This window comes from Aplidium turbinatum, chromosome 16 (assembly GCF_918807975.1).
Source record: "Aplidium turbinatum chromosome 16, kaAplTurb1.1, whole genome shotgun sequence".
NCBI lineage: Eukaryota > Metazoa > Chordata > Ascidiacea > Aplousobranchia > Polyclinidae > Aplidium > Aplidium turbinatum.
This window is the reverse complement of record NC_137487.1, coordinates 19033045-19153880: the sequence shown is the minus strand read 5'-3', so window position 1 is coordinate 19153880 and position 120836 is coordinate 19033045. Positions and strand designations below refer to the sequence as shown.

Below are 120836 nucleotides of genomic sequence, written 5' to 3'. Positions count from 1 at the left end.
TTCATTATATTCACTTATAAGTAGGCTACTCTGATATCCATCCTGCTTTCACAAGGACACAGTCGGTATTATTTTTAACAATGTGCCCGACTTGGAATTGAACAAAGGCCTACTACAAGCAGATTCAATCACATAAACCACATCGTTACTGGAATAGTTGATAAAATTCAAATTTAGTGATGGCTAAAGTTTCTTAACAGTCTAAATTTTGTGACAAATTACAAAAACAAAACATTCTATGCATGAATCCATAAAAACGAAACGTACTTTTGTTTTTGTAGTTGTGAAATAAGCAATTCCCAATACTCAACCTTTCCAACTATATGTCGTCATAGAGTTCATCACAGACAATTCGACTGATAAACATCTAACTCAACAAAAAAGCAGCAAAATCAAAAATCGATGGTTGAATTCCCAGTGTGGGAAGTTGAACAACACATTAATAAAAACACTCTCAACTGTCAACCTCGGTGACTGGGCTTCCGTCAGTGGTTCAAAACCTCTGCAAGGCACTGAGTTGTAAGGATTAAAGCATCTAAAGATGTATTTTTCGTCTGAGGGGGATATTTCCTTCATCTATAACTTAACTCGCGAGATCGTCATTATGTCGTTGTTGTATCACAATCCATGTGGCCTTGGATGAAATGGATGCTGAGATCAGACTGATAAGGAACTTGTAACTTCACCAAACGTTTTATATAAAAAAACCTACAAGGTTATCATGAAAGGGTCGCCCATGGTCACAGATAGCCATGGATCACCTTTCATGTGTTGTTTAAGAAATCAGTTCGTTTCCAACTTCCATGTAATGACAATTAAGGTTTTAAAAGAGAATAAGAACTGGGTTGGGATATAGCCCTTGTCTAATTAAACTGTACTTCATCAAAATATTGTTGTGGCTAAAATTTAAAATGTTGAAACGGATAGATGCCTTTAATCTCTGGGCGCACCGGCGAATGTAATAAAAGATCACTAACTATGAAATACTATCCAAATTCAATTCAAACAAAATTCTCTTACAAATAGTCAATACAGGAAAATTGAAATATTTCGGACACACAATATGGCAAAATTTTTTACAAAGGTAATTTTGTAAAAAGAAAAATAAACGGCAAAAGAAACAAAGGCAGACCAAGAATGATTTGGACAACAGACAACTCTAAATTGACAAAATTGAATTATGAAAGTGCAGTACAAACAGCTCTTAAATAATGGCGCATTACCTCCAACCCTCAATACAAGGAAGGATGATGATGAAAATGTACAAATCAGGTAAAAGTATAAAAAGAGTTCCTTCTACAGTAGACCTTATCAAAACATGCATCTGTTGAATGATATCGCCAATATGGTATCCATTAAATAATTCCACTTGTTTCTCAGATAAGGATCATATTGACTACCTCTTATGATGCTTTACCATGAAATGCAATCTCATGAGGTATTGTTGTTACCAAAGTCACAACAAAAACACAATGAAAATTGTCAGAGCAAAAAAATGTCAACCGTTGGTAAGAGGATGAAGTCACCATAGGACAACAGTGATATCACAATGAAACTTGGTCTGTCATGAATAGAATGTTGAATGTCAGCGACTGCATCTGTTAGTTGCAGCCAACAAAAAAACTAGGAAAAGGTAAAAAACGAATTATTTATTTGCAAAAACTTTAACGTTCCCATTGCAGTCTATAGTCTGTAGACAAATTGGATATTTTAAAAACACAGCTTTGTCATTAAAAAGTTCTTTTACTTTGTAACTGCTTCTGCTTCAATCCAAAGTCAAAAAGAACAACAATCTAGGGGAAATAATAGAAAAATAGTTGTATTTTTATCTCTTATGTATTTTATATCTTCAGGAGAGGGTTTGGTTTCATGCCAATGTCAAGCAAGGCAATGCAACACAATAGGATTAAGCATTAGCGTACAATTTACTTCTGGTGCGCGTTTACTTCACATGTCAAACATTTTAATTATTTTTTCTTCAAATTTTTGGGACAAAACTTCGGACTAGTAATACAACTTGAACTTAAACCTTGCAAGTTAATCGGAAATTTCCATTTAGGAGTAAAACGGTCGGAACCCCTGTTCAACCGAATAAAAAATAAAGAGCCCAGAATGTAGATACTAAACAAATGTTCAGCAAATGCTTCAAAAACTAGACTATTTGGATCTTTAGTGATATGAAATGAAAATAGCAGTATAAATTAGCTTTTTATTCAATAACATTTAAGACAACAGCATTTTAGTTTTTGAAACGTTTGCTGAACATCAGTTTATTGTCTACATTTTGGGCTCTTTTTTATTAAAGCTGTCATTGGTTTTAAAAAAAGTTTGAAACCAAAAACCTAAAGTTGCTTCTTAGGCAAAAAAGTTACAAATTGCTTGCGATACTTTCAACCGAACGCTTCGATGCGTTGGATTTCTTGGTAAACCGATGATTTTGGTGATTTCAAAGAATCTTTTAAAAAATGTATGTTTTTTTGTATTACGTTTGACAACAATACTTCGTCACTGCGGTAATTTGAGAACAATATCTTCGCTTATTAATCCAACACTCTGGCCTCTAACACAGCCGCAAATACAATTCCCAAGAAAATATCCACAAATGTGAAAATTGTAACCACATTTCCTCATTAGTCGTGGCGGTATTATCAGACCAACGCATCATTAATGTCGAAATAGTTTAGTTTATCAAGCCTAGGCATACCAACACTCCAACAGTGCTGTGCGCACAAATGTATATCGTTGTGAAAGAGTTTAAGAAAGTACCAACAGTAGCAAAAATCGGTCAAGAATTTTCTGCCAAGGGGCAAATCCAGCTCAGATAGCCACTAACCGCACAGTAGTAGAAAGTATTTTTTTATATAACAAACCATAAACAAAGAGAAGACCCAGGTAAGATACTGGAGCTGTGCGCATACTTCTTGATATGTTACAAGCATACGATGATATCATGATTACGCAGGTTTTAAAGTTTTTCAGTAACTTGAGCATTTGGTGGGGAAAAACCTTCTTAGGTTTAAAATATTGGATGAAAAAGAAATAAAGAATATAAATGAAATATAAAACTGCAGATGTAAAATAAAATAACTTGCAAATATTTGATGCAAATTTCTTGAAAGCTAAACCCTCAATTGCTAAGGTAACAGGGATCAGTTGTCAGTAGATGTTACAGAAAATATATTTTGCACTTATTCAGTGCATCGTCAGTTCTGATAAAGGGCAGTTAAAACCTACAAGTAATGTTTTAAACAACATTACAGTGACGCAATAATGTCAAAACATGAGCGTAAAAAATTGAAAAAGCATAAGCGTAAATATTGAAAAAATGCTGAATGAAAACTAAACCAAGCCGGCAGTAAAGTAAATTACGTATCAAATATAAATTATAAACTAGAAATGATGAAAGAGCGATGAGCAAAGCCTGCAAATGTAGCGTTGTGACAAATTACGGCAAAGAAAATAAAGTAGCCTATGCGGAACAAGGCAGTCAAAAGTCAAAGTTACTTTGACTGCCGTGTTCCGCATATAGGCTACTTTATTTTCTTTGCCGTAATTTGTCACAACGCTACATTTGCAGGCTTTGCTCATCGCTCTTTCATCATTTCTAGTTTATAATTTATATTTGATACGTAATTTACTTTACTGCCGGCTTGGTTTAGTTTTCATTCAGCATTTTTTCAATATTTACGCTTATGCTTTTTCAATTTTTTACGCTCATGTTTTGACATTATTGCGTCACTGTAATGTTGTTTAAAACATTACTTGTAGGTTTTAACTGCCCTTTATCAGAACTGACGATGCACTGAATAAGTGCGAAATATATTTTCTGTAACATCTACTGACAACTGATCCCTGTTACCTTAGCAATTGAGGTTTTAGCTTTCTAGATATGGAACAGGGATCGTTTCAGAATAAGACTAGGTCAGAAAGCGAGGCAGACTCCGACGCAGCTCAGCATCAGCCAAGAGCAGTTAGATACAAATTTCTTGAACTTATAATTTTTAAATTTTAGAATGAAGCGTTTTGCTTTAAATTTCCTGCAATATAAAACTCAAAAAGGAGAAGCAGACTTTTGTGTGGATTTTTATCATTTAAAAATACATCTGAGAAGAAGAAAATATACAAAACAATAAAATTTTATCTTTTTTTGCTTGTTTAGTTTTAGAACTTAAAGTAAGTCTTAAAACGGATATGTTATGTTGCCAACTTATGCTTCTTTGTTACGTCACATGTGTTGGTATCAATCTGATTGGTTTCTCCTTGGACGTCTTAATTGAGGCTTTTGTGGTAACCGATGGAGGTAGTCTTATGTAATTCTGATGTTTTTTTTGCAGATTAAGTTAAGAGTATAATATTGAATATTTTTTCAGCTATTACCGATTTATTGCTTATGCATATTTTTAGGACCTTCAGATGATCCCCCTTTTAGAGTGAAACAGGTTGTAGATTTTTTAGAGAATAGAAACTGTATTTGATGTAATTCGCTCTGCTTAGCATTGAGCACTTTCTGTGGTATTAATAGTATTTAGTGTTTGTGTTATGTTGAGATGCATCAGCGCAATGCAAGTTGAGTAAAGCTTTACATTGACCCATGCACAGTTGGTAAACGACCGGCAGCAAAAAAGCATTAATTCAAAAATTCGCAATATGAGTTTCCAAGCAACTAAATCTCACGCAAGAATTTTCTTTCGAGATTTTGGAAACGAATCTACTCCACGATGACCAATGAGAAGCCACGGTTTCGATCACATGACAGAAAGATATTGGTAAATTTGTTAGAGATAAAGGTTTGGCTAAGAGTTTGCATTTTTGAACCATAGACAAGCAAAACAAAGTAACCTTAGCGAGTTTAACATAGTGTATTACATACAAAACAAAATATACAACATAATAACAAGTACGTGTGTCCTCATCAGGAATTAAATCTGCAACATAAAATGAAAAAGTGTAAGATACATTTGACTTTGCACTGTAACTGTTACGACACTCTGGACTGAAAAGCACAAACTGATACAAATGATACAGGAATGATTACGAGTAAATTATGCGGTGGGAAACAGATCACATGAGGTGTAGACTACAGGAATTGGACAAACAATTAGAACACACACAAGAGGAACGATGAGCCACAGGCGAATAACTGCCTGTTGAGAGATGGATTGTTACGTTTGATGCTTAAGGCTTCCATGATCTTAGTCTGAAAATCAGATCTGCCTCGAAATCATTTTATATTGGTCGATCGAGACATTGTCAGTGCACGTTTCACAAGAGGCGATGTCCTCTTTAATTCCACTTTTGGTTGCTACATTTGGGTTTAAGTGCACCCCTGCCCTTGTCAACAAATGTCTGGTTGACATACCAATGTATGTCTGGTTTGTTCATTTTATGTATATTGCAGATTTAGTTCCTGATGAGGACACACGTACGTGTCGAAAACTTTTGACTCATCATTATGTTATATATTTTTTTGTGAATACATGCATTAAAACACATCAGAATACATGCATTAAAACACATCAGAATACATGCATTAAAACACATCAGAATACATGCATTAAAACACCTCAGAATACATGCATTAAAACACATCAGAATACATGCATTAAAACACATCAGAATACATGCATTAAAACACATCAGAATACATGCATTAAAACTCAACGAATGATGAATAAAAATAGGAAACACGAAGTAAAACTCAACATATTAAAACCAAGACTAATGCACACAAATCCACTGATGTAATGTTGGTATTAATCTGATGAAAAATCGTAGATCAATCGTAAAGCTATTCATGGTTACCGGCGGCTTGATGGAAACTGCTCGCATGATGATAATCCGTGGATTTGTTTATGCAAGTCAAGCAAAAATGATTGAGAATATTAATCGATTTTTAACTTGTTTGACCTTTAGCTTTGACGAGTAATAAATAGACAGATACTTCTTATTATGAAGACTGAAACAATAAGATCGTGTGAGACGAACATGTTTTTTGGTTTCTATCATTCACAACACATAAAGGATAGTCACTGACTGTTTAAACCGATTAACATTGAAATAGACAATTTTTAATTTGTTTCTTTAAACAAAAAAAATGATTTGCGTCAAAGATCAAAACGGAAAAGCAATGATTGAAAGCAAGTAATGCCATGACAAGGTTTGGTGCATCCATTTAAATAACAAAGCGCTTTCACCAAAGTATTGACAAAGCGAATCTTGTGGTGAAATGATTTTTATAATACGGCACGAAAGAATTTGAAAAATTCGTGAAACTGCTTCGTCATTGACACATGCTCTTATCTACTGCACGCAATTTGTTTTGCGTTGATCAATAAAGAAAGTACTGCAATTATATACGTGAAAAGCACTGCGGAAGTGACTGGACATAAGGGTCATCTGCATTTACCAGACTTAGGCTTTCATGCACGTTTGCTCCAATGATGACGATGATCAAGAAAAATAATAACCTCGTGCAGTAGAATTCTGCCATATCTGTACTTGTAGGTAAAGACAATGGTGATGAAAATGAATCAATATTGGCTAAATTGTTCATATACTCCAGTTTTAGTTCAATGTAAGGGTCTTGTGTGAGTTGAAAATGTGCTCTGACGGTGTAACGAACAATGTTGCTTGGTGTGCTACTAAAGTACTGCTATCACTTTTTTTTTTCGTTATGCGATAGCTTGACACAATTCACACTTTCTGACTTGGTATTGCCGTCGATGCTTCTAAGACATTGAGCTATTTTTCTGATTTCTGTCAGCGCTTCATTTAGAGGCAAGGCTTGAAAAGAAGACGAAACTAAGGCGTAATCATTAAATACACTAACAAAGGATTTTATAATCACCCGATTGAATTAATCGATTGATTAGTTGATCGAGAATTAATATGCGCAATGTTTAGCTGTGAATCAGTATTTGAGGAACCTAATCAGCGGATTACGGTTGTTGTATAAAAAATTAGTCTACGAAATAAGTTGTATAATTAACAGATTTGCTTAATCAGGTGAATAATACACTGTTACTACATCTAACACTTTTACGCCCTACTTTTGCGAACGAAAGCGTGAATGGGTTTATGTTTCTAAGTAAAAAAATCCAACTGTCACTGCGAACGAAGAAAGAAAGCTTTTGATAGAAAATACTGTCGACCTAGGATTTCAGGTGGACTCAAAGACATGCCTATTCTTTAGAGTGCTATTGTAATATGGTAGACTATGTTTGCATTCATTCTGGATTTAAAAAAATTTGAGAAGCTTCTGTTTTTAGGAGAAAAATCGCTTTTTTTTCTTAATAAACTTACTAGTGTTTTACGCTTCTAGAGGATAATTTCTTGTTTTTTTGGGAGTCTTATTTGTGACCCGGGCTTCTCTTTAGCACCACGCCCACATTACTAATTAAATGGCTCTAACAGCGTGTTGTCGTGACAGACATGAGTGAAAAATCAAAGCTGCCAACAAAAGTGAATCGTGTTTACTCGAACACACACAACTGGAGATTGACTACTTCAATGGCCTGCGAGCGCAGCTAGGAGGAACAATGATGCCATTCTCCATTGTCTTTTCTATACATGACTAAGCTGGATGCATGGTTCATCATGACAGGATAAGCTCCATGACTGGATTGCCATAGCTTGTCTTGAGCTTTGAAGATTTCAAAATCCCACTCAAACCGAAAGAAAAGAGAATCATAATTATCAAATTTATTCTCAGGAAACATTCCAACTAAATTTGTTTTCACTGCATTGTGTAAGAAAGAACACAATCGGCACCGTTTAAAGTCTTTGGTATGACCCGCCCCACTCGGAATCGATCTCAGACCTACCAGCACAAGAGCCGAAAGCGACAACCACTCGGCCACAGAGCTCGCCCAACAAAAGTAACAACCAGTAGAAAGCTGGTACGTTTTATTGTGATGCCGTGAAATGGCATCGCAACTCGTCTGCAATTGATAAAAACAATGCAATTTGCGGCAATCTATCTTCCTAAACCACAAAGTCACGCTCGGCTGCGGTCGTACGACGTCAAAGCTGCTTGCTTAAAGCACGTTTTCAAATTTTTTCTGTAGTTTTCCGTTTCAATATATTTCGAAATACCTCGTGAAGTTATAAGAATGTTTTCCATGGCTTCTAGTACTTGGTTCAAACCAGGGCTGCAAACACAAACTCTTGATTAGTGCATTTTTACAACCCTCAACTTCAAAGCGAAAAAATCATTTAAACTGAAAAAAAATCACCTTTTTTTACAAGTGACACAGAAATCCAAGACTGACCTCAAAACTAGCTTCTTGCTGACCTCAAGATTGTGAAAAAGATTAAAACGAAGGACTGGGATTTCGTTTCTTGGAGTTGTTCAACTTACAGTTTTGATTCAAGATCACACTGAGATGTGCCACAAACTTTGAAAATGAATCAGTGCTGCCTTCAGAAGTGATAATAACATTATCAAATGATAATGCTGATTTGGATTTTATTTATTTTCGCTCTACAAGGGCTATGGTCTTTTAGCGACAGGGCTAATTTTTTATTTTATATCTCTGTTTCACGATGTCATCACATTATTACCCGACCTATTTTCACTGCGTTATGCAAGAAAGATCACAATCGGTACTGTTTTAAAGTTTTCGGTTTGACCCGACCTGGAATCGATCTCAGATCTACCAGCACCAGAGCCGAAGACGAAACTACTCGGCCACTGACCTGGTGTGGATTTTATAAAGAGTTCTATCCATGGAAAATGCGTGTTGCTTTCAGAACTTTTATGATAAAAAAAGTTTCAGCGCAGCTTTATAGAAGTGCTGATGAGTCCTTTGCCATCGCATAGGCTATCTACAATCTTTATTTCCAGGAAAGTAAATCCAGTAACACGTATGCCTGTGGCGTGACCCGCCAAGCATCCAAAACATTATTTTCCAATACTGATAACATCAAGTCTACATTTATCAAATAAAGTTTTTGAGCAAAAGTGTCTTCTGTTTGGCTGTTGACTGTGGTCAGACACGTGACCACTTGACCAACGTGCGCCCCGGGTAGGTCAGTTAATTGAAGTGCCTGGCGTTGTTCAGGGTGTGCGTTTGAGCAAAGTATGAATGTTCTACATTCAGCGGCACCTAGTAAATGGAATAATTCACAAACAACAACACTTCAACAATAATTGTAAGCTTCACTCTGTCAAGCAGTTCCGGTTCGGCTTTCATGATGTGCGCTTAAGCAATGCATTGGACACCTCTCTATTAAGCGGCACTTATAGGGGAAAGAATAATTCACGAACAATGACACTTCAACAACTATTGTAAACTTAACTCTTTCAATCTCGGCAACCTGTCCTGCGTCAGTGGTTCAAAGTCTCTATGTATGCAAAACTGCCATGAATAACCTTTCAGAGGCTTTCTCAATCCGAGAATAAAGATTCGAAACCAACCAACAAGTTGAATACTACAAACAAAATGGGCAAACCTTATGAGTTGATTCTTTTTATGTATGGTAGCCTACATAACTGTTTTGTTTTATTTTTTTAAAGCTTGTAGAAGAAGATAAAAAGTAGGATAAATAAAGTGTGAGACCTATTTGGGAGCCCGAACTATAAGGAATATACAGTAGGCTACATAAGAGTAAGTTCCTTCTTCGTTTGAGCCGCTCAGGTGGAAAGCAACTAAAGTACACGCAATTTAAGTGAAAAACGAACACAAATGAAACATGAAAGTCACTTCTTTAAGTTTTTGGAGGGAGTTTATAACCATAGTTTGGTATTTAGGAAAGCAACAGCAATTCTGATACCCTTAATTTAAAGTTCGTCACCATCTTTCTGACTTGTTATGGCGAAGTCGCTATGTCGCGGTTTGTTTATTTATGTTTGTGTTTTCCTCAGGAAAAAATTAACGTTGGCAGCAAGCTGAAGCTGTAAAACCTGTAATCAGCAAATGACGCGAGACAATTCAATGACTCATAATGGGGTTCGGTGCCACAAAACATTTTGCACCGGTCTGCTGTGTTGTATCTGATGCGGCGTGGCCAGCAAAGCGAACGTCTTTTCTTGGAATTTGGAGCAACGCATTGCAAGCCTTATCTATGGCAAACAAACATTGGGAGATTGAGCAACAGGTTTGGTAATCCAGTTTGTAAATTACTTTTCAAAGATAAGAAAAGCTCCTGGTGAAGAAAGTGCAAGCATTTTGTCCAAGGTTAAAAAGAACAGTGTTTTTCTCAAACCCATGAAATGCCAGTAGAAAAACAATATATAAGACCTTAGATAGTTTTGAGGCTGGAAGCATTTCGAGAAAAAGGTCTTTGAAAACGTGTTCTTGCTCTTTTTTGAAAAAAAGAAATAAAAAAGAAAGGAAATCTGAAAATACAGAGCACTTCTTCGCAAGCGCAATCCAAATTTCTTTCTATTCTACTTTTAGTCAACGTGGGAGCGAGGATCGGTAGCTGCAGACACGGCAACACAGTTAGGCGTGTTTATGTAATCACTTACAAATTTCACCGTTGGGGCGTCACCGCTGCAATCTATTCAAACTCCATAAGTCATACAGCTTCTGATCGAAATACAGATAAAAGTTTTAGAAAGAAGAAAAGTGTCTGACTGTAAACAATACAAACAATACTGAAAATTGGAATGTAAAAAAGGTAAAAGTTATAGGCTACTGGCAATGTTTTTCCACATTCTGTACCTGATTGAAAGTGCTAAAATACTTGTCGTGACTTTTCAAGTCATAAAAGAAACATGTTAGATTGTGAGTAACTGGCTCTGCAAAGACCAATACACAGAAACACAAACAACACGGTAACCATTTCAGTAATAACTGAAGTCACGTGATCTCACCATACCGTGCTTTTCGGTTTCACATCCTTTGCGCTTTCACAACTTAAATTTGTTTTATTGACGTAGCATTGTAAAACGATTAAAAGATATACAAGGCATTCTTATGGGACCGAGAGTCTCTTTAAATCAAACTAAAAGTAAAACTAGACGCAAAAAATGCCTCTGACGTCATAAACTCAACCACAAAACCCAAATAACGCAATAAGGCCGCAACAAGTTCTATTATCTGATCAATTGTGACTCATCAAAACTAAATTATGGAATAAACTTAAGTTACCTCAAGAGACATCACTACCGAACAGTGAATAGCTATGCATTTTGATAACAATCAATTTGTTTCTATTTTGCCCTCCCGTTAAAGTTAAAACTTCAATTACCGATTTGTTTCGCAAACGTTTCAAGCAACATACGCTGGATCTTCAGAAAAAGTGGAAACAAATTATTAGACTGCAAGGTGCATTTAACATAGCACTATCTCCACAAATGCTTCACAATCTGTGAAAGAGAACTGATGTACTAGTTTAAAATGAGGCTTCACAACCTGCGATCCACCAAAGAATATTAACAACTTTTCAAGTGCAGTAATTGCAGCGTGTAGCTTAGTTTAGTTATAATACACCAATTGCGGTCCGTAGAGGAGAGTCACTCAAGAATAAAAAGATGCTGCCCGTATTGACGATGGCCAGACTTGTCCTGAAAACACCTTGAATCTCTCAGAATGATGTGGCACCGTCGCGTGACTTGAGCAATTATGAAGTTAAATGTTCTTTGTTGGGTTACAAAATCAGTGAAAGACTTGGGTTACAAAATTGGGTTACAAAATCAGCGGTCATCGAGTCAGCTGCTGCCATTTTAGCACTTCACTTGCCATTGAGTGTCTTTTCAAGGCACAACCTGGTGCTTTCTAGCGTTATCGAACTGGCGTCCTTTTCAGCGTCGTACTGGCACTTTCAGGGCAAAATTGATAGACATTGTCCGCCCCGATAGCTCAATTGGTTAGCGCCTGACTTCGTGAACGAAGAAGCTTCAAGATCAAGCGACGCTGGTTCGGCTCTCGAAGTGTGCGCTTTAGAAACGCATTCTAAGGTCTGCTCTCCATTCAGTGGAACCTGAGGGATGGAATAATTCCCCGGCAACAACACTTCAACAATTGGAAATTTCATTCTGTCAATCTCCGTAACCGGCCCTGCGTCAAAAGCCTCTACAAGTATGCGATACTACCAGGAATAACGTCAGTCCGAGGATAAAGATTCAAAACCAAACCAAACATGCAACATACTCAATCGTTGTTTACACTGTATCAATAACTCGTTATGTGCAGTATATCTGTTATCGTCGATATCTCAGTGCAGAGTTCCTATCATAAATACTACAGTGTCTCAGTAAGGTTTTGTATGCGAAGATTTTGTTTTGTGAAAAAAATTTCACAAAATATTACATCTCCGATTTTATTTTAATAATAGGAAGATGACACCACTACCATTGGGTGTTCCCCAATGGCAATTCGATTGAAATTGAACACAGTGTGGTACAAATCTCTACTGGCATCTAACGGTTTCAAATTATATAACACAATTTATTAGATGGAGTGCTCGGACGTTTGACAGTGGTCATATAACATTTGTCCGAGGTAAGTGATAATAAATTTCATTTTCAAGCATCTACTACGTTGAAAGCGATTGGCACTCTTGGTTTAATCTACAGTGGGTAGAAAAGTGTTGCCAAATCTCTTCAAGTTTCATTGTGATTGTGTTCAAAGTGCTATGAGCAACAAAACTTTATTTCCAGCAAAACAAATTTCAGAAATTATTATCCTTTACCAAATATCTCTCTTAAAATACAACATAACCTTTATCCATAGTTGAGAAATATGTTTTATATCAAAAACCTTGAGCTAGAACATGGCTTTTGGCTCTTTGCATCTGATCACATTTTTAGAGACAAATCATGTTTTGTTTTTGGAATCCGCCTCTTTTCTCCATGATTTTAATGGTATTTTTCCCTTAGTTTTTTTTTGATTGAAAACGTTGTCTAATGTTTTTAAAGTTGTTTCGATTGAGAGGCCTGGGGATTTCATTAGTGCCAGTCCCAGATTATCCCCTCAACACCTCTGGTTGTAAATAACTCTATGATATATTAGCTTGTAATTGCAACGGTATAGCAGCTTAGAAAAGCTCTTACTTTGGAATTGCTGCAATAAACTCATTTTTGAAAAATGCAAAAAAAAGCATCAAGTACTCTCTTACATATTGAATCAATAACAAACGATTTGATGGTTTTAGAAGTTGAGTCATATAAACAACCTCATCAAGTCAGAGCACGCGTGCAGAATAAACTAACCCAGACAAAAACAAACAAAAACTTATCCCTGAAATTGACCTGTGATTTAGTGCACGAGTTTCAAAGACCAAAACCTTTACAGATGATATCTAAAAACGTTTTACGTTCGCATACAAGAAAATTAAGTGGTTATGGGAAATTCAGAACCTTTATTAATCCCTAAATTGTAAGCTTTTTCAAGAAATCACAGAACTGCTTTGAACAACTGACTAAATATGGAAACACTGCCGACGTGAGCATAGAGTTTCCGAGTTTTCTTCTCAAAAGCTGTTTTGTTTATAGACCTACTCCACTGATCATCGATCTTTACTATTACTAAGCAAAGTTTTTTTATTTAACCGATCACACCTTTCTTATGGTCTATATTGCACAATCAATATAATATTTTTCGGATGTAATGAGGGCTTAAGTTAAGCCAAAAACGTTCGACTGTTAAAACTATTTGTAAATACGTTAAATATATTGTCATAATGCTCAACCATGTTGTGTTGTTGAGCTTTTGACCACCAGGCATAAGCCCAATTGGAAAAAAATTCCTAAAAAACTATTCCACGCTCCAGGCGTTAGAGCATTGCACGGATATGCATAATTTTAATGCTCTGTTAAATTGAAGGTGTCGAAATGTAAAAGACTTTCAGTTCTTCTGTTCACACATCTAACGTAAACATACTTCATGGGTTAGTAATTAGTATTTCAGTGGTACACACTTGTTATAATTAACAAATTACAATTCTTTTGTTCTAGTTGGTTTTGATTGTAGAAATGAGTGATGGTCCAGGATTGAAATAATACTAAGGCATCAATCTGCATTCATGGCATTAGCTTACTCTTCAGTTAAGACACACTGGCGTACTCTTATTAGGTGTTGCCCCCCCTCCGACGTTTTTTGCATTAATTCAACGTCTGCAAACGTTGAGCTGATGTAAAAACGGCTGATTTGCCGCCTGGGGCAGGTAATAATTATCATGTTATACTGTGTATTGTGATTATTGCGGCAAGATACAGTACTATGGGAGTACAGATAAAACGCAACAGACAACCTGGAAGCAGCAAAGGACATGTGGTCTTCGAGATAGCTGCTCCTATTCTTTTAGTATGCTCTTAAGTGTCTTTACAGAGATAAAGCCGCGTGCTCTGGAGCGGTGTCGAACCGACGTCCTATTGAACGTTCTCACCGCTAGGCCACGCCGCCGACCAATAACCCCTGTATCGACCACGTCAGACACTCGCACCATTCGCTTGGTCAAAAGTGACGAGTGTTGGTTTCCTCGCTAACCCTTCCACTTAATCCACATCATCAACCACAAGATATAAACTGGAACTCGATGAAACGCCAAAAACGTGCCAAATCCAAACAAATTTAGTTTGGCTTTCTTGCCTTCCCGTCCACTTAATGTAAATCTTCAATAAGCGGGCGTAAGCCTATTTTTAATGTGTTCATTTGTTGTTAGTAAGGTTCTCAGTGCTCTGGTGTGATACAATCGAGTGGTCGAGGCACACATCGTGAGGAAATTTACCTGGAATGCCAGCTTGCCTCTTTCCCTTATGTCACGCAGCTGGTATGGCACCATTTTCTGGTAGAAGCCACAATGACGTGTTATATTAAAATATAATATTTGTATGATGAACATGGCCCCAGTCAACAAATTGTTTCTTCATTATACTGATCAATGTCTATGAAGGTTTTTGACACATTTTGTTAGTTTGTGGGTAGGAGCATCCTTTTCACTTGAAAATCTGTCACAACTTTTCAAGGAAACACACTGTTCATGGCGTACATACAGGGCGTTGACAGGGGGGTCTAGGTGGTACTTTTGGACCCGGCCCGGAATATTTAGGGGGCCCGGATTTAAAAGATTCCCCGCGACTTCAAACATTATCAATATCGTAATATAATCAGATCTAATGGAATTGCCATCAGAGGGTAAAACAGCCACTTCAGCCGTCAGATGGTAAAGTACCGGGTCCCCTTTCGGGTATAGTGAATTCCCTAATCACGAATAAATTTTTTTTCTTCACCCACTCTTTAATTCTGAATATATATATTTTGTACGCAACCTTTATATTCATAACATTGTCGATGAAGGGGGCCCGAAAATAAATTGGTACCGGGCCCGAGAAATCCTGTCAACGGCCATGCGTACATACATACTGGCAATTACCTGAAATTGCTTCGCTCAAATCGCAACCACGAAATCTCAAGTAACGCAGAATAATGTTAATTCAAAAAAGATGTAACAATACCCAACATCTAGAACAGATTGTTGTCATCAAAAATGAACATTATGACGCATACAAGGTTTTAGTGCGTCAGTAAAACCAAACACACACTATCAAAAGTCATCGAATATGGATTATTAAATCATAGACAAGTCGGTGCTTTTACTGACACTGGTGTAGCCTACGTAAAAACTACGTCGTAATTGTTCTTTTTTGAGAACAGCGAAAGGTTAAGTAATACTCAAAAGTAGTTGGTTTGTGTTCTATTGGTCAATGGAAGACAAAATGAAAGGATGACAAACATAAACTCATATTCGTTGTAGGCAACTGGTCATGTATGATTGTAGTGTCTTCTACTGTAGGTATGGAATTTAATCACAAATCAACAAAACTCACAACAAGCAGGTTAAGCTTGACGTCAATAGACTTCAACAATTATATTTTCTATAATTCTGTTCAAAAACTATATTTTACATCTACTGAAGATCCTTTTTTCTGGTTGAACAATATTCACCTGAGATTATATAAATTTACGGTCAATTGTGACTTAGTACAAAACAATCAAAAATTAGGCTCAGTGGGAAGCCAATGCTGTCTTGTTATGGATTCCTGAAGCAGCTGCAGTGGTTGATCGTCTCAACTGACGCTGTGGAATCTTAGATCGGTTGTGGCAGTGTGACTGGGTGATTGGAATTGTACCTTCCGAGTTTGTTAAGTACATTTCAAAATAATTCGTAGGCCCAATCAATGTATAAAAGATAACGGTTACAAGGTGTTTTGAGAACTAAAACTTCCACATCAAATTGGCAGGTCACTAATGAAGTCAAATCAATATACAGTAGTTTTACTGCTGTTTTCTTGGTTTTTGTTCCTGCATTGGTTACTGCAAGATCCATTTATGTAAATAATTTGCATTTTCTACTCTATTCATATTAGCGGCTTTAGCGTAACTGCCCAAACAGCAAACCAGTCGTTTTTTACATTGATTCAACCTCTGCAGATGTTGAATCAGTATAAAAAAATGACTGATTTGCTGTCTGGGTGTATTTCTATCCTTTCGTGCGCATGAAGCCTAATAGCTTTCAAACTTAAGTTGTCGGTCGTTTTGTAGGACGTTGTGGAATAGCCCCAAAATTCCAAAAATGTATGGGATGTTAGTTTTTGGTGTAGCCTGTGTAGCTCATGTAAGTTTGGTTTAGCCAAAGTAATTGGATTAAAGTTTCTGAATGAGAAGCGTTTTATGTTTCGCATTTTCAATTTTGCAATTGTAGACTAAGAACACAAGATATTGAAGCTGATCTCCAGCTCAATTCTCGACCTTTCGTCCATCAGTATTGCTGTATCAAAAGCATCAACAACTGCTTACAATACAAACACATAACGGCGAAATGAAGCAACAAGCATGGTTAAAAAAATTATTTTATTTTTATTTATTTTTTTATTCAAATGAATGACAAAGCCTACAGATGTAGGTTACTAAGCATCTCTATGTTGTAGAAGTTGTCATGGTGAATCCCAGAGATGTGAGTAAAGGTTGGACCAGGAAAACGTAACTGAATGTCTTTCCAGCTATAATATAATGTTAATTGTGATTCTTCAAAGACACATCCAAGCACAGTGAAGGCTGAGTATCCTACATTTGGTTTGCTGAGAGACTGTTCGCCCCACCTGCCTAATGCCAGTTCATAGTTATGAAATCACTTCTTTTTATATCGATACAATGTCTGTCGATGTTAAATCAATGTAATTGCAAGATTGGTTTGCTGGTTGTGTAATATCCCTGAAGTTCTCTAGCAAGCTATAAATTGTGTTTTGTCATAATGCGCTAATTTCGCCACTGCCAAGTCGTTGTTGAGCAAATTGTATTGTTATTTTCAACCATATATTTTAATTATAAGCATTTTAATCGTTTGTACCATAAGAAAGACTGTGATGATTAAAACTTTCTTGCAGTTGATGCAATATTGTTTCTATGTTGCCTATTTGTTGAAAATTTATCACCGATTCGATCAATCTGTATAGTTATGCTCGCGACGAGCGTGTCATGTTTGAAGCTTCCTGTGAGATGCTATTTCTTCCGTAGTGCCCAGTTGCAAGCATTGTTTGGAGTACAGTACTTTATTGACAGCTTCAATTAGGAAATCATAGTCATTTAGGTACCACTACAATGAACGGAATTAAGAAACTAGGTGTAATTTCTCTTGGAAACGTTAATCTTCAGACGATGATAGTTGAACTTATGATCTATGCATTGCATCTATTAAATGTGTAATACAGTAATTTTTTATTTTTTGAAGATAAAACAATTTTCATTTTTTAATGTAAGAACAATATGGACCTGAATGTCACTCCGACAGCCAAAAAAAAAACTGAAAAATCTGTTTAATCATATCCAACAACAAAAACGCAGGTATTTGTAGCAAGCAAAGTACCAACAACTTTAAATAGTCTGTTTTGTGATTATGTAATAAAATTTTCTAAAAATGAAGGCTGTTAGAAATAAAAGCATTTCAAAAATAGATCAAATTAAAACAAGCTTTGACTGTAATATAAACATAGCCTACGGTTTGTTTTGTTTTGAAATTTAAGCGATTTTGATTTGATATCGGTTCAAAGCGAATTTAAAAAATTAAAATTAACTGCAAAGAGCCTTCAAATTCATAGACTATGGCCAAATGCACTATAAAAACACTTTAAAGAATTATTAATTAATATTAATGCTTTTTGTGTTCGTAACATCCACATTCCAGAACACGAGATGTTTCAACGACGAAAAATTCTCTTATTCTAAAAGAGTTTTCAGGTGACAACTTCTTTTTATTGAGGCCAAAAACGTTTTAAACATCTCCTACAGTAAACCAATACAATATTATTTGCAAAGAGGTTACAAATCTTTAATTAGTCCTCAAATTACTTAACTTAGTTAATTGGTAAGTCGGCCTATGGTAAATGTACACTTTCACAAGCCCAAGTAGCAAATAAAGACAACGTAATACTTACGCGTCTGTTGCTTGCAATTGACGAAGGCCGGTCATTCCACTTTTTCTTTGCTGGGTTCTTTGTTTATTATCTTTTTACTCAAATTGCTGAAATGTTGTAAAACCTGTTAGGCTATTCTTCCCAAAATCTACATGGCAACATTCTGGTCTAAACAGCAGTAAATATTTTGTTGCTGGAGATAGCGACATTAATCGCAAGCGAATTATAAGTCTTTAAAACGAAAAAAGACTTGTATTTTTTCTTTAAAATATCAACTACCTGTCGTGGTTCTACGCGCAACACATAATCATTTTCGTAGACTTCACAATCGAAGAGCGAAAACTTAAATCTACAAAGAAGCAGTTCTTTCGAAGCAAACCCCTGTCATAATGTAAATTGTGACATCATAATTCAAAGTTACAGAAACAAACACCCATCCAAAACTTTTAGACCAATTCTAAACTTACAACAATGCACTCGCAAAGAACCGCAAGACACTTACTGGAAATAGAACAGGAATAAGACTAACAAGCTCATATTCCATGAAGAAATCCTCACTAAAGTAGGCCCAACCCATATTTTGACTTCGGTTCTTTCTCAGTAGGCTACAGAGCTCATGTACAGTTTGTGGCCTACTTTACAACTGTAGGCTACAAAGAACACACAAATAAAACAGATAGATTGATTATACACTAATAGTTTTGGAAAGTTAAAATTTGATATTATTTTAGCATTTTTACAAATCAAACAATTACAAACTAAACCTGACAATGTTGAATATTTCAGTGTGTTACGCAAGTAAAACTTTGCAGTTGAAACTATGTCAGAGTGTATATAAGTTGCGTACATTTGGGTGGTTTTGTCATTTGTTAGAAATGTTCGAAAAAAAATTATAAAAGGCGAAGCAAAATGTTGAGCACAACTTGTTTTAAACAAGGCTACTTTTTTGACAGTTGTCTTCAAAAAACTAATCTGGCAACTCCACTTTTCAACAGAGGTAAAAAAAATTGTGTATATTATACTCATGGCGACTTTGTTTGAACTTATCCTAAAAACACAGCAAATAAAATGTTTACACTGGTCCATCAAGCAGGAAATTTTTTTGTAAGCAACACAAAAGCAACGATAAGTATGGACTGACACTCAATCGAATACATGTTCTTGACGTAAAAGAAACGATACATAACGAAAATGTAACTCCATAATCCATCATAACATTGTACAACAACAGCAGACTAATAAACATTTTAGCCATAAATTTGAGGAACAAGAATTTTTACTTTTAACGCCACAGCGCATCAAACCCTTATTTGATCACTTTTGTAGCTTTTAAAGTTTAGTTATGGATGAAGATCTATTGAGACTCCTTGTATTTGTATGTACAGTTGTTGTTTTCACTTCTTTCTCGATTGAATATCTGTAAAGTTGTGGGGCCTGGCCTAACAACTTTGTCCTGTTGAAACCAGTTTAGCCTGAAAGACAAGTCTTGGATTTTGAGGGATGAGTGTACATTTGACTTACACCAGTTAGAGAACAAACTGCTTCAGCAAGCAGCCGCAATTTGTATCCAAGAGAATTTCAACGTCTTTCTTGGTGAGAACTTAATTTAAGTTTACAAGTGTTTGAAATTGTTGTTTAAAGAGTAGCTACGTAGTTTAATATTAATTTGTTGGCTTAGTTCAGGATAATAATACGTCAAATTGTCTCATATTTTTAGAAGTGAATGCTGTATTAAAGTGAACAGTAAATTGTTTCAATGAAGAATTGAATTGATGAAAAACTAATGCATTGATATGGACACAGTTTGTCAAGGCCTATGTTTTAGCTTTTTTTTCCAAAAGTTTCATAATTGATTGAAAAAATTAAAAATAAAGTGCCCAAACTGAATTATGAAAAGAAGAACTTGAAAAGATGGTTTTCCTAAATTTGTTGTGAAAACATCAAGATGAAAAGACTTTGACAATGCACTTTGTATTTAGCTGATCGTTTTAACATGGAGGAAAGCATGAGATGACTTGTATTCTGGTGCAATGATACCAGTAGATGTATGCCTAATGCAGTAGCTTCGATGAGTTTATCAGGCGGAGAATGCGTGAAATACATGCAAGCCGTGAGGGTCAGAGATATTTCGGAACCGTTATTTATCGGTGTTGGTGGAATTCCAAAATCGGAATTATTACAATGCAAAGCCACAGAAGTATTCCCGACAATTTCAACTGATTGTTTTGCTTGAAAACGGTCGCGAAGATTGGATTCCTTGAGTTTTCGTCAATTTAATGAAATCTTCATCCGCCAAGCAATAGCTTGGATAGGACAAGAATTGGCTACAGAATGTGTGGAAAGTCGAATTTTGCCAATGCCTGATACCACAATTTTCGCTTTTAGTTAATTGTTTGTCGCAAAGGAATTTTTTTCAATTATTTAGTTTTGATAAAAAGTGTAATCAAATAAATTGCTAATAACGGCAATGGGTGTTGTTGCAATTCAAAGCCACCATTGTTCAATTATTGCAACATAGTGAACAGAATCATATGAATTGCTGTACAAGATTATCACTGCCCCAGGGCAACTACAACGATCACTCCTGTCTCTCATAGCCACAGGCGTATCAACTTTACAGAGTTCAATGGAAGATGTGCGTTGAAAAATATTCACATGAGAAAAAGTGTTCTGAAACTTTCCCGTTTGATAAGGAACAATTGCTTGAACTCTGTGTCCAGTCTAGGTCTGTGCATTCACGTCTTATTTCTACAATACTGTATGTATTTCTATTCTGTGCCTTATATGCAAACACAATAAGCATAATTTTTAATTCCAGTAAAATGTTAAAGCATTGAAGCAATGTTGAAACTGTTTCAAGTAAATAAAATAAATGAAAAACATTTCCATTTCACCTCGGACTAAGTTTCTTAGGGAAGAATTTGTTTCGTTTCTCCCCAAGAAAAGTTGTTTCGAGGGTCTGCAATTAGCAGCTTACTTTGTTCACCTATTTAATTTTGACTTGTTTGTTGCAAAAATCACTGATTACTTACAGCGTGACCTAAGCCTAGGGCAACCACCTTGTCCTCGATTGAGATTGACATGATGACGACCCCCATAGCTTATTACAAGCCATTTCAAGTCAACATTTCGGCACTTAGTGGTTCTTGAATTTGTAACAATTTTGAAACTTTGTGAAAAAAGGGGTGTTCTTCCCGGCTATCAGCACAAGGCTGAGCACTCACTATAGTACAGCGAGCAGTGGCGATTCGCTAACCATTTTGAATCTGCACGTTTTGCACCATTTCTGACTTCATTGACCAAACGACACAAAAATGTTTTTAATCTTTTGAAAGTTTGGATTCGAAATAAATGCGATGTTGCTTCGTCATTAACTCAAAATGGAATAGTTTGCTAACTATTGTTTCGCATAAAAATATTTCATTAAAAGTTTCGAGATAAACGTCTGGTTTTGATTTCGTCTCGTTTAGTTTTAAATTTGTTTATTGCTTGTCTTGAACATAAAAAGTTGTTTCGAACCGCCCTACTGATGAAAGTTCTTTAAATAAAAATATGATGAAAATCTTGCATCAACTTATTTCATGTCTTGATACTTGTTGACAAATGCAAAGTGGCATTTGGTGGTGCAAGCTATCGGCTGTTTCAAATATACAATTCAATGGGTTACACAACAATTTTAAACATGCGAGAATGTCTGCGTTCAAACCTTGTACTTCAGTTAATCACTGTCAATGACAAAACGTTTAAAAACTGCACATTGACTTTTTTCAATTAGGAAATTTTAAATCATTTTTGACCAATGGCACCATAATTGTATTGTTGGGCCACCCGATATTGTTTTGTTGTGTCATAAAATCACAATGATGTAGAATTCTGCAAACCAACCCTTAGGCTGTGTTACCACCCAAAACATCATTGTTTGGTTTACCCAAGTCGCTTTTCAAGCTCTCGATGAAGCACAATTCTGACAGGCAAGACTTAAAATAGTATAAAAATAAATATTCTAACATTCTGAAGCCTGTCGTATGTATCGCCGCAAGATCTTTCATTTAAAATTTTTATTAAACAGAAGGCTGACAACGAAGAAGCAGAAATCTCAGAAAGAGTGGAGAACAAAAAAAAAATGAAAATTTTTAGTTTTTCAAACATTATTTATAAAAGTATAAAGTCTCTGCTGTTACATTAGGACTTGGCGTCTGTGTCGTTACATTTTTTCAATTATAAACTGATAATCGCCACTCGTCATGCCCATCTTGTTAAGTCAATGGATTGTAATTTTGTTTTTCATGAAACAACATTTTTTACGAGTTGTTGAAGATTGTTTTAAGTGCTTTTCTTTCTCACTTTCCTATTAGTTGTAACTTTCTGTAATTTCATTCTTTTGCACTGATTTAGCTTCGTACAAGAAAACGTTCTGCCATATAATTGCAGATTCTTGTTTTTGTTGGGATACTTTGTTTTATAAAAACTATCCTTTAATAGAGCGCTACATTTGTTCACTGCCATTTGATTGACAACGCTAAAAGTGCAAGTCTAAAAACAGCAAACTTTGACTTTTATTACGTAATCTGTGTTTATAATAAGCTTATTGATTAGCCCATGTGACGTCAGCCGCAATTTAATTTAAAACTTGGCGGCACCGGGAGGGATTTTTACTTGATAACACTGAAGATGAAAGTAGTTTAGTTTTCGAAACGTTTGCTGCTGTACATGAGGTTAATATCTACATTTTGGGCTCTTCATCTTTTGAGTACTGTATATGACCAGAACTTGTAACCGTTTTGATCCTGAAGAAAATTCATCTTGTAACATTGGATAAGACATTCACACTATTGGTGTGTGATAGAAGAAGTAAAAGGAAATGAGAAAATCCTGGAAGACTTAAAAACGATATTAACAAGAACTGGTGAGAATGTTTCAAAGATTATCTTTTCCGCAAACTTGGTATTACACTTTCCAATGGCATTTGAGGATTGGGAATAGTTCCAGTTAGACTAATAGCCTTCGAAGTAACGCAAAGTTATTTTGCGAACAAAATTAGAATTTGGTTTCGTTCATTCTTTCATATCTCTTACAGATTAACAAGAAGCAGATTATTTGTAAAGGTTTTATGAAAAAAAACACACAATGAAATGTGGTTTAAAAGAAGAAAATTGAATATATTCGACGCATTGCTCAACAAAAATAATATTAAATTGCAAAGATATGGCAGCATAGACCGTTACTATAACTGAAAAGCTTAAGCCCGCCAGAGATTAACGACTTAACAGGTTCATTCGTGCCCTCCAGGTATTAGGCCATCGGAGGGGGCTAGACGACCTGTGCGTCATAGCAAGTTATGTAGTCGAGAAAGCGAATAATTTTATTCAGAATGCTCATGGCTATCTGCAGCAACATTTATTGATGCTTATTCGTTGCTAACTTTTTTTAAATATCTATTTCGAACAAGTGCCACGACTTACAAAAGCCTTGAGCGCTTTTGTGATGGAACTTCGTATTTGGAAATAATGAAATCAGCTACTTTGTTTTTTTACAGTACTTTACTGGGAAAGTCATGACTTGAGTGTATTATGAGTAACTATGATTTAATTCCTATGGGCGGTTTACAGAAAAAAACGCCAGAAATAACTTCTTGATTTATATTATGGCCTACGTGGCCATCGTCGAATGTACTGATAAACATGTATGAGATTGCACTTTATAATATGTACGCAGTGCTTGCAAAATCGTGCTTCAAGGTCCTGTATGAAATGCTCAGAAGTTGATAGTTTTTGCACTTATGTAATCTGTTAGTTAATAACTATGAAGAATGGTCAAAGAATCACAAAACAATTTTAATTTCCCAATACTTTACCAAGCATCAGAGTCTACTTGCTTGGTCTGTGTGCAAATGATAGAACATTTGAAGCTGGAATCTATTTTTAAAGTAAAACCTTTGTAGTATTTGAAAACTAACCTCAATAGAAAATACAAAACCCAAAAAGCAGAAGATCATAATTAGGCTATTTGGTATGTGACAGTTATAAATAATGAAAAGTTTAGTTTTCAAAACGCTTTCTATAATAGCATGAGTTTAATTTCCGCTTTTTGAGCTCAGCTTTTTCCACTGAGAAGTCATTTTGTCGTATGAATGAAAAATAAACTCAAAGTATAGAAATCCGATCAATTAGCTCACAATGAACTACCATTATCACCAGCAGTGGTTCTCAAATCATGGGGGGCGGCTTAAATTTGAACCGAAGAGAAATTAAATTTGGGCCTCAAAGTATTTGATTGCAACAAAATTGCAAAGGAATTAAGGGCAAGGCGAGATTACAAGCGGTCGACAAAAATAGTGAATTTTTCTGCTTGATAAAAAAATTGAGAAAACTGCTCGTGAGGTTTGAACCTTTAGTTTAGTGAAATATTTTATATAATATATTTCAAAGATCAAAATACGGAGTCAGCAAAATCTGCATGGAAGGTAAACTTTACGGAAAGAGAAAAGAGTCAGACCACTAAAACGATGGCATGACAACATCCTGGCATAGACCGAACTCAATTTGACGACACCGGGCGTGCTAGCTAAAGACCGTGACTCATGGAAACAGATAATCCATGTCGATGCGCAATCTGCTGCAAGCGGAGATAGCGATTGAATATATCTAATATTGACCACTAGTTAGTGAGGGTGGAGAAAATGGAACCAATTATGCAGCACATCGTCACTCTCTTGCTCGTCGCTCTGACGTGTGCCCTCTTTGTGAATGTAATTAAAAGAATTGTTGTTTGTTTCATTTAACAGACGTCATAATTGCATCTTTTTTCATCAAATAATGTTGGTTTAATGCAAAAACACTGCAAATCGAAAAGAATTTTAAACTGCTTCTAAAATCATTTCTGTTTGAACACGTATGACCCTATCTCTCCGTTTTAAAAATATTGACAATATTATAACATTGACCAATCCATCGACTATGAGCAAAATGTTTTAGTTTTAAAAGTAAATAATCAATCAGAAACTATAAGCTCACATTTCCTTGCCATCTCGTGTTTCACAGAGCAATTAATTTCATTTACAATGGCAAAACAAATGAACGAAAAGTTGATATTGATCATACGTCACTTCATTGTGACGTAAAACAATTGGTTGATGATGTCTGTAGGTTTTGTTAAAAATCCAGTGGCCACAATATGTCGGCAACTGTTGTTTATCGAACAGACAGCTATTGATACGCATTTTTAACACTCACGCAAACTCCAAGTCTCACGTCTACTCTGGCAGCTTTGATATGGTCATCGTAACCAGAGACGGACCCAGCAAGTAACCTTACGGGGTAATGTAATTCAATGATGTGTAAATTTCATATTAATCCGATCTTGCAAATACACCGTGAATAAAGTTACTTTTCTGTGGAGACGATTGCCCCAACCCCCTCCCCCTTTTAATCTGCTACTGTTCCACCCTTAAATGATTGCTTTAGCTTGGGATGCTTTAGCTTTTGTTGACACCTTCTGGCAGCTTGGCAAAACCCTCTTTTTTGCATTGTTGCCTCGGCCGAAATAGTTTTTGTTTTGTTTCTCTATAGCAAAGAATATTCATTAAAACAAGCCAGAATGGTGTTATCAAGAAAGGCCTGGGTACGAAACAACAGCCGTGCACTGGTGTCGGATTACTCCGCTTCAACATGCACAAATGGCAGATGGCTCCATCTGCGATCTGTGAGCATGGCAAGGAGGAACAGACTGCAGACCACACCGCCTGCGCCATCTATTGCGAGGAAAGCAGTTTGCATGGCTGGATGACCAAAGTCAAGAACTTTTTTTTTCAAAAGCTTAGCATTTCACAATTTTAAATAACATTGAAATATCAACTTTTTCACTTAATTGCTACATTTGTCCAGACGGGGTATCGTGCTTATGACTGTTGTACCAGTAACAGGCGTTTGTTTTTACAAGATAGTGAACCTGTGAGCATAAAGTTCTATCTTCTGACGAGCATACAGGAAACATTTTTGAAGAAGTAAGTTTGAGATGAGGGTAGTCATGAGGGTAATATTATTAAAAGAAAACGTCTTTGTTTGTTTTATAAAATGACAATGCGAGTGAACAATAACTCTATAGTGCCATCATGTGACAGAAATGTTTTATGCAGACGTTTTTAGATTCAGTTGAAATACATTTGACAACACAAAACACATATCTATGTCATTTCATCACGACAATGTGACAACATAAACAATTAAAATTTTGTTCAGTAAAAAGACGCTAATTGATCATCTAAAAATACTAAAACATCTGCTTCCAAGAACAATATAAAATAGAAGTTGCTGTGCTTTGTGACAAATTGTACAAAGTTGCTTTGAATTAGTGACTTCATACTTTAGTTTCTACAAGTTTCACTTCGGTTTCATAATTTTGCGTGTACAAGTTTACGAAACTGCCAAGAATAAGCTCTCAAAAAAGGTTTTCCAGCCCGAAGATAAAGATTTAAATCAATTAATGACTCAGCTCAATGCAACATTTTCCGACCAGTTTCAAGATGCACATAAAACGTCTCTGGAAACGTCAATGAAGAAATAATACAATGTCTACTAGGCCTATTCTTGCGTAAACTCGGTGCCTACTTCAAAAGTAACCTACTCTCCTAAACTCCTTGTCATCACCTCTGGACGTGGTGGAAATATTCAAGAGGTTGGAAAAGTTTTCCATTTTTCTTCGTTTTCAAATGCTTTTTTCTTCCTTGTTTTATGCAAGTTCAAAAAACGCTTGGTGAAACCTTCTTAAATTTTAGTTTCAAGAAATCATTAAAACAGATGGGGCATTCGTTTTCGAATGCCCCATCTACAAGGCACCAAATGGAACGCATGGTATAGCAACGCTGGACGAAGCTACACTCACCTGGCTCTCCACCACCTGCCCTGAAATTTGATTTGATCTAGTCTCAAACGAAAGAAGAAGAAGATTAAAACTACTTTTAGGCTACATGGAAGATGAAATCTCTGTTACAAATATTTTCGTTTTTATGGTTTTACTCAGTCGGTTGGTTTTGAATCTTTATCCTCAGACTAACAAAGCCTCTGATTGGTTATTCCTGGTAGTTTCGCATACTGGAAGAGGCTTTGAACCACTGACGCAGGGCCGGTCACCGAGTTTGACAGAGTGAATTTTCCGATTGTTGAAGTGTTGTTGTGTGTGGATTAATCCATTCACCAGGTGCCACTAAATGGAGAGCATTCTGTTCAATGCGTTGCTCAAGAGCAAACATGTAGAGTCGAACCAGCGATTTCGTCTGGCACAATTTGTCGTGCAATCTGTAAAGCAACTATACCACTTTAACATGTGAGTACTCTGTTCAGTTCAGCAGGCCACAGCTCTAATAACGGCCGTAAGCATTTCTCACTAGAGCAGCGTAGTGTTCATAATCATGAGAGAAATCAAAAGCTATAGTCGAAGGGGGCCATTTCGCAATCAACAGCATGCCTGTGTTTTGGCAAAGACACATTCACATAATCTTGAGCGGTGTCGCACCAGCGGCCTTTCGAACATCGAGCAAAAGCACTCACCACTCGCCTATGGAGCCTGAACTGTCCAATCGCCTTCTCCTTTTGACCCTTACTTGCATTGATACATCCTCCCATAAATCTTCCATCTGCTACGTCAACTATTCAGAATGTTAGGCCTATTACACATTGTGCGCGATCCATTACTGAGCATTCTGCATTATTTGGTTGCAAATTTATATTGCGTACACACAATCCACTAACTAATAAATATGTTTTTTGTTAAAAAAACGAAGAAAAATTGAATAACTGGGATTGGGCAGGCTTGGCAGGCAGGCAGGCAGGCCAGGCAGGCTTAAGCAGGCAGGCAGCCCCCCTTAATCCGGCACTGCGTACACACAATCCACTAACTACAACTAACTGCGTAGGCTACTAATAACTTGGACAATGGACACCCTGCAAAAACAAACGCAAACGAGGAAAGCCAAAAATGAGATGAAGAGACGAGATGGACAAAGAATGTGGAACAATAAATACTGGTACATAAAAACACACGATCGACTATAGATTGGCAAGAAAAGAAGACCTTCGTTCAGCAGCTGGCTACTACTGGCTGAAAATGATGATGACGATGATCACACACTCTTCAATGCTATTATCATTTATTACTCTTTGTTTTTTAATGAAAGATTAGAAATGTTATAGCTGCTGTAGTAGGCTAACTCATAAGTTGGTGTGGTTGTTTTTGCAAGTGATTCTGTGGCTATGAGTGTGCAACTAAACTAACCAGAAAATTAAACTAACCAAGTTTAGTTCAGTTTGTTTTTATTTGAACCCTGAATGAACGTTCAATAGGGCGCCGGTTCGACACCGCTCAATAGCATGTGAGTGTGTCTTTGGCAAAACACAGGCATGCTGTCAATTGCGAAATGGCGCCCCTTTGACTATAGCCCTTGATTTCTCATGATTATGAACAGTACGCTGCTCTAGAGAGAAAGCCCTACGGCTCTTTTAAGGGCTATGGCCTGTTGAACTAAACGGTAGCCATTTTAACATGACAGAACATGCCACAGCCCACAGCCATTGAGACCTGAAATCAATCAACCAATCATAAGATACGTTTTCTGTGACGTGAAAAAAGACAAAAAAAAAGATGATACGAAGCAAATCAAGTGATGAATTTTATGTTAGCTGGTTGGCTTAGGGGTTAAGTCTAGAAAGTAGTCATTTCCATGACATGGGTTCGATTACCACCCCTACCATTAAACTACTATCTTACTAAATAAAACTCAAAACAAGGATGAACTCTCTGGCTGAGTGCTAGAAAGGTCACAATTGGACGTTAACCTCTTATGGCATGTTCTGATTGGTTGGCAGTGTCATTGGGGCCCGGCAGAATTTCTTCATGTTAAAGTGACTTCCGAATTCAACATGTCAACAAAGCAATAACCTAAATCAACAGTAACTTTTCCCATAATGATACTAATGTTGTAACAACACTGGTGCACAAAATGTAGCCTACTTGTCAAACCATGCGAGAGGTCTCAAAAGGTGGCATTGGGCAAGCTACTGGAGCGAACACCTAGATGTGTTCTGCTGAAAAGCATAGTTAATAATTTACAACTTATTTGTATAAACCGGCATGGTGGCAGACCTGCAGGCCATTTGCGTTGGAAGGAAAAGAAAGCTATTTGTCGTTAATAACAAAAAACTGTTGTCTCAAACTTATGGTTTTCAGAAAATGCGTATTGAACATCAAGTGATTGTAGGCCGAGAGTACTAAGTTACGCTTTTTAGAAATTGATTTCGAAGACAAAATGTGCCAGTGATGTGCCAGCTTTAAACACCTTCATACAAATTGTTCGTAAGCAATTGTTCGTAAAGCAATTGTTCGTAAACTGTTTTTCGTAAAATGAAATCCGTAAAACAATTCTTCGTAAAGCATTTTTTCGTATACATCAAATTTTAACTGCATGCACGAAAAAATACTTTAGGAAGAATTTTTTTGCGAAGAATTAATTTTACGAACAATTGTTTTACGAACAATTGCTTACGAACAATTTGTCGGACACCGTAAAAAAGAAAGCAGCCAATTCTTGAAAAATGTTAGGCTAGTCTTTCGTCAGGTTTTGTTAATAGCGAAAAAATATGTATAGACTTTGTGTTGAGCAGTTTGATGTAGGCTAGGTTAGCCCAGTGGTTCCGGACCATTTTGTGCTTGTGGACCGTTAAAACCACAAGAATTAATTGACAGAGCTGTAGGCTACAAAGTGCTGAAATAAACTGAGTTTTATTTTAGGACGTTTCGTCATGCTTTAAAAACAAAATTATCTTTTTCATCAAAATTGAAAATCTTCATCAAAAACAAAGTTAGCCTATTTTTTATTTGCCATGCGTGACTCCAGAAAAAGCGAAACGTTTATTCAATTAGGAAGCAACTCAATTAAATGTCAATCGGAAATTTGCCGTTACATCATCAAAAATAGGCGTAGCCTAGCTGCAATCAAGTTGCAGAGTAGCAGCACTGCATCAACAATTCGTCGGTTCCGCTGTCGGTTTTCTCTAAGTCAGGGCAGAAAAACTCTTTTCGCACAAGTGTGCGGTCGATAATATCACTAAAAATTTGATTGTTTTGTGACCAGTGCTTCCTTTCAGAAAAATTTCCAATGCGCGATACAATAAACTTTTTTCAGTGAGCAAATTGAGGCTACGTTTGCAAAGTCATAAGTGAACTACGAAATAAGTGAATTGTTAGAAGTGATCTTAAAGCATCAAAAAGCACGAACAAATTATAGATTTAATTCAAATAGCTTTTCTTGTCTTGCGCTTTTCTGGTGATCACACACTTTTCATTTCATTGTCGTCATCTATTGATTATATTTTTGATGCTTCAGACTAGAGAGGTTTGATCATCACTCATAGCGGATCTAGAAATAAAAATTGTGCCACCGAGCCTCAACCAAAAAAAAATTGTTGGAATGAATGGATATTATTAAATTTGAGGAATGAGAAAATATGAAAATAGGCTGGGACCTAGGGGCCTGCGCCAAGAAAGATAAGGCAATTTTTAACCTCACTTTAGTCGTTTTTTTACTCTGATAATGCTTTTTGTATAGGCACACATTTTAAGTATAATTCAACAGATAGTCCTACGTTCCGTGATAGTTAAACAAAGCTTTGTTAGAAGCGTTGCAAGTGTCCAGAAATCAAATCACTGCACGAATGGCCAGGTACTACTGCGCAGTTGAGCACCTCAGAGGGAACACTGATTGCGACTACGGAAGGGATATTCGTTTTCAAGAGATATCCAGAGTTGTGACAATATTTGCATGGTACGCTATTCATGGCAACAGTGTAGTATCACATCATAATTCGATCTTCTTTGATTATTGTACAAATAAGTTAGGATTGCATGGTTTGAAACCTCCCATTAAAAATTTATTTTTTTAGAAGTTTTCTTTTCGAGGGTTTTCATGTTTGGGAAAATTTCCAAAGTTCATAATTGACTGTTTAAGTGTTGGCATATGTAGGTTTTTTCCAAGTTTTCACTATTTTTAGAAAGTGCGGATGTCAACAGGAAAGATTCATATAGGTTAACCTGTAATCTAAATAGCCTATCTTTTCTGAATCCGCACGTGTCAAAAAGTCGTGTGCAAACGAGTGCAAAAAGTCGTGTTGGAAACATAGCTTGTGTAAGTCTCCCTTTTTGTATACAACTGCTCCGGGGAGTCAACATTTTTAAAGGAATTTGTTTAGTTTTCAACATAAAAATATTGACATGAAAACCCTAAACAGGCATAATTAAGTTTGTTCAAAAGCTAACTTGCGACAGTTGTAAAGTCTAAATTTTTGATCAATTTGCATGATTTAAATTTAGAAAACGTACGAAAACCTACTAACAAGATCAGGATAAGCAGAAAATTAAAGTCTGAAGCAGCATTTCCATTCGGTTTGCTTCGAAGTAAAATTAAATTTGCCTTTTCATTCCAATGTTTTTGTGAACATTAGAACAATTATTAATAATTTTCAACTTCACGTTTGACATTTTTGTGTTTGCTTCCAAGACACAATGTTGTCTAATAATGGCGTTTCATGCATGATCATAATGACCTCATTGTGGGCATGACACTGGGTGATGTGAGAGGCTCAGCTATTGGATGATGGATCTTCTTGCCTTCTCGTACTTGGCTTCGCTAGAGCGAGCTAGAGCACGAGCGAGCATGGCGCACGAAATGTGTGAGAAAAAAGTGAACTGCAAAACGAAAATTGTTTTCATTGGTTTGGTTGCTTTCACGGTGATCAGTAAACGAGCTAGCCAAGCGTAACGACAGCAGTCTGACAGATGCACAATGCACATGCCTGTGGGAAGGGAATGGAAGGTCAAGTCAAGTCAATTTAATTTGTTTCAATAGCGTCATATATGAGCAAACAAGCAGAGTAAAGGAATGCAACGGAGGCGATTATGGTGATTGCACCCCTAAAACACTGAAAAGTAGCTTTATTAACGGTGTATTTAGAAGGTCGGATTAATGTAGGCCTACACATTATTGTGTTTTTTTGAAATAACCCTCTCACCAAGGCCACTTACTGAGTTACTGTATCCGTTTTTGTGTCCCACCACTGTGACTCCGTTAACAAGAGCTCGGCTTCATAAACAAGGTGACGCCAAGATCATTTGACACTGGTGCAACTTTTTGAGCATGTGCTTGAGCAACGCATTTGGACAGCCCTGTATTTAGCGGCATATACTACACCAAATAATTCACGGACAGCAACACTTCAACAACAAGGGTAAACTTTACTCTGTTAAACACGGTGATCGGGCTTGCGTCAGTGGTTCAAAGCCTCTGAAAGCAGAGCTGTTTTAACTGCCCCCGTACCACCAGGCCGATGGGGCTCACGGTTGATTAGGGGCCCACTCATTTTAGGTTGTTTAATGTTTTTTGACTGTTTAAAAAATAGAAAAGCTGCTACAAAAGCTAGATATTCAATACTCAATAGTTTAATGAACGCAATAAGTATTTAATATAATCATTTGCATCTCCGCTTGCAGCAGATTGCGCATCAACATGGGTTACTTGACAGGGCTCCATGTGATGTTATGAGCCGTACTGCTTCCATGCTGGCTCAAGGCAGATTGAAAGATGGTGATATGTCACCAGATTATTACCCGATTTATCCTCACTGCGTTATGCAAGAAAAAACACAATCGGTACCCTTTTCAAAGTCTTTGGTATGACCCAACCTGGAATCGAACTCAGGGCTACCAGCACCAGAGCCGAAGGCGATAACCACTGAGCCACGGGTGCTGGTAGGGGCCTACGTCTGTCTAGGGCAGTGGTTCTCAACCTTTTTGTTTTGGCGGACCCCTTTTGGTGCCTTCGAAGCGGTCGCGGACCCCCAAAAAAATTTTATCTGAAATTTTGGTATATCGCTTTTCCTATAATTATAATGGAATCAAATGTTTTATGAGTTTCGAAACGACTTAAAAGAATTTGGTGAACTCGCGACACACTTATGACGATTGATGACATTGGAGAAATTATGTTATGAGCTTTATGTTGGCACATCAAAAATCAGTAGGCTATATAATATATAATTATGTTGATTTGATGTTTTTCTATAAATTTTATCAAAAACCAATAGAATTTTGCGACCGTTACAAACAATTTCTTCCTTTTTTCGTTTCTAATCAATATTAATTCGTTATAATCTTGTCATCGCAAAACTGTGAGTGGTGATAGACTGCTGACCAACGTTTGTATTTTTAAGTTAAGCATTGACCAATAGACTACTGTCTCAAAAAAATTAAGTTGAACATAGCCTTATTAAAAAATTAATTCATTTATATGATATTTTTTTAGTTAGAAACCAAACCTTTGAACTTTCAAAGGACATCGCACCGGTTCGTTGGGAAGTACAGTTTGAAAATCACGGTAGCCTAATACACAAATAAAGCACAACCAACCAATTTTTACATTTCGTAATTGATCAATCATGCTGCAAACTCGCAAGCTTTCACGGACCCCCTGAAATCGCTTCGCGGACCCCAAGGGGTCTGCGGACCCCCAGTTGAGAACCACTGGTCTAGGGGCTCTCTCATATTTAGTTCCTGCAGCGTTTTTTGGGTTGTAATTTTACATAGGCTATGCTATAGCCTACCGGTAACATTTAATTTTTGAAACATTAATTTCTCGCTCGCTTCGCTCGTTCAACCACATGTTCTTCATCTCGCCAGCAAAATTAATCATGCATAGTTTCAACAGTGGATTAAGGGAGTAAAACATTTACCAATCCGATCTACCCCAATCCAAGTTTTTATTTAATAAATTTGGTTGCATACCAAGGGAGCGTCTTGATAAAAAAAACATTAGTGTTTTTAAAAAGGTGTAAAAATTGAACATAACAAGACCATATTTGTCAAAATTTTCTGGGGGGATGCCCCCCACATCCCCTTTAATTTTTTGGAACTTCCCCGACACTTGTCTACCATAGGCGTAGCCAGGGGGGGGCGAAAGGGGCCATAGCCCCCCCCCCAAATTTTCAAAGTTTGGATTCCGAAGTTGAACCCTTTGTTGAAAATATAATATAATTTGTATAAATTTATATTGTTTTTCAAGACATCTGGCTATTAACACCCTCCAGGACTTGTTTTAGACACACAGAAAGACACCAATGAGTTTTGCAAATCGTAAATCGCGCAAAGTTTACTCGATTTACGCTTCTTTTAACTAATCTGTGGAAGCAACTTCAGGATCGCTTACTCCGTTGGGTTTTTTTGTAGTTTTTGTGTAGCTAAGTTTTTTTGTGTTCTCTAATTTTAGCCGCAATTTTGTCCCGTTTGTGTGTAACAGCTACCTTTAATAAGTTAATAGCTGTTTATCTGTCTATAAATTTCATACAAATATTCCCTGAAAGTGTTTCCAGAAAGCGCTATAATCCATTATTTGAGTGTAATTTTGCAAAAAATTTTCGGGGGAGCATGCCTCCGGACCCCCCTAGTATGCGCGTGCCTTCGGCACGCTCTAACCCCCCATCAGCTTTATTGCTTCTCTTTCTTAACCCACCAGGAAACGCCACTGCAGATGTCTTAAATTAAACACTTTGTCGTTCTCTTCAATTCATCAAATATTTGGCCCCCCCCCCAAATTTTTTTCCTGGCTACGCCACTGTTGTCTACATCCGTTACAGCATTGTCGGCATCATCCGCTATTGTCGGCATCATAGCTTAGTCACTATTTTTATTTTAGAAAATCTTAAGAGTTGTGTACTCTTTGCTAAAATGATGAATGTAAATTTTTTCCCACATTGAAAGAGTTTGCGGCCCTAAATGCTTTTTTGTCTTATTTTTAAGCGCCATCACTAGACATAAGGGCTCACTAGTGGATTTCGGGAGGGGGAAAGAGATGGTGCTTACACGGCCTGTGTGCAAGCATGAGAAATTTCAGCAAGTGGGTAACTCGTTCAATAGTGAGGTTCACCCGAGACCATTAGTTTTTCGATGCAAATCGCGATGTAGACCAATGGACTATGGTCCGTGGACTTTGTGTTCTTTTGTTTATATGTGGAAGGATTGATGTTGCATTTTGAATTGTTGAATTTTTCTTCTTTTAGAAAATGAATTGCTCTTTATTAGTTTAAAAAAGCTTTGCTAAATTATCCATCAGAAGACTATATAACAGAATTGCTTGTTGTTCTCTGTTTAATCATAATCATGGAACCAAAAGCATGGTCAGTCTCCCGTTGCCATAGAAACCTTGCCATTCTCTCTGTGGGAATGCTATTCAACATGTCGTCTTACAGGAGCTTGGAGGGTGAGTGGAAAGCTTTAGAATATTCCAGTGATTGCGAAAATATAACTTTAGTAATCGATGGAGAATTGCGCATTATTAGAAGAGTTAGGCCCGTGAGTAGATTTTGGAATCTGCCATTCTCAATTGGAACTGTAGTGCAACCTTTTCAATATAAGGTTTTGCGGCCCTAGGCAACCATATGTCAAACTGATATTGTCCTTTTTTGGTATCATGCACGTTATAACGTCCGCGTTTTGTCGCTTCTACCTTTTTCTTTACCTCTGCTATGTTCGGCATATATTGTTTTTGTTGTTGTGATGGTCAGAAATAAAAACAAGCTTAACTGAACTGAATATCTAGCCCAGGGTTACTCAACTAATATTAACAAAGGTCCAGTTTGACAAGTTGAATATTTTTAGCGGTCCAGTAGCCTAAATAAGTTATTTTCCACGCAACCACGAAAGTTAAATTATCTGTACCAAACCACTTTTTTAGGAAAAATGTAATTTGAATTGGATTTCTGAGAAAATGTTGGGGAATCTGGGAGTCGAAGCCGCCCCAGCAACTCGGATAATCACAGTAAAAATTGCTTTCTCCCAGTATAAATCTATTTATAGAAGCCCTGAAACGTGGCAATGAGGTTATTTTTCCAAAAGCTCAAGGTCCACAATCTACACCCAGAAGGTCCGGATTCGGACCGCGGTCCGCCAGTTGAGTAGCCCTGATTTTAGCCTATAGGCCACGTTGGTTAGTAGGCCATTAAATTTTAACACGTTTACAGCTTTGCAGAGCAGCTTGAACAAAGGCGTGGGGGTAAGTTCACTGGCTGTGGTGTACGGGACGTCATTGATATCAGGAATGCTTCTCCCTCCTTACCTCATTATGAAGTTGAAATGCAGAAGATGCTTGTATCTCACTCCCATGGCTTACATGCTATACACAGCAGGTAATGTTAAATTTCATTTGAAACGCAATCAAGACAACAAAGACACAGTATAATGTTAATTTGTTTAAAAGCTTAATTTAAACCAGGGGTCACCAACCTTTTTTGCATGCGGGCCACTTTGGCACTAAGGAGAGCTGTGGCGGGCCGCACTAATAAAATGTTAGGTAGGTTGACTCTTATGCTAAAAAAGAACGTATTTCGTACCCAGTATCCAGCGTTACATGTTGTTCATATTTATGTTAGAATACCGCAGCAACAAAATTAATCGAACAACGCTACTGCCAGGCCAAGCTCCTTTTACAACACTTCTGACTTTTTTTAACAATGCCTAATAAACGAGGCCACTTGTTTTGCGCACTTATAGCGAGGCGAGCGGTTTCATCAGATTATTCATCGCCAAGCAAGAGTGGTGTTGTCACTTTGCTTCACAAAAGATATCTTGCAATTAACAATTTTAGTAAACAAGGAAATGTTTTGACACATTGCAATACAGGCAACAATAGTGACCTACAAACATATCAGCGAAAAATAGGCTCCAATAACAGGGAAAAAGAAACCAGGCACCATGAAACAAATGCTTGTAGAAATCACCCAAAAATCGTAATTCTATCGTAGGCTAGTTCATGAACGGTCTTCCCTTTAAAAAAGCAATGAGTTGGTTTTTCATCTTTTTTGTGAGAGTCTATAAAACCGTCTTTCTTTTGTTATAGACAACTGTCACTTGCGATGCTTATCAGCGTGGCAAGAATTTGTTGAACATTTTGCAGAACTTGCTTCGGCAGTAGATATACTAAAATTGGAACGATACAGAGAAGATTAGCATGGCCCCTGCGCAAGGATAACACGCGAAATCATGAAGCGTTCTATATTTCTTTAGAAAAAAGAAGAAAAAAAAAACAATTTGCAGTACTAAGTTAAATATTTTCATAATAGGCTACAATCAGAAAAAGTCTTTAAATTTATATATAATATTTTGCCAATTTATTATAAATTGAGTTGGCACACCGACCTATTTTGCCAACAAAAACTTGCATAAAGAAAACACTGGTCGTGAAACACAATAACGGTGAAGCGCACACTAGTGTTTACATGACATTTGCAAACTTAAAATAAGCAACCCTATGCTCGACATTTTCGAAATTCGAGAACAGACGTTTTAATCAACCACTGGGACAGTGTGGCTGGACATCGCATTGGAATAGCTTTAAGCAACCCCCACCTAGAACTATAATCTGCTTGGTCGGTCGGTGGAATCGTATGCAAAGCGAAAATATGCTTCCCGGAATGTATTTTTTGCCTTCGTGCTCTTTAACTCCTCAAGAAAAGTATTTTTGGTTATACTTGTACGCTGATACCTTCCGCGGGCCGCAGCGATACAGCGTGGCGGGCCGCATGCGGCCCGCGGGCCGCCATTTGGTGACCCCTGATTTAAACGATTGGTTGGTAAAATCATGCAGATTACGAGATTTTATATTGTCTGTATCTGTTCCAAATGGAGGCCGGAAAGACGTCGATTAAAGTGGATTTTTTTTTGCATTTTATTAAAAAAATAATTGTGTGAAAACATTAACTCTACTGTGCAATAGACTGAGTTTCGCTTTTAGCTGCATGATCATTGCAGCATTTAGCAGCTACCGGTTCGCTGTGTTAGTAGGTCTATAGCGATGTAAGCTACTACCGTACCACAGCGAACCCGCAGCATCAAGCTAAAACAGGTCGTTTCTATGTAGACTTGTGAAGTAAATTTACCGTGTTTTTACAGCAAATTTCTATCCAACCCTTTATACGTTGTTGCCAGCAAGCTTTGTGCTTGGCATAGGCACCAGTGCCATGTGGTCATCCGCATCAGTGTACATTATTGACCTTTCAACTATTCACGCATCACTGATCAAGAAGAAAGCACTTACAATAACCGGGAAATATTTTGGAATCTTTTGGGGCGTTGGAAGCATATCAGGGATATTTGGAATGGTCTTTCTTGCAATTTTATTCAACACTTTGAAAGATGGCACTACTGACAACGCGGCCCGAGAAGACTTCAACTCCAGCGTTGAAGATTCATTTATTGGGACAACAGTTAGTAACCATAACACTGCAGTTGACAGCAGCCTATCAAACCTATCGTCTTGTGGATTATACCATGACATAGATGATAAGCCAAGGAATTCCAATGCAACTTTAAGTGATGTTGTGTTGTACACGATGTACACAGTGTTTCTTCTACTCAACATTGTAACAAGTATTATGTATTTCTTTCTTGATGACGTGGAAGATGAGTGGTCAAACATCGAGACGAAAACGCGTATGCAAAATGTATCTTCGGACTCTATTTCAACATCATCAGGAGAGGAAGACAATGAAACTAATAAAGACCGTTTTCCAAGCGAGAAGCCGATTCACGTTGAGAATATCGATTTGATCGTCAAAGAGAAGTTGGACCAAGACGAAATAACTCACAGTAGAAGCAGCCAAACAATACCCGCCCCCTTAAACACTCAAAGTAGTCTCAAAACTATTCGGGCTGTAACTTATTTGCTGATAAAGAACAGGAGTGGTATCATGCTTGCTACAATGTCTATTGCTGTTGGAATGACGCAAGCTTTGATCAGAGGAATCTTCCTATCAGCATGGGTCAACTGTACAGACGGTATGTGATTTTGAGATAAGTCATTAAATTAGTAACCGCAGTATCAAATGTGCCCTAAGGGTTTGGGGCCAAAACATCTAATTTGTAATTTATTGGTTTTGTTTTTGTGTCTTCGAGAAGTAAAAACTTTTATGTTTGCGGTTATAATTTGCTGGGTGCCAGGCATTGAAAACAAACTTCGGTCATCAGTGAGAAATGAATTCATTGTGTACGTTATAGTAACCTAATGTTTAAATAATGTCATTCAATCGCATAAATTTGTTGCCAATTGTCTGCCTGTGGTATTGCAAAATTACTTCTTTCCTAAAGCTGTAGCCTACTTACCCACTTTGCTGATTACTTTTGTTGTCCTTCAGGTTCCAATCGAACGAAAATGGATGTCGCCATACTCGAGTTCCACCCTTGTACGGGATCATCAGTAATGCATATCCATGTGTCTTGAGCGGGAATCGAACTCCTAACTTGGTGGGAATTTGGACGTCGTTAACTTGAGTTGGAAGTTCGATTGTTGCTCAAGACACATGAATACGCACCACTAATGATCCCAAACAAGGGTGAAACTCGGGTATGGCGTCTTCCATTTTTATTCGATCTGGGCCAATAATGACTTAACGAATCCTTACATCCCTTTAATTTTTGTTATCTTGCAGGTATCGATTACACAGTTTACGTCATGCTTTGCGTTGGAGTTTTCATCAGTGTTGGGAGTGTGTGCTCCGGTTACCTGCTTCAACTGATGAGTTACATTCCACTCTTTGCCATTGCACTTCTCTTTTCCGTCAGTTTCCTAACTTCCCTTCTGTTCTTGAGAACTGAGCACGATCTCTCTGTGACGTATTTTGTTTTCGCGACCTTTATAGCGTTGGCTAATGGAATGTTCAACGGCCAATTGCCAAATGTGTATAATGCAGTGTTTCCATCTCAAAAAAGTGCGGCTGTTACTCTCAACACCGTGGCGTTAAATGGAGGAACAGCAATTTTGTATGTTGTCAGCGTGTTTGCTCTGCCAATAGTGTCGGTAGTAACACTAATGGCAACAACTTTGACCGGGTTCACAACATTTGCCATTGCTTTCCACTTGAGAGACTCTTGGCATAAGAAGTGAATTTGTACGAATGCACAATTGCACAGGTTCATGCGACACCCGTTTTAATGGTTACTGATAAACACCGCTTACTTCTACCCAGGGTGTAATAAATTGAGTGGGCGTATACTTGCTACAGGAAAGTGACTGACAACCCTAATCTCGTTAGTGTCGGTCGTTTAGTGTGATGAAAACCTTGTCTTCTCGTTTCCCAAGCTTCGTAGCTGAGAATGGGATCACCTATACTTTATAGGTTTCTGCGGCGTTGTTGCAAGTAACGTAATTGGAACCAAGCAATTAATTCCCTTTTAACTCTATCTTTGCGTGTAGGCTACACACATTTTATTGTAAATATCACATTGTATCTGGCAACCGCTGCCGTTGAGAGGATAATTTGGGACCGGTACCAATCAGAGACTCAGGCTCCTATCTTAAACCCTTCCAAAAATACTGCATACATCACCTCAAAAAAAATATTTCTAGTGAGCTTGTAAATGAAATAGTTTCCACCAAGAAAAAAGATCTTCCTTCCAAAAAAAAAAAAAAGAATCCTGAAAGGGTGCAAACTATTATGTCCCAACTAAATGCCAAAGAATACCCTTTGTTTTGGTGTTTTTTAGTTTCCTGGCAACTGCTAAAATCATCCTGGCCCCGTTCTAAATATATTCCCTAGTCCCTACCGCCAATGCTACTGGCGCATACACATAAGTAGGCTACTTATAATCAGTCACGTTGACAGTGGTACTTTGAACCCGGGCCTGGGGTGATTTCAGGGGCCCTTAACCTTTCCGAAAGGTCCGGGAACTTGACAAAGCCACCTCGTATTCTTTGGATATACTGTGTTTTTTTAATGTATTTTTATTTGGGGCCCGAAGATATTATTGGTACCGAGCTCAAACTATTTTCCCTGATTATGATAAAGTGTCTGCAGATTCAACCAAGAATTTAGACCTTGCCTCTTTGGAAAGTCTCGTTACTGTCTTCAGTGCTCGTTACTGTCTTCAACATTTAATGCAGTCTTGTTCCTTTGTATTATTTTGTTGTCGTTTTAACTTGTTTATTTTTTCATCATGTTCATTGTGCACAATAAACTCTTATGAATGAGTTTTGCATAAAGGGCAACCAACCAGTTAAGCCCAAATGTTAATTTTGTTGATAGCGAAACAGGAGTCTACCGCTATTAATTCTTCTTACAATCGGCTGCCAAAAAACGAGTGCTCTCGTTGATATTTAAATTTTAGACAACAAACACTATAGGCCTATGCCATAATATTTGCACCAGAGATGATTTGTACCGATGCATTAAGCGTCATTTGACTTGGTGAATCTGTCATGCAGGTTTATGGATTAAAAAAGAGAAAGTCATTGTAATGACCGCCCCGTTAGCTCAGCGGTTACGCGCCCGACTCAAGATCACGCGACGTAAGTTCGACTCTCGGGGTGTGCGCTTGAGCAATGCAATTCAAGACTGCTCTCCATTCAGCGGCATCTAATGAACGGAATAATTCTCCGGCAACAACACTTCAACAACCGGAAAACTTCACTCTGTTAATCTCGGTAAACGGCCCTGCGTCAAAAGCCTCTACAAGTATGCGAAACTGCCAGGAATAACTTATCAAGGCTTTGTCAGTCCGAGGATAATAAATTCAAAACTAGTAACCGTGATCGTATGAATTTGTAACTCGATTACCCTTTCACCACTCCATGTTGGCGGTACTTTCATGAAACATATCGATAAGCAAGTGGAGTGTAACCATTTTCTGAGACACATAGGCCTTTTGGTCCATTTGATGGACGTCATTTTGGCAATAATAATAATTTCATTATAGTTTTTAATTACAAAACAAAAATATATTATAGACAGATAATTGATAGCAATTTGATGGGAATGAATTGCATAATTCAAAAACAATACATAAAATAGAAGATAACTGCATAAATTCAAACGTTTTCGGCAAACTTTCTGCCCTCGTCGGGAAAATAACTAAATCATCAATTTTTAATCAATTCAATCACACTTTCACAGTAATAAAAATATATTTAATGTGAAAGTGTGAAGCAGAAATAACATTAAGCAGAAAGCACAAAAGAATAATCACGCTGAAGCGAAAGAAATAGATTCATGCCCAAAAACAATTCGGGTTCTCAACATTTCATCAGAAAACATTCTCGCTGCAACGCTTTGCAGCCACTTTATGACAAAAGTGAGACTTGATTTGAAGATAGACACAAACGTTGACTTACTTTGCCTTCTCCTCCACTTAATCTAAATCTTTAACAACGGAGTATTATTCGGATAAGATAAAAAATACGACGTTTTTTCATTGATACGTAGGTCCGCCCCTCTAGGTTAGCGGTTACACCCTCAGCTCAAAATCACGCGGCGCTGGTTCGACTCTCGGGGTGTGCGCTTGAGCAACGCATTTCACGACCTCTCCACTCAGAGGCACCTAATGAATAAAATAATTCCCCAGCAACAAGACTTTAACAATCGGAAACTTCACTCTGTCAATCTCGGTGACTGGCCCTGCGTCAAAAATCTCTACAAGGAATAATCTATCAAGGCTTTGTCAGTCCGAGGATGAAGATTCAAAACCAACTAACACGATTTTGTACTGTGACAGGACTTGTACTATTTGTAGCTTGGGGCAGTATAATGAAGGGGCTTTCAAACTGGGGTTTAAATTTATCAAAGACAAGTGAACCTGTAGTGAGAGAAAACCAGATTAATCCACAACCGACTGCGGCCCGTGGTTAATATCGTCAAAAAATAAAGAGCACAAAATATAGACACCAGACTCATGTTCAGCAAAGGTTTTGAAAACTGAACTGTTTTCATCTTCGGTGCCTTTAGCAGATTGTTTTCGGATTGCGAGTTATGAGGAGCGAATTCATGATATCATGAAAGGCTATGGAACCAGCTTGAAACTATTTGGTCTCTTTGACTGGTTGCAATTGAGTGGTTGAAAGAGCTAGAACAAAGTACAATAAGAAAAGTTTTTGAAAATTTTGGGAACTTGTACAAGTAATTTATAACTCTCTTGTTTCTGCCAATCCAGGTCCATCATGTCCTGACGGCGACACACTGGTAGTTTTGCGTTTTCGTTTCTTGTCGTATGTGGAAAAGCAACATTCGTATGTAGACCCTGAAAATAATTATAAGGATTAAACACTAGTCATCTTTTAGTGGCTGATACCCAGGGAAAGAGGGGCAATCACTCCACCTAAGATTAAGTATAAAAAACTTTTCTGCTTTGTAAAGCGCTGAGAAGCAACACATATATTCGATGGATACAACGCTATAGGGGAGACTGGGGTTAGTTGGAAAGTTTTTTTTTTAAAGTGGAATTTAAAGCATTTGGTGCATAACCTGACAACTTAAAGCGGCTTAAATTATAGCCTATGTTTGTCCCCTATCATATAACTAAAAATAAGTATTCAGTCAATTTAGCTTTTAATGCAAATTTAAAATAAACAAAACATAAAATTGATTTTCCAACTAACCCCATGCCTGGGGTTAGTTGGAAAACGTCAGTTCACTGCACGCTAATTAACTGGATACTCTTTTTTCAACCAACAAACATTTACATGGGGTTGTAAGCAAATATGTTTACTTGCTTTGAAATCAAAATGCAATATATTCTACACCTAATCAACGTAAAAACGTTTTTTAATAAACCCATTCTTAAAACTTGTGATACAGTATATATTGCACTTTCCAAGCTATTCAAATTAAAATTTTACCAGTATATCTGCTTAAAACAAGTAGCCTACATTGGAGCTTATACTACGTACTATCATACCACGACGATATACTCGCATCATATTACATCGTCATACTGGTATCAAAACATTTTCCAACTAACCCCACCCACAATTTTCCAACTAGCCCCATTAGCATATGACAAACTAGTTTCCTAAAATATTCAAGCATGGTGCATTTGACTAAAATTTGTTTATTTCTTGGTGTTGTAGAACACCTACAGCTGACACACACCAAAATACTTCTGCCTATCTTTAACGACATCGACGCAAAAGATGTTTCTTAAAACGCCAAAAATTTTACTTCGAAAAAGAAAATACAAAATTGTCAGCCAAACAGGCATAACTTGACTCAACAAATCGAAACTAACATGGATTATGTGTTTTTATAAACTACATCACATGGTGGCAGTAAATATTTAAAAAAGTTATCGAGATTTAAAAAAATGATAATTTTTCAACTAACCCGCCTTCCAACTAACCCCACTTTTCCCTACTATGAAAACACACATTGTTATTATGTCTTTGCAAGGTGTCGCATTTTCACCAGTCTTTCTAAATGATTCATCACATTATGTCGTCCATTGTTTCATCACAGCATGACCCAATGAACGCTTTATCTCTCTTGCAAGAGAGACGCCGTTTTAGTGCAATTTAGTTTAATGTTTTGTAAAAAAACAATTGCAATTATTACTAAAATTCTTCCCTCCCACAACGTTAAAGGTTAGATTTGACCCTGCTTAGGGAGTTAGCTTAAACTATGTCACTATAACTTTTTTCTTTTCTGGTGTATGGGAATTGAAAGGGCAAAACCTCTTCAATCTTAAATTGCAAAGGTATCCAAACAGTAACTGGTACCAAGCCAGAAAGCAAAACCACCGTTTTTAGATTGATTCAAAGTTTGCAGACGTTGAATCAATGTAAAAAACGGTTGTTTTGCTTTCTGGAAAGTTGGACATGGAGCTCTCCCGATCCGAAGATGATCTGCATCAGATTGACTGGTTGTCTGTACAGTACACTACAAGTAAAACGATTATAACATATCCAGACATACCCACGCAACAAAGGAAAATTGTTGAAGCGATAAAGATCATCAGTATGACGAACATGCTGATGCTGAACTTGTTGTCAAAGTAGTTTTTGTTGGCAAGGTCGTCCAAACTTCTCCCAGTTACGACAATCAAGTATTCATTCAAGGTGCTGCGGAACCGACCGATTCTGTCAAAGAAAACACGTTTCAATCTTTGGAATATGTTGAACTAAAATAAATAAATATAAAACCTGTCTTGTAAGATAATAATTCCTAGAAATATCATCATTATCATTAAGTTCCTTCCTCTCGTCGAAGGTTGGAGGCAATGAAGCGCCAGGCTTCTCTGTAGTCTGTTGTGAGATTTTTCTATTGCAATTTGTAATTAAGTCCTGACCAGTCTTTAATATCATTAGTTCAGATGCTTGGTGGTTTGCCCCTGCTCTGTTTTCCGTTCATTTTTCCTTCTAATGGTTTTCATTGAATAGAATTATAACATAATCAAATACAATAATATTTCAGTTTACGGGTTTACATAGTGAATTATTATCAACAGACATGTCTGGCTTATCATTGCGCAGCACATAAGTGGTGGCAGGCAGCCAGGCACTCAGACAGTTGACGGAATAACTGCACCGATGTATGCAAAATACGTTAAATCAATGTAAAAATGACAAATTTTGCAGTCTTGGAAGTCATCAGTGTCATAGTTTTGCTTTCAGCAAGACAACATGAATGTAATCTGAATGTATGGATGTGAATATTATGTCAACCAGATAAATGCTTCATTGTTCAGCCTGAGCTATGTAGCATTTTTAGCTGCTCCAATTACATAGTAGCCTGCTATTCATTCAACCACAGAGAACGGAAGACTTGGTATTTATGTGTTGGAGATTAGCTGAGTATTCTACCGTAAAAACGAACATCAATGAAGTTGTTTCATCCCAACTATAGCTACACTAACCTGGCTTCGCATCATCTGTCCTGAAATCTGAACAATCCTGTCTCACACGAAAGAAGACCATTAATATAAAGTTCTTTCTCGGCATGACATACTGAGAAAGAACTTTTCAGTTACAGCTACTTGCGGCAATTATAGTTTTGGTCATTCACACTTTTTCTGAACGGTTACTGAACGGTTAATACGGTTAAAAATGTTTATATGAATTCCTATATGTTGGAAGATTATACATGCTATAGCCTACAGTAGAATACTGTAGATGTTGATGCTTAGTGTCCGCGTGTGCAAAGCAAAATATCTTGACTTGCTGTTTTAACTGAATGCACAATTTTATGCCTTGTTTCAAATAAGTCCCCGGTTTCAAATTAACAGCAATTTTACCTCAGTATATGTTCGATAATTGCAGCCAATGCACTTTGTTGACAATAAATCTCACCTATACCTAGTAACTTTGACAGGGGAGTTTAAGGGGTACTTTTGTCCCCTGCCCAAGAATAAGATGATTTTTGAAGCCCGAAACCTTTTCAAGGGCATGGGAACTTAAAGAAAGCACCTCGTATTCTTTGAATATACGGTAACGTGTTTTTCTTAACGGTTTCTTGATTTGGGGCCAAAGATATCCATGTTACCGGGCCCAAATTATCCTTTCAAAGGCCCTGGATATAGGCTACACAAGCTACAGTACTTAAAATAAGGTATCACGTCAAACGGTTAGTACCAAATAATTACTATCAACCGATCTATATTTAGCAGATGGGCATAGAATTGCAAAACAATAAACGAACGTAAAAGCAATGTTGTCTTGCCTGCTAAGAATAAAAGTTATTTAAGACGAAGTAAGGACACTTATCCTTACAACATCACAATTAAATTGAAAAGTCTAACGCTCTCGGCAATTTTGCTTGTTACTCATGCTACGTTTTATTTGTTGTTTCTTACGTGCGTAAATTTGTCATCTCTCAATCGTCAAGCTGAACTCAACTGGATGTGAATGCAATTTTATAATATAAAGCTTGATCCCTCTACAACAAGTACTTAGTGTTGTCCGCAGATTACAACAGGATCCTCCATTGAATTAGTTTGGCAATTCTGTGCGGTTTGTATCAATGTAGGCTACAGTTTTTAATTGTCGTAATAGTTCAAGAATATTTTGCTGTGGGCTTGTATGCAGTTTTTAAGGCTACAGTTGTTTGATCACACCGGACATAGGCTAGTAAATGTATCCGTGGGTCACACCTATCTACATAGCATAGAGCCACTGTACGAATCACAAACTCAATTTTATCTACCTATTTTGTAGGCTACGGTCTCACATAAAATTAACTTATCTAGGCTACTATTTGATCTGCCTTGTTTATTTTAAGAAATTAGTTATCTGAGCGTGATAGGCTGGAATTGGGGTGTGTATTTTATTTGCTGTTCTGATTTAATCACAAATAGCCTACAACCAATAAGAACAATATCTTAAACCCACAATAGGCTATATACAAAAAGTTTCTGAGTAATTTTTATCGTCATGGGTAATCTAAAGCAAAAATGACCAGAAAACAATTCATTACTTACAAGCTTACTGGTTCCATATTTCTTGTTTTTTAGAGACACTAAGCAGCTTAGTCGTGTTGCATTCCTGTCGACTGTGAGCTAACAGATGCTTCGATCAACAGCGCTATTCACCAGTCGTGACCAAGTGTGACGTCACAGGCAGGAAGCAACTTTCAACAGGAACACCAGACATGCATAATGCATATTGTATTATCATGCTGATAAAAACGTACGAAGTATAAACTCCGGACAGTCTATTGCATTGCAGTCATAATAGTGGCAGATCTAGGGGGAGGGCGATCGCATCTCTTAAAACACAGAAAAGCAATTCTTTTAACGGTGCATTTGCAAGGTCGGATTAATGTAGACCGACACATGATTGTGTTTTGTTGAAATTTCCTCCTTAACTCGCTGGATCTGCCCCTAGGTCATCGGTTGAGGCAAGAAATTACAATCGGAATCTCTTTAAGAAAAAGTGCTGTCTTGAAACCTATGCTCGATTTATCAGCTGTTGATGATTTATCGTTACCTAGCGGAATCGGTTTTGCAAACAAACGAAATGTGTCTTCTGGACTACAACTCTCGTCTAATCTACATAATTCTGACCATTAATTTATGCCGCAATATTATACGTAGCCAAGGGCTGTTCGAAACAAAAATATTTTAAAACGCTTGAAAAGGGCAGTTGGGATAAAAATAAAAATTCAGAGGGGAGACAGACAATATAAAAAGTGCGGTTTAAAATAATCAAGGTTTAAATAATGGGGGTGAGAAGCTTGGTCAAAAATCAACAAATGTGGACAAACTTCATCTTTTTCTGATGGATTTGTGAGTAGGTACCCGATCTTGTTTAAATAAACAAATGCCTATGCAAAACCATTCGTGAGCAAAACAGACATAAATTAAAACCAACAGTCCATCAATGACAAGTTCAAAGTTAAAAAGGCGTTATTTCGTATCATGATATTCAGTGAACTGTCTCCTCAGCGATATTAATTGCTACAAAATGCAAAGATATTTTAGTCATGTTTTAAAAATAGATCCCAAACATAAAATCGCTTTTGAAAAATAAATAGTTGATTTTTTATTTGGCAACTTCAAATAAGAATGACAAACCAAATGAAGCGTAGATAAAAAAATAAAGAATAAACATTCAAAAGGAGTCAAGATTGAGGAATCGGCATGCCAGCATGGCAGTAAATCGAAAAAAGAGGCGAAACCATGAAAAGTTTATACGTGCCTGAGTAGTTGTTCATGTTAAACGTACCAAAGACAGGCAAGACACAACAATACCACAGGGTTGAGCATTACAACAATATAATGGAAGAGAAAAATGAATAAAGTCGAACAAAGATTGAGTAGCCTACTACTTGAGATTGAGTCCGCCCCGATAGCTCAATTGGTTAGCGCGTCACTACTGGAACGAAGAAACTTCAAGATCAAGCAACGCTGGTTCGACTCTCGGGGTGTGCGCTTGAGCAACGCACGTTAAGGACTGCTCTCCATTCAGCGGCATCTAATGGATGGAATAGTTCCCCGGCAACAAGACTTCAACAATCGGAAACTTCACTCTGTCAATCTCGGTGACCGGGCCTGCGTCAGTGATCCGAAGCCTCTACAAGTATGCGAAACTGCCAGGATTGAGCTCTGCAAGAAGCTTTCCCAGTCCGAGGATAAAGATTCAAGCAAGCAATCAAACTGTATCAGTTGAAAATTGTGGGTTTGATAACTTGAGCTATAACCTACCTTAGCAAATTAAACCACACTTACGTGAAATTAACTGCTTAGCTTTTATGTGGGCTGGCTGGGGTATTAAGTTTAGATGGGCTGCGGTACCAGTACCATACCGTAACTAATAAAAACTTACCCAAAAGACCTATTTAAAATTATTGAGTTGTACGGTATGTTATTACACACAGAGGTGGGCACTCGCTACTTTTAAAGTAGCGCGCTACCCGCTACCGCTACTCGGACCAAAGTAGCGCGTGCTACCGCTACTTCTTTCGCTACTTTTGTCTAAAATGACACTAAGTTAAGAAACACTCTTCAAGTCCCTATAGTGATGCAAAAATGACCTTGAAAACGAATGCTATTCCTTTACACCAGTTGTCATTTTAACGTTATAGAAAACGCTTGCCAGATGCTTCGTCCCTGAGATCTTTCGTCCCGACGTTTCGGCCCTAGCTTGCCAGATGTTTTGTCCCTGAGATCTTTCGTCCGGATGTTTCGGATCTTAAGCGTTGGATTGTTCACCCACCAATAGGGAACGTGAGCTGGGTTTAGACCGTCGTGAGACAGGTTAACTTTACTATACTGATGAAGCTCGTCTCGCAACCGAGGGTCGTCGCAATCAGTAACTCTGCTCAGTACGAGAGGAACCGCAGATTCGGACGTTTGGTACGTGCGCTTGGCTGATCGGCCAGCAGCACGAAGCTATCGTCCGCGGGCTTACGACTGAACGCCTCTAAGTCGGAATCCCTCCTGACAAGCGACGATTTGTTCGCGCCAGGTCCGGAGTGGGCGAAGAGGGGCGGTTGTCTTTCTTTCGGCGACCGCTCGGCAGAGAGGCTGTTCGGGTCAGTCGCTGCCGAATCATCCGCTGAAGACCGGGGTGTCGTGATCGCTATAAAGAGCAGTATTTCGACTACGATTTTTTGAGAGTAAGCCTTCTGGTCTGTGATTCGTCTTGTCCTCCATGACAAGGGCACTGCAACCGTCACGCGATTTCGGCGTGCATGCGGTCACTCGGGTTAAGGTTAGCTACAGTCTAAAATGCAGCTATATGCCGACTTCGGATAAAACTTCTGTTCGGTTGCGGTGTTTTGCCACGCTCAATCTCGCACGCTTGCCAGGTGTTTCGTCCCTGAGATCTTTCGGCGGAGTTTTGCCACTCTCAATCTCGCACTTTCCACCAACGTAGCCGATGTCTTGTAGGGCCGAAACATCGGGACGAAACATCTGGCACCCATAGAAAGCACCTTCTAAGGGAAATTTATTGTTACGCATGTTTCAAAAACACAAGCATTTCAAAATGAGAGTCACTATAAGTCCTGCCCACTTTGGCTTAAGCACATCTTTTCCAACAGAGAAAAGGTTCTCAACTGCAGCACTAAAAGCAATGGGGGTGTTGTATTTAATGAACAGATGTTTTAACTCAATATTCGACAAGCTCAAGGACTTGCTCCTGTCTGAAAAAAAAGGTGTCCACAACTGCTGTTTCCTTCTGCACCAACCTTTCACGGTATGGCGCCAACACACCAAGAAGTTCATCCTCGAAGTCGTCACTGGTGTTGGTGTCACTCTTCTCAGTATCAACCTGGCTTGATATCTCCCTCAACAGTCGAATTACATTTGTCTTGACTTTTTCTCACAGTGCGTCAGCATCATTCGTGAAAACGTACCGGTAGTGCAGAAATTGTGGCCACAACGTCTTGAAGGAGGGATGAAGACATGATGCCATAACACATTTCAAGTCGTTGAAGCACTTGTTGAATCGTTTCTTCACCCCTTCAAGGACTTTTACTCTCAACTCCTCACAGCTCACAAGATCACTGATCTCGGTCAACTTCTTTGCGCAAATTGTAATGGTTGGAAGCAAGACTCTGTAATACACCTTGGACTCGCCCTGGAGAATGTCTAAAGCCTGGCAGATAGGCTTCATCACACGAAGATATTCGCCGAAGAAGTTGACGTCAGCTAGAAATAATTGAGCTGTTAAGAAATAAGACAAACTATATTGTAACTTCAAAATCACACAAAATTGCCCTGTAATGACTTCTTTTAACAAAAACCATCGTGTAGAATTTTTTTATCCGCAACAAATATCTTAGCTAACCATTTGTCAACAGTTTTACTTTAACCAATACGATGAAACCTTATTTTTTGGACATCTCAACATAGGTGATGAGTGATGAGGCAATGCTCACTGCATGTAGTCTATATTCTATAAAGTATAAACCATATACAACTTTACTTCGGCTAACTTAGTATTAAAATTAAAATGAACATTATCGATTTCATACCTTGATCGCAGCTCCACACCAGAAAACGAGATTCCCAAAAGACCGAAACTTTGCAACACCATCTCTATAACATATGAAAAAATGGGAGAGGTAATATTTCTATTTTAGCCATAGTTTTTACTCAAAGTTTGCATGTCTCATGATTTTTCAACAAATTTTCTTAAAATCACCTTCAAAAATAGTATATATAATATGGTATGTACAAATGGAACGATATGCACATTGCATCATCAGAAAGAATGGGTCCAAAATGATGATGAGGGGTGTTTGTTTTTTTTGCAAAATAAGCTTATAACATTGGGAAATGATGGCAAATGGTAGAGGGGGTAAAATATCTCAAATTCTGATGATGTAATACATAAACGCTCCCAATTAATACTGCATAAAAATGAGTTAAATGACACAGTTTAGTCAAGACACAACAGACAAAATGTTAGGTTTTGAAAGTTTTTCCATAGACAGCAATCACTGAGCTGACCAGTTTTTACACAACCTGTGAAGTTTAATTGTATCGTTTTTGGAAATAGTGTAACGACATCTGCCAGATGCAATCATGGAAGGAGTTTCAATGATACAAACAATGTTATTAATATCGATCCAGCATTTATCAGCAGAGGAAGGCCAGTAGAAGATTCTGGCTGGACCATGAGGATGCATAAAGTTTACATGATAGTCTCCAAACTCATCAGAAATGTCTTTCACAAAACCTATCCACGGTTCATAATCATATATACAGCAGTCAGCACACATATGTCTGTTTTGCGATGTTGATAGGTTCATTCAATGCTTCAAGTGCAAGGTCTTCATCTCACTGACACTATTTCAGGCAGATTTTTTTGAGCACTGAGTTTGTACGCGAATAACTTTGTTTCGGAACCAATCTATGGAATTTTAGTGTTCCTTTTATTGTCTTTGCCAACGAGAATCTTTTTTTTAATTTTTCTTTGCAAGCTTCAAAATCCAGTCAGGCTTGACATTGAAAAATTGAATTCCTTGTATGTTGGGCCCTACTAGACCTACTAATTAAGCGATTAGTTTTTGTCAATTATTGCCATTGTTACATTCATGCAACGTCAAACAACGTTGATTCGCCGTTAAAGGAGCAAAAGTGTCCAGCCGCGCCGTTTGTCTCCACTCTGCTACTGGTAGCCCAGTGCTATAAATCAAGTAAATTGCGCAAACCTGTGAGGAATTTCATTTGCGGCAAAAGTCTGACCGCAATTTCCACTGCTTTTACATCGTTTTAACATCGCCAGATGTTAAATCGGTGTAAAAACTGTAGCATTGTTCTTCAAAGGAGTAATTTTCTCCCAAACGACGTTATCAATTAACTCTGCTGCCAAAATGCTCTAAATTTGTCGTCTCAATCATCACAGTTGCGTTTGTTACGTCACTGATATTAAACTCGCAAGTTTCGTCCCGCAACCCGCACATACCAATCACAAAAAATATGCGGAACTGAATTACCAGGACCAGACGGTGTTGCGTATCAATTGTATTTATTACTTGTTTCCAAATCGTGTTAGAGGAGACATAGACTTAAATGTAAAACTAGGCTAGCCCAACAACCTAGCAAAATCGCCCTTTTGTAAAACGCACAAAATAACCTTAATGACGTGACAGTATGTGTTCGCCCACCCAGCTATTTTGAAAACTCGGCGCCTATGGATAACGATATACCTTATCAGACTGACCATGCTATAACAGTATGGCGAAATCAATTTCTCAGATTAAAAATGAAGCTGGTACACTGTTGTTGCAAGAGCAGCAAGAATTATTCTACAATATAAGGTTTAAGCTAACCGGATTTTATAAAAATTTCACAGATATCGTCCTCTTTGAATGAAAACTATGGCTAAACTAAAAATATTACCTCTCCCATTTTTTCATATGTTATAGAGATGGTATCAAGGAATATTTTTCATGTGAACAAGTTTTTTGTATCACGTGATCCACAGGGTCAAAATCAAGGTCAAAGCAAAGGTCAAAAGGTCATTACCCCTAAACATGCTTATTTTTGAAAATTAACCACAGAAATGAAATCCTTGACCAATTTCCTGCAAAATGACACCAATTTCATTAAAATACACCCAGTGGTTGCTGAGAAATGGCATTTTGAAATAAGCCGGGTAGGCGGGTACCCCAATTTTCCCCCAAAATACGAAATTTCACAGGGCCATATCTCCAAAACCACTGGCCGGATTTTAATAAAATTTAAAATTTATACGTTTTTGCCCAAAACCTAACCACAAACCAAATTTGATGTAAATCGGTGATGGTGGTGTTAACAGCACTGGGTGAATTGAGCTGGAATGACCCTTTAGCATTTTGGTGCACTTAAAATACTAACTTTGTTAATGTTTGGTTGTCCTCCTGATAATGCTCAGCAATGTAGTGCTAGCATTGATAATCCCTGACAAAATCTGAACAAATTGACAAAGCCTAACAAGTAATAATTGGTATTTAAAGGCTTGATGCAGGAATAAAACATGGAGTTTGGAAGTGACACTGCTTAACCAATTATGCCGAATTAAATCGTACTGTTGTTTATTCCTCAAAGGAGATTTGAAATGATCTTGATATTATAAACAAAATAAAAAGTGTACCGTACATTATTTCCAATGGCGTAGTAAACAGTTAGGTTTTGTTGTTGATTTTTGTCTGAGAGTTGGTTTATTATTTTTGTATTAAAATTTTCCTGATTTGTAGCTTTAACGTTGTATCTATTTTTTATAAAAAAGTATAAACACTTTGAGTCAATATAGAAACTACAAATTATGAATCTGTTTGGAAGCTCCAACCATGACTCTGACACAGAAGGCAAGACTGCAAATAGTTCCCCACTGATGCAAACTCCCTACTTAAACATAGATCCAAATTATTTGCGTAGTGCAGATGATTACATTCTTCTTGAAGATGCCTCTCCTGTACGTTCGAGGGTCCAGGTTATGTTTTCTATGGTCGGTTCAGCTACTGTGTTTGGTGCTGCACTTGGTGGCCTTGAAAGTATGAGATACACTGGATTGCAATTGCTTAAAGGAAAGTCAGAAAGAATGCAAACAACCAGTGCTGTGTTAAAGAACGGGGCAAGAACTGCATCTAAGTTTGGATCAATTGCTGTGCTGTATTGTGCATGTTCTGTAATTTGTGAGAAAGCTCGAGGAGAAGAAGATGGTATCAACACAGTAGTTGGCGGGGCTGCTGCGGGCGCTTTATATTCTTTGCCTGGAGTGCTCAATGTGAAAAAGCATGGCGTTCAAGCTGAGGAAATCCAAAGAATGGGACTTTTGAGAAAAAATATTATGCGCCTTCCACCAGTCGGACGATTTTTCTTCAGCACTGGTGTAGGTTTAGCTGCAGGTGGACTGCTTTGTTTATATAAGAACCAAGCTTCTGAATATATTCGTGAAATAACAAGCAGAAATTAAAATTACTTGTCAGTTTTTTTTTTTCTTCGTTGAAGTGTAAGTTTGTAAGGATCAAAACGTGCATGTTTATTAACATTTTTGTAGCGCGATCTTTGTTTGTTTAATGCCATGACGCCATGTTCGTTTTTGGTTTCACATGCTTGTGGTTCAACAAAATAACACCTCCACTAAAATTGTATTTCAACTAATCATGGACAAATAATTGCAACTGCTGTTTAGTGCTTATGATCTTCGTTTTGGAGCATTCTTTTCATTTTGCTGTTTTATCATATTAATGGAAATTACTGCTTTTCATGTCAGACTTTTCACCAAACGTTTTCCATGAATATTTGACATTCAAATGAATCAGAATACTTATTTACAAATGATTCAGCTTCAGAATATTAACCACGCAAATTGCAAACTTTTCATTTTGTGAGTACTGTATTTGGCAAAGAACCAACTTAAAATCAAAATGTATCATAATTTTCTGAAAGACTTTGCAATGGTTTTGGAGATTTTATTGAAATGGAAGTGATGTAAAGTTTAGTGGATCAGCAAAATGTTATTGTATCATAGATAATATGCTGTATTATACCCATTATTGCAAGTTACAACTCAAAAATATCTGCATGTAATCAGTTATTTTTGTCATCGAAAAAATTGCATTGTAAATTTTCTTTTGTTAACTCAACGTAACATTTCTTTTCATTGAACTATGAATATTGAATACGGTATATTTAAAAATTATTAAACAGCAGCAACTATCCTACTTACCATATTGCTTAAAGGCTTTTAAATGTTCAACTTAACATTTCCATATTTTTCAAAATACTTTTTTCAGTTTGCAATTTCGATGCATTTTTCAGATTTATCTATTAGTAGTTTCTTAGAATATATTCTTGAGTAGTTCAGTTTGTTGGACTACTTTGATCACTTGATCAGCCTATTTTCTTTTACTTGTATCGACTAAGTTGCAGGAGAATAAAATTATTGGACACTTAATCCGCTTCATTGAACTTATGCAATGCCGTCATTCAAAGGTATGTTGTTTTGTGGAGGTAGTTTAGAGCTTAGTTGATTTATTCAGTTTACAATCTTGTAAATTAAAAAATCTTAGTTGTTGCTTTATTGTGTCTCACGTGTGGTGAAAATACTTATGTATTGTTAGCTATATAATATCACTGTTTATGTTGTAAAATGATATGTTGCTGGTCTGCCATTTTTATGAAGCATATTTGGTGCTGGCGGGGGCAGAATGCATGAAGAGGGCACAGACCTTAAGCTTCACACAATGCAGCTGCTTTGAGTTTTGTTCAAGGCTGCCTGTAAGAAAGTATTTTTCTTCTCCTAGTCAGTGTCAAATGGGGAAAGGAGAAGTACAGTGATTTAGATTTGTCCACTGATGAGTCTCCTGACGTCTTCAAGCTCCAACTTTATTCTCTCACCAATGTGTTGCCGGAGCGTCAGAAGGTGATGTTGAAGGGAACAACAGTCAAAGATGAATGGGGCAACATGAAACTGAAAAATGTAAATAACAATATGCATTGCAATTATGCATTTCATATGTTGAGCATTAATAGTATACTCTGCTTTACTAAACTATAAACATATAGAGCTTAGTAACATTATACCTTGGATATAAATGTTATGTATAGTTGTATATAATCCTTGTGCGTATTTGCAACCATTCTTTTCTCAAGGACGTCTGAAAATTCTATTTGTTAATTTAATCAGGTATATACTCTTTTATTATTAAAAAGATAATGTCATACTCTTAAGCGTGTAATAATTTGGTGGTATTGTTGTGTCCACAGATTAAACTTGCATAGCGTATTTTGTAATTGTTGTTTTACTTCCAAAATGCGTTCAAACACGACTGTCATTTTGGCGGAATAATTTTGCGCGATCCGCCTAATAAAACTATTCATAAAATATGCGCAGTAAATAATGCGATGACAGCAACAACACGCGGACCCTGAAAAAAGCGTTTTTATGCCGCTTGAAAGTCAGGTTGCCATTTTTTTTGTAAAAAACGTAATTTGAAAACCAAAAAGCAAGTCACCTATTTAGCGTAAAAAGATAAAACTTGCACAAGTTCTGATAGCATTATTGACAAATAAACTGTTAAATTTTTATTGTCAAATTATTTTCAAGTCCAAAATATTTATAAATTTGTGAGGTGGGCGCAAGTATGTCGATGGTCGCAAGTCGCACATACATTCTGTTCCTGCTGTATAGTAATAGTAATATCGAACAATATTTAATGAACAGAATCTAATAATTAATATATTTAACTACGGTAATCTTAATGTGTTTAATTTAATTAAGTTCTTAAATTTCAGTCACAAATGTGAATATTATAATTGTGAAATAGCAATGATCTTGTTGACATGTATCTACTCAACCTACTCAACGTTCAAGAGATTGCTCGATTGATTTGTTTTGCAGAAAGTAGTATATATGATGAATTTCTTCCTGTCTTTGTACATCAGGGTACCACTCTGCTCTTGATGGGCACTGCTGAAGAACTTCCCCCTGAACCTGCTGAGAAAACCGTGTTCATAGAAGATATGACGGAAGACCAGTTAATATCTGCTGTAAGTACACCATTTCTTCATTCATTGTCAAACTAATTATTTTTTCCATGAACTATGTCAATAAAGAGATTATAATACTTATTGTTCCCGGTGGATCAATGGATAGAGGACCATCCTCAGTACCTGCAGTACTTTACTGCACAGGGGTGCTGTGTGCAAAGATAGCCACTGTGCACAAACAGAGAAGAGAGCCAAAAATGACATGGAGAGACGAAATGGACAAAGAATGTGGAACAATAACTGGTACATAAAAACACACGATCGACTGGATTGGCAAGAAAGTGGAAATGTCTTCGCTCAGCAGTGGGCTACCACAGGCTGAAAATGATGATGATTCTTGTAACGCGTTTTGTGCTTTGAAGCTTTATCCTTGAACTATTGTGTCATCGCGAATGTAGGCTATCGTATATGAAAAATGTTTATCACCCTTATTCAGTGATAAGTAAGTACGTGTCACCGACGTGTCACACTAAGATAGCGACAAAGAGGTATTATTGCATATTTTATGAAGCAGTGACACTGAAGTGTCTCTCTTTCTCAGTACTCAAGTGTACCTGAATATCTTGGAATAGTGCACAGTAATACGCATCTTTGTTTTGTTGTCTCTATAGTAGTAAAGCTTCTCCGAGACTGTCTTGATTGTGTGCAACGTTAATCGATCTATGATGTTATATAATATGTGGAAACTATTGTTACATTTCCATGTAAAATATGCTTGCTCATTATTGTGTCCTTGGAAGTGACAATGCCAAACAGACTTGTTTTTATTATTTTATAACTTGAGAATCCTTTAGTAATTTAATTGCAATAACTTAAGAACTTATGGTACTGTAGTAAGTTTATACTTGAAAACTGCGGAATTTAATATAATTTTATCATTACTAGATGGATTTAGTCACTGGTCTTGAAAACCTGGGTAACACTTGCTATATGAACGCCACCGTGCAGCTTCTCAAGTCAGTTCCTGAAATGGACGTCGCTTTACAAAAGTATGTGACTTTAATCTTCTTTGTTGACATTTTCATTGATATGATATGAGGAATATTCTTATGATCCGTTTTGTTGCTACCGATAACCACCCAATCTCAGTATGTTCCACCTAGTCAGCGGCCGATCCTTCTAGATACCATTTTCCTCTTTCAGTCAGACCTTGTCCCCTTCATCTGTTCTTTCTATTATTTTTGAAAAACCCCGTTTTTTCTTCCCATCTACTTCTACCCATAAACTTGTTCAGTGGCAACGTTTCTTATTCAACAAGTGTTGAAAACATTCCAAAAGTTAATAATGCTAAAGTTGAATAGTTCAATGAGCTATTCATACATGCTCTTGAGTTAACATAGGAAATTAGTGTGAAGAAGGAGCGTTCTTTCTGGCTATGACGTTCTATGGCCTGGCGTTCTTTTCACTTGTGCTGACGAGTCCAACCTCATAGGCGAAACACGGTGTCTTTCGCTGTCAATTCTTGCTGCAATCGGCTGCCGAGAAACGTCGGAAATTAGTGTTAAACTGTTTGTTTAAATACACGATCTGAGGGTTCGGTGTTATTGTTTGTTATTGTTTTTCTCCAGAACCTGACACGCTTGCTCTACAATTCTACATCAAACTCTCCCCCACATTATTTTGCATGATGTACATTGCTTTATTATTATTTCAGCTTCACTACCAGCTATGGTTCTGGCGGGGCGTTGGCTGGCTTGACCGCAGGAGGGCAAGCAATGGACGACACGTTTACTGCCGGGTTCCGGGATTTAATGAGAGACCTAAAAAGCAACGACCAAGCCTCAATAAAGCCCTTTATGTTTCTCCAGCTTCTGTTCATGCGATTTCCACATTTTGCCCAGAAAAACGAGCACGGGCAGCCAATGCAGCAGGTAAACGTAGCTGGATTCATTTTTACATTGATTCAACGCCTGCAGACGTTGAATCAACATAAAATGACTGGTTGTGCTGTCTGGGTATCGAAGGTTGAAACATGAAGTGATAAGATGGTCAAGCATCACAGATCTGTCGGCTGCATAGCCGAATGGTGAGAGCCCTGGTACAACACAAAAACATTTATCGGTTCGACCCAGCTCAAGAGCATGTGGCTGTGTATTTGACAAGACACTTAAAGTAATGTTCGAAGGTGGACACAAAGATTGGCTTTCTTGTCTTTTCACCCACGTAAATTGAAATCTTTAATCATCGGGCGTAAGCCTAAATCCGACAAAAAAGCACAAATCATCCCTGACGGTAATATGGACTATATATGGCGTATTTCTAATCTGTCGAGTTTGTTTTTGACATTTATTGTAAACATTAACAACTCAATCGCGCGTGTCCTTTTTTGGAAACAGCTTAAAACCCAACTTTATTCGTTATTCTACTATTTACTATCTTCAAATAATTAGTGTATATTATGTAAAGTAATATAATATCTGATATAAAATGATTCACGGTGTACAAAGTGTACCTGCTGCACTGAGGAAGGCCGAAACGGTGTGCCACTGTCTGCAGTAATATGAATAATAAATGAAATTGCTATTATCTTGTTTAAAACGTATCTAATGAATGGAATGATTCCCTGGCAACAACACTTCAACAATCGGAAAACTTCACTCTATTAATCTCGGTAACCTGCCCTGCGTCAAGAGCCTCTACAAGTATGCGAAACTACCAGGAATAACTTATCAAGGCTTTGTCAGTCCGAGGTTAAAGATTCAACAACCAAATCAGCTTACACTCTACGTCTACAGTGGTTCAGGATAACAGTAATTCCGCGGCAACAACATTTCAACTATCAGAAACTTCACTCTGTCAATCTGGGTGATCGGCCCTGCGTCAAAGCCTTTACATTTACAAGTATGCGAAACTACCAGAAATAACCTATAAAGGCTTTGTCAGTCCGAGGATAAAGATTCAAAACTAACGAAGAATGAGTAGCAACTTTTTAAACCTTTATTTTAGGATGCAAATGAATTTCTAACGGAACTTTTAAGAATTTGTCAACAAAAGTTAAAAGCCGTACCCTCTGACGTCAATACTGAAGGAGCGGGTGTGTCAACCACGAAGAAGCGTAATAATTTTATCGATCAATATTTCGGAATAGATTGCGATAATGAGTAAGTATTTTCTGCTACTGTTCACGTTTACACACCTAAATATACTTTTTATAAAATTGAGCTTAGTTGAAAGCTTAGAAGAAGAAATTTGTGTTATTATTGTTTCAACATCGGCTTGCTTTTTAAGGAGCAACATAAGCCGACGAATTCAAGCGACAAGATAGGACTCATTAAATATAGAAAAAAGCAAAAATATGTCTGTTTTTGCTAGACCAGGGGTCACCAAACTTTTTTCTCTAAGGGCCGGGTTGCTGCGAGATTAACAGCTGCGGGCCGGATGCAAATTGCGAAAAGGTATACCGTACAACTATTTAGAATCTCCATTGACTTGAATTGAGCACAATAAATAACAAAGTCAGCGGTGGAATAGCAAAGTTGTGATGAAAATCGAAAGGCGTTTGAGAATTTAAAAAAAGTCGACGAAGGAAAATCGGTGAAGGAATCAAACACTGGCTGGTACGATTTGCCTAAACAGAGATCGCACTGATGAAACATTGGTGTTTTGAACAACAAAGTTTGTGATGTTATAAGAAGAAACAATATGGAAAAATCATTAGCAGGTTACGTGTAGCTCACCAGCAACGTCAGTCCTTTACAAAACTTTTTTCCTTTAACAGTTGTAGTGCAGCTGTTATTTCCGCAGCACGTGGCGGGCCGGATGAAATCAACTCGCCGGCCGTGGTTTGGTGACCCCTGTGATAGACGAATAGGTTTCAGATTTGAAATTTTCGTTCAAATAGAAATGTTGTTGTTTAGATTGAAATGTGTAGACGAGGAAGCAAAAGATGAAGAGCCGACAACCTCAACGGAAACTTCCCTCCAACTCAACTGCTTCATCTCACAAGACGTAAGTCACTTACACAATGAAGAAGCTGCTTTTGTGGTGGCAACACTGGCATAGAAAACCCCGTCCGACTTGCTGTTTTTTTTTTGTTTCTTTTAGAAAGGAATGATTCAATGTAAATTTAGAATTATGTTTTGTATTAAATGCATTTGTCACTGCTGCTGAGTCGTGCTCCATTGAGGTGCAAAAAGTGTAAATTTGATCAACTTTACATACAATTACAAAGAGAGAGCAATTTACATACAATTACAAAGACTTTGAAAATTCAAGTCACCTGACTAAAAGTGGAAAACCCATTTCCATGCCACAGACACGAGTCATCGTGCACCGTAGTGCAGACAGGTGCATTCGGTGTTGCCAGTTGTTACAGGGTTGCACTTTCATAGAGAATGAAACGTCATTTATACCATACCCGCAAATATCTCCACAGAGTATTGCAGCTGATGCAAAAGCCTTTATGTCACTTTTCCTTAACTCAGTGACTCGCTGCGTTGACTCAGTTGACGCTTCCATTGTTGAGGAGACTGTCATGTCGTGATTTACTGTATCGATACCACTTTGACGAGCGATGAGGAATTTCGTCAAAGAAGTTGTTTACTTTAACCAGGGTTGCCATTGTAGATTATTATTATAGAGAATGTTTTAACATTAACAAGCAACACTCCCAACTACCGTTGATGTCAAGCTTTGAAAGATTTCAGCAAACTCGTGCTTTATTATGGCTATTCATCATCACCACTATACATTATTCTGCAGGTTAAATACATGTTGACTGGAATCAAGTCAAAGTTAAAGGAAGAATTAACGAAACGGTCCCCCACTTTAGACAGAGATGCTAAATATATGAAAACTGTGAGTACGTTATGGAATTAATATTATTATCTTATTTGTTTTAACTGCGTAACAAAAAAATTAGCCAAAACTTTCTGTTATCATTTCAAGGTTTGTGCATGTAGTTGCTTAACTGGTGCTTTTTTGATGATATTGATATGATCTATTGTCAGAATTAACATTTTGACCGGATTTATTCTCACTGCGTTATGCAAGAAAGAAGACAATCGGTGCCATTTTTAAAGTCTTTGGTTTGACTCGACCTGGAATCGAACCCAGACTTACCTGCATTTGAGGCGAAGGCGATAACGACTCGGCCACTGAGCTGATGGCGCTTCTTGTGGTGCAAGATTTTTCTTCTCCACGATTATGCAGAAAACAAGTTCCGTGAAGCTTTTTTATGGTAGCTATGGCTTAATTTGGAAACCACTCTTTCCATCAATTTGCTTTAAATAAACGTAAATAAAATGTGCTTGTTTCTACCGCTAATCTACTGAAATGTTCTTGTCAGAGCCAAATAAAACGCCTTCCTGCTTACTTGTGCGTCCAGATGGTGCGGTTCTATTACAAGGAGAGAGGCCAGGTCAATGCCAAGATATTGAAGGTACGCTAGTCTTGTGAATACAACGCACTTCTGAGTCAACTCATGTGTATTCGAATCCCCATCGGGATATTTACAAATATTTTAAAAAAGTAACAATAGAACTGCAAAGCTTGACTTTTTTTTACGTTATTTTTCCTAATAATAGCTTGTTAATTTATTTCATTTAAAACTTCACCAAGGCATTGCTTTTATTCAATAGCACTGAAGATGAAAACAATGTAGTTTTCGAGACGTTCGCTGAACATTAGTTTAGTATCCACATTTTGGGCTCTTTATTTTTTGGTTAGATTGAACAAAAGTTCCAACCATTTTGCTCCTAAATCTTGTTTCTGCTCTGCACTCAATATGAAGAGAGTGAAATGTGCAGTTGACTGCGCTTCTATGCAATAATTACCATTCTTTGTACAGTTGTTGTACTGAAATTATATCATAAGCCCTGGAAGCAACACACATTTCCCATGGGTGCCTGGGCAGAATCACATTGTATTACGTTGATACAACATCTCATGTTTTTTAAACTATTTTTTCAGGACGTTAAATTTCCGATGAGCTTCGATGCTTTTGAGTTGTGTTCTCCTGAGCTGCAGAAAAGGCTGCAGACTGTTCGGGACATATTCGAAGCTGATGCTGAAGCGGACGCGGAGGCGCAGATGGTTGGGAAGCAAGATGGCGCCGCCAAGAGGAAAAAGGACGCAACAGTGAAGAATGAAGCACCTAAAGATCTAGAGAGATACGACTTCCCTGACGGTAATCACAAAATACGTTTTGATCAAAGATTTTTCTGTTTTTATTTATCGGCATCTTGTCTTGGTCAAAAGAACGCCGATTCGACACATATCGAGGGCACGTGTCTGTGTCATTGACAAGACACTTGAAAGTGGGCACGAAGATTGGCTTCGTTGACTTCATCACCACTACGCATTAGCCTACGACAAAAACGTATTCAAGATAAAATATAAGTTACCTGCTACAATAAGAGATTTTCTAGCGCTTCAATGAACATGAGAGAGGCCACAACTTTTACCCCTGAAGCATTAGGGACGCACCACCCCAGTTCTGCTACTGGGGGGATTAGCATATTTGATGTGTATACTAGTTGCGTTATTATAGACAATATTTGATGAAAATATGACATGTATTGATGGCAACACTTTAACACTCAGACATTGGGTCTAACAACAGCGGCTACTACGAACTTCAAGGGGTCATTACCCATCAAGGAAGGTCCAGCTCATCAGGGCATTATGTAGCGTGGGTCAGGAAATCCGGAGGCAAGTATCTTTTATTTCCTAAATAGGGTTGCCAAATCGAAACTAATTTCCAATTACTTTTTGTCAACGCTTAATCATTGTATTGACAGGCCTCTCATCCTCGACATGAAGAAAAATTTATGTTCTGCATAACCAAAATTAGTTGATGATACATATATTTGTTACTACTATAGCATGGGTGATGTCTGATTTATTATGTTTTTCAGATCGTTTATTGTGACTTGACTAAACTTTTGAATTTCATTGCAGACGATTGGTTGAAATGTGATGATGACACAATTTCTCCTGTGACTTCAGAAGAAGTTTTGAAACTATCAGGAGGGGGCGACTGGCACATAGCTTATGTGCTCCTGTACGGACCGAAGCGCTTGGAAAAGAGGGACAGGTCGGCGAAGACAGGAACCAACGCCTCAGAAGTTGCAGCTTCAACTCCCATGGAGACGGAAGGCCCCAATGGAGATGCGTGATGCTGGAATCTAATTCGAACATTAATAGATAATTGTGACGCAACAAAAGCGCCCGGTTATTGAATCATACTTGCTACTAGGGAAACGGGCATGGCATTTTCAGAAAGCTTATATCTATGGCGCTTTTTCACAACTGAGCAGAACAACAGCATTTACACAAGATAATTTATTGATTCATTCCATATTAGTTGTTCGGATTCACTTGCTTGTTGATGTTTTCGATTTCTGTCCCTGCAACAAAGGTACAACAATAAGCACTCTCATCGTGTCGTCTTTGCAAGCAGGGGTAGTTTGACGCAATGTTGCCAGATTCTGACTCCAATTTTAAAAAGTATAGGTTGGGGATAAAAAGTTGCGGTTCGGAAAATTTTAAAGAAAGCTCTGTTTGGAAACAGAGCAAAGGCTTTTTTAATGACGCACTAAAATATAAAAGAGATGGTGAAGTAAGGATGCAATTGGGGAATTTTTTTGAAGCGGCAGTAAGAGAATTAATTTATCGACACTGGTCGAACGTTTATCAAACACCAACATGGTCCAACAATCATCTGACCAAAAATTTTACTGGAGGAGAGATGAGGAGCTGGGTGAACCACAATATTCCTTTGTGACTTCTCCAGAACTTCCTTTGTTGGACACACGTCGAAAAAGTTAATCACCAGCTCACAAACAAACTCACTCAGAGTGTTCCTTATGGTAGTTTTTCCAAACAAACAATGCATTCACGAACCTCGCCCGTAAACAATTAGCGATGGCCAAAGAATTGCTTCCAAGCAAACACTGCAATGCTGCCTCGTTACCTTTGTTGACGTTTTCTGTTGGAGCTTTGTAAAACCGGTTTGAGAGTTTCCTTTGAGCCTTGTAATTGCTCTAACCTTGCTCCGGAATCCTGTAGCGGACATCCTTTTCCGCTTTACGTTATGGTCCGCATCTGCCGCCTGTGAAGATAAAAGCATGTTGGTCATAGATTGGACAAAGAAAAATATGATGACAATGGCGAAGGCAAGACTAATGTGGTTTACGAAAACGAGAGAATAAAAGAACCACTTTCTAAAATGTTCGTCTCTATTCTCTAGGTTTTGTAAACCACACTCTTACCATTTATGCTTTTTTGTTAAATTTATGACCATGTTTTTACCGCGAAAAAATGCACCACGGAATATATTGTTGTACATCTCTCAATTACTTTAATTTTAATTAATTTAATACTCACTGCCCAGACAGCAAAATCTGTCGTTTTCACATTAATTTAACGTTTGCAGACGTTGAATTAATGTAAAAATTAACAGATTTTGTTGTCTGGGTGCTAAGAGCTACACATCATGTTTAAACGGTATCTTGACAGTTGAACGAATGGCCTTAATAGAAGTAAGTTGGAGACTAGTTTTTGAGAATAATTGTAGCTTCTATTTGAACAGCCGCACGGGTTAGGCCGCAGCAGAGTAACTCTCTACTTCACTCACAACTTTACTTTGGATTCTCCATTTTTCTTTCAGTACTTCAGGGATAGGAATTTCTTCCATTTCCTCCAACTTCGAGAAAGGAATAGAAGAATGAACATGGTACTGAAACATAATTTACGCATTGCATCAATGACCTCAAATTTTGAGGCTAGTCCCAACAGAAACGTGATGCCCTGTTGCTTGGCACTCAATGGTCACATCCCAGCCGAGTAATTGTCGTCTTCGGCTCTTGTGCTGGTAGATGTGATATCGATTCCAGGTCGGGTCAAACCGAAGACTTAAAAAACGGTACCGATTGTGTTCTCTCTTGTAATGCAGTGAGCATAAGTCGGGTAATAATGTGATGACATTGTATACCTGATTAAAAATGAGCCCTAGCGTCAAAAGACCTTATCAGTTGCAGAGCGACAATAAATAAAACCATAACATTGTTTCCAATGGTCACATATGCGCCAATAGTGCAGCCTGTGGCCTGCAAAAATAGATGGCCTAGGCACTGCACGCAAGCAAGCCTTCAGAAGTGAAGGCTGAAGTCGATTGCAGATACAATTGCATTTCTGGCGTTTTACATATGCCGAAAACATTCCGATGATGAACGAGCGATACTGTGTGACAACTTATTACCCGGCTACCAACAGGTAGGCCGAAGCAGCACGTGATGACCAAGTGCAAGAAACTTCAAGATCATACTGTGCTCGTTCGACTCCCGAGGTGTGCCATTGAGTGACGCATTTCAAGACTGCACTCCATTTAGAGGCACCTCGTGGATGGAATAATTCACAGACAACAATACTTCAACAATCGGAAACTTTACTCTGTAAATCTCGGTGACCGGCCTTGCGTGAAAAGTGCGAAACTACCAGGAATAACGTATCCAGGCTTTATCAGTCCGAGGATAAAGTTTCAAAACTAAACCAAGTCAGCACAAGGCTAAGCATTAACTTATAGAGCAACAAGTATTGAATTTAGCTAACCATAACGGTGTAGCTCTTACGTGTGTAGCAAGGGCCCTATCCACTTTTTTTGAATTTGGGGGGGGGGTGATTTTTGCACAGTGGTCTAAAATCGTCATAGTCATTTCAACAACTTTCAACTCGTCTTAGTCATTCCAACTACTCCAATGAGTGGGGGGGGGGAGGGTGATCATCCCCCCTTGGGTAGAGTCCATGGTGTGTAGCCTAATCAAGACTATCCGACCAAAAAAAAAAACATTTTCGTTAGCCGGTTGTGGTAGCCTAACCATCAGCGGAACCCCCAACAGAGTGACCACCTGCAGCGCAACAGTCGGTCGGTTGTCGGCTGCATAATGGTGAGACCCCTGGTTCAAAAGGGCTTCGGTTTATTACCGATCATGAGCATGCGGCTGTATCTTTGATAGGACACTTGAAGGTGGACACGAAGATTGGCTTCCTTGCAGTCTCGTCTACTTAATCTAAATCTTCACCAACCGGACGTGGTTGAAGCCTGGATAGACTACCACAAAAATTTGATTGTTTGATTGATTGACAAAATAATGATTTTAAATAGTCTTTGGTCTAACACGGCAGGGAATCCAATCCACATTTACAGAATCAGAGGCGGATACATTAACCATTGAGTCATCGAACCGGTAGTCTATAATATTTTTTTCGGTATTCCTTGTAAAATCTTCATCTTGGGAATTACAAACATCTCTCGGAAAGCCTCTTTCTGGAGTTTTATATAACTTATGCCTACTTGCACCAAGACTGATGTCTAAAAAATCACAAGTCTTGCCGCTTACATTGTTAAGGTGAGGTCGTAAATCAATTTTCGGTAAATGACGATGCTTTCTGGTTGGTTTGTAGCTGTTTCCTAGCACAGTGCTATATTGTAATTTGCTAACTATATTTTGGTAATCTTCTTCCACTTCAAGGTCTGTTCGCGACTTTTTGTGAAACAACCGAGGATTGACCTGCAAACAAGTTCAAGTTACACTCCGCCCCGATAACAGTGAGCTAAGCACCTGACTTTACGAACGAAGAAACTGCAAGATCAAGCGGCGCTGGTTCGACTCTCGGGTTAAGCGCTCAAACAAAGCAGTACAAGGACTGCTTTCCATTTAGCGGTATCTAGTGAATGGAATAATTTCCTGGCAACAACACTTCAGTACCTCGGAAACTTCACTCTATCAATCTCGGTGCCGGTCCTGCGTCAGTGATTCAAAACCTCTACAAGCACGGGAAACTGCCAAGAATAACCTTTTAGAGGCTTTCTTAGCCCGAGGATAAAGATTCAACCAATCAAGCTGTAGGTAAATGGAGGAGTCGCTGCAGACTCCGTTGTTTCGGGATAAAGACCAAGAGTCGTTGAAACCAAATGGAAGATATTTTAGGCTACAGCTACTAACTACCTCACCTCTAAGCGTCTTAGAGGGTTGTCTGGTGAGAGGTTACTCATGGAAGTGTCTCCTCTAGCAAGACGTGACATGGCTACTTTCAGGATGTTTTTAGTTTGTCGCCATGTGCTATGAGCAACGTTAAGAACCTAAAAATGTACAGCTGTTTATATGGGAAAAGTTTTTACATTTCCTTTACCAGAAAATAACAGTTTGCCTGTTGAGCCATTCGTTGTTTTTTATATTCTTTAATATTGATAATAATGGAATAATTATTTTTCTTAGAAAACCTTGCAATAGATTTATTACCCCCACAAGTTAGACTACTGCCCAACTGCCCTTTGGAAATACGTCAAACAACTTTACCCTTCAGAACATTCCACCATTTTTCATACTTTGAATCATTTTTTTGATTTACAGCCTCAATAATAAGCATTTTAATAGCGTATGTGAATCCTGACTCAGAGCTGCTGGAGTGGACACAAAAAGTAGGTAAGCCATAACTGAAAATGAAAAGCGAAACTTGTATGCAATTCTAAATGAAAAAAACTGGAGGCTTCTTTGGTTCAATAATAAGAAGTTTGAATCAAATAATAGGCTATAATAATCTAACAGTCAGCTTCGTTATAAACGGACAGTGGCCCCTCTGTCGTCATATTTGCTCTCCTGGCTCAAATGTCCAGTAGTTATGACGCTGATTAACGTCATAGGCTGCGTTTACTGCGTCACAAACTCTCTACCAAAATTATAAAATGACTTGAGTTCAATTGTCGGTGTATCAACATGTATATAGCCACCAGTAAGTTCAAAACTAACCTTCAACGTGTTGTGCGACGCCACTCTTTTTATATCTCCAGGCATTCTAACCTTGGATGCCCATGGGTCGGAAAGGTCCCAACGTTGTTTCTGGCCAAACGTCCCTGTGCAAAGCAGATACTTTGAAAATTGAATGAGGCTGTTCACCAGGTATTTAGTTAAATAACATGATGCGTTCTACTGGTGAAAAATTAAGCTAAACTATCACAAGATGTATAAATGCAAGCAGGTTGTTTGTTACGCAAAGAATCTGGTATGAGAGCAAAATTGTTGAAACTTTTATTTATTCTAATTGAAAAATAAGAGCCCAAAATGTAGATACTAAACTTACGTTTAGTTCATAAGTTTACTATAGTTTAGTATCTACATTTCGAGTTCTTTATTTTTTGATTAGAAACTGATATATTTCTAAGACTTGAAATAGTTAGTAAGAGGGTAGACGAACAATAAGAAAGTCTTTCACTTTGACGTTTGAATAATTCTAAGAAAAATTTGCATGAGCCCAGATAGTTTTCACTGCACAATTTTTCTTATTATATTAATATTGCAAGTTGCAACTATTCTGGATTTACCTCCAGTGAACAACCCTCGCTATAGATGATGTTTATGAAACAACACAATATGAATAGCCCAGTTGTGATAGTGTCTGCCTGACGCTGTAAAGACGTGGGTTCGACGCCCACTAAGCGCATGAGGTTGTGATTTGGTAAAACATTAAAAAGCATAATTTACAGTGGACATAAACTTTTTTTTTGCCTTAATCTGAATCAATATCAGACGTTGGACTCTAATTGAGAGAAAAGAATCACAAAGACCAGCGTTGCCATACCTACATACTCTCCTTTGACGGTCCACAAGCGTACGGTTCCATCCATGCAGGCGGACAGAATGAGTTGCTTATCGTCAATGTATGTGATGTCATTGATGGCGTCGAGATGCCCGCGAAAATATAATACGATTTCCGGAGGATAAACGTATAGTTTCCGATGTCGTTTAGAAGATAATTGTCTGCAGTCGAAAAGATATTTCTCAATTTCAAATAAATTTCTATGACAGAATGCAAGTAGATATGCTTCTTAGTCGTTAGTGAAGCTATTTAAGCAAAGCATTAGGCTCTTTATGTAGACACTTACAAGACAGAATAAGTTACAGGCAATTTCAAGATTAATTGGAAACGTTGCACTATCAACCTCTGTAGTAGTAGTCGCCTGCATCAGTGTGTGAAAGCATTTTACAAGTATGTAAAACAACTGAGTTTTTACAACCAACTAAAAAACCTTTATGTATCTTCTGCCTTTATCTTTTGGAGTTAGACCATTTTTTGATATCGATTTTTCTCTTTAAGATTTTTTGATTTACTGTAGAACTCTATAACTATTTATTAATTTTAGCGTTACAAATGGTCATGATCATTTTATTTTTGTTTGGATGCGAAACATACATAAAACAAAAACTGACAGTGTGCATCTAATGAGAGAGTGCGAAAGACCGTAGCCCTGAAGGCGTAGGAGGTCGTCGAGTCTGCACTCTCTCATTCAAATAGTTATACGGAAGAAAATATTGCGTTTTTTAATAGCAAAAAGGGCAATATTTGGTTGATTTTTATAACATCGACTTCTTACTTCATTTGCTCCACAGTTAGTAGAGAGGTTCTTAATTGAATTTGCAGTAGATCAGAGATACCATCTCGTCTGTCAAACTGGTGCTTTTTGCAACAATATTCACTGATATCCCAGATCTGAAATACGTTTTTTTTTTACAAATTGAAAATTAGTTATTTTACTAAAAGTTTGAGGTGGTAAATAGATAGGCAGGCGGTCCAGAAATAAAGGCAGCATTCACCTACGATGAAAACTTCTAACTTGAGATTGTATTACGCTAAAGCAAAGGTTCTTATCCAGGAGTGCAAGACTTAATTGTTTACAAGGGGAGCGGGGATGCTGAACCGTTTGGGTTTGGTACAAAAAGGCGTGAGAAGTAATATGCTTGCTTATCGAAATTCAACAAACATTTTGAAGTGTAAGCAAGTATTTCTTTTCATCTAATTCTAGAAGGGAGTGCGAGAACTAGTTGGTGATTCAATATGTTTCCAACAAGGCAAAAGGTTAAGAACCGCTGCACTAAAAACTTTGAAACAAAACTTTTAAAATTGAGTTGTTAAATACTTTTAATTAAAGTATTATTATGTAAATTATTCTTATTTGAATTGTTACTATTATTATTTAAATTATTATTATTATTTAATCATTATGATTATTGTTAACTGAATTATTGGTAAATCAAATTATTTAAATATTTTAATCAATGCTTTGAATTATTAAATATCAAAATTACCTTGATATACCCTGTAGAGTCCCCTGTGAATAACATGTTGTTCTCCTGGTCGGTCGCTAGGGAAAGTACCACCTCTCCATCGAAGTGGGCGGCAACGAATTGCCCCAGCAAGCCACCTTGTGGGTGAACTGACCAAGCATGAACCCAACCATACGCCCCAGAAGAGAGAAGTGTTGCCACATGGGGTGAATGGGGCCGGTTTTGCAAAAATAACAACTGAAAACAAATAATTAAAAATAGTTTGTGGTAATAGACAGGCCAATGCATATCTTTTCGGTACCGGTGGCCCGGGCCGTTGAGAGGATAATTTGGGCCCGGTTCGAATGAGATTCTAGGATTCAAAATTAAAACGTTTCTAAGAAAATCGCTCTATATCCCAACGCATATGCGCTAGGCCCTTTGGAAGGGTTCCGGGCTTCTAAAATCACGCCGGGCTTGGGTCCAAAGTACCCCATAGACCCCCTTGTCAAGACTACTGCCGGTAGCTAATCGCTGCCTTGATAGTAGCGGAAGATTTTGCTTCCACAAAGGATCAAAAAGATATTTTTTGGTGCTGAAGTGGTTATTGAAATATTTCGTCTCATTTTTGCCATGTTTATTCCAACACTGGAAAAGCTTGTTGGGAAAGCTAAACTCTGGAATTTCGCAGTCATGTACTGTAGAGGCATTTGACCAGTGACACAGGTTTGATATCCGAGTAAAGTTTCGTTTGATTGCTGAAGTATCGTTTGCGTATTGTTCCATTATATATAGGTATATATCAAACTCGGCAATTTTTACAATGATTCGACGTCTGCAGACGTAAAAACAACGGATTCTGCAGACTGGAAATCGATGGGTTCAGCGGAACAGAACTTTCGTTAAAACACGTTGCTCCTCTGCAGTCTGCACATGTACAAAGTAAAATCCTCCTAACTTAGTCTTAATGTTTATATTTGCAGTGGCTAGTGATTTTCAAATATGTTACTGGAACCAATCTTTCATCGAACCATGGTGGTAAATACGCAATAGCATAATTATGTGAAACAAATGTTATATTGTTATTGAACAATATAGAGTATATTTATTATATAGCCTTCATTACATCATATGCTACATATCTAGGCTACTTTATACAACTGTCGGGCATTGGCTACTAGGGGTAGATAAACTAGGCCTACGATCTGCGGACCAGACCTCATCCGTTTTTCTGGTTCGGCTTACCCGCTAAAGTTTAGCGGCTAAGTCATCCTACAAGGATTGCGAGAAGCAAGACCGGCGGTTAAAACTTGGAAATTAGCAGCAAATGTAGATTTTTGAGTTTGGACTCTCCGGTTAGTCAAACTTTAAACGCTATTTGCAGCCCTACGCGTTCGACATTCCTTGATCTATAGGTAGACTGTTTCCTGTTTCATTATTACCTAACATGATTATCGGTATACGAAAAAACATTTGTCGTATTTTTGAAAGCATACGCAAAAAGCGACCAAAAGAAGATAAAAAGAGTTTCCTACAAGTCAGCAGTTGTGAACTGAGCACATGACAGTTGAGCAAGTGACAACTGAGCTAGCAACATTTCAGCAAGTGACTGAAATGATGACACTGAGCGAGTAGACAACTAAGCAAGCCGAAACTTGGCATGTCACAAGTCAGCAATTCAATTTAGCAAACGATGACCAAGCCAGACCGATGCTAGGTGACAATCTCAATAACTGACTTGAACAGTACCGGTAGCGGAGTATGCGGTACTTGCTGAGTTGTCGAATTCCGAGTGGTCCGACAACCAGATAAGAATAAAAAAAATAGGCAATTTTTTTTTGACATATAGGCACCCCTGACCTCCTATTTTTCTTTCCATTATTTTTAATGACAACATTTACACTGTTCATTTTTCTTGAAATTTTTACGTCACTGAAATTCTGGTGCCCCAAAACTTTTTTTAGATCCGCTATTGTCTCTGTTGCAATATTTTTAAAATTATAAAGAAATCTATTTGTAATAAACTATGCTGAGTGATTAGGTTGTTGTGCAATGTCAAGCAATACCTTGTCAACCGAAACTTCTGCCTCCCAGTAATGACTTTGATCTTCTCCAGTCAAAACTTTTAATTGGTGTCTTATTGGGTCTTTCTTTGCCTCAAGAAATGATTGCTTCTTGTCATCGTCTACAGTGTCCAAAGGTATTAAAACTCCATTAGCTGAAGTCATTTGCGAACCAGCGGAAGGATTCAAGATATTGCTAGTACGACCAGGTTCTTTTCTTGGTCGAAGTGAATTAGACAGATTGCCTTGAGGGTGCAACGACGTGGAACCTTGGGATGTCCCTGAAGTTTCTTTGTGGTTAATCTTTGGTAACCTGCGAACGACGAAAGTTTTGTGATGGTCTACCAAATGTTTCAGTAATGGAAATTGTTGGTGATGTTTAAATCTAATTTCCCTATTTCAAAACTGAGGATTTCAAAATGGCTTTTTAAAAACGTTCTAGAAGAATTTTACCATACTCCAAGTGCAAGTTTTGATGAAAAAACAAAGCATAAAAAGAGCAAAAGTGTTTCGAAGAATGAATGAGTTTTCAAGATCAGCGTTATGAGGATTAACCCTGTTTCAGAAGGTTGCAGATACGTTGCAACCTAGTCAAAAGTCGATGGTTATTAATTTTGTATTTGCTTAGATATAGTTGTTACTTTATCGTCGGTTGCAAAAACTACTGAAATGATAATAGAGTAGAAGCTATAGTGATCATAATAGCACTAACCCCATTGAGAAAGTATAATCGTAGACTGCAATGCATAACAACATGATAATGATAATAATAACAAATGGTGTTTACTTTAGTTCTGCTGTGTTGTATTCATCGTCGTCTTCAGAGTCGTATTCTTTCAAAAACAATGCAAATAAAAAAGTGTTAACAGCTATGGTGCATTATGACTAACAAACAGCATTACAAAAGCATTACCAAAGCATGGTGGGTGATGCAGAAAGAAACTTTGAAAGAAATCGTATACTGGAGGGGAACTTTAGAGGAAATCAATTTTTCATGAAAAGTCATTTATTAACATTTTGTAGTCACCGAATTTTTTAAAAACACAATCAAACTTACAAACACGGGTCTAAGATTAATTTTGAGTGATAAGAGTGATTAAGTTTAAATGACAGAAACCGCTACTAATAAATCCACGAACTTCAAAGCAAAATGGTTGAAATCCGGTCAACCTAAAGAAAAAATAATGAGTCCAAAACGCAGTTGCTAAACTCATGTTCAACAAAAGTTTCGAAAACTGAACTGTTTTCATCAACAATATTGAAGATGAAGCCAGTTTAGTTTTTGATGCGTTTGTTAAACATGAGTTTAGCATCTGCATTTTGGGTACTAATGGGTGTCGATTTGATGGCAGTAGCTCTAGTAAGTCTAATGTGTCGAGTTATCATCGAGTATATTCAGTTGGTCAATCAACGCTGAAGAACTTTACCATCAAGTGGTTGCTTGAAGGATGTCCAGAGATTTAACCCCAATGAAACGTAATCTAAAAACCAACCTCTCATACCAAATAAGAAGATCTGGACAGCATACAAACATGTACAGAATAATCGAAAGCATTTAGGTTGCGCGATTTTAGTTTTCAAACTCATGACAGTTCACACTTGTCTATAGTCTGTGATACCAAGCATAGTAAAAGGTCTTCAAATCTACACAAAGTTACCTTTGGTCTCTTCGATGCCAGGAAAGTGGCTGCGAGTTACAAGTGGAGGAAGAGGGGTTTTGTTCGTTAACCGGTTGGCGTTCATTGCTGAGCTACTGGAAAGTGACGGCGAACTTGCGACGTCACCGTCGCAGGATGATGAAGCATCGGTCATTACTTCCCTCTGAAAAAAAGTGAAGCGTTAAATCCCGGTACATGATTTTCCTAGCATACTTACTGAAGCTGAAGATGAACGTATACAAATGAGGATGAAAGTAAGCTGAAAATGTTTTATAATAGCGAAATGTATTCTAAATGAATATAGGCTGAGAAATTACATTGTTGTGCAAATGCAGCGTTTGACGATTAAATATTAGCAGCACCACCTTTCTTAGTAGCCTATAGTGGTTTACTTTTTAGGGAAATAGTTAGCATCTTGAAACGATGTGACAGAGAGTTTGTACACTCAGACATGAATGTTAATGGAATTTTTTTGTCGGGTCTACAATTGAAGAAATTTTAGATCAACAAACTTCAATGCGGTTGGGTAGGTAATTGACATTTGTTTGTTTGTTTGTTTATCTTTATCCTGCATTGCGGGAAAGCGGACTTGAGCGCTATGCATCGGTGTACGCCTTCCGACATACACCTGACCCACGCTGCAGCCGACGGCAATGTCAGTTTCCGGTTGTCTACTCTACTTATGACTTAAATATGGTACTACCCATTACTCGAAATCGATCACTAGGTAGAGGCAATTATCGTTAAGTTTCTTGCCCAGAGAAACAACAGCAAGTACGGGTGGCTGGAGTCGAACATGCAGGCTCTCGACTGCGAGCCCAACGCGCCAACCACTCGGCCACGGCTGCACGGCATTGATATTGAAAGTCAAGGGATTTTTGGGTTGAGTTTGGTCGCGATTTATAATTACACTCAACCTAAAAAGCCTTTCTTGAATTTCATTATCAATGTCAATAACCCACTCGACCACATTGAAGTTTGCTGAACTAAAACTCAACTCAATACATATTCATTAGCAAAAATGTAAATGGAAGAAGTTTGGCACTTTTCAATATCTTTAACATCATCTTAATTGAAAACAGACTGAGGTTTATCAGAAGAAAATGTTAAAACATGGTCTAGTCACTAATGATCGCATTAAAAATGTCCACATCAGATTAGAAAATGCTGCTGCTAAAACAGAGTCAAAATAATGTTCAGCAGGTTTCATTGTTCAAAACATATCATAGGCGCAGATGAATCAAACCTGATATCTCAATTGGCATTTCTTATACCTAGAATTGGGAAAACGCAGCTGAATTTTGCTCATTGACTATGATTTTGGTGTAAATGCAGCATTGTTGATGCAAAACATGAAAAAACATGAAACACATTTTGCTTGCCTTAGACGGTTTCCCAATGATTTTCTGTCAGTTGGACAGCACCCTAGGACAGCAAAATCCATTATTTTTGCTTTGTAAATGTAAAAATACTGGATTTTGCTGTCTGGGTTTATCCCTGTATCGACGTTTATTCCTGATGTAGCTGCTGCAACAAGTTGGCTTCATTAGTGACAAACTGACAACCTTGTTTTGGACAAAAATGATCAAACTCACCATTGCTCTGTCCACATTCGTGCCTCTTCTGTTGGTAATTATCCCATTGCTGCTTAGTGGTGAATAACTAAGCATTCTGTTTAAACGGCACAGAATGTGACCTACAACCGATAACATGTTTAATTCTCTTTTTTATTCGATCAGTGTTAAAGGGATACCCCACTTCCTTTCTTTAATATAAAATATGTGGAAATATTAGAAAACAAATTGTTAAAAATGGAAAATGAAAAGGCATTTGCAGAAAAGAGCTGTCAACTATTAAAGAAGCAAGTGACTCCGTAGTACTTAATTTTCAAACAACTAAAATTTAAACTGGGGTTTTTGCTGAGCATGAATTTAGTATTTACATTTTGAGCTCTTAATTGTTTGATTAAAAATGATTGTTGAAAAATGACTTGACTTTGCAAGCCAGCCACTGTAATAATCGTATAGCCTAGTTCTGCCTCCTTCAACCCAGGGGCAGACTCAGAAAGTAGCTGTAGAGAGGGGGAGGGGCGAGTTCAATTAAACACAAGGATGTGCAGGTTTACATTAATCCAACTTGAAATTGTACCGTAAATAAAGCTGCTTTTTCTGTGTTAGTAGAAACGATCGTCCCCATTGCGCCCCCTAGATCCGCCCCTGCTTCAACCTCAGCTGTTGATTAACCTGAATCTAATGACCAAATGAATATATTTCCATCATAAGAACACGACGCGGCTATGGAAACGCCATTCCCATGATGGAATGCTACGAAACACAAGACATCTTCTTTGTGAGCTTCTCTCCACAGAATGCTTTCATTCTCGTCGTCTGCATCGCGTGAGTCGCTGCAGGATAAACGTCATTGTTTTGCAATAGAAAATTACCCTACAAACTTAGTTTATTGTACATTTCAATAAGGTGTCCTGTTTTCTACCAAACTCGATCAAGGCAATAATAACACCTGCTGCATTTACTTATTTAATATACTACCATTTTTTTCATCTAAATCTCTATAAGTAGCGTATAACATACAAACAACAGATTACTTGAAGTTAGCATGAAGCCACATCGATGTCTATGGCCGTACTACGTTTTTCGAGGCATTTAGACAAAACAATTACCAAGTTATCCTGAGGTGTCACAATTTACTAATGAGCGAGTCAGGACGTTACTTAGTCAATCTTCAAGCTTAAAAAACATTTCAAAAACCGATAAAATGTTTGCAACTACTCACATATAAACAGTCATTCTCCTGCTCCAACCTGTTGTAATGATCTGCTGCTTGTGGCAAACTATTCCTGTTATCTGAAACATTTGTTTTAGTTGGAATCAGTTGAACGTAGCCTGAATAGCTATTGTAATAAACAGCTATAGTAATACCTTAATGATAATATCGTACTAAACACCTTTAATAACTTTGTAATACCAAATAAAATATCTGAAATACTTAGATACCTTAATAAGTATATTTATTTTAATGCAACTGTATTTGATGTAATTTGCTCTGATTAAATTTTTGCTTGGCATTGAGCACTTCTTGTAGTATTAATAATATTTATTGTTTAGATACCTCAATAAATATCTTACTAAATACCTACTGTAGTTTATTGTAAATAAAAATCAACTCACTTCTAAACCGTCTCCGTTTGTTAGAGTTCGCAAGCATGCTCCGTTGTTGAAATTCCAAATCTTCACTGCTCCGTTTCGAGACCCGGTGATTAGCCGACGCAATGTTTGGTCAAAGCACAGGCATGTTAGTTCGACGCCTTTGACGGTATGAAACTGAATCGCTTTCGTTCCTGTGGTTAAATCCCATACTGAGAGTACCGAGTCGTCGCCCGCTGTAACCACCTGCGGGTTGCATACATGCAACAAAGATTTTAGGGAAGGACCTGACTTTCGAAGAATATAACTAGGGCGTCGGGCTGTTGAAAGGATAATTTGGGTTGGAAACAATAAATCTCTCGGGGCCTAAATTCAGACATTTCCAAAAACCCACAATATCTAACGAATACGATGTTATTTCTTCAAATTCCCAGTCCCTTAGAAATAGTTATGGCCCCTAAAATCATAACGGCCCAGTTTTAAAAGTACCGGCTGGACCCCCTGTCAACGCTAATGGATAATAAATATTTGTGAAGAAAAAAAAACAAACAAACTTTCAATTGACAGTTTACATCCCAATGTTGCAAATTTGCTGCTCGTTGTACAATCAATATTTTATGTTGGTTGCACAACACGTTAAAACATTTAAAAAATGATTTCTCTTCTTGGACGCGGCGGGGTTTCACGATAGTGGCCATAACATCGATTTCAATTCAATCTATTTTTTTATTGCTGATGAAAATTTGCAAAGAGTGACATAACCTACAGTAGAATTTAGAAAACACATAAATTTGGTACCACCAAAAGAAAAAGATGGCAAAACCAAAAAGTCTACATATGCCTTACTGAAACAGCTTTGGCAAACAGTGTCATTAATTTTAAAAGTCTCCAAACCTACTGCCTAACAGTTTAGTTATCGTTTAACAGTACATTCAATAAAGCTTAAAACACTTTACGTAATTATTTTGCAGCCACAAAAAATCAAGCAAGGTTACAGCATTTGAGATGATAATTTAGTATAAGTATAATATTTTAGTATTTTAGTATATTTTAGTATTTTAGTATAATAAAACCAACTAGCCTACAATTTCTTAATTAAAAGTTTTTTTTTGTTAAAACCCAGCTAGATTGCATGCAGAAAGGGAACGTTCAAATATTACGTAACGCTTTTTTTCCGAATTTTTGACCCCCCTCCCCCATGTAACGCCAACGTAACGCTTTTTCAATCCCCCCTCCGCCATGTAACGCTTTTTCACTACGAATTCAGCACAAAAAACTTCCATTCCGTACTCGAAAGCGTTACGTAACGTTTTGCTTGAACCCCCAATGTGACGCTAACGTATCGCTTTGCATAACCCCCCCCCCTCCCCCTCGAAGGCGTTACGTAATATTTGAACGTTCCCAAAACAAACTGAAAGTAAACATCGGTATAAAAGCAACCAAGGAACTCGGAATAAACTTAAAGTAATGTAGCAACAAAACAATCAGCAATCAGAAACTACGTACAATTTAACTTAAAGCAATATTACGTCAAAGTCCTCGACAAAATAATGAATCAAAAGTAAAGTAAAGGTCCCATGCTCATTCCCACAGTTATTGAGCTTTGGGTGATGAGAAGACAAGGTTCGCATTATACGCAGTCTTCGGCACTAGCTAGACAATAACAAGCCCAAGAAAAACAACGTACATTAATTAGGTTTTAATAAATTGACACATCCATAACACAGTTATGAAAATAAGAGAAAGAGAGATAATAACACAACACTAAATAACTTACAAAACTAATCCGGCAGCCGCTCAAGAATTAACTTAAGCCAGCTAAAACTAGCAGTGACAAGGACTAACAATAATAATAATAATGTTATGGTTTTATTTATTGTCGCTCTACAACAGCTAAGGTCTTTTAGCGACAGGGCTCATTTTTAATTTATATTAGGTTTGCAACGTTATCACATTATTACCCGACTCATTCTCACTGCGCTATGCAGGATAGAACACAACTGGTACCGTTTTAAAAGTCTTCGGTTTGACTCGACCTGGAATCGATCTCAGATCTACCACCACCAGAGCCGAAGGCGAAACCACTCAGCCATTGAGCTGGTTAGTGACAAGGACTGAGAAATGCACAATGCAACACTGGCGTTGTAGAACTAAGAAAAGAAGGCAAAGACCTAAAGGCACAAACGCGGAGCACTGATTGAGCGTAAACCTACAAGCAGTCCGGCACTCTATAGCACGAGTTAAATAAGTTATAAATTTACCACAAGTAGGGTAGCCAGTTTCTTTCTCTCGGCCGCCTTTACTTTAGAAAGTACGCCTATCCAATTTATTACACCCTGGGTAGAGGTAAGCGGTGTTTTCAACAACCAGTTTAAGCCGGGAGTCGAATCAGATTTGCATAATCGAAAAGCCAACGCTTTATCCGCTGCGCCATCTCACCGCCGCAAAACAATAGTAACAAGCAACAAAAACTTACTTGGTTAAAAAGTTTATTGTACAAAACCGTGCTAACCGATCCGTCGTGGGATTTGATGGTCTTCTGGTCGATTTTTTCATTGTCGTTATGACCTTCTAACACACAAACCTGAAAACGATTTGGTTCAACTTAAGATACAATTCTACATTGATAACTTGATTCAACAAAAACAAATAGCCAGTCATTCTTCAGAAAGCTTCACAGACCAAGAATACTAACATGACCTCTAACAGACAGTATAAACAATCATAATGCTTATTGTTAATACTTTTAAAGCCACAGCATACCACAGCTTTAACAAAATCACGTGTTAAAATCTCTGACTTTGATAAATCGCTTAACAGCAATGCTGGCTTCTATGTAGGCAATAACCGTACACGTTGTAACAAATTTAGAAGAGTTGTTATATTCTATCCTCTCCAAAAAGCTTTTCTTCGCCCAAATGACAAACATAGCTCTCAGTTACTCTCTTATTGCTCAAATCTGCAGACGTTGAAACATCCCAACAAATGTACTTCAGATGAGTTATTTGATCTTTATCAGTCGTTACAACGTTAAGAAAGATGAGACCAATGTAAGAACAAACCTGCATCGTTCCTAGAAAAAGCGCTTTGTATCTTTTTTGGTAATAAATAGCCGTAATCCTATGGGCCGGGGGCCCCAAAGGGGCAAGTGACCGAGGGGCCATAGTTTGTGTGGTTGAGTGGTCTCGTAGTTCTGTAATTTTAATTGTCTGCAAAAAAGATTTACAAGCATGATGGTCAGGCCAGTCGACTCATTTCATAATTGCCTTTAACTGTTGCACATTTCACTCGCACAAATTTTATCCAGGCCAGTGGCATAGTTAGCAACCCTATCACTGCTTCTGGTAGACTTGGGTTTGGATCCAGGTCTAGTCATACCAAGGCCTGCACAGATACTTTCTACTGTGTTTTGCACAGATACTTTCTACTGTGTTTTCTTGAATAAAGCCGGAAATTTTGGAGCAATGATGTAACAATACATACCATAAATGCATTTAACAAATGAGAAGCCTCCACCTGCTCAAACCTTTGCTGTGGTGTGGCGATAAAAATACAAATGGTTCTGATTTCTTTGCTTGCTACCATAATGGGATTGGGATGAATTTGTGAATGGATGAAAACGTATTAACAATATTTTCATTTAGGAGAAGAATTGTTGAAATGCTTGTTAATCCAGTAAACTAAACTCATGTTGGCAAACGTTTCAAAAACTAAACTGTATTTTTTACCAGTGTGGTAAATCCAAACGGTTGCTATACCAGAGGTTCAGTTTTGCGAGTTTGAGATTTGTATATTTTACTGCATTCAGATATTTGATCTTACTGTAAATATTCTCACAAACTAACATACTAATATACAAATATAAGAAGCACTATTTGGCACAAATGGCAGAAAACGAATACCGGTAACTTTTATCTGAAACGTATCGCATCAAAATACTTCACCCTGTCTTTCCCGGAAGTGATAATTTGTCCGCTCTCAGAGATGATAGTGCAATGTCGGACAGGACTGTGATGTCCTTTTATCACCGAAGCTGGCTTGGTACTTCCAGGATTCCACGTGCGTACCATTCCATCAAAACTCCCGGTTACTAGCAAATTATCAGTCACATTTACTTTGAAACAATGGCCATTTATGCTTGCATAATGCAACGTGGAAAATGCCAAACGAATAGCAACGAAAGGTCGGGATTTGTGGAAACAATTGGCAGCTATTCTTTGAATCGGGGATGGCACATAAATGAAAATCAAGCGGGATAGAGTCATTTTATCTGCCCCGTCTGTCACCATAGATGCAGAGAGTATGAAGAAGACATACTACTATACAACATCAAAATACTTTGTTGATAAACTAAATGTCTCTTACCAATCAGATTCCATTCCTTTGAATAGTCCAAAGCCAGTATGCCCCGTCGTATTTTGTAATAGCAACCTCTAAACAATGTTGAATGATTTTATTTTGTTAACTATGAGTTAGTAGGCCTATAGCACATTCAAACAGCTAAGTTGGAATAATATTTATCATAGTTTGAAAGAAACTAGCTGACAAAAGGGGAAATCCACTTGAAAATCATAACTGTAAAAGCAAAAGTCATGCATCCTGTATCACAATGTACCAACTCAAGTGTTCACAAAGTGGTGTACAAAAATATTGGTTTGTTATTTTATTGCACAAGAATCGATTTCGTTATAGCAAAAGTATTTTGATCTTATTCAAATAGAGTTGAATGTTTAGTGCAAATGCAAGAAATAAATTATTGTGTACAATGTGAGTAGAGAGGTTACTTGTTTAATCATCTCTCTCTCCTTATAGGCATCATAGCTCACACAGTTATCGATGCACAATGATATTCCAGTTGGTTCAATATGGTGAGCCTTGCCAAAGTTCCGTGGGATGTTTTATACATGACTGAAGGGTTTTTAGACATAAAAATTAAGTTTTAATAAGTTTGTTGTTATAATTTATATGTTTCTCTAGGATTTCTTACACAGTGTATTTTTTTTGGAGGCTTGGTAAGGTCTACTGAAAATGCATAGCCGAAAATGTTTGCCATTTTGTTTTTACTATGTTAAATGTTGTGTTATTGTTCAGTTATGTCTGTTTATTATTATTATTATTATTTATTTGCGTCAGACAAAGCTGTCCATATTCATAACAAAACAACGAAATAATACATAAACTGCAAATGCACAAAGGTCACAGAGAGATTATACTGTACGTTGTTTACTCTAAACAACTGACATTAAATTGCCTACTTTACCTGTTAGATCCCAATTTTGTGAACCCCGGCCACTTTGGCTTGTATGAGACGTTTGTGAGGTCCCCTAGATACATGGAATCGTTGTCAGTGGCACTGCAGGAAATGAAGCATTCGAGGCCCTGAGCCAATTGGAAGTACTGGGCGCTGTTCACCAGGTTCGAGTGTAGATTCTGTGAAAAGTTAGTTACATTCTTAAGCTAGAAAATATTCTGAGAAGATGAATGATTTACAGCGGGAAATAATTTTGAAAAGGTTCATCATATAATTTTGGCAGAGAAGTTAACTTTTTCACATATAAGTAAACGCACCCAAGCAACACAATGAAACTTATCAGATACAGTACAACGAAAACATGCCGATGGCTCTTTTGAACTTCGTATATTGCCAGTAAATCCCAATCAAGCTTAATCTGCGTGTGGTGCTCATGGCTTCAAACATGACAGGTGAAGCCCATCCGTGCAATGAAGTCTTTGTCACAAGGACAGCAATTGAATGGTTTAAGATTTAGAAACATGAATTTCAGGAAACAATTTTAAGTGAGGGAAGGTGGGCAAAATATAATCGTTCTGTATGCAGCATAATATAGAGCAAAAATTTCCCATAGTGACATTTGAAGAGACATTCAAAAAGTGTCAATATAGTGAAATGTCACCCTGGCCGAGGACGCTATCGCCGAATTCTATTGTATATACTTTTGTCCGGACCTTTTTCACAACCAGGACCAGTTGCTTTCCAGAAACACTATTACGTTCTGAATACTTACCTCGTAAATTAGGCAGAAAGCGCCGGGAATTTTCTGTTTCAAGACTGAAACCAAAGCTATCTTACGCACAACTCCTGCATGAAAGTTTGCAACAGAAATCAAATCAAAATCTGCCATTTTTACATCTATTCAGCGTTTGAAGACGTCAATACAAAGTAAAAAAAACCTGATTTACTGGTTATGGGAATATTAAGTTTTAAAAATGTTATAAAGAAAACACAACAGCTTAACAATAATTGCATTTTCGTCGCAATTCTGTCTAAAGATATATAATGCCTGAAGTAAATGGTGCAAACTCCCTTAAATCTTTTATTCCTTAAGAAATATAAATTAAGTATGGAAGCCAAACAACTACTTTTTGCTGTCTATCATACAATAATGCATTGGTACAAAGCAAAATAGTAACTGATATTTTTAAATTATGTTCTAGCCTATTTTGTTTTGTTTTCATATGCTTCGTTGCTGCGTTGTTCTTATTCAAATGCAAATATTACAAACCTTTTTGTGGATAGACTCCAAACAGACCTTTCATCATAGCTTGAAAGAATCGGAAGACAATGACGCTTCCATTTGAGTCACTCACCACTAGAGTGCAGCAGTTCAAATCGTCGTGGTTGAACCTGAATGCCAAGAGCGGTCAAATATGGAGCAAAGATCCGGTGTTTACCACATTCTTTAAAGAACGTTTGTCCAACAACTAACAAAAACACCCGGATGTTGCTCATGACACAGTTATACACAGGTAGCAAATCCATTTTTATATGAATTCAATGTCTGTAGCGCAGACGTTGAATCAATGTAAAAATGATTGATTTGCTGTGTCGAGTAATGTCGTGCTTGATTGTGCATCATAATTCACTTTGTTACTTTTAGTTCACGTAACTCTAATTTTCAACTTTTTGTGATGCTTAAATACGACAGAGATACTGACAACAATTTGCAGGATTGGTGAAAAGTGAAAGAACATGTTGCTACGAAGACAAAGACTAATTGTCTGTCGAGTAGCTTATAAGTCGATAGACATTTTTTTGTTTGATCCAATATGAAGTCTAGTTTCATGGTGTTGCAGTTGGAGACCATTCTCAAGTCGGTCGTTAACCGCCTAGTGGTTTGACAAGTTAAATACCATTTTCATAGTTGGGTGTGTTGAATAGAGTTCGTTTGGAGCGGAGATTGGATCTATCTTGGACAATAGGCCACATAGTTGACTTGTTACAGTACTGCCTCATATTTACAATATTGATCACAGATTCTTGTACAGTACTGAACAAGGGCGGATTAATACTAATAATCGTGTTTTTACTTGCACCCCGCATTGTGATAACATACAGACGACAGGAAGCAGCAAAGTGACATATAGTCTTCGAGTTATCTGCTCCGCTTATTTAGGCTTTAAGTGTCTTTGCCGAGACACAGCCGCGGGCTCTGAAGCGATGTCGGAGCGATGTCGAACCCACGTCCTTTCGAACGTCGCGCAGACGTTCTCATCACTCGGCTACGCAGCCGACAAGCCACAACCAATTCGAGAGCGTTTACTGTAGGCGGTTCCGGCAATCATTGCTTTGCGAAGGATATAAAGAGCGATTTTGAATATGGTTTGGTAAAGTGTGGGGGCATTTATTTGTATATTGCGCGTTAATTTACTCTGTTTATAACAAGTAACCCTGGCACAGGCGAAAACGAAATGTGCAAGTCAAAAAACTTGTTAATGAAAGTGTGAAAAATATGTCTGACTCACCAGTAATTCATTGTAAGAATCGGATTTTTAAATCCAACCAGCTGGAATTTCTTTTCTAGCTTATTGCCAGCAATATCGTAAAAGCCTAAGAAAGACATATGATAATAACCATTGGGCTTCATTATCAGATAATTACATATTTAATATTTACTGATTGATTGATTGACTCTTCATCCTCGGACTGGGAAAGCTTCTTGCAGAGCTTAATCCTGGCAGTTTCGCATACTTGTAGAGGCTTTGAATCACTGACGCAGGCCCGGTCACCGAGATTGACAGAGTGAAGTTTCCGATTGTTGAAGTCTTGTTGCCGGGGAATTATTCCATCCATTAGATGCCGCTGAATAGAGAGCAGTCCTTAACGTGCGTTGCTCAAGCGCACACCCCGAGAGTCGAACCAGCGCCGCTTGATCTTGAAGCTTCTTCGTTCCAGAAGTGACGCGCTAACCAATTGAGCTATCGGGGCGGTAAACAGTTTAAACAGTTTAATCTTGAGAATTTGTTTTTTTTATTGCAATTATTTAGCCTACTTTTTCATCAATGTCCGCATTGCTTGGCCTATCAAATAGAAGGTAAAAGCGGATGAATAAATTGCTTTCATGCTACATATTCGTCATGTGTTCTACAAGTGATTCCATTAATTTTTGTTCTTGCTAACTTATGTTCTCAACACCACAACACACCACCTTTTCAACAGTTGAATGAGAGAGCTATCAAGGATATTATATACGAGAAACCAAACAGCTAACACATCCTTGATAGCTATTTGTAGTTTCAACTAGGAACTTCTATAAAAAACGTATAAATTTTAAAATAATGGAGTTGATGATGTAACGATGACGATGAGTGTCAATGATGTCATTTAACTTTGACCTTACAGTTATTAGTTTCTTCCGTTTGAAATCTTCGTCTTGTGACGTCATTGAATCTAAAAGACATCGGAAGGCCTTCTTCTGTACACAAACTTCTTATTCTACTTACTGATTTCTCTTTCTGTCGAGCTAATCGCGACGAGCGCAATATTAGCGCACGGCGCCATGTCGGTCATCCACAGCTGGATGCAAGTATCCCTTCCGAGACCTACCTACAACACTTGGAGGCACACTGAGACTTTATAGCCTCGTTTTAATACAAAAAGTATTAAAATGGCTCAGAGAGAGCAAATAAAATAGATAAAAAATTTATGAATTATTTAACTATTTTTATGTTACCTTTGATGCTCGAGATGGTTCTGTTGCATTTTTGCAACTCGAAGGCATAAAGACATAAAGTAATTATCACAGAATACTTCACAAGACAGTGTTTGCTAGATTTGGCTGTAAAAATGTTCAAAAAAGTTTTTAATCCAAGACTCACCAATCCTAATGCATGCATTCTTTTATTTTCAGGCTAGTTTAAGTTTAGTTTAGTTTAAGTTTAGTTTTAGTTAGAAGAATAAGTTTAAAATTTAGAAGTTTAAGTTTAGTTTTAGTTTAAGTTTAGTTTAGTTAGTTTAAGTTTAAGGCTAGTTTAATCAGGCTAGTTTAAGTTTGTTTTAAACAAATATTTCTATTTAGCCGAGACCGAATGTGAAGAAAATAAATGACCGTGCAGCGACTCTCTTGAAGTGAATTGAACCAATAAGATAAAAGTTAAATTTTTGGCTGATTTGAATAACCGTTTTGTAGATATAAGAGAAGTTTATAATGTCATCATACAATTTTGCGAACAACTATTGTTTGAAGATTTAGTTTTGAAAAAAATTCAGTCACATTTTAAAATTTAATGCTAGATAAAATGTTTTTATCAACTTAAATTTCACAAAAAGCAACTTCTCTATAAACGTGCTGTATAATTATTTTTTGTTTGAATTCTAAAGTTTAATACATCAGCACCGCTGGTTTCATCGGGAAATATCGCTTTTACTTATCTCGTATTTGAAAGCTATGTTATTTCATAGCCAGGTAAAAATAAGTAAATAAATTTATTTCAAAATGAATAAATGAAGCTCGTGGCACAGAATACCTTGTTTCATTGGGAACTGTTCAATACACATTGACAATTGTCCCACCACAATGTTATTCTGAGGTTCAATCAATACCAAAAAAGCATTAACCTTTTCAACTCAAAATCTTACCATAAACGATTTCTGTAATTCAAAATCAAGCCCATACACCCCCAACTGGCCTTCCTTGCTGAGGGAGAGATATTTCCCTCCCGGGTTGTCGCGATCCGCAGCTCTGCTACCAGCGCGATTTGTGAGGTTTTGCAGGAAACTGATTCTTACTATGACGTCTCTATGATTGCTGGAGAGAAAAAAATTATATTTTAAAGCAAAAGAAGTTTCATTGTAACACAAAAATGCAGTAGATGGCACAGAGACGAGTTACATATTGAAAACTTGTTGAAGTATTGTCATTCCGTGCTGTACTTATAAATATAAGCAACCATGACTTCAAATCGCAAAGTAATGATGATCTATAATATAGAGCAAACGGATAACTAATCTCTTAACATAACTCATCAAAACATCGGTTTCATTATAATGATAGTATTTTTAGTTAGCACATGTAAAACCGTAAAAAAAATTTTGGGCCCTTCTCACTTCTTCTAAGCATTGTGTGATTCAAGTAGATTTATTGCTAATTTGCATCTATCGACGTCTGGCATTTACACTACAATCTAATCTCTTAACATAACTCAAGAAAGAATCGATTTCGGTATAATGATGGTATTTTTAGTTAGCACATGTAAAATTGCAAAAAAAAATTAGAATCAAAATGGTTGAAAAAATTGTTATTAAGGATTGAAAAGTATATCGAAAATTAACTTACGATGCTAACTCACGAATTGGATTTGGAAATGGAACCTGAGAAAGAAAAGTTGTCGTTGTTAAACATTTTAAAACTTTCCTTTACTTAAGATTCAAGAAAAAGTTTTTGTTGCGATTCTCTTTATACTGACACGTCAACGGTGTAAGAAGCAAATCGGCACCAAGTTACAAAAACGAGTTACCAGCCAGCCACTCAGCTCTTATTTTGCATTGATTCAACGTCTGCAAACATTATATCAATACAAAAAGGAGTAACTTGCCAGCTGAGCTCGCTTAACTAAAAAAACGTTGCCAATAACTTACAAAGTGGAAAAAATACAAAATGTACGAATCACGTTGTAGCTGCTTTATCGTTTATAATGAACCGACCTCCTTGATCAGACTTGTCATGGTATCCTTCTCTTGGTACTCCAATAACATGTACGACAGGTATTCATCCTAATCAAACAATGTCATTCAAAATGTTTTTCGTAAGGCTGGTTGGTTTTGAATATTTATCCTCGGACTGACAAAGCCTTGATTGGTTATTTCTGGTAGTTTCGCATACTTGTAGAGGCTCTTGACGCAGGGCCGTTTACCGAGATTGACAGAGTGAAAATTTTCTGATTGTTGAAGTGTTGTTGCAGGAAAATTATTCCATGCATTTGGTGCCGCTGAATGGAGAGCAGTCCTGAAATGCGTTGCTGAAGCGCACACCCCGAGAGTCGAACCAGCGCCGCATGATCTTGAGCCGGGCGCGTAACCACTGAGCTAACGGGGCGGAGCACTGAAGAAAATTAACAGCAGCACTCGGGCAAGGTTTAAATGCTCACGAGACTGGTAGCCTAATCTGCTTTGTTGATCTTGTGATTTTCCGCTGTCATCCTAGCATCAGCGCCATATTTGAAGTATTTATATATCTGTGTAGTTTAACTGATGTTGCTGGAATACAAGGTCTAACAAAACAAATCTGAATATAACCATAGCCTAATGATCGCAAGCTTCACAGTCCACCCGCAGGTAGTACAAGGCTATATCTCTGCAAGGCACTTGGTCAATGATTGACCCTCACCTTCTTGCTTATTTGTAACCAAAGGCTTCAATTAATAGACGTAAGACTGAGTATGACGACAGACATTGAAAAAATTAGTATTGTTCGTAAGGGTGTTTGATTTAAAAATTTCAAAATTTTATTTTTGCTTTGATGTAATCCTATTCTTTGTTTCACTTTGCTTCGAATTAAGTTGATTAGTGCAGAATTTTGTTTTGTTTCCAACCGCTTTTTATCAAACAATTTTTTTTGACCTAATCAGAACGTTCTGCCAGGAAAAGATTACTTTTGTAGTCCAACAAAACAATCGTAATCTAGCTACCCAGTCAACTGTTCCGTCACAATTGGTGTCTACTTTCATGAACAGAATGTCGAGCTCCTCATCCCGAACGCTCGATCCCATTGTCTTCTTCATCGCTGTGCGGAACTCGTCAATTGCCAAACCGCCTCCATCATCTGTGCCCGCCTCCTAACAATTACAACAATCCTTACAGTACTAACAAACTCTTTTCATTTTACCGGTAGCTTTGTGGTTAGAGTGTCCACCTCTAAATCGGTAGGCATGGGTTCGATACCTTGTCGAGTTATATCAAAGACTTTTTAAAAGTAGTACTGAAGCTTATTTTTGCTTGACACTCAGTAAAGGAATAGATTCAGGGTAATAATGTACTCAGCTGTGTCTTTGTATGACTGAGCTGACACTGTTTGCTCAGTACAGCGCTGAGAGCAACGCAGATCAGCGATGGGTACAAAGTCACATAAAAATCCGCGTTACTATCCTTTTAAAAATACATGTTGTCATACTGGACGACGAAGTCAGAGAATTGGTCAGCACACATTTAGAATCAAAATTATTGAGTGGCGTATATATTTGATGAAATGTAGAATTACAGTATAATAAGAGTAGAAAAGATTTATGCTTGCTGATGATTTAGAGACTTCAGAAAATTGTCACCCAGTTGTAAAAAATGTTTGCTGCACATATATTCTATTTGAATTAAGACCTTCTGATGATCCCTCTTTTAGGGTGAAAGTAACTTTTTAGAAAATAGTAACTATGTTTGATGTAATTTGATATGCTTGGCTTTTTGCTTGGCATTGAACACTTTTTGTAGTATTAATAGTATTTATTGTTTATACTGTGACTAATTTAGCTTTTAAATATTAGCTTTAATGTAAATAAAATTGTTTACGTTAAAAATGCTTTCGAGCAGCTTGAGATGCTCAAAGTTCATCTGGTCTTCCAGCTTGCTTGCTTCTTTGCTTGCAGTGGGTTTCAATTGTCTGACTTTTCCCTTGGCTCCTATGAAAAAAAGAGGTAAATGAACGCATAGTGACACGTGTTTGGGTACAATCTATCGAGATAGCAAAAATCATTAATATTGATTTAATGTCTGCAGACGTTGAATCAATTTTAATGTAATTTGTTAAGCTTTTTCGTTAAAGCTTCTGGGGCCGAGGGTTTCTATTTTACCACTCCAGGTTCGCGATGTTCCCGGACTACACTGGAAGACTACAAGAGCAACCAGTTTTTGGTTTCATCTTCCAAGATACGCAGACTTTTTACTCTGTTAGGTGGCATGAAGATTCTACAATCGTTGATGATGTCGTCGGCATTCTGCGGTCTGTTCCTCAGCACCACATTCACAAGAAGAGGAATATGCCCTTTCCCATTGATGCCACTTTCCAGCAGAAGGAGCCCCAGCCCAGTACGGAGACGGTTGAGGTGCACTAGGATCTTGGATCCACATAAACAAGGCGCAATATTGCGCTGTTATTCGTTAGCTGGGTAGCCAGATGAAGGAGGTGTAGTGCCCACTGTTAGTTTGGAACTGAACCTGAAATGAATCCACCAGAGTTCTGACACCACGCACAACCAAAAATTTAGTTTTCAGAATGTTGTAAATTAAAATGAATTTATCACTATTCCAATTACGAGTCATAGAATACAACAGTTGTGGTTACAACATTTACTTAATTTTTGCATTAAATAGATGTTTTTATTCTTCGGTGGGATAGCGCAACGGATTTGGCGTTGGTTTTCCAATTATGCAAACCTGATTCGACTCCCAGCTTTAGCTAGTTGTTGAAAACACCGCCCACCTCTACCTATAGGGTGTAATAAATTGGGTGGGCATAATCGCTGCAGGAAAGGTGGAAGAGAAAGGAACTGGCCACCCTGCTCTCAGTGCTGAAGGCTTAGTACAAAGAATCTTATCTTCTCATACCCGACACTTGAATCAAGTATAGGATCACCTTAGATTTTTTTAGACAATAAACGGATGCCATTCATTGGCCCAACACTGCATGATAAGCGGGCGTCATAAATAAGCGGTGAATTGATTTGGGTAACTACGCTTAATCGAACTGCCCTTTCTGATAAAGAATCTTTTCTCAAGGTCCTAAGTCCATTTGTCAGCACAAATCTTTAGGTTTAAATAAAACATCCACCAAATAATACAAAGATTGGTTTGGTCTTCCGGTGTGGCGATTAAGCTGAGTTCACTGTGCAATTCTGTGGCTACTCGCCACCTGCCCAAACATGTGAACAAAGTCGCCGCCACTGCTTAAAGGTTTTAAAAGGAAGAGCACCTTGATCCTTGGAGTGGTAAAGAAAACGCGTTTACACGAAGAAGACTGTAGACCAGGGTTACTCAACTAATGTTAACAAAGGTCCGGTTTGACAAGTTGAATGTTTTTAGCGGTCCGGTGAATAAGCTATTTCATACGCAACCACGAAAGTTAAACTATCAGTGCCAGTACCGAACCATTATTTTTAGGTAAAATGTATCTCTACTTGAATTTGTGACAAAGTGTTTAGGGGTCTTGATGATTTAACTACTAATATAATCACGGAAAATTTTATTTTCTCCCAGCAGAAATCTGTTTAAGAAGGCCCTGAAACGTGGCAATGAGGTTATTCTTCCAGAAGCCCGAGGTCCACCATCAGCACCCAGAAGATCAAGATTAGGACCGCGGTGGTGGGCTAGTTGAGTAGCCCTGCTGTAAGCTACTAATAATTTCCTTTTTATTGTAACTGAAAAAATTTAAAACAAATTTACAAAAGAAGTTTTAAGCGATATAATAATATACACATTGTTACCTCCATGTCTTGCATGCGAAGTATGCAAGGAATGGATTTTTTCTGTACTCCCGGGTGGCAATAACAAACGTGAAGTGCTGGATTAAAAACAATTAAAAATGTAAAAGATATTGAAAAACATATTTAAAAACGGAATAGAAAATCAGACGACAAATAAATCACTTTTTTTTGCATTGATTCAACGTTTGAAGACATTAAAGAACTGTTGCTTTGCTATCTGGGTGGCATCTAAACCCTTTTGTTGATATCAATGAAATAATGTAATATTTGTAAATGAAAGTTTCATTTTAGCAAAGAGTGTAGCCAATTATCATATTTCTTGGTTTTTAAAACTTTACAACGTAAAAAAAACATCAAAAGAGAGTTGACACTTTTCCAATTAGGTTCTGCAATTGAAACATTGAAATAAGGTTCCTCCAAACTGCAGAAACGTCGAGTCAACCAGAGCATCGATCAAAACCACGTCTCAATTTTTAGACTTTGTAGCCATGCCACTACAAATATTGCCAACATGGAAAAGTGTTCAAAAGTCAACACGACGACAGCAAGTGTACAGGTATTTTGAAACATAATAAATGATTAATTAAGACTTTTATTTTCTTCCAAGAGATGTCAATGACAAAAATTAGAGTATGCTATTGTTCAAAGAAAATGAAGGGGTGTACCAGCAAACAGCTATAGGATTGGCCCATGATACTAGAGAAGGATCCACAGAGGATACAAGCTGATATGAATGAATCAACAAGTGAATAAAAAAATAAAAGTTAACCTCTCAAGTACATGTAGCTCCACACAAAGTGAAATTTACATGCCTTTTGACTTTTTTTTATTTCTTTAAAAATAATGTCTAAAAATACATCATTGTCCAAAAAGAATGTCTAAAAAGACATTATTAAAAATGTCTTCTTAGACATTGTTTTTAAAGAAATAAAAAAAAGTCAAAAGGCATGTAAATTTCACTTTGTGTGGAGCTACATGTACTTGAGAAGTTAACTGTTATGATATTGTTATTTGTATATTATTATCCACTCACTCTTCATCCACGATAGCAATGGATCCACGGCGTTCTTTGTGGTCTATTTCGCTTCTTACTTTTTGGATCGTACTCATGTTGATGTATTATTTGTAAAACAAATTAAAAAAATGTTTTTGGGAACAAAAACTTAAAAAAGTTGTGCCTGGGAGCAAATGGCATCCTCATATATTTGTGACGTAATGCAATCGTCACAATTTGGTACTTGAAACATTTGTTTTTGGAAAAGGAACCCAGTTAGTCACCAGCATCACTCAACAAATGAATATAATTATTGAATTTATTGACAGTTTCTTCATATGTTTTTTAATGGAGTGGTACATGAGTTTCATTGAAAACTATGGTAGCTTATATTATTTTTTCAAATACACATTCAGTGAAAGCAGCTTTCATTCCAAAAGAATGAAAAAACTTTTCTTTCCGAACGAGGTTATCATATCTCTGTTATCATATCATATCATATCTCTGTTATCATATCTCTTATCATTATCACATCTGTTATGATTATCATATCTCTGTTATCATATCTCTTATCATTATCATATGTCTGTTATCATATCACAAACATCCCAAACAATGCTCTTACCTGGCCCCGACACTGGCGTGACAAGCTATGAATGAATGAATGAATGAATATCTCTGTTTAGCCTACCATAGTTCTGACAAAGTAAAAAATCCGAGAGAATAAGCAAAGTAAAAGTTGAATTTTTAATGTGGCGGAGGTTTATCTTCTGAGCTTTTTCAGCAATTTTTTATGCATTGGTTTCTTTTTTAATTTGTAATTTTAAGTTACTGTAATTTCTCAGTTTTGAGTAGCCTACAACAAAACTTACAATCCTTTAATAATTTAAAAAATACGCGCGCTCCTGGGCCGCTGTCTGGGTTTAATGTAACCTACGACAATATGGTCGAGAAAGGAGAAAAATTTATAAAAATAAAAAAAAAATTGATTTTTGGGTGGTATAATGTCCAAGTGTCCATTGCGTCCCTTCACCTAAATCTGCTATCGACTTGGCCTGCTTAAATTAGAGCACACTTTTTAGTCTTAATAATATTTGTTTCATACTTAGTAATAACTATATTTGATTTAATTTGCTCTGCTTTGCTTTTTTGCTTAGCATTGAGCACTTTTTTGTAGTATTGATAGTTTTCATTGTTTCATACTGTATATATCTTATATTAGTGGCATTTGGAAGAGCAAGCTCAATATTTAAAAGTAAATTACCGATCTCAATGAAAAGAAAAGTGTTTAATCAATGCATTCTCCCAACAATGACATACGGAGCAGAAACATGGAACTTAACGAAAGCACTAACACTCAAACTACGCACTGCGCAAAGATCACATGAAAAAGTACTCTTTGGCATTACATGGAAAGACAGGAAACCAGCCAAATGGATACGACAACAAACACAAATCAAAGATATCATTCAAACAATAAAAAGTTTAAAGTGGAATTGGGCAGGACATATCATGCGAACAACTGACAACAGATGGACAAGAAGAGCTACTGACTGGATACCGCTTGACAACAAACGTAAAAGAGGGAAACAGAAAACAAGATGGCGAGACGAACTCTACCAATTCGACAAACACTGGACACAAATGTGCAAAGACAGACAAAATTGTATAGATATGGGGAAGGCCTTCGTCCTGCAGTGAAACAACAATGGCTGACAATGATGATGATATCTTATATGCAGTGGCGTACTTCGGCAAATCGCGCACACCATTTACTGCATGCTCAAGCTTGCTGCAGCTGGCTCCTGCGGTGCCTGTATCTCTACCCAGCTAGCAAGATTGCTTTTTTTAACATTACATCAACGTCTGCAGAAGTTGAATTAATGTAAAATTGACCAATTTGGTAACTGCACAGAGTCTTTTGTGCACGCTAACCGATTGCTACCGTAACAACCATACATCTTGTTCATTGCCCTTCAGCATTTGCTGAGATCTTTACGCGACTGCACATTTGTATTCGGTATCATTGTTATTGCTATATCTTCAATGTTTGCTCGTTGTTTCTTCTACACCCCAATGCTTTGCTTGCAAACACAATCGCAATCACATAAATACTACCGGATAATTAACAATCAATGCGTAACCTACTACCGCCACAATCATTATGCGTAGTCCGCTGTAGGCTACATTTTTGTTCTAGAATGGGTGAACTATTTTGTTACGTAATTCTGTAGAGGTGTTTCGACAATTACTGACCAATAGTCCCCTTTAGTTACGCAATCTGTTACTTTGAAAGCTGCTTCTGCAAAGTTTCTGTGTAGGACATTCTGGAAAGTTTCGTGACATTCTGGAAAAATTATGATTTGTCGACCAGAAGAATGAATTCTTGTGATGTAATATTACCTAGTCTCTGGAAGCTTCTGAGCACACTTGTTATAAAAAGCGCGTAATTTGATTATTGTTATTAGAGTTGTGTGTTGTGAGGATTAGAATTTGTAATAAAAAGTATATTAAAAACGATTGTAGAGTTCTAACCAACATTGAATAGATTGTAAGAAGTTATTGCCAATTGTAAAGTAGTTGTTGCAAGTAGGCTAGTAGTGTAAATATATTTAGAAATCGACGAAGACTTTTGCTGTGCAGAATTTGATTTCTTTACGTGTTGGAAGTGGTAAGGTAAACCAATTGTCAGTTCAAGCATTTCATCTATCATCTCACAAGTAGAACTCTTCGACCATTTATTTGACTGTTTAACATTTTATGGTTGGTTGGTTTTGAATCTTTATCCTCGGACTGACAAAGCCTTGATTGGTTATTCCTGGTAGTTTCGCATACTTGTGGAGGCTCTTCACGCAGGACTGGTTACTGAGATTGGCAGAGTGAACCGATTGTTGAAATGTTGTTGCAGGAAAATTATTCCATCCATTGGGTGCCGCTGAATGGAGAGCAGTCCTGAAAATGCGTTTCTGAAGCGCACACCGCGAGAGTCGAACCAGAGCCGCGTGATTTTGAATCAATCGCTAAACCACTGAGGTAACGGGCGGTGAAACAAAAAGATTGGATTCTCAGTTTTCTCATCTGCATAACTTCAATATTTCCACAAGCGTAGCCTAATTTAAATTTCATTAAACATCTTAAAATTTTTTAAACTAATAAAAAACAATTTCTTCTTAGTGTTTGCTATCGTGGGGTTTGAGAAGTGCAAATACTTCTGATTCAGAAAATTTGTCTTCTTTGTTTCATTTGAACGTCGACAAACGTTGAATCAATGTAGAAAAGAACTGGATTTCTGTTTCGGTCAATGCTTTTCATACCTCGCTAGCAAATCGACTGTTTGCGTTGAGAGTGGTTAAATTTATCACAATATTTTGAAAAAGTAGTTTTTGGGTAATTATTTTACCTCCTCATATAAGATAAGGGTTGAAACTTTACATATTAAGCTCCACGGACATCGCAAAAAAAAGCTGAGGAACTGAAAACGTAGAAAAACCATGCATTTCGACTTTGAAGCATCTGATCACAGCCACCAATTTCTACAACAGTAATTACAACATATAACACTTATGTTGGCTGCAAACCTAAGTCAAACGAAACATTTTTAAAATTGAAACTTTTTTAAAATTGTACCAAAGGCAGGCAAGACACAACAATACAGCAGGGTTGAGCATTACAACAATGTATTTTACATTATTACAAATAGTTTAACAGTCAAACGTTTTCGGCTTAACTTAAGCCCTCATCAGAAATCTGAAAATATTTATAAAATTGCAATAAATTCAAACTTCTTGAAGGTAACTAACTAACTAACTAACTGACTATAAGCATCAAGAAACACGCAGCGATTAAAAGCAATAGCGTGGAAAATATACAGACAGACGGAAAACAAATTACATTAAGAAAAGGCAACTGCGTAACTACAAAAGAATTTGCACCATGGAGTACGTGATACAACTAGTAAATGTTGAGAACGGACGCGCCTCCCCTCAAACAATTGCTTGTTTAAACTTGGATTGCAGATTGTTTTTAAAATGGGTTTTGTTATCTGTGGCTTTACTTCTTCAAAGGCTGCATTGCCGAGTGGTGAGAGCACTGGAACGACGTTTGAAAGGGCGCCGGTTCGATACCGCTCAAGAGCATGCAGCTGTGTCTTTAGCAGGACACTTAAATGCATGCCTGAAGGTCGTCACGAAGATTAACTTCCTTGCCTTCCCGTCCACTTAATCTAAATCTTCAATCACCGATACGACAAAAAAAAGTTGTTCAAAGCCATACATGAGCTTGCTTCTAAAGCGTACATCTTGAAATTGAATCTCAAAAATATGTTTAGTGTAGTTAAATAAATGCGTTTAATACAAAAAGTCCTCAATGTCAAGCTAAAAGGCCAAGTAGAGCGGATTAAGTTCAGTTACTACTTTTTAACCTTTACAGCCTGTTTCACCTTATTGAAATTAAAAGGAAATTATTTGAATGGATTCTATTTAAATTAGTTCCTGATGATTCTAATAAGGTGAAACAGGTTTCTAGTGAAGTTTGTAGCTGAAAAGGCTTCTAACAAAGTGATGCTAAAAAGCAGTTAAAAAGTTAAAGGCTTCCATAAATCATGCTACCCACGAAATCTTTAAAAATTCTGTTGTGATTTATCCGCTGAAAATGGCAATTTATTGACAACGTTTTGGCCAAATTTGCAGTTGTGCTTTAATATTAACATGTTCATCTATAATTAGAATAAAAATGATGTGGTGACAAAACTAAAATTGTCTGGCGAAAGGTTTACTATTTTTTTTCAATTTAGTTTCTTACTCAATTTTTCTTCACTTGACTAACTTTGCTTTTCCTTGAGTTGGTACAGTTCGTATATAGCCTATGGGCCGCTTTCTTTTCAACTTCAAATGTTGAGTGGACCACTAAAATTAAGAAAAGGCAGTTGATCAACAAGAACACGCACAAGCACTTTTGTCTTGACGAGATTTTTCATGATAAGCTTTGAGATGAACTGACAACAGGTTCATAACATAAGACAGTGCTTCTCAACCTTTATTTGTGGCGACCCAAAAATTAAGGTCAAGTTAATAGCGAAGATTTGGCGACCCTATTTTCAAAACTACGTTTCGCACAACGTTTTGTAAGCGTGAAAAAATGAGCCACACTCATATAACACAATTAAACATAACAACAAAATGTCGAATTTAATTAATATGAGCCTTGACTTTGTATTGTTTCAACAACTTGTCAAAATTTGGAGCTATCTTACTTAGTGCCAATCTCATGTCATCTCCAGGTTGAAGACAATTTCTCTCCTTTGGTTTGATGAAACAGTGACTGACGAGTAGGCTACATTAGGATTAATTTCTTTCTCACAAGCAGTAAAATCTTTGCGGGATCCGAGCATAGCTGGAGCTCCATCACTGCAAATACTGGAGCATTTTATCCACTCTAACCCTCTTCATTCATAAATGAGGCGACCAAAGCAAAGATATCTTCGCCTCGACCTCGTGTTGTTGTTTCTGAAGCTTTGCAGAACAAAAATTTTTCTTCTAAATTAGTCTAGTGTGTACTACTTCTGCGCAAAATGCGTGTGGTAAAATCGTTGGGTGAAACCTGCAGCGTAGTTTGAATAGTGGAAATTACGAAAACTAAAAAATTACAAATAGTGGTAGGCAGTTTTAACTTTGCTCAAGACTCAAGAGACATTATCTTTTATCACCACATCTTACAGCGACCCAGCCAAATGAAACGGCGACCCAGTTTTGGGTCGCGACCCAGGGGTTGAGAAGCACTGACATAAGAGTTGATTTCCTTCTTGCATTTTTTCGAAAACTGTCCACTGACAATCGGCAAATATGCACATGCGATAAAACCTTGTAGGCTAAACAGTAAACACACAAATTTGATTCTTTCATGTTTAAAAAAGTAAAAAGCGTCTTAAAAAACTATAAACATTTCTCGGACATTAGGACGTGAAGAACAATGGTATTAAAATAGTCTCAGTGCAGGCGTAGCTGTGAAGAAAATGCATTGCAAGTTCACTCCTGGATGAAACACAAAATAAAAATATGTGATTTTGTATAAAAACAGGTGTTACGATACGTGGCCATTCAGGTCACACACGTACATTGTTGCATAACAAATCGTCATCAGTCTTTTAAAAAAAAGTTTCAATTGGAGTAGGCTACTTGTAAGTAAAATATCTCTGGACTTTATAAATTTATTCAAAGTATGAAGTTTTTTTAGTTTATAGATAACTTTTTTGCATTATTTTTCAACAAACTCGAAGGAAACCAGTGATAAAACAACTTAGCAAAAATGTTCTTGTGCTTCCAATTGAATTGGTTTTGATCCATAATAAAGTTTGTTTTTTGAAATGTTAAAAGTCTGAAAAATTTATCTCTTGTTGCTTGTATTGTTTTCATAAGCATAAACAAAGAAGTTTCACGACATCAGTCTTAGGCCACATAAGGAACATACAGAGTATCACAAGCAAAAGAAGACTGATGGAATGGGCAATGAGAAAAAAAGTAATGCCAGAATCTCTCGTGCAAGCCGTAATAGGTCTTTACGACGGTGCAAGGACGAGTTCGCGTTGGATCTGCCCTCTCAGACGAGTTTTCGTTGAAGGTCGGTGTACACCAGGGTTCTGTCCTCTCTCCTCTAATCTTTGTCATTGTGATTGATGTGATTACCGAATGTGTAAGAGAAGATTCATTAATGGAGATACTGTACGACGATGATTTGGTTTTGTTGAGTGACACAATGGAAGATCTGAGAGAGAAATTTGAGAAGTGGAAGGAGTCGTTTGAATGTAAAGGTATGCGTGTGAACATCAAAAAGACAAAGGTCGTAATAAGCGGAACGGAAGGGGAAATCACAATGAGCAAAATTGACCCATGTGGCGTCTGCGGAAGAAAAGTGATGGCAAATTCTGTTACATGTACGAAATGCAAGAAATGGGTGCATGGAAGATGTGCAAAGATGAAGAGTGTGACATGCAGATCTGGAGATGGTTTTGAATGTGAAAGATGCAAGAAGATTGAGGAAGGAATGATTGGTCCTGTTGAAAAGCTGAATGACGAAGTTGAATCAGTAGCCTAAATGCTTTTTGCTATCTAGGAGATAGATTGAATGCCAGTGGTGGTTGTGAAGCGAAGCAGCAGTGACTGCAAGAGGAAGGTTTGGTTGGGTGAAATTTAGAGAGTGTCGAGAGTTGTTATGTGGTAGAAGATTTCCGTTGAAAGTGAGAGGAAGAATTTATACTAGTTGTGGGAGATCTGCAATGCTGTACGGAAGTGAGACATGGTGCTTACGGGAAAACGAATTGGCGATTTTAAGAAGAACTGAGAGAGCGATGGTGAGAGCAATGTGTGGTGTAAAGCTGATGAACAAAAGGAATACCGAAGAACTTATGAGCTTGCTTGGGTTGAATGAGAGTATTGATAAGTTGGCAAAAGCAAATGGAGTGAGGTGGTATGGGCATGTTTTGAGAAGGGATGAAGATAATGTTTTGAGAAGAGCGCTGGAGTTGCGAGTGGAGGGTCGTAGAAAACAAGGAAGACCAAAGAAAACATGGAAAAAGCAAGTTAAGGAAGAAAGCAGCAAGGTGAGCTTGACAAGAGAGGACGCGCTAGACAGATCGATGTGGAGGCAGGGTGTGAAGACGATTGCGGCACTTGGAGGTGAACCCGGCCACCCTCGGTAACGGGGACATCACCGGATTAAAACTGGACTACTACTACTACTACTACTACAAGCAGCTATGTTTGGTAACGAAGAGCCTTTGAGGTTAAACGAAAACTTATCAATATAGTTTAGTTTTGCGCAACAAAAAAAATCGTGCTGAAAAATCCTGCCAAAAACACAGTCGCATGCTCTTGAGCGGTGTTGAATTCTTTTCAAGCATTTCATGACGTATGATAAAGCATTTCATGACGTATGATAAAGCATTTCATGACGTATGATAAAGCATTTCATAACGTATGATAAAGCTTTGGTATAAAGAGTTCGCTTTGTTCATGACTTATCTTCGCTAGGTGATGCGCTTGAGTAACCTAAACTAGATCTGCCATCATTGTCAGCTTCAATTTTGTCTTCGGCCAGGAACGCTGTATTGACGTATATGTTCGTAGCTCTTGTTCGATCAGCTTCGTTGGAGTTGGAATTGTTTGTATGCTTCACATCATCCTCAGTTCTCATACCAGACCTCACGTCAACCGCATGGACGTCATAGTGTCCGGTATGATCCTCAGTATTGTTACAAAACAAGTAAAAGTTACGTTTGATGCATTGGTCAGAAGTCCAGTAGCAAATGTTTAAAAATTTTGGGGGTGCACAAGAGTTTCAACAACTTTTTTTGCAAAATTGAATAGTCAAGGTAAAATTTTATGTCCGAAAAATAAACTAGATCCCCAGACAGCAATATCCATGCGCCAAATGGTGTGCGTGGTTTGCGTGAACTGGATGACGAATCAATTCAATGGCTGCTCGACACCTTCCCAACATCTAGTCCACGTCGACGCCACTGCCCAAAGGTGGTAAAGGGCAGAATCCCTCGATCCCTGGAGTGACGAAGAAGTTTCAAACGAAGAAGAAGCAAAATGCATCATTTTCACATTGTCTGCAAACGTGGAATTGATGTAAAAATGATGGATTTTGCTGTCTGGGTCGATTAGCAATCTGAGGGGATTTTCTCTCCAAACGTTTTGACAAATTTGATTTTGTTGAAAACGCACAAAAAGCGACTACAAGACCAATGATAGTTTTCTAACCTAGACACACGCCTTGTATTTGACCAAAATTATCAAATGAAAACTGAATTTAGGTAAAAATTTGAGTTCAAGTTTTGTTGTAAAATTTAAGTGTTAGCCTACATTTTGAACATTTTTTCTTTAACGACCAAAGAAGGATTTCAATACCTTCCACCTGGACGGTTTATAGCCTATATGTTGTACAGTATGGTCTCAGTAAAATTTCGAAAATCGTCTGAAATGTCCAGACCTTTCCTTCCGCATAGCATACAAGGCAGATTTCACCTCATACCTCTTTTAACATTAATGAAATAATTCAATTTAATTCCTAATTACTCGAGTGACCAATGTACTCCATTTAAAATGTTGCATTTTTCCCACAGCTGGGCAAGTTAGAAATTTATCTCTTAAATCTACTGCCGAAATACTGCGTGCCCAATGCAGCCGGTTAAGGTAATAAAATGGGATTGAGCAAGCAAAACAAGCCAGAAATATTGGCAAAATATGAGAAAAATTACATGTGTTTTTCTCGATTTTGGGGCTGCATGATCAAGTGACCCTTTTGAATCCGCTACTGCATACGTCCCAAGCTTATCTGTTACTTTTTTTGTCCTATCGTGGCTGATACGATAAAAAATATCGTGTATCGTGGTTGGTTGAAGGTTTAGATTAAGCGGACGAGAAGAAAAGAAATCCAATCTTCGTGTCTATCTTCAGGCATGCCTTTAAGTGCCCTATCAGACACACAGCTTCTTGAGCGGTGTCGAACCAGCGCCCTTTCGATTGTCGTACGTAGTCTCTCACCACTTGGTAAAGTAGCCGATCAAATATGTTATTGTTTCAATGGTAATAAACACTGGTAAATGTATATCAATTGCTCCCGCTCTTGGGGAAAAAAAGATTCCTCTTCCATGACATTTTCTGGCTCGTTCGGTGTGGTCAAGGAAGTTCGGCTAGTCGAATTTCTTCTTCAGGACTAGAACTCCCTGTCTAAAAGTAACAACGTAATCATTGCTTGACTATAGCTTAATATAAATTATTTTTCTTTTTTTGTCTTTTGACTGAGGTTTGAAAAGTAAAGTTATTTACCAACTGCGTTTAGATTGAACACTATCCGTTCAACATATTTCCTATCTCATTCTTATAGTGACGTAGGCAGGAAGGCATTGGGTTAGGGTTAAGAATTAAGTTTTACCTCTCCTTTTAAAAAAAAGTTTCAGTAATTTAATAAAGTACGGCACTTCATAGCACTGTCAAATCAAATAGAAATGTTGTTAAGTAAGCAAATACTAAATCAATGACTCAATTTTGGGCCCAGTTTCGGTTTATGTTGGCCCAAATTTGAATTGGACCTACAATAGTTTTACATTATTGTACACTTACCGCCTAGTTATGAAATCTTTCTGTCCCCATGAAAGATTAGAACGATTAGAACTTTAAACGTAAGATACTTACGAAAACTTTTTAAACATTCCCAGGCAGCAAAATCCTTCATTTTTACATTGACTGAACATCTGCAGAGGTTGAATCAATGCAAACATTGCAGATTTTAATGTATTGGTTTTAAGCCAGCCTAGTTCACAGTAACATTTGCAATAGTGACGATACGCATGAATGATCTTACTTGTCGGTTGCTCCTTCGATATTTGGTAAAAACTACAATTGCAACTACAATTGCAATTAAAAGGACAGTCAGTAAAACAATCAGAATAATGAGACACGTGGGAAAATGTGGATAGACCGGCACATCTGAAAATATATCAATCAAAAGATACGAGATAATCTTGAAGATGTTTAGAAAGTTAAGTCTGTTGGCGTGCGGTGCTTCTTTCAGCGGCGTACGCAGAAAATTTTTATGGGGGTGGATTTGAAAAATGATTGCATGAGACCCTTTTTACCAACGCTTACATTACGACAAAACGACAGTAGGACTGACAGATCACAGAACGTAGGCTTGTAATTTTGCTGATATAATTAGGGCTACGAGATGGTCGAGCAAGCTTCCCTAACATTGCTATATGTTTTTTGTTAGAAATTTGTTGGTTGAGTGGGCAATGCAAATCACATGGGCTCCGTTAGAGGGGGGCTGCGGGGTTGATTACCCCCCACCAATTGGAGTGGGAGGTAACTAATGCAAAATTACCCCCCCCCCACTAATGTAGAGATAAAAATTTAATTTTTATATTTTGTCTACTTTTGTGTTTTATTTTCATTTTTTTATTTTGTTGCACAACTTTTTAGTTGTTTGCTTGGAAACTCCGACTCGCAAGACAACGCAAATATGCAATAGAGACCTGCATAGTGCTATGGGAATTGTTCAGGAGCTAAGTAGTTTGCAAAATCAGTCTGGCAAGTTCAAAATCGCACTGCAGGAGGAATCCCACTATGGCTTGCACACTTTGTGCCAAACAGGATGGCTGACACGTGTACCGGCCATTTCTTCAGTGTTGTCAAACTACGAAGCCTTGTTAAACACACTTCAAAATTTCAACATGGCGAAATCATTAGGCCTTTATTCCCAATTATTGCAAGGCAACACATACTTTGCATTGCAGTTTTGCCAAGTTTTATTCAAACTACTTGAAAAGATAACTGGCCTGTTGCAGATCAAGTCTTATACCATCAGCGACATGATAGAGCTGGTTGAAAACTCAAAAGTTAATTTCCAGAGTTTTAGAAATGAAGAACAATTTATGCAGTTATACAAGGAATTTCAGCAGCAAGTAGATAGCTTAGGCTTAGCTAAAGTCCAAATTTCAAGAAAGCGCTGTGAGCAAAGTGCTTCCAACAATGACCTCGCTTCTCATTACAGAAGGCAGTTCTATGCACCAATTGACAATATAGTGCAAGGCCTCACTCACCGCTTCAATGGCGAAGAAATTAAAACTCACCAAATGCTTGAAGTTTTAGTATCTGGCACAGTCAACGACAGTGCTGTTACAACGTTGGAACGATATGGCTTCGATGTGAAAATTTTGGGCCAAGATTTAAGCCACTTCCATCAGAAGTTTGGGCCGATCAAGTATGTGTGCGATGTTCGAAACAAGTTAATGGGACTTAGGCCTATTATTGTCAAAGAGTTTTATACCAGTGTGGAAAAACTTGTAAAGTTGCTATTGGTCAATGGCCCTTCTTCTGCAGAAGCTGAAAGATCGTTTAGTTCGCTACGCCGCTTAAAAACATGGCTCCGAAGCACAATGACTGCTTCATGACTCAATTTCATTGCCATGTGCCATGCCCATCAAGTGTATTTCAATCAATCAATCAATCAATGTTTTATTTGTCAGTAACAGGAACATAGGTACATGTTTGAAATATGCAATTAATGTACACAATGCAAAGTTACACAAGTTCCCATACCGACAGGGAGACAACGAAACGACCATACGGTCTACAAGTCAATTGCCACCCTATTTGGATGAACTAAGTGTAGATGAAACCTGCAAAGAATTTTTTTTCCACAATGCACAAAGATTTAAAGTCTTTGGCGACTTCTGACAGTTCTGCTTAGAATAGAAGCAGAGTGCACACAGTGCTTTGTTTGAGTTGAGGTGTTCGTTTATAATGTTATTTCTTTGTAGTTTTTGTGAGATTTCGGCACAAGGTATTACCTGGGTGTTATGGCATTTTTTGTTTAGTGTTATTTCTTATACGGCGCAGATGGTTGGCCTTCCTGTGGTATCGATCAAGATGTCTCCTTATTTTCAGTTCTTGTAAAAGTTAATGCATTTTAGCTTCTTTTTTTTTTGAGTTGAATGTAGGCCTAACCTACCTTGTCCTACCTTCTTTTATAATTTATGTAGAGAAGCTCGGAGAAGTTTCAGCTGAAGACAAGTTGAATTTGCTTATAAATCACATAGACGTTTCAATATATGAACTGGTTGTGTGAGACAACACATTATGATGAAACTATCGAACACCTGAAGCGCCTTTTTGAAAAGGTTTCTAACCCCATGTTTTCTCGATTTGTTTTAAAAACTAGGAAGCAGAAGCCAGATGAATCACTAGACGAGTACATGCAGAACTTAAAGCGATTGAGCCTCTCCTGTGACTTTCGGGCCGTATCGGCAATTGCGCATAAAGAGGAAGCTATACGTGACTCGTTTATCGCTGGGATTTCGTCAAATAACATTAAACAACGCTTGCTAGAGGACAAAAATGCTTTGCTACAACAAACTTTTGATAAAGCTCGATCCTTAGATGATGCCCAAACGTTTTGCAATCGTTTCGAAATGACTGCGAGCCAGACTCCGTCTTCACTTGATTGTGGCGCAACAGCTTTTGAAACACGTCCTACCTTTAAAATGGAAGGTTCCTCAGATAAGGAAGAAAGCTCAGATGTTAGCGCCGCGTTGGTTGAAAAGTGTAACTATTGTGGAAATAGGCGACATAGTAGAAGATATTGCCCTGCTCGTGAAGTTATTTGTTTCAAATGTTCTAAAAAAGGTCATTTCTCAAAAGTTTGTCGTCTTTCCAGGGTTGAACAAAGACGGTTATTTTTCTTAAATGTATTAACAAAAGAAAAATGATCGAATCACAATTTCTGCAACAAAATACACAACGTAAGATTGTTAAACTCAACACTAGAACTAGAACAAAACAAGTTGTTGTTCGCTAGCCTGCCAGAATGAAATGATACGAATAGAACAGAGTACTGCCTCGCGGAGTACACGTGACAAAAGGAGTGCAAAAGTAATCAAGGAAGCATGCTAACTGCAGGCATTTGTGCATCCCCCCCAGCTCGTAAGGCGAAACTGTAGACTTACGAGCTCGAACCCTTGATTACCCATTGACCAGAGGATGCGTCTAAATCCAATGCCGGCCGTCGGGACCGCGTAGAACGGCGCAAAACAGGCGATTTTTCAATATGAGGGACTCCACTTGTGGGTTCGGTTGGTTCCACTGAATCGAAAGGTAGCGGCTGCTTTGGAGGTTCCGGTGAGTGCTGTGGCTCACAAAGCTTCGGGCTTGAGGCTGGTGTGGGGCAGGAGAGTGCAGGCGGACTGTGATCTGCATCGAGAGGCAACATCGGTGATTCTCCAATTTCTGGGCTAGGGCCTATCTCGAGATGCGGAGGGTGGGGAGGGCAGTAGTCCGTTTCAGGAGGGTGGGCAAAAGAAGATGATGGGAGGCTCTGTGGGTGAGCATTGATGTTTGGTTGAGGAGGGATGGCATCGGCACATGCTTTAGTATGTGGAATTACTCGCAAGAAACGTCGATTCCGTTTTGTGATTCTGCCCGACCCGTCAACTTTCACTACATATTTGTCATGCGGCAACGTTTCGACAACCATTCCCACTTTGTCCCATTTTCGAGGATAGTTACCGTTTTGGTTTTGGATAAATACGCGGTTTCCACATTGTAAAGTACGTAAAGGACGAGTATGCTGAGACAGCGCCTTATCGGTTCGACCAGCTCGCAGACGAAGGGCGTCTTCCTTTGCCTTTCATGTATCCCGCCATGTACGACGAATGTGACGATTGGAGAACTTGACTAGGCGGTTTACAAAACCGAATGCGTCGCGCAGAGGGTGACCGAACACGATCTCTGCTGGAGAGATATCACAGTCAGGGTCAGGTGTGTTACGCAACTGTAACAATGCACGTAAGAAGGAATCGTTGTTCAGGTCTCCGTTTGGGCTCACATTAGTCATGAGCAAGCGTTTGACAGTTTTGACAGCCACCTCAGCTCGACCATTAGATTGAGGGAAGTAAGATGACGATATGCGGTGCTGCACACCCCAATTTTTAAGAAAGAGTTCAGTAACGGCAGCAGTAAATTCGGGACCCCCATCTGTAGATATTTCCTCAGGAACACCAAACGTGGCAAAGTACGAGCGCAAAAGTTGAGTCAAAGCAGCTGCTCCTGCGGCACTCGATCCTGATGGCGTGGCAAATACATCCGACCACCCCGAGAATCTGTCCCCAATGACCAAAAAGTGACGGCCCCCATAGTCAAAATAATCTGCAAAAATTTTCTCAAATGGTGTAGCTGGGGGATCACATGGCGTCGGGGGAGGAGCTGCTTGAGATGGAGCATTACGATTACATGATGTACACGAATCACGAATAGCATGGATATCATTAGTCATACCGGGCCAAAATACTATAGCACGTGCCCGGCGTTCCATGGCAGACACACCTTGATGACCAGCATGCAACGTTGAGAGTACTCTAGGCCTAAGCGATGGTGGTACAACAATACGATCATGATATAGAATAACGTCGTCTTCAACAAAGAACCCGTCACGATAGGGGAGATATGGGCGAATGTCGCCGGTGTTGGGAAAGGTGATTCCCGTTTCAATAGCTACCATTAACTTGCTAAGGTTTGGATCGGCGGCTGTTTCCCGAACGATTTCAGACCATTGCAAGCAAAAGGTATGGGCGGCATCTGCCTGTATGGTAGTAACCAGCGCCATTTCTGCTACATTATTTTGTGCACACGACGCTACAGCAATGAGATCGCATGATACTGGATGACGTGAGGCAGCATCGGCTGCGCAGTTGTTTGTGCCGGGTAAGTGTGCGATATCAAAGCGCCACATTAGTGTACGCTGTTTTAAACGAAACAGGCGAGTGTTAGTGATTTCGTCCAACGTACGGTCTCCGAATATTTTTACCAATGGCTTATGATCCGTTACGATAACCAAATTATCACAGCCTTGCGTAAAATACTTTGTCTGTTCTAGGCCCCACGCAACTGCTAGGGCTTCGCCTTCTATGGGGGCATAACGTCGTTCGGCCGATGAGAGGAATCGGGATCCTGCAAGAGTCACTTTCCAACCTGATGAGCAGCAGTCCGGTATAGTGGAAGCACATACGCAATGTTTTTGGAGAAGGAAATATCCGATGCCTTTATTAGACCAGTCAGGGCGCAAACATGTTCGACGGCAGGGGTCAAAGATTTCTACCCCATGGCGAATAGCGTCAACAATTGCCGATTTGGAGGCGGCAAATGCGGAATCCAGCTCCTGAGACCATTCGAACTTATGCTTTGGGCTAAGGAACGGCTTGAACGGTGCCATTAGGTCACGCAGTTGAGCGTAGTTTCCTACTTGGTTGATTAATCCGAACCAGCTGCGTATGTCTGTGATATTATTCGGGACTGGAAATTCTTGGATGGCGAGCAAGTATTTAGGGAGGGGCTCGACCATTGCTTCTGAGATACGGAATCCAGCAAAATCTACGGTGCGTTGGGCAAATTGAAACTTGTCAGGGTTAAGGACAATGCCAGCCCGTCCCACTAAAGTGAGGAATTCTATGGTTCGCCACCAATGTTCTTCCAGTTCGCTATCATAGAACACTGTGTCGTCGACACAGCGTTCTTTGCGCACAAAATCAGTTAATATGGTATTGAAACGGCGATTGTAGCCATCCCCAGAGGATAGGAATCCTTGCGGTGCCCTAGTGTAGCGCCATCTTCCAAAGGGAGTGATGAAAGTTGTGAGGTGCCGATCAGAAGGACGCAGTGGAACACTGTGATAGCCGTTCCATGCGTCAGTCACCGATTTCCAAGTGTTTCTGGGGACACGACGGGATAGCTGGAATGGAGCTTCAGAGGCGAAGGTTTCTCTCTGGCAGAATTTGTTTAAGGGGGAAAGGTCGACAGTACGGCGTGGTGAGCCATCATTTTTGCGTGTGATAACCATACGATGACACCATGTGGTGGGTTCGCCGTGGGGGACTTTTTCAAGGATTCCCAGAGCCTCGTCGCGGAGGAGATCAGCGTGTACTTTTTCTTGCCAATGCAAGGGGATAGACGCTGGTGTATGAACAGCCACTGGTTTCGCGTTGGGGTCAACATGTATTTCTATGGGAGGACCAGCCATACAATGTAGCGCGCGGTGCGGGCAAGTGTTGAAAGTGGATGCGGCGTACCTCTGGAGTAGCCAGTTTGCCATCTTGTCATTGTTTTCAGGTGTGCACGGGAACGGAAGCTTGGTTGGGGGAGCTGGAACTGCACCACGTTGAGGGCAAGTGCACGACTCCAGTTGCTTGCTGGGTAACGTGCAGCCACCGTTAACAAGTCTGACGACGTTGATTTCTGGTTCGATAAGATTGTGCGCCATTTCTTGCTTGATCTGATGTTCCCCTAGAGTTGGGAACTTCGGGGATAGGGCACCTAAATGCAATAGTGTGTCATGAGATAAGTATAACTTGTCAACGTCTTGACTGATGTAAATCATGCTCCGACATTCAACATTGCAGCCGTGCGCTGTACCCCGAATGATGGCACGAAATGCTCCTGTAATGGAAATAGTAGAGCGATTTGCAGCTATTAGGTTTGGTGCGGGTACAAGGGTCTCTTGTCCAAAGCCGGATTGCACAAAGTTCTTCAGTGACCATACATTTATTTGGGCACCAGTATCTGCGATTGCTGTTGCTTGTGCTATCACGCTAGTGTAACTGCCATGATGACATGAGTCATCCATAGATATGTCTACCCGAACTGTGGGATGTTCTCGCATGCGGGATGGTGTCCAATGCCCTTTTTGGAATGTGTAGTGAGGACCACGAATTGTTGAGCACATTGGGTCTCGGGCTACGATGTCAGTTTGTGTTGAGGCAAATGTGCCTATTTGAGGTACAGTAGGTGCTGCACAGAGTGCTCCAACTGATGCATCTTTAGGAGGAGCGCCCCATTTGTTTTTATGACGAGATGACCGAAAGCATTCGAGACAAAGTGAATAAGGCGTAGTGTTCCAACCTCTGGGGCCTTCTCTGTAACGATTGAATAATCTATTGCATTTAGGGCAGTGAGTTTGTTTTGACCAATTGGGAGAGGAGGGTGCTGCCTGGATGTGTTCACGGTCTCTTGGAATAGGGCTTTGGCTTTTCTTGCGCTTGAAAGTCGACACTGCCGAAACGTCATGAGATGGTACCGCATTGCGAGCCATTTCTTTATTCTCGACAAGGGCGATGATATCGTTAATGGGAATCGACAATACTTTGTCCATTCCCATCATGTCGCGACGAATCTCATTGTCAGAAATTCCACTGAGTAGTGTGTCTCGGATCATGTGATCTGTATAACTGACTGTCAGGCCGCAAGAACATGTAGTAGTGAATGCACATATATCCGCTTTTCCTCGAGCACGAGCTGCAAAAGCGCGAAATTTTTCATCGCGCATTTGATGCATAGCCATAAACTCTGTCCGTAACACCCCTGTGGCGACAGGTATAACGGCCAGTTGTCGCATTGCAAGCAAAAGGTCATCTACAGGTTTACTCACTGTTTCAGCGTCAGCTTGGAGAAGGCTGTCCCCTAGGGCTTGGCCGGTACATTGGAATAACTGGGCTGAAGCTGCTTCATCAGAAATTCTGCAACCTTCTTTGAAAGCCTTCCATCTTCTGGTGAACACGTTCCATTCTTCCGGAGAAACTCCAATGTCTACAGTAGGTCGAAGAAGCTTCGGACCAAGGTTTTCGGGCGCTAGAACGTTGCGCGTCGTAGCAGCATGACTGTACGTGTGACTTTGCAGCACCACACAAGCAACCGCTTCAGGCACGTCGGCTGTTTCAAAATTACAGTTGGGAAAGGCGCATGTTATCACCACCATTCCACAAAGTTCTTTAGATTAACCTTATCCTATTGCGATTCGATCATGAACAAAGACGGTTATTTTTCTTAAATGTATTAACAAAAGAAAAATGATCGAATCGCAATTTCTGCAACAAAATACACAACGTAAGATTGTTAAACTCAACACTAGAACTAGAACAAAAGAAGCTGTTGTTCGCTAGCCTGCCAGAATGAAATGATACGAATAGAACAGAGTACTGCCTCGCGGAGTACACGTGACAAAAGGAGTGCAAAAGTAATCAAGGAAGCATGCTAACTGCAGGCATTTGTGCAAGGGTAAATCGAAAACCTATTTATTCATCTGCTTCTACTCCACGAGATGTCATTATGAATGACAATCGAATCTTTCGACACCCACGCAAAGGTCAACGTCCCTTTTACAGTTAACGGAGTTCAAGCCAATGCTCTCATTGATACTGGCTCTACCCTTTGTCACATGAGCGACCGTTTAAAAAAACGTCTAAAACTAAATCTTGAAGAAAGTGAATGCCGCATTGGTTTAGCCGTGAAAGGATGTTCATCGCAAAGTTTAGGAATCTGTAACGTAAAAGTTGCGCTTGTTGGACAAGAGTATGATAATGTAGGAGTCACTGTTTTGAAAAATTTGTTCACCGACTTAATTATCGGACAAACTTCTATGAAACAGCACAAAAGCGTGAATATTCAATTTAGAGGGCCTATGCCAACGTTACAGATTGGAGCATTAGAAGCTATTAAAACGTCTACTTCAATACAGATTTTCAAACACTGAAGAAAGGAATGCCACCCCATTGCTACAATGCCTAGAAAGTATTCTCAAGCCGATAGAAGTTTTATCTCTTCAGAGGTGCAGCGACTTTATAAGGAAGGTTTAATTGAGCCGAGTCGTTCTCTATGACAAGCACAACCTCTTGTGGTCAGTCAAGAAAATCACAAAAAGCGTATGGTCATCGATTTTAGCCAAACCGTAAACAAATTCACTTGTTTGGACGCGTATCCTTTACCTCTTATGTCAGACGTAGTGAACAATGTTGCTAGGAACAGCATCTATACAACGCTAGATTTAAAAAGTGCGTACCACCAGGTAGAAGTTCCTCTGCAAGATCGAAATTACACTGCTTTCGAAGCCAATGGAAGCTTGTGGCAATGGAAGAGAACGCCGTTTGGTCTAACGAATGCAGTACCTGGTTTTCAACGGATAATGGACAACATTATCAAAGACTACGAGTGCAAAGGTACGTACGCTTATCTTGATAATATTACCATTTGCGGGAAAACCCAAGAAGAGCACGATCAAAATTTATCAAAATTTCTTGCAGTAGCTCGAGAATGCAATTTAACTTTCAATGGAGCAAAAAGTACTTAGCCTGTTCGGCAGATACAATCTACTTGCTTGGATATAGAATTTCTAAAGGTACAGTCCTAACTCCGAAAGAGTGGAACCTCTACTAAAAATTCTGCCTCCAGAAAGTAGCAAACAACAGCAGAGGATTGTCGGTTTATTTGCGTATTATGCGCAATGGATTTCGCGTTATTCTGATAAGATTCAGCCTCTAATTTGAAACACTACCTTTCCTCTGAATGATGCAGCTCGGTGGCATTCATGTACAACAGCAACAACCATGGCCAAGTAAAAAACGCAAAAAATTTAAGATGGCGACTGGAACTATCACAGTACGATTATGAAATCGTTTATCGAGCAGGGAAGTATAATATTGCTCCCGATACTTTATCTAGAGTGTATTGTGCAACTATGATGGACGATTCGTTGTATGAAATTCATGCGGCCTTATGCCACCCTGGAGTAACTCGCATGCATCATTATGTTAAAACAAAGAATTTGCATTATTCTATTGATGACATCCGTAAAATGACAACCTCTTGTAAAATTTGTGCTGAGTTGAAACCTAAGTTCTACAAGCCAATTGAAATTCCATTGATAAAAGCTACGCAACCTATGGAGCGCAAGGTGCACTGCAACGAAAATATATAGCTTTTGCATTCATAGATCTTTATGAGAAAAAGCGATTTGTAACAACAAAATTTTTTTGGGGTTTGTCATTAACTCAAAAATCTAAAAAAAGAGATATCGATTTAATGAATTCTGATTGGTTAAAATCTTTGATGACGTAGTTGGTTGTTCAGGCAGAATTCAGAACCACTATTTTGTATACAAATAAACTATAAACAAGTGGGTTACATAATATACAGAGAACAATTTTATACTTGAGTTTTACGCGTTGAGGCGTTGAGATGTTTTTTGCATGGCCCACGGTTGTAGTAGCGGAAGAATCGTGAAAGGGGTACACTCTCATCGTTTACCTCTGAATAATCAAGATAAGCTTAAGAAATGGATCTCTGCGATGAAACTAAAAAATGCTTCAGTCAACAAGCACTGCCGTGTGTGCAGCGACCATTTTCTGGCCAGCGATTACCAGCGTGAACTACGGGCAGAGCTACAGGGCACCGCACCCAAACATTTGCTCATCCCTGAAGCTGTCCCTTCTGTCTTTGATTTTTCAAGGTATGTGAAAGCCACTGTTACTGCAGGGCCAGCAAAACTTGATCGACCTTGGTCCAATGGGTCCACATCTCTGAGTAAGAGTGGGTGCTCGGATCGAATAACAAAGTGGGAAATGAACAAAGTTTTAAAACAGGTCAGTAAAACACTGGCAGGGTAGGCAACTCTAAATAGTTTTGTTTCATATAAACCATTTGATTCAAGCCAATTATTTTCTTTCATTTTTTGCAGCTTCACCAGGCAGTGGATCAACAGTTGATATCTACGCCAATCCCAGATCCTGAACCACCTAACCCTGCAGAACCTAAACTTTTCACCCGTGTGGAAGTTTCAGAAACTGAGCAAGTAGTCACCAAGTTATTGGCTACCTGCAGTACAGGCACACAGACAGACCCTCTTCTCTCTCCACTACTTTGCTCTGCTCCATGTTGCCAGGCACCAAGGATCATCCAGAAAACTAGCCACACAGCGTCCCATCACAGCGAGGAAGTTTCGGACCACGTTGAACCTGGATTGTTCATTTTTTAGTGATATGTCATTAGAAGTCGATGAGACGTATGAGTTATCTGACTGCAGCAGCATTGAAGGCCTATATGAGACAGATGAAGAAGAGACTTTCTGTTCAACAAAGACTACCAAACTGTTAGTTTTTCAAGATAAATTAGATGTATTGTTTAAAAAGTGCCACGCCATCTCTTCATGCTGCTCCCCAGTGGATAACATTATTAGAACATACACAGGTTCCATGATCACAGTGACATGCAATGAACGCCATGTCTACACATGGCGCTTGTGCAACGCTTCCAATGTAAATGCATGAAGCTGCCAACTGAGTGAACAACCAACTACGTCATAAGGCACATAGCGCCATCCGGTGGCTGATTTTCTTTTCCTTATATTTACCAAACAAAAAGGTTTATCATAAAAAATTTTCGAAAAAGATAATACTTAAACACCAAAGAATTACCAAAAAATTTTTCATTTTTCATTTCAGGTCCCCTTTAAGCATCGATTTCAAAGGACCTTTACCTTCTGCTGCGAATAACAAATACATTCTAGCTGTAGTAGCTTGTTAAAACATTCTAGCTTGTTAAAACGATTACCACCAAAAATATATATTCAGAATTAAAGAGTGGGTAAAGAAATATATTTCGTGTTTAAAAAAAAAACAAAACTTGTGGTTAGGGAAATCACTATAGGCCTACCCGGAAGCGATTTTTTTCCACAAACTTTCTGTCTCATTTGCATATATCTGTAAGTGCAGCCATTACTGGTTACCGCGCGGCGCGCGTAATTGTTTTTATCAATTTTCGCCCTGACAGCAGCCGATTTTCTCCCTCCAGCAGGTCCAAATGTAAACATTGAACTTGAAAAAATACGTAGCCTGGAGACACACCTAGTCCAGTCAAGTTTAAAAAAGTTGAGAAAAGAAATTAATTCTGGTCATTAGTCTAAAAGTAAGATTTTCGAATTGATTAAGAATTAACCCTAACCCATTTGCCCCAACCTTACTTTTTTTGAAAAGCTTTCGTGCTCCGCAAAAATTAATGTAGGCCTAAAGAAAAAAATTGAATTCGATGGGCGTCGAACCAATGTGCTCACGATTATAAGGCAAAAGACGAAACCGCAGAACCAAACGCGTCAACGAAAAATCTTTGCATTCACACGGTATAAATACAAACTCTATGCAAAGTAGCAAAAAGTTCGTGAGAAAAATAATTTCGCTACCTGGAAGGGGGCCCGGTGCTTTACCATATGACGGCTGAAGTGGCTGTTTTAACCTCTGATGAAATTTTTTTTAGATTTGATTATTTTAAGATATTGATAATCTTTGAAGTCGCGGGCAATCTTTTAAATCCGGGCCCCCTAAATATTCCGAGCCCGGGTCCAAAAGTACCACCTAGACCCCCCTGTCAACGCCCCTGATAAAATGGATTGGTTACCTGACTCAGCAGATTGTTCAGAAAGTACAATAGTACATGCCACTTAGCTATCACTGTTGGACGACATATAAAACTTATAGTAAAGTAAACGTCCCATACTCAGATACTGAGCTTTGTGAAATGGAAAGATGAGGTTCTCATTGTACTGAGCTTTCGGCACTAAGGAGAGTAGAGTGGCCAGTTTCTTTCCTCTCGGCCGCCTTTACTTCAGCAACTACGCCCACCCAATTTATTACATCCTGGGTAGAGGTGAGCGGTGTTTTTCAACAACCAGCTGAAGCCGGGAGTCGAACCAGGTTTGCATAATTAAAAAGCCAACGCCTTATCCATTGCGCCATCCAACCACCAAAAAAACTTTTAGTAGGCCCATTATAACATGTGGAATTGTTACTGCAGTTAGCGATGTTCATAGCACACTCACTGATATCTTTGCATAAAGTTCCATCCGGTTGAAATCCTTCATCACAAATGCAATTGAAACTGCCTATTGTATTGCTGCAAGTGGAATTGCTCGTGCAAATGCCATCGCTGATGGCACATTCATCAATATCAATACAGAGAACTCCATTTTTTTGAAATCCTTCATTACAAATGCAATTGAAACTGCCTATTGTGTTGTTACAAGTGGAATTGCTCGTGCAAATATCCTCGTTGGTGGCGCATTTATTGATGTCGTCGCAAGTCGTTCCATTTCCACTGAATCCCTCGTTACAAGTACAATTGAAGCCTCCAACCGTGTTCTCGCATGAGGCGTTCGGGTGGCAATCGTGTGGTCTGTTGGTATTTGCACACTCGTTGACATCTAAATATTGGACGAAAAAATTAAACAATAGTTTCAAGCACCGGACAGCAAACGAACAAAAATCTAAGTCGTGTGATGTTAACCATAAGCAGTCAGCAAAGAATGTTTCGGGTTTTCAACCGGGGGTTAGATTTATTCTTTTGGGTTAATTTTGTTTAATAGAAGGATAAAATTTCGGCACAGTAGGGGAGACCCGGGAGAGTTGAGCCACAAGGAGGGTTGATCCACCCCCAAAAATGCAATTTATAGTATTGAAATTTAATATTTGGGTTCCTCTGCGTGACATATGCAACATTACTGCCATTTTGACTCAATCAATTTTGTAGTTATGTCTAGTAGGGGAAGGGAAGGTAATTTGATACGGAAGGTAATTTGATACACCCCCCCTACAGAAATGTACAAAAAATATTAGTCAAAAATATTGTCATTAGGTGGAAGATCTGTGAAAATAATGCCTACAAAAATTGCACCATGCAGCTAACTCGTGCTTTTATGGCATAAAATTGTAAAAGTGTGTTTTTTGAGTATTTTTGTAAAATTTTTAACTCATGATTATTTTCGTCTGGAAAATTAAAGAAAAGCTCCTGAAAGATGAAACCAAACTCATTTGACAGTTCATTGATAAGGCTTCAAGGGCATGTCACGTTTTTTTTGCAATGTGCATCCAAGCATACAAAAATCAGAATTTTATAACTTTTTTTGAAAAAGGTAAATTGATACATGTGGAGAAGGTAAATTGATACAGTATATTAAATTCTTTTTGTGACTGTAATAAATGTTGTTATTGATCTAGTTGATTTAAATAAGTTATTCTTTATTAACAAGACCTGCTACTTTGGGAAACAACTATTATATAGGCTTTCATAAGCCTACACGCTATCTGCTTTCAAAAAATGAGAAAAGCGCAAAGCACCCCCCTTGAATAAGAATTCCAGCCAATGATCCTTCCCATGTCCATCCCGCTGCAGAATCTTTGCCGCACACATAGACCTCAACAGTCATCCTTGCACCCAAGCACGCCAACCACATTTTAAATTTTCATTTATTGCTTTGCTGTCAAAGGGGATTTCTGTATTAGTTGTACTGTATCAAATTACCTTCCGGGTGTATCAATTTACCTTCCGTAGAAGGTAAATTGATACATTTGAGTGACGTTTTTAAAATTTCAATTAAAAAAAAGTGACAAAAATAGAAAAGTGAAAATGTTTTTAAAAAGTGTGTAAGGGATCAGACTTTCATTTCAGCTTAAAATCAATAGTTTGTGTCACGTAATTTTTAGTTAACAGGTAAAAATGTTAAAAGTGTATCAAATTACCTTCCCTTCCCCTATAGCTTGTTGAAGTAGTACAATGTGAAAATCAAATCTAAAAGTGAATTGCTGAGTTACAAGTCTTTCATCTTATAGCCACTAAGTAGCAGCAGATAATTTCCTTGTAAGATGTGTAATATATTGTCAATGTGAAGGTTTTTTATGGTAGCCACTTTAACAAGTCGAAATTCTGCCACTAAACTTGACTAGAATGAAACCGCCAACCAATCATAAGCTACGGTTTAAGTGACGTAAAAAATGGCGAAAAGAAGATGATAAAAAGCAAATTAAGTGATGGATTTTTGTCAGCTGGTTGGCTTAGGGGTTAGGGTTAGGGCTAGAAAGTAGTCATTTCATTGATGCGGGTTCGATTCCCACCACTGCTATTGCTCTTTTTCTTCTGTAATTACCAAATAAAGTTCAAAACAAGCATTAACTCTCTGGATGAGTGCTAGAAGGGTCACAATTGGACGGTAGCTTCTTATAACATGTTCTGATTGGTTGGCGGTTGCATTGTAGTCATTCGCAGTGGCAGAATTCCGACTTGTTAAAGTGGCTACCGTTTTTTATCATGATAAGTATTATCAACTTTGCAGCGCTGTTTTAATAAAACTCTCAAGTTTTACAGAACAAGGTGACAAAAAGAGAGTTGAGCCATTGGTGTCTAGGAGAGTTGAGCCATGGCTTTTACATAGTTTAGGTAGGCAATGGCTCAACTCTCCTCAATACTATTGGTTTACTTATTATCAAAATCAGTTTTTTGTTGATAGATTTATTAAAAGCTTGCAATTGACCAGAATAACGTGAATGATCAAAAGACTTGCTCACAGCAGGGGGCCAGAGGGCAATTCTGAACTCAAAATTTCCCTTTTGAAACGTGTGTGACGTCATGATAATTGGATATTAATGATAACAGTATTTATTATTATAATTGATTCAATTATTTTGCTGTCAAACAATTTCCAAAGGGGCACTTCCTCTTCTACACTAGCCTATCGCTTGAAGTGACCGCAATCTTAAAAGTTGCAATTTGAAATGGGTTAAACTACTTTTTAGACCAAAAAACTATTGGGGCCCGTCATTGATGGCGGATAATGTTATCGCAACACCACCATTTTGAATTAAATAGTGAAAAAAATAAATCTAACAAGTGACATTGTAACACTGTGTACTGAGTAATATTGGATAATTTATTTTGTGTTAGATCTTTTGTGTTTATACGGTTTTGGTAAGCAATGGCTCAACTCACCTTGAGACTATGATCAACTCTTCTCCATCGGCGGGAAAGTTGAGCCAACTGACTTTTTTATTTCATCGACAAAATACACATATATGCAATGATGTTAGATTAATTTCCTTTTTTGTGTATGAATGTGAATGATTACCCTTCAGTTTACCAAACAAATTATTTGTGTAACCTAAAAATTTCGATACATATTTACCAAAGTAGAAAAATCGGCTCAACTCTCCTGGGTCTCCCCCATGATGATTGATAGATATTCACCATATAATTTAGAAAACGCTGTTAGGGTGAAATTACCTTAAAGCAGTCGGTAAAGGATAAATGAGAATTAAACGACTTGAGAATCTGCTGCAGATCGATATACAGCTTGTGGATCAGCGTTCGTACTATCTCAAAGCACCATTTGAAATTGTTTGGTGACTGGAGGCATAGAAGCCCATATTCAAAGTATTTAAATA

General features: G+C 38.0%; 5 protein-coding genes and 1 non-coding gene across 6 annotated transcripts; 4 read left to right on the top strand and 2 right to left on the bottom strand.

Annotated features, from left to right (window-relative positions):
- The first annotated feature begins 35554 nt into the window (after positions 1–35554).
- LOC145785290 (protein unc-93 homolog A-like) lies at positions 35555–41370 on the top strand. Its single transcript, XM_082596961.1, has 4 exons — positions 35555–35654; positions 36415–36579; positions 38342–39226; positions 39877–41370. Exons 1-4 carry the CDS (start codon positions 35555–35557, stop codon positions 40329–40331), a joined length of 1605 nt encoding a protein of 534 aa, XP_082453087.1. The 3' UTR covers positions 40332–41370.
- LOC145786044 (U6 spliceosomal RNA) lies at positions 37350–37452 on the top strand. The gene has a single exon (XR_014291264.1). It is a non-coding gene; the product is annotated as a U6 spliceosomal RNA (small nuclear RNA).
- A 380-nt stretch (positions 41371–41750) lies between the features above and the next one.
- Positions 41751–47693, bottom strand: LOC145785757 (uncharacterized). The gene is made up of 3 exons (XM_082597465.1): positions 47627–47693; positions 45127–45290; positions 41751–43456 (listed from the first exon to the last, which is right to left on the bottom strand). Exons 1-3 carry the CDS (start codon positions 47641–47643, stop codon positions 43341–43343), a joined length of 297 nt encoding a protein of 98 aa, XP_082453591.1. The 5' UTR covers positions 47644–47693; the 3' UTR covers positions 41751–43340.
- Positions 47694–54340: 6647 nt separating this feature from the next.
- On the top strand, positions 54341–55902 carry LOC145785978 (mitochondrial import inner membrane translocase subunit Tim23B-like). The gene has a single exon (XM_082597672.1). It carries the CDS (start codon positions 54405–54407, stop codon positions 55053–55055), a length of 651 nt encoding a protein of 216 aa, XP_082453798.1. The 5' UTR covers positions 54341–54404; the 3' UTR covers positions 55056–55902.
- Positions 55903–55907: 5 nt separating this feature from the next.
- On the top strand, positions 55908–65011 carry LOC145785977 (ubiquitin carboxyl-terminal hydrolase 14-like). The gene is made up of 12 exons (XM_082597671.1): positions 55908–56077; positions 56389–56564; positions 57530–57634; positions 58520–58623; positions 59289–59505; positions 60581–60735; positions 61492–61582; positions 62336–62431; positions 62922–63014; positions 63545–63761; positions 64178–64285; positions 64535–65011. Exons 1-12 carry the CDS (start codon positions 56062–56064, stop codon positions 64750–64752), a joined length of 1596 nt encoding a protein of 531 aa, XP_082453797.1. The 5' UTR covers positions 55908–56061; the 3' UTR covers positions 64753–65011.
- On the bottom strand, positions 64872–94416 carry LOC145785976 (WD repeat-containing protein on Y chromosome-like). Its single transcript, XM_082597670.1, has 32 exons — positions 94298–94416; positions 93265–93341; positions 91355–91464; positions 90484–90630; positions 89501–89569; positions 89133–89167; positions 88436–88604; positions 87301–87403; positions 86323–86407; positions 85083–85204; positions 84585–84658; positions 83822–83991; positions 82927–82994; positions 82506–82651; positions 81624–81770; positions 81038–81145; positions 78586–78807; positions 78191–78261; positions 77641–77801; positions 76993–77093; positions 75398–75560; positions 74527–74572; positions 73743–74052; positions 71719–71934; positions 71007–71122; positions 70214–70392; positions 69385–69488; positions 68589–68717; positions 67975–68145; positions 66213–66314; positions 65550–65687; positions 64872–64983 (listed from the first exon to the last, which is right to left on the bottom strand). The coding sequence occupies exons 1-32, from the start codon at positions 94372–94374 to the stop codon at positions 64951–64953; spliced, it is 3969 nt and encodes a 1322-aa protein (XP_082453796.1). The 5' UTR covers positions 94375–94416; the 3' UTR covers positions 64872–64950.
- Between the last annotated feature and the right edge of the window lie 26420 nt (positions 94417–120836).

What these genes read in the sequence shown, in the direction of transcription:
- LOC145785757 (XM_082597465.1), bottom strand. An exon ending in AATTTTCCTTTGTTGCGTGG is followed by an intron (nt 43,457 to 45,126) that starts GTATGTCTGGAT and finishes AATTATTTTCAG; the next exon opens with GGTCTACATACGAATGTTGC.
- LOC145785977 (XM_082597671.1), top strand. An exon ending in TCAATGCCAAGATATTGAAG is followed by an intron (nt 63,015 to 63,544) that starts GTACGCTAGTCT and finishes CTATTTTTTCAG; the next exon opens with GACGTTAAATTTCCGATGAG. An exon ending in GAGATACGACTTCCCTGACG is followed by an intron (nt 63,762 to 64,177) that starts GTAATCACAAAA and finishes TTTAACACTCAG; the next exon opens with ACATTGGGTCTAACAACAGC.
- LOC145785978 (XM_082597672.1), top strand. Translation starts at nt 54,405, where the DNA reads ATGAATCTGTTTGGAAGCTCCAACCATGACTCTGACACAGAAGGCAAG.
- LOC145785290 (XM_082596961.1), top strand. Translation starts at nt 35,555, where the DNA reads ATGGAACCAAAAGCATGGTCAGTCTCCCGTTGCCATAGAAACCTTGCC. An exon ending in TTACATGCTATACACAGCAG is followed by an intron (nt 36,580 to 38,341) that starts GTAATGTTAAAT and finishes GTGTTTTTACAG; the next exon opens with CAAATTTCTATCCAACCCTT. An exon ending in ATGGGTCAACTGTACAGACG is followed by an intron (nt 39,227 to 39,876) that starts GTATGTGATTTT and finishes GTTATCTTGCAG; the next exon opens with GTATCGATTACACAGTTTAC.
- LOC145785976 (XM_082597670.1), bottom strand. Translation starts at nt 94,374, where the DNA reads ATGAGTACGATCCAAAAAGTAAGAAGCGAAATAGACCACAAAGAACGC. An exon ending in CCAATTCGTGAGTTAGCATC is followed by an intron (nt 88,605 to 89,132) that starts GTAAGTTAATTT and finishes TTTTCTCTCCAG; the next exon opens with CAATCATAGAGACGTCATAG. An exon ending in ATTCTTACAATGAATTACTG is followed by an intron (nt 85,205 to 86,322) that starts GTGAGTCAGACA and finishes CTTGGCATTCAG; the next exon opens with GTTCAACCACGACGATTTGA.